The 144,179-nt window shown below is 32.4% G+C and overlaps 9 protein-coding genes, 5 long non-coding RNA genes, 2 other non-coding genes and 3 pseudogenes across 37 annotated transcripts in view; 8 read left to right on the plus strand and 11 right to left on the minus strand.

The window, feature by feature from the left end:
* The first annotated feature begins 898 nt into the window (after window positions 1-898).
* On the plus strand, window positions 899-2,815 carry LOC146956206 (uncharacterized). The gene is made up of 2 exons (XR_015019614.1): window positions 899-1,247; window positions 1,344-2,815. It is a non-coding gene; the product is annotated as an uncharacterized LOC146956206 (long non-coding RNA).
* Window positions 2,816-17,528: 14,713 nt separating this feature from the next.
* Window positions 17,529-31,740, plus strand: LOC146956207 (actin-depolymerizing factor 4). Its single transcript, XM_085727503.1, has 3 exons — window positions 17,529-17,824; window positions 31,038-31,303; window positions 31,416-31,740. The coding sequence occupies exons 1-3, from the start codon at window positions 17,822-17,824 to the stop codon at window positions 31,564-31,566; spliced, it is 420 nt and encodes a 139-aa protein (XP_085583629.1). The 5' UTR covers window positions 17,529-17,821; the 3' UTR covers window positions 31,567-31,740.
* A 1,391-nt stretch (window positions 31,741-33,131) lies between these two features.
* LOC146956208 (uncharacterized) lies at window positions 33,132-34,369 on the plus strand. The gene is made up of 4 exons (XR_015019687.1): window positions 33,132-33,259; window positions 33,381-33,468; window positions 33,571-33,635; window positions 34,116-34,369. It is a non-coding gene; the product is annotated as an uncharacterized LOC146956208 (long non-coding RNA).
* On the minus strand, window positions 33,155-35,599 carry LOC146956209 (uncharacterized). 2 transcript variants are annotated; one of them, XR_015019678.1, is made up of 3 exons: window positions 35,028-35,599; window positions 34,037-34,163; window positions 33,155-33,427 (listed from the first exon to the last, which is right to left on the minus strand). It is a non-coding gene; the product is annotated as an uncharacterized LOC146956209 (long non-coding RNA). The 2 variants fall into 2 exon arrangements; XR_015019683.1 differs by lacking the exon at window positions 33,155-33,427 and adding an exon at window positions 33,547-33,610.
* Window positions 35,600-41,912: 6,313 nt separating this feature from the next.
* Window positions 41,913-43,010, minus strand: LOC146956210 (NADPH-dependent aldehyde reductase-like protein, chloroplastic pseudogene; annotated as a pseudogene). Its single transcript, XR_015019691.1, has one exon. The product of XR_015019691.1 is annotated as an NADPH-dependent aldehyde reductase-like protein, chloroplastic pseudogene (transcript).
* Window positions 43,011-45,330: 2,320 nt separating this feature from the next.
* Window positions 45,331-47,992, minus strand: MEE40 (Pentatricopeptide repeat (PPR) superfamily protein). Its single transcript, XM_085727524.1, has one exon. It carries the CDS (start codon window positions 47,837-47,839, stop codon window positions 45,653-45,655), a length of 2,187 nt encoding a protein of 728 aa, XP_085583650.1. The 5' UTR covers window positions 47,840-47,992; the 3' UTR covers window positions 45,331-45,652.
* A 4,178-nt stretch (window positions 47,993-52,170) lies between these two features.
* On the plus strand, window positions 52,171-54,152 carry LOC146956212 (uncharacterized). 2 transcript variants are annotated; one of them, XR_015019706.1, is made up of 2 exons: window positions 52,171-52,579; window positions 53,672-54,152. It is a non-coding gene; the product is annotated as an uncharacterized LOC146956212 (long non-coding RNA). The 2 variants fall into 2 exon arrangements; XR_015019703.1 differs by having other exon boundaries at window positions 52,171-53,183; window positions 53,672-54,002.
* A 2,111-nt stretch (window positions 54,153-56,263) lies between these two features.
* LOC146956213 (uncharacterized) lies at window positions 56,264-61,398 on the plus strand. 13 transcript variants are annotated; one of them, XR_015019747.1, is made up of 8 exons: window positions 56,264-56,654; window positions 56,900-56,987; window positions 57,149-57,184; window positions 57,360-57,599; window positions 58,013-58,115; window positions 59,093-59,185; window positions 60,078-60,211; window positions 61,070-61,398. It is a non-coding gene; the product is annotated as an uncharacterized LOC146956213 (long non-coding RNA). The 13 variants fall into 13 exon arrangements; XR_015019740.1 differs by lacking the exon at window positions 59,093-59,185; XR_015019744.1 differs by lacking the exon at window positions 59,093-59,185 and having other exon boundaries at window positions 56,264-56,586.
* A 2,594-nt stretch (window positions 61,399-63,992) lies between these two features.
* LOC146956214 (small ribosomal subunit protein uS4y-like) lies at window positions 63,993-66,472 on the plus strand. The gene is made up of 3 exons (XM_085727604.1): window positions 63,993-64,071; window positions 64,428-64,809; window positions 66,054-66,472. The coding sequence occupies exons 1-3, from the start codon at window positions 64,044-64,046 to the stop codon at window positions 66,235-66,237; spliced, it is 594 nt and encodes a 197-aa protein (XP_085583730.1). The 5' UTR covers window positions 63,993-64,043; the 3' UTR covers window positions 66,238-66,472.
* A 7,813-nt stretch (window positions 66,473-74,285) lies between these two features.
* LOC146956215 (short-chain dehydrogenase TIC 32 B, chloroplastic-like) lies at window positions 74,286-78,198 on the minus strand. 3 transcript variants are annotated; one of them, XM_085727618.1, is made up of 9 exons: window positions 78,023-78,198; window positions 77,525-77,652; window positions 76,324-76,555; window positions 75,977-76,056; window positions 75,713-75,866; window positions 75,544-75,622; window positions 75,067-75,151; window positions 74,902-74,948; window positions 74,286-74,660 (listed from the first exon to the last, which is right to left on the minus strand). In XM_085727618.1, exons 2-9 carry the CDS (start codon window positions 77,643-77,645, stop codon window positions 74,487-74,489), a joined length of 972 nt encoding a protein of 323 aa, XP_085583744.1. In that variant the 5' UTR covers window positions 77,646-77,652; window positions 78,023-78,198; the 3' UTR covers window positions 74,286-74,486. The 3 variants fall into 3 exon arrangements, with proteins under 3 accessions (XP_085583744.1, XP_085583752.1, XP_085583737.1); XM_085727626.1 differs by having other exon boundaries at window positions 77,982-78,112; XM_085727611.1 differs by lacking the exon at window positions 78,023-78,198 and having other exon boundaries at window positions 77,525-77,948.
* Window positions 78,199-87,158: 8,960 nt separating this feature from the next.
* TRNAK-UUU (transfer RNA lysine (anticodon UUU)) lies at window positions 87,159-87,230 on the minus strand. The gene has a single exon. It is a non-coding gene; the product is annotated as a tRNA-Lys (tRNA).
* A 3,483-nt stretch (window positions 87,231-90,713) lies between these two features.
* On the plus strand, window positions 90,714-94,324 carry LOC146956217 (putative ADP-ribosylation factor GTPase-activating protein AGD6). The gene is made up of 4 exons (XM_085727649.1): window positions 90,714-91,566; window positions 91,765-91,842; window positions 92,704-93,313; window positions 93,931-94,324. The coding sequence occupies exons 1-3, from the start codon at window positions 90,808-90,810 to the stop codon at window positions 93,310-93,312; spliced, it is 1,446 nt and encodes a 481-aa protein (XP_085583775.1). The 5' UTR covers window positions 90,714-90,807; the 3' UTR covers window position 93,313; window positions 93,931-94,324.
* A 2,986-nt stretch (window positions 94,325-97,310) lies between these two features.
* Window positions 97,311-112,393, minus strand: LNO1 (Nuclear pore complex protein). 2 transcript variants are annotated; one of them, XM_085727660.1, is made up of 17 exons: window positions 111,916-112,393; window positions 111,633-111,826; window positions 110,409-110,577; window positions 109,858-110,004; window positions 109,070-109,194; window positions 108,558-108,670; window positions 107,797-107,945; window positions 107,027-107,195; window positions 105,721-105,848; window positions 104,814-105,599; window positions 104,116-104,268; window positions 103,137-103,194; window positions 102,647-102,780; window positions 102,447-102,571; window positions 101,193-101,538; window positions 99,727-99,916; window positions 97,311-99,640 (listed from the first exon to the last, which is right to left on the minus strand). In XM_085727660.1, the coding sequence occupies exons 7-17, from the start codon at window positions 107,875-107,877 to the stop codon at window positions 97,530-97,532; spliced, it is 4,281 nt and encodes a 1,426-aa protein (XP_085583786.1). In that variant the 5' UTR covers window positions 107,878-107,945; window positions 108,558-108,670; window positions 109,070-109,194; window positions 109,858-110,004; window positions 110,409-110,577; window positions 111,633-111,826; window positions 111,916-112,393; the 3' UTR covers window positions 97,311-97,529. The 2 variants fall into 2 exon arrangements, with proteins under 2 accessions (XP_085583786.1, XP_085583779.1); XM_085727653.1 differs by having other exon boundaries at window positions 105,721-105,856.
* Window positions 112,394-112,475: 82 nt separating this feature from the next.
* On the minus strand, window positions 112,476-112,547 carry TRNAW-CCA (transfer RNA tryptophan (anticodon CCA)). The gene has a single exon. It is a non-coding gene; the product is annotated as a tRNA-Trp (tRNA).
* Window positions 112,548-114,438: 1,891 nt separating this feature from the next.
* LOC146956220 (kinetochore-associated protein KNL-2 homolog) lies at window positions 114,439-118,916 on the minus strand. 2 transcript variants are annotated; one of them, XR_015019800.1, is made up of 9 exons: window positions 118,269-118,434; window positions 118,105-118,181; window positions 116,938-117,082; window positions 116,647-116,794; window positions 116,211-116,534; window positions 115,451-116,023; window positions 115,189-115,247; window positions 114,898-115,006; window positions 114,439-114,793 (listed from the first exon to the last, which is right to left on the minus strand). XR_015019800.1 is itself a non-coding variant. In XM_085727679.1 (9 exons), the coding sequence occupies exons 1-8, from the start codon at window positions 118,341-118,343 to the stop codon at window positions 114,974-114,976; spliced, it is 1,434 nt and encodes a 477-aa protein (XP_085583805.1). In that variant the 5' UTR covers window positions 118,344-118,916; the 3' UTR covers window positions 114,439-114,793; window positions 114,930-114,973. The 2 variants fall into 2 exon arrangements, 1 of the variants encoding a protein (XP_085583805.1); XM_085727679.1 differs by having other exon boundaries at window positions 114,930-115,006; window positions 118,269-118,916.
* A 6,440-nt stretch (window positions 118,917-125,356) lies between these two features.
* Window positions 125,357-129,248, plus strand: LOC146956221 (chaperone protein ClpC, chloroplastic-like; annotated as a pseudogene). The gene is made up of 6 exons (XR_015029968.1): window positions 125,357-125,425; window positions 125,794-126,019; window positions 126,319-126,516; window positions 126,906-127,116; window positions 127,528-127,648; window positions 127,940-129,248. The product of XR_015029968.1 is annotated as a chaperone protein ClpC, chloroplastic-like (transcript).
* Window positions 129,249-131,534: 2,286 nt separating this feature from the next.
* On the minus strand, window positions 131,535-133,252 carry LOC146956223 (xyloglucan galactosyltransferase MUR3-like; annotated as a pseudogene).
* On the minus strand, window positions 131,535-137,025 carry LOC146956222 (uncharacterized). The gene has a single exon (XM_085727632.1). The coding sequence runs from the start codon at window positions 137,016-137,018 to the stop codon at window positions 135,399-135,401; it is 1,620 nt and encodes a 539-aa protein (XP_085583758.1). The 5' UTR covers window positions 137,019-137,025; the 3' UTR covers window positions 131,535-135,398.
* Window positions 137,026-140,012: 2,987 nt separating this feature from the next.
* The window catches only part of LOC146956224 (uncharacterized), a 4,797-nt gene continuing 630 nt past the window's right edge, over window positions 140,013-144,179 (minus strand). The window contains exons 2-9 of one of the 2 annotated variants that reach the window (XM_085727673.1): window positions 143,991-144,135; window positions 143,726-143,873; window positions 143,278-143,610; window positions 142,865-143,170; window positions 142,168-142,740; window positions 141,876-141,934; window positions 141,720-141,793; window positions 140,013-140,415 (exon numbers count right to left, since the gene is read on the minus strand). In XM_085727673.1, coding sequence (XP_085583799.1) covers window positions 140,412-140,415; window positions 141,720-141,793; window positions 141,876-141,934; window positions 142,168-142,740; window positions 142,865-143,170; window positions 143,278-143,610; window positions 143,726-143,873; window positions 143,991-144,135 — 1,642 coding nt within the window. In that variant the 3' untranslated portion in view covers window positions 140,013-140,411. Of the gene's footprint in view, window positions 140,416-141,719; window positions 141,794-141,875; window positions 141,935-142,167; window positions 142,741-142,864; window positions 143,171-143,277; window positions 143,614-143,725; window positions 143,874-143,990; window positions 144,136-144,179 lie in introns of both variants that reach the window. The other variant, XM_085727665.1, reaches the window with a different exon arrangement.

A 144,179-nucleotide genomic window follows, 5' to 3' on the forward strand; every position in this document is an offset into this window, starting at 1 on the left:
TCTCACATCTTAATAAGCTACACATGCATGGGTCTGATAACAAGTTATTATGATATATACATATACAAAATATAATATTTAGTATCATTTGTCATTTTTATTTAGGATGACATGTTTTTCCCAAACCACTTTCATACAAATCAAGAATTAAAACCGTAGGCATAGATAAAAAAAAATAGGTATAGGTTAGACTTAAACCATTAAATACAATCATTCTAAAATATATTTTAGCAAACCTGAGTATTGACAAAGATGTAAGAATTGGATTTGCTTGAAACTTGAAACAATTCTTCTTCCAAAAATATGTAAATATCTCACAAGTCCAAACTCCAATAAGTTCCAAACTTTCGAATTTGGTCAGAGCTTCGTGTTGATAGCGTGTTATGAAATAAACTAAAAGCACAAGATCAAAGAAGAAGAAGAAGAAGAAGAAGATAAAATCTTTTGTATTATTCTCTTCACAAGTGTGTCATTTACATGGAAATGTAGGTCTTATTTATAGGATATAATATGAGCATGTGAATGATCAAAATAATTAAGGACCGCTAAATGTCCATTCACTTATGGGAGTTATAGGAAAGTGGAATACTAACGATGGACATCCACTAAAGTTAATTATTCATAACAAATTTATTTTAACATTAATAAATATTTTTTACCATAACAATTAACTTTAAGCCACCATTCTCAATAAAAAGCTTTAAATCTCCATTCGATAAATTAGTTTTCATTTCTTTATAGTTTCCAATGCCAATGATAATTGACTTCAAACATTTACGATGAATTTTATGATTCTAGATATATAATTTAATTTTAAATAGGATTTTTATTTTACTTTAACAATTTGTCCAATTTTTTTATTTTTTTAATTTTTTATAATCTTATATTGCTTTATCTACTATAATATAAGAAAGTAGTGCACGCTCAACCACAGCTTGACCTCTGGCAGCGTGTGTGAGTGCCATTTGGCAGCGGCTTTGCTTGACAAGTGGACAGCTCTTCTGCTTGACATATGGCATCTGGTATTTTCAAATTTGCTTTATGAAGAGAAAGGTCATTTTGGGGGGCAAATTCTTACATTTGAATTTCAAATTTCAATACCCTTTTCTATAAAAGTTAATACTTCTACGGATCTCTTCTTTCATTAGATATCTTCTTTCATTTTTCTTCTCTCTCACTTTTTCTTATCTATGTTTAATGTTTAATAATCTATTTCTTATTTTGCAGGAAATGAAACGAAATGTAAGGTAACAACAACAACAACTCTTCTTTCTTCTTCTTCTTGATGTCCTTTTCTTTCCAAACTTTCTAATCTTTACCTTCTCTTCAATTGGATTTTGCAGGAAACTTGAAGTGTTGCAAAAAAAATATTATGAACAACTTTTCAGATCTACAAGTTCATTTGATGTTTAAAGTGTCTAAAATTTACTCTTTTCTCTTTTCTTTATCTAACATGTACCTTTTCAATATTTGTATTTACATTCAACTACAATTTTTTGATCTAGAAATGTTGCAGGAAAGTTGAATGGAGTTCATTTCTCTTTATCAAACTACAAACAAAGAAAAGAGAAAAAAGGGAAAAAAGAAAACAAAGATGGAGAACAACAAACTTAAATGTGTAAGTATGGATAGGAAAGGTGATTCAATGGATGTATCACCTAAAACGAATGTATCAATGATTCAATGGTGTTTGTTCAATCTTTTTCAAATACTTATAAACTTGCATAATCTTCCTTTAGTTTATTATTATTTTTGAAAGAAAAAAAATTGAGTAAAAATAAAGTTTATACTATTTTGTATCAATGGTGTTTGTTCAATCTTTTTCAAATACTTCTAAACTTACATAATCTTCCTTTAGTTTATTATTATTTTTGAAAGAAAAAAAATTGAGTAAAAATAAAGTTTATACTATTTTGTATAAGAAAAAAATAGCTTATAAATAAAAATGAAAAACAACCATGAAGGATTAAGAACAAGAAAAAGAAAATAAAGATGAGTACAAACATCAAAATAGACAACAATTTTGTCTGATGTAAATTGTGTCTACAATTTTCACTTCCATTAATTTGTTTTTACAACCTGTTGCTATTAAGCTATTAAAATACACAGATCTGTGATTTTTTATTATTCAACATGTGAGTTTTTTTTATTATTCAACTGTGAAAGAGAAAATTCTTTATATATTCTAAAAAGAACAGTCCTCATTTAGACTTAGAAAAAAAAAAACAGAGAGAAAGAAAGAGAATTCTTCTGTTTACATCATTCTGTAACAACGTCAAAAAAAACAAAATTTGCAGAAAAAATGGTTTTTCTATTGATATTATGGAAGAAAAAAAAAGTCTTCATTTTTGCTGGAAACGAAATTTGGGATTTTCAGAAAAAATATATTTTTTTTATCAAAATCCAGTAGAAGGATTGTCAAAAAACATCAATAGAAAAAGATTATTTGATCTACATAAGAAATTCTTACATCTTTTCAAAATACAAGAGAATCAGATCCAATTTCATCTTTTAACTGTTGTTGTTGTTGCATGTAATGGAAACATAAGATGTAAAGAACTTGACCTTGATGAAGACACCAACCCAGTTTCATACCATAACAGCGGCGGTTGCAATTTCAGGCGCGGAGGTCGCAATTTCTGGTGTGGAGGTCGACGGGGAAAGTGTTTCAAATTATGATCTTTTTTGTGGGTTTTGTAGAGGAGTTGGAGGAGAGTCTTTTTATGGTATTGATTTTTCAAAAGGTTGTCTATGTTGGCCGAGATCTAGCCAAGAAGGTGGTAGTTGAGAAGTTTACAAATCTATTTGATCTGAATGATAGATGATAAAGAATAGGGCAAGATTATGAGTGTGGTTCAGCCAAAGGCAGCCGGAAATTAATCATGGAGGTTGTGAACAGTAATCCGGCGGCTAGGGTTTGTTAGAAGAGGAGAGCTTCTCAAATTCCTTTGATGAAGAGAGAGAATAAAATTAACAAATGAGCATTTGTCTAAAAATAATAATAATAATAAAGGGTGGGAGAGATAAATTATAAAACTTAAAAGTTGGATTACCGAAAAGAAAAAAAAAATGAAAACTGGTAGCCTATGTTGTACAATACATTCAATTGTTGTACAATACATTCAATTGTTATTAAATTCTAAAATTAAATGGCTGATCTTTGAGAAAAAAATGTGAAAAAATTGATATGAGTATTTACAATTAGATGTAAGAGCATCCACATCCATGCCACCCAAATGAGTGGTATAAATGGGACCCACATAATATATTATATTACTTTACACTTTTCAATTATTTAAACCACTCAACTATATTTTCTAAATATCCATACCACTCCTCTAAAACTCTAAAATGGGTCCCACTTATCTTACACCTACAATATACTTTAAATTATATTTTACATTAAAATAAGTAATTAAAATAAAAAGAACTCAAAAGCAATACAAAAGTTCTGACAAATTCTGGAATGGAACGGTGGTAATGCATTGCCACCATGGTTGGTTTTACTACTTGCTTTTTTGCCAAATAACAGAGGTTTCCTGACACAATTTCATTTGTGGCAGTTATACCACGGTGCAAAAGCACCGATAATCATGCTCTAAGTTACTTAATTGGTTCTCTTAAAAAAATGTTTTAATTGGTTGTACGTGTAAAATTATTTTTCGACCGTCAACTCATTACCATTAAACTTTAAATATTATTGGTACTCTTAATCAATGGTTGTGATGTCTGTGTTTCCTCTTGATGCGTGTCCTCTCTACTTGCTTAGCCAAAAAAAAAAATCAATGGTTGTGATCACTTAGTCAAAATTAAAAAGGGAGATGTATTTCAAAAATTAATTGTATATTTTTAACCGATCCAACTCTAAAAAATGTGGATCCTTAATCAATTTATTAAAAAAATTATTTGCAATGGGTGTCATTATTTGAGATTTATACAATTAAACTATCATGAACTTGCATGTTTTCACTAATACAATTCGTCACTAATGAAATCAATTCTGATAAATGAGACAAGTTCTCATTGATAAAATAATTTTTATTGAGAGGCCATTGATAAAATAATATTTATCTTTGATATATTTCACTGATATGTATAAAAATATGATATCACTATAATGGTGTTCCTATTTTTATACCATAACTTTGATTACACAATGTCATTAAACCATCGTTAACTAAAATGTATGAAAGAAATTGACATTGATTAAAATTTAAAAAATAATTAAAAATGGATGGAAGAAGTTTACATTGATTAATTGAACTATTAAGCACGAAAGAAGTTGTCACTGATAAAAATTATAAAATCTTACTAGACAACGATATTAAACTCTTTAACTAAAATACATGAAAAAAGTGATATTAAACTCTTTAATTAGGAAATTCACTCTAATTCACGAGATAAGTTGTCATTGATAAAATAATATTTTTAGGAGAACATTGATAAAATAATATTTGTCACCGATATATTAAATTATATTTAAGCAGAGAATCTTTGTTTTTTTGTTTTTTTTAACAAGCAAAAATGGATTTTATGAAGTAGATGTAATCGTCACAAGAAAATTTATGTAACACAAGGCAGAATTTCATATAACTCTCCAATTATTGATTAATACATTAAAGGCAATTTATTAATGAATATCAAATTTATGTACGTTGGAAACTACTCATTTAAGTTGGAGAAATGCCAATAGAGCAACTCATGAGCAGAAGCGTGTGACCAACATAAAAACTAATAGACCAACTCACTACCCTTAAGAAACCATGGGCTGTTAACTAAGGAAATTAACTATGTCAACTGGGTTGTAACTATGTATTCAAACGCAAGTCAAAACATGTGTTAGACAAATCATGACATTGGACAATGTAAGAAACAGTACCTGTAACAATTATATTAATAAAAATAGCATTATCAATTGACCAACTTTGAATAGTTCTGTCTAATCAAAGTCTATCATATACTACCTAATCTAGAATAGTAATGAGTACCATTTTTTGGGAACCAATGAAAATTATTTGTCTCAACTAAATTTCGATTACAAACAAATGGTGTTAGAAACTCAAAACAACACACTGTTATAAACACACAAATTCTGCCATCAACCAATCTAATGGATCACCTTCAGCTTACTCAACAACATATTAAGATTAAGAGACAAAAGAAAACAAGTATTAGAAGAGAAAAAAATTGGTGGTACATCTAACATTAGTAGAGATACTTCAACTAAGAAATTTACTCCCAAATTTAGTAAACCTCTTATTTGAGGAGCAAATACGCTAGACAGGTTGTCACTTATAAAATTTTAAAAATCACTTAAATACTTGGGATAAGTCGTCACAAATGAAATTAACTCTGATAAAAGAGACAAACTGTCGTTGATAAAATAATTTTTGTTGAGTGATCAATAAAAAAATAAAGTTTTTAATCGATACATTATATAATATTCAACATAGAGTATCCTCTTTAACTGATATATATATATATATATATATATATATATATATATATATATATATATATATAAGATGATATCACTAACACGAAGTTCCTATTATTTACACAATAACTTTTATGGTACAACGATATTAAACTCTTTAACTAAAATACATGAAAAAAGTGATAAATTGTCACTAATAAAGTTAAATTTCATTCAGAAGACAAGTTTATTTTCAGAGCAAATACGCTAGATAAGTTGTTACTTATAAAATTCTAGAAATAACTAAAATGCATGGGATAAGTTGTCACAAATTAATTAACTCTAATAAAAGAGACAAGCTGTTATTGATTAAATTATTTTTGTTGAATGTTCATTGATAAAACAATATTTTTTTATCGATATATTAAAGGGTTAATTAAGTAAATGGTCCTTATAAATATTCAGAATTTTGTTTTTAGTCCCTACAAAATAAAATCACACTTTTTAGTCCCTATAAAATTTTCCATCAACATTTTTAGTCCCTATAAAATTTTCCATCCGCATGTTTAGTCCCTATAAAATTTTTCCATCAGCATTTTTAGTCCCTAAAATGCTTAAGAAAAAAGTCACAGGGACTAAAAAATGTGATTTTATTTTATAGGGACTAAAAACAAAACTGTGAATATTTATAGGGACTAAAAACTTAATTAACCCTATATTAAATAATATTTAATGTAACGTATCTTCTTTACTGATATATAAAAAAAACATGAAATCACTATAATGATGTTTCTATTATTTATACCATAAATTCTATTATACAACGATATTAAACTCTCTTTAACTAAAATACATGAAAAAAGTAATTAGTTATCAATAATAAAGTTAAATTTCATACATAAAACAAGTTTTTTTAAGGAGAAATACGCTAGACAAGTTGTCAGTTATAAAATCTTACTAATAACACAAATGCACGGGATAAGTTTTCACAAATAAAATTAACTGCGATAAAATAGACAAGTTGTCACTGATAAAATAATTTTTGTTGAGTGGTCATTGATAAAAATATTTTTCATCGATATATTATATAATATTCAATATAGAGTATCTTCTTTTATTGATATATAAAAAAGTGATACACTAAAACGAAGCTCCTATTATTTATACCATCACTTTTTTTATACAACGATATTAAACTCTCTTTATCATTTATTCATGAAAAAATGATAAGTTGTCACAAAAAAAGTTAAATTTCATACAAAAGACAAGTTTTTTCGAGGAGCAAATACCCTAAACAAATTGTCACTTATAAAATCTTAGAAATAACTCAAATGCATGGGATAAGTTGTCACAAATGAAAATAACTCTGACAAAAAAGACAAGTTGTCACTGATAAAATAATTTTTGTTGAGTGGTCATTGATAAAATAATATTCTTCATTGATACATTCAATAAGATTCAATGTAGAGTATCTTCTTTCGCTAATATATAAAAAACATGATATCGCTATAATGATGTTCCTATTATTTATACCATCACTTTTTTTGTACCACGATATTAAACTCTCTTTAACTAAAATGCATGAAAAAAGTGATAAGTTGTCAATAATAAAGTTAAATTGCATACATAAGACAAGTTTTTTTAAGGAGCAAATACGTTAGACAAGTTGTCATTAATAAAAATTTATAAATAACTCAAATGCACAGGATAAGTTGTCACAAATGAAATTAACTCCGATAAAATAGACAACTTTTCACGGATAAAATAATTTTTGTTGAGTGGTCATTGATAAAATCTTATTTTTCATAGATATATTACATAATATTCAATGTAGAGTATCTTCTTTCACTGATATATAAAAAAAATTATATCACTATAACAATGTTCCTACTATTTAGACCATAACTTTTTTTATACAACGATATTGAACTCTCTTTGTAATTTATGCATGAAAAAAATGATAAGTTGTCACTAATAAAGTTAAATTTCATAAAGAAGATAAGTCTTTTTAAGGAGCAAATACGCTAAACAAATTGTCACTTATAAAATAAATAAATCAAATGAAAGGGATAAGTTGTCACAAATGAAATTAACTATGTTAAAAAGACAAGTTGTCACTGATAAAATAATCTATGTTGAGTGGTCATTGATTAAATAATCTTTTTTATCGATATATAATAAAATATTCAATGTACTTTTATTGATATATAAAAAAATGTGATATCACTATAACGAAGTTCCTGTTATTTATACCATAATTTTATTATACACCGATATTAAGCTCTCTTTAACTAAAATGCATTAAAAAAAGTGATAAGTTGTTGGTTGTCACTAATAAATATAAATTTCATACATAAGACAAGTTACTTTTAGGAGCAAATACGCTAGACAAGAGGTCACTTATAAAATCTTAGAAATAAATCAAATGCCCGGGATAAGTTTTCACAAATAAATTTAACTCTGACAAAAGAGACAAGTGGTCGCACATATGTTTATATAAAAAAAATTATATCAGTACAACAATGTTCCTAATATTTAGACAATAACTTTTATTATACAATGATATTAAACTCTCTTTATAATTTGTGCATGAAAAAAGTGATAAGTTGTCACTAATAAAGTTAAATTTCATACATAAGACAAGTTTTTTTTCTGAGCAAATACGCTAGACAAGTTGTCATTAATAAAAATTTATAAATAACTCAAATGCACGGGATAAGTCGGCATAAATTAAATTAAATCCGATAAAATAGACAAGTTTTCACGGATAAAATAATTTTTGTTGAGTGGTCATTGATAAAATCTTATTTTTCATAGATATATTATATAATATTCAATGTAGAGTATCTTCTTTCACTGATATATAATAAAAAAATTATATCACTATAACAATGTTTGTATTATTTAGACCATAAATTTTTTTATACAACGATATTAAACTCTCTTTGTAATTTATGCATGACAAAACTGATAAATTGTCACTAATAAAGTTAAATTTCATAAAGAAGTTAAGTTTTTTTTAGGAGCAAATACGGTAAACAAATTGTCACTTATAAAATAAATAACTCAAATGAACGGGATAAGTTGTCACAAATGAAATTAACTCTGTTAAAAAGACAAGTTGTCACTGATAAAATAATTTATGTTGAGTGGTCATTGATTAAATAATATTTTTTATCGATATATTATATAATATTCAATGTAGAGTATCTTCTTTTATTGATATATAAAAAAATGTGATATCACTATAACAAAGTTCCTATTATTTATACCATAATTTTATTATACAACGATATTAAGCTCTGTTTAACTAAAATGCATTAAAAAGGTGATAAGTTGTCAGTTGTCACTAATAAATATAAATTTCATACATAATACAAGTTATTTTTAGGAGCAAATACGATACACAAGTCGTCACTTATAAAATCTTAGAAATAAATCAAATGCTCGGGATAATTTTTCACAAATAAATTTAACTCTGATAAAAAAGACAATTTGGATCTTATAAAATCTTAGAAATAACTCAAATGTACGGGATAAGTTTTCACAAATGAAATTATCTCTGATAAACTTTTATTATACAACGATGTTAAATTCTCTTTAACTAACATGCATGAAAAATTGATAAGTTGTCACTGATAAAGTTAAGTTTTATACCTAAAACAAGTTTAGTTTAGGAGCAAATACACTATACAAGTTGTCACTTATAAAATCTTAGAAATAACTCAAATAGACGCGATAAGTTGTTACAAATGGACATAACTTTGATAAAAGAGACAAGTTTCGCTGATAAAATAATTTTTGTTGAGTGGTCATTGATAAGGACGTTATTTTTTATCGACATATTAAATAAGATTCAATGTAGAGTATCTTCTTTCAATGATGTATAAAAAAATAAACATGATATCACTATAACTATATTCGTATTATTTTAACCATAATTTTTATCATACAAAGATATTAAACTCTCTTTAACTAAATGCATGAAAAAAGTGATAAGTTGTCACTAATAAAGTTAAACATCATACGGCAGACAAGTTTTTTTTAGTAGAAAATACGCTAAGCGATTTGTCACTTATAAAATCTTAGAAATAACTCAAATGTACGAGATCAGTTGTCACAAATGGAATTAACTCTGATAAAAAAGACAGGTTGTCACTTATAAAATTTTCGAAATAACTTAAATGTACGGGATAAGTTTTCACAAATGAATTGTTCAAAAGAAAAAAAGTTTTCACAAATGAAATTAACTCTAATAAACTTTTATTATATAACAATATAAAACTCTTTTTAACTTAAATGCATGAAAAAAGTGATAAGTTTTCATTAATAAAGTTAAATTTCATACAGTAGACAAGTTTTTTTTAGGAGCAAATACACTAAACAAGTTGTCACTTATAAAATCTTATAAATATCTCTAATGTATAATATAAGTTGTCACAAATGAAATTAACTGTGATAAAAAAGACAAGTTGTCACTTATAAAATCTTTGAAATAACTCAAATGTACTGGATAAGTTGTCACAAATAAAATTAACTCACATAAACTTTTATTATATAACTATATTAAACTCTCTTTTACTAAAATGCATGAAAAAATAAATGATAAGTTGTCACTAATAAAGTTAAACTTCATACGACAGACAAGTTTTTTTTAGGAGCAAATACGCTAAACGAGTTGTCACTTATAAAATCTAAAAAATAACTCAAATGCACGGGATAAGTTGTCACAAAAGGAATTAACTTTGATAAAAAGATAAGTTGTCACTTATAAAATCTTAGAAATAGCTCAAAGGTACGGGATAATTTGTCACAAATAAAATTAACTCTAATAAATTTTGATTATACAACGATATTAAACTCTCTTTAACTAAAATGCAGGTAAAAAGTGATAGGTTATCATCACTAAAATTAAATTTCATAAGATTAGAACTTTTTTTTAGGAGCAAATACGCTAAACAAGTTGTCACTTATAAAACCTTATAAATAACTCAAATGGACGGGATAATTGTCACAAATGGAATTAACTCTAATAAAAGAGACAAGCTGTCATTGATAACATAATTTTTGTTATGTTGTCATGGATAAAATAATATTTTTTATTAAGTAACCAAAAAAAAAAATATTTTTTATCGATATATTAAATAAGATTCAATGTAGAGTATCTTCTTTCACTGATTATTTATACCAAAACGTTTATTATACAACACGATATTAAACACTCTTTAACTAAAATGCATGAAAAAAGTGATAAATTGTCACTAATAAAGTTAAACTTCATACGACAGACAAGTTTTTTTTTGGAGCAAATACGCTAAACGAGTTGTAACTTATAAAATCTTAGAAATAACTCAAATGTACGGGATTAGTTGTCACAAATGAAATTAACTCTAATAAAAAAGACAATTTGGATCTAAAAAAAAAAATTAGAAATAACTCAAATGTACGGGATAAGTTTTCACAAATGAAATTATCTCTGATAAACTTTTATCCTACAACGATATTAAATTCTCTTTAACTAAAATGCATGAAAAAAATGATAAGAAATCGCTAATAAAGTTAAATTTGATATAAAAGACAAGTTTATTTTAGTAACAAATACGCTACACAAGTTGCCACTTATAAAATCTTAGAAATAACTCAAATACACGGGATAAGTTGTCACAAATGATATTAACTCAGATAAAAGAGAAAAGCTGTCATTGATAAAATAATTTTTGTTGAGTGGTCATTGATAAAATAATATTTTTTGAGTGATCATTGATAAAATATTATTTTTCATCGATATATTAAATAATAGTCAATGCATAGTATCTTTTTTCACTGATATATAAAAAAACACATCACTATAACGATGTTCCTATGATTTAGACCATAACTTTTATTTTACAATGATATTAAACTCCAATAAAAGAGACAAACTATCATTGATAAAATAACATTTGTTGAGTGATCATTGATAAAATATTATTTTTCATCGATATATTAAATAATAGTCAATGTATAGTATCGTTTTTCACTGATATATAAAAAAACACATCACTATAACGATGTTCCTATGATTTAGACCATTACTTTATTATATAACGATATTAAACTCTCTTTAAATAAAATACATGAAAAAAGTGAAAGAAGTCACTAATAAAGTTAAATTTGATACATAAAACAAATTTTTGTGAGGAACAAATACGCTAGACACGTTGTCACTTATAAAATCTTAGAAATAACTTTGATAAAAGAGACAAGCTTCGCAGATAAAATCATTTTTGTTGAGTGGTCATTGATAAAGACGTTATTTTTTATCGACATATTAAATAAGATTCAATGTAGGATATCTTATTTCAATGATGTATACAAAAATAAACATGATATCACTATAACTATATTCGTATTATTTATATCATAATTTTTATCATACAAAGATATTAAACTCTCTTTAACTAAATGCATGAAAAAAGTGATAAGTTGTCAATAATAAATTTAAACATCATACAACATACAAGTTTTTTTTAGGAGCAAATACGCTAAGCGAGCTGTCACTTATAAAATCTAAGAAATAACTCAAATGCACGGGATAAGTTGTCACAAAAGGAATTAACTTTGATATCACCTAAGATAAGTTGTCACTTATAAAATCATAGAAATAGCTCAAATGTACGGGATAAGTTGTCACAAATAAAATTAACTCTCATAAACTTTTCTTATACAACGATATTAAACTCTCTTTCTATACTCTTACTAATAAAGTTAAACTTCATACGACAGACAAGTTTTTTTTAGGAGCAAATACGCTAAACGAGTTGTCACTTATAAAATCTAAAAAATAACTCAAATGCACGGGATAAGTTGTCACAAAAGGAATTAACTTTGATAAAAAGATAAGTTGTCACTTATAAAATCTTAGAAATAGCTCAAAGGTACGGGATAATTTGTCACAAATAAAATTAACTCTAATAAATTTTGATTATACAACGATATTAAACTCTCTTTAACTAAAATGCAGGTAAAAAGTGATAGGTTATCATCACTAAAATTAAATTTCATAAGATTAGAACTTTTTTTTAGGAGCAAATACGCTAAACAAGTTGTCACTTATAAAACCTTATAAATAACTCAAATGGACGGGATAATTGTCACAAATGGAATTAACTCTAATAAAAGAGACAAGATGTCACTGATATCATAATTTTTTTTGAGTTGTCATTGATAAAATAATAATTTTTATCGATATATTAAATAAGATTCAATGTAAAGTATCTTCTTTCGCTGATTATTTATACCAGAACGTTTATTATACAACACGATAATAAACACTCTTTAACTAAAATGCATGAAAAAAGTGATAAGTTGTCAATAATAAATTTAAACATCATACAACATACAAGTTTTTTTTAGGAGCAAATACGCTAAGCGAGCTGTCACTTATAAAATCTAAGAAATAACTCAAATGCACGGGATAAGTTGTCACAAAAGGAATTAACTTTGATATCACCTAAGATAAGTTGTCACTTATAAAATCATAGAAATAGCTCAAATGTACGGGATAAGTTGTCACAAATAAAATTAACTCTCATAAACTTTTCTTATACAACGATATTAAACTCTCTTTTACTAAAATGCAAGTAAAAAGTGATAGGTTATCATTACTAAAATTAAATTTCATAAGATTAGAACTTTTTTTTAGGAGCAAATACGCTAAACAAGTTGTCACTTATAAAATCTTAGAAATTAACTCAAATGTACGGGATAATTGTCACAAATGGAATTAACTCTAATAAAAGAGACAAGATGTCACTGATAACATAATTTTTTTTGAGTTGTCATTGATAAAATAATAATTTTTATCGATATATTAAATAAGATTCAATGTAAAGTATCTTCTTTTGCTGATTATTTATACCAGAACGTTTATTATACAACACGATAATAAACACTCTTTAACTAAAATGCATGAAAAAAGTGATAAGTTGTCACTAATAAAGTTAAACTTCATACCGCAGACAAGTTTTTTTTTAGGAGCAAATACGCTAAACGAGTTGTAACTTATAAAATCTTAGAAATAACTCAAATGTACGGGATCAGTTGTCGCAAATGGAATTAACTCTAATAAAAAAGACAATTTGGATCTAATAAAATATTAGAAATAACTCAAATGTACGGGATAAGTTTTTACAAATGAAATTATCTCTGATAAACTTTTATCATACAACGATATTAAATTCTCTTTAACTAAAATGCATGAAAAAAGTGATATGTTGTCACTAATAAAGTTAAATTTCATACAGAAAACAAGTTTATTTTAAGCGCAAATACGCTATTCAAGTTGTCACTTATAAAATCTTAGAAATAACTCAAATATACGCGATAAGTTTTCACAAATGGAATTAACTTTGATAAAAGAGACAAGCTTCACTAATAAAATAATTTTTGTTGAGTGGTCATTGATAAGTACGTTATTTTTATTGACATATTAAATAAGATTCATTTTTTTTAGAGACATTTTATACCATAATTAAATAAGATTCAACGTAAAGTATCTTCTTTCAATGATGTATAAAAAAATAAACATGATATCACTATAACTATATTCGTATTATTTGTACTATAATTTTTATCATACAAAAATATTAAACTCTCTTTAACTAAATGCATGAAAAAAGTGATAAGTTGTCACTAATAAAGTTAAACATCATACGGCAGACAAGTTTTTTTTAAGAGCAAATACGCTAAGCGAGTTGTCACTTATAAAATCTTAGAAATAACTCAAATGTACGGGATCAGTTGTCACAAATGGAATTAACTCTGTTAAAAAAGACAGATTGTCACTTATAAAATCTTCGAAATAACTCAAATGTACGGGATAAGTTTTGACAAATGAAATTAACTCTAATAAACTTTTATTATACAAGTATATCAAACTCTTTTTAACTTACAAGCATAAAAAAAGTGATATATTTTCACTAATAAAGTTAAATTTCATACAGTAGACAAGTTATTTTTAGGAGCAAATACAGTAAACGAGTTGTCACTTATAAAATCTTATAAATAACTCAAATGTATAATATAAGTTGTCACAAATGAAATTAACTATGATAAAAAAGACAAGTTATCACTTATAAAATCGTAGAAATAACTCAAATGTACGGGATAAGTTGTCACAAATAAAATGAACTCTCATAAAATTTTATTATACAATGATATTAAACTCTCTTTAACTAAAATGCATGAAAAAAGTGATAAGTTGTCACTAATAAAGTTAAATTGCATACAGAAGACAAGTTTATTTTAGGAGCAAATACGTTAAACAAGTTGTCACCTATAAAATCTTAGAAATAACTCAAATATAAGTTGTCACAAATGAAATTAACTTTGATAAAAGAGACAAGTTGTCGCTGATAAAATAATTTTGTTGAGTGGTCATTGATAAAATTATTTTCCACAAAAGAGTCATTGATCTTAAGCTCTCTTTTGCTACAAAGCACAAAAGAAGTCGACATTGACTAAAATTTGAAAAAGAATTAAAATACCTGGGAGAAGTTGTTACTGATTAAATTAAATCTAATACAGAAAACAAGTTTTTTTTGGGGGGACAAATACATAAGACAAGACATCAATATTTTAGAAATAACTCAAATGCATGAGATAAGTTGTCATCAAAAAAACTTTAACAATGTTTAAAATTTTTTGTTGAGAAGTCATTGATAAAGTAATATTTGTCATCAATATATTAAATAATAATGATATTACTATATCAATGTTTAATATTAGACAAATATTAAACCCTCTTTAACTAAAATGCATGTAGAGTATCTTCTTTCGTTGATATATATAAAAAATAAGATATTCGCTTTAAATTTTCAACAATGGATATAGTTGTAGGATCCATGCTTTTAAGAGGATTCATGTCCTACATTTATATACTCAATTTCCAAAAAGTTCATCTTCTATGTTCTTAATCTATAATAAAAATTAAACAGATAGTCCAAAGTCCCTTTTTTTAAGGTGATAGTCCAAAGTCCTTATACATTCTTATTTACCCAAATTATTATTCCATTAATCTAATTTATACAATGATGAAAAAAATGCGCTAACGGTACAACCCATGCGTCCGCAAGTGGTGTAATGCACATTTGAATATGTTCATTAATGAAGCTGCATTTTACTCTGTGTTACCATAAATCTATCAATACTACTAATCTTGCTTATTGCTAATTACCATGTTGACTCGGAAATATATTTTATAATACCTCCCATTTACTTTGTCAAAACTTACGATGGGAACATTGCTTCCTATTACTTCCTCATCAAGCTACCATTTATATGAATTTATGATAATTATACGTTATCCAAATCTTACTTATTCCAAAACAAAATAGAATTACTGCCAAAGAAAAATATATTTAAAAATTTTTGCTTTTTTTAAAAAACTCCCAAATTAAATTATAAACATTGGCAAAAAAACATGCGCCAACGGCGCAACCCGTGCGTATGCACGGGTACAGCACTAGTAGCTTATAATAAGGTTTGCAAATATACGTTAATGATATTGTGAATATAAATGGATAAACAATATATGAATTTATTAAATTAAAATGGATTAACTTTGCAAAAAAAAGGAATAAAGTGTTTAATAAGAGAACATAGTGTAACTAATAAAAAATAGGAGAATGTAAATTTCAACATAAGAGAGGAAAATATGTAACTCAACCATCTTACAATGGAGAAAAGTGTAATTTATAACATGAGAGAAAATGGTAGTGTAAAATCAACATTTTTAAGAAATGGAGTGTAAATGTCGGTGGAAAATTGATTGTAATGTTACGTCTAGTAAAAAATTCTCTTTAGACACTTATACATTGCTCACATACACCCCTGAACTACCAAAAATACTCTCAACAACAATTAATTATCGTTTACTGGAAAATGAGAACTAATCGTTGTTCGTTTGTGCACGATAGCTAAGAACCATCTAGGTCTCAACCATGTATAGAAACGGCAGCTAACTACCGTTCAAATACATGTGACTAGTTTTAATGTTACACCATAACCATTCATTATACCTCGACACGTAGAGATTGCACAAAATCATTTTCTAACTGAGAACGAATATCATCAACAAATTGACTACTACAACTACCAAACAAACACAAAAACATGAAAAAATATATACCACAAAAAAGAAACAGAAACTAACAATAAATGAGAATATTTGTATTGTAATTTACCTAGAATTGATTTTAAACTAAGCAAGCAACAATGTTCGGAGAATCGAAGGAAGGGTTTCGAGTAGAGAAAGAAGTCTAATGAGTAGTAGTTTGAGAATTTTCGAAGGATAAGGGAGGGTATGGATCTGGTCTGGGAAATTTCCAAACATTTTTTCTATTTTGGCGAATGGATGAGTATACGTGTTTGAATGATAGTTAACCACCATTCTTATACATGGCAATTAACAATTAACTCTAGCTCCCTAGTAGATGGTAATTAATTGCTGCTTGGGGTATTTTCGGTAGTTTGGGATGTCTATGAAGAATGTATCAGTGCCTAAAGAATAATTTTTATAAGTTATTACTATTTGTTATCGACTACTTCAAGGCCTAATCCTTTGACATCTATATGACCAGTGCCCACTCCACCAAGGCCGAATCCAAAAACCATTCCCGACATCAAATCCTCTCTGACACAACGACTACAATATCCATATATTGATGGTGTCATTCGTTCGTAAAAATATCTTTGTCACTTCTCAATGGCTCCTCTCCAGTGCCTATAAAAATCATCCTTCACTACAATGTAAGATACCACCATTCTCCACAAAACAACTTTTCACTTTTGCTCTCAGAAAACAATTTTATTATTTTTTTAGAAAATCAAATAACAAGTAACCGACCTCAATTTTGAGACCTAAATAACAAAAAATAATTGATGAGCAAAACACAGATAAAATGACACTATCATAAAATAAATCAATACTGCATTGAATCAAATTATCGAAAAATGAAAGATATGTATGGTTCTAGGTGCTTGGAATCACAGAAAGAAAAAAGTGATGCCGTTTTTGTGACGCATAGAAACGAAGCCGATAAATAACAGAGTACGGTTCTCCATTCAATTGAAGACAAAGAAACAAACAAGTCATAAAGCACAAGCAAAGTCAAAAATTCAAAAAGCAATGTTGTGACAATCTTTACACGCATTGTACGACAGGTGGCACTGTTTATTCTCCCAATTCACAATTTCACATTCCATTTTTTTTTTCTCTCTATAAAAATTCAATTTCTCTCACCCAACCAAAACCATATATTATCTGAGTATAGAACCATTCCTACATCTCCTCCTCCACCGTCGCGCTAGACAGTTATTTTCCATTTTTGTCCTTTCAAGCTTCAAGCAGAAGTAGAAAAATCAATGGTTAGTTTTGAAGTAGATAAAATAGTCACAAGAAAGGGGGGGTTTGAATTGTGACCCTTTAAAAATTATCCTGAAACTTAAAGGTTATTCTCAAGTAGTTTACTTGGAATGGTTAAGTTAACTTTCTGAACTCATAACGTTCTGAAGTTCATACACAGAAGCTGATTAATAAAGTAAATGTGTTGGTGTGTGTTGTGTGTACTGAAATTAAAGAGTATAAGGAAGAAAGAAAGAACACACAGAGATTTATAGAGGTTCACCCAATGTGGGCTAGTCCTCTCCTCACAATCTTGTGAGAGTTTCCACTATGATGCTTGAGATAACCTCTCAAGTCCTGCACCTTACAATCTTTGTTCACCTGAACAATTACAATCCTGTATTCTCTAAGCCTCAGCAGGCTTGCACCTTCTTGCTAAGTTACCCACTTAGACTTTTACAACCTTTGCTCAAACTAACACTTTAGTACCCCTAAAGCTAGATGAGACTTAGTTACAATTTGTATGGAAGTTGAATGTTTGTGAATCAAACAGAGGAGGAAGAAGAGAGAGGAGTTATCTTAGAGATAACAAAGAGTATTGATTTGCACTAAGTAATGAAAGCCTTAGAGATTGATCAATTTAAGTTTGCAAGAGCTTCAAACAAAATCAAAGTTGTTTTCTTGTATGCTTTGCAATGGTGCAAGTAATGCTGAGCCTTTGAACTGTATTTATAGAGTCCTTGGGCTCAAATAGCCGTTGTGGGGTGTCCAATGGTGTTATGCCATGTGTCCTGGGTCCCACAAGCTTTTACTTGAAATTCTGGGCAAACATTCTGATCTCTGATGAACTTCAGAATGTTGTTGCGTTCATGATGATCTTCATCTGGGTTCATCATGTTCTTCATCTGGGTTCATCATATATGAATGAACATATGAAGTTCTGGGCGTGTCATATGCTTTTCATATGAATTTCTGGGCAATAACCAAAGTATGGACTTTGCTTCATACTTCAGAAAGTTCAGTTGTCAGATCTGCCTTGGAACTTGGTGCAGGAGGATATAGTGGGATTCTGCATCTTCATACACAGGCTTTGAGAGATTGTGTGGTCCTTGTTCTGTACCAACTCTCATACGTGTCTATCTCTGATTGAGCAAGATAGATTTGCTTTGCTTTTGCTTTTGCTTTTCACCTACTGTACTGTTCATAAAGTAGGCCTGTGCTGAGCTGAACATTCTGATCATCAGAATGTTCCATTTGTTTCACTTAGGATGATTTGTAAGACTACCATTTGATGTAATCAAATCCTAATAGTGAAACACAATGAAGAGCAGTAAATATAACATCTAGGATGATATTCCCTTGTGGAATATTCCTAGGACTTTAATGTTCATAGTCTTAAATGAACATAAAGTATCCTTTTTGACATAATCCTTGTATATGCCTTTATTGCTTGATTGATCCATGCAAAAGTACTTCTCTTGACATTTATTTATGTCACATGTGTCTTGCATGACCTTGATCCATGTTCTTGAGATTCTGGGCTTGTGTAGAAGCAACCTTCTGATCTCTTGTGCGAACATTCTGATCTCTGAGCAACATTCTGATCTAACTTTCTGATCTCAGTGTTAGATCTTGAATTCAAATGTCCTTTGATTTCTTGATTCTTGGTATGATTTAAGCCTTGTTCCTGTCTTAGTAAAACACTCAAGAGCACAAGTTAAATACCAAGGAAATAATCAAAGTCCATTAATTCTTTAATCATATTGGTTTATTATCTTTAAAATTATTTAGGGATTTTGCCTCAACAATCTCCCCCTTTTTGAAGATGATAAACCTATGATTTAGGATTAAGGATTTTGATTATATATATGAAGAACAACAGAGCTTGAAAATTTATTTTAATGCTCCCCCTCATTTTTATAATCCATTATGCAGAGTTTTTAAGAACTTTAAAAAGCTCCCCCTCAATTTCATAATTCATTGCATAAAATAAAAAATATGCAGATTTGAACCAAACTCAATATCATTCATTAATGTAAAGCATGAAGTACAATTACATGAATATATGGTTCAAAAACAAAAAGAAATTCAAAGCATGTGATCAGGCAAAAAGTGAAGTTTCTAACTCCAATAACTAGTGATCACTAGACCTACTTAGGGCCTAAAACTAAGAAAAACTTAAGACTTAAATTAAATCCTAAAGCTTCTCCCCCTTTAGTCATCTGCAAAAAGGATAGGGAGGACAATACAGAAAGATTCAGGGAGTAGAATCCCCAGAATCAGAGGATGGTTCAGACTCAAACACAGATGGATCATCAAAAACTGGTAGATCAATTGCCAGACCAGGAGCATGGACTTTGACAGTCCAATCAGCCAAAGCACAGACAATTTTGTGTGTCTTGGTGGAGACCATGAGTGCCCTTGAGGCTAACTTCTCAGCCCTTGAAGGCTTGGCAGGTGCAGCAGGTGGAACAGCATCAGAAGCTTCAGCCTTCTCTTTGTTGGCAGACACAAAGGTATTGAGGGAGTCAAAAAGAGCAGCCATATTAGGAAGCTTGCTTGTGGTGGTAGTTTTCATTGGTGGTGGTGGTGGAGTGTATGAGGGAATGGTGTCTGGAGTTGGAAGGTTAGAAACCAAAAAGTTGCTTGTACCAGCAACAGATCCCATTGTGGAGGATGAGAGGTTAACATTCTGACCAGTTTGAGCCATGAGCTGTACCTCAACAGAGGGCAAAGATCCTGAGGCCATAGGCACTGGATCTGCTGACAGCTGGCTAACTTGAGCAAGAAGAGGCTCATTTGATGCATTCAAACCAGCAGAGACTTGAACATTCTGACTGACTGGAACATCTTCAGCAGGAATTTCAACATTCTGAGCTTCAGAGATTTCAACATTCTGACCTGCAGCTGGTTCCTGAACATGTTGAGTGGTGTCCTGACCATCTTGGAACACATCATTGTTGAAGTCAGTGTTGACATCTTCAATGTTGAGATCAAATCCAGTTGTGAACTCCATTTGTTCAACTTGAATATCTTTCTCCATGGACATGTTTGAAGCTAAAATTTCTGCCACTTCCTGAGTATCTTCATCAACATTCTGAGCTATCTTCTCAGTATTTTCTTCAACTCTTTGATTTGGATCAACAGAGTTTTCCTTACCAGCCATCTGAGATATACCTTCATGAATCTCAGTTGCTTGCTTAACATTCTCAGCTTCCCTTTGAAGAGATGCATCATCATCCTTCTGAGCATCATCTTCAATCATTGATTCACCAATCAAGGCCTTGAACTGAGAGCTTCCTTCTTGAACAATCTCCTTTGCAAGTTGAGAAACTTGAGAAAACAACTCCAAAGCTGGTGGAGAGGGAGGTCTGACTTCTGCATTCTTAGGAGATTCATCTCTGATATCTTCTACCTTTCTTTTCTTCCTGGTTTTCTGAACATTCTGATTAGAAGTCCTTTTAGAAGATCCAGAAGTGCCTGAGGTTGTGAAGGAAGGCATATTTGAGGTGGTGATGCGTAGTTGACCTAAAGTCTTTGATGTGAACTTCATGAAGTCAAGCTTGCGTGGTTCTCCCTCAAGTGGCACTTTTGCCTTCTGAAATATAGGTGTAAGGTGCATTGCATAGGGCAATCCAGCCACAGTTTGTTTCATTGCCAAACATGAGTCAATCATGTGTTGAATGATGAGAAAGCAAAGGTTAATTTTGGTTTTGCTTATGAGATGGTGGATGATGCATAGGTCCATGTCAGAGACAACATTAAAAGATCCACATTTTGGTATTAGAGTGTGCCTAATCATGTTGTGAAGGATTTTTGGGACATCTACTAGATTTGTGGAGTTAAAGGTGAGATTTTCTTTGGTGTAATTGGCTATGAGTTGAGTTTTGCTAACTCTGAGGTCATCAAACCAAGAACAAGAAAATAGTTTGTTACCTTCATTTGGAATTTTCAAGGCTTCAGAGAGGAAATCCTGAGTGATAGTGATCTGTACTCCTTTTACAGAAGAGATGAGAAAGTTCTCATTTTCCCTTTTGTTCTGCTTCACAATCAAGTTAATGTAGAACTCTCTAACCAAACCTTCATAGGTGTGCTCTTGTAGAGACACAAAGTTAGTCCAGCCTTGTGGATCTGTGAATTTCTTCAGATCCCAACCTTTTGTCTTTAAGCTATCAAACTCAAAACACTTAGTTCTGCTCATTGGTCTGAGGGCAATCTTCTCTGCTCTCTGAGCTTTTAGAACAGCAGCAACTCTAGCAATGTCTTTTCCTTTGCCATGCTTTTTAGGAGAAATTTTCTCCTCTTCTTCAGGAGTCTTTTCTTCAGACTCTTCCTCATCATTCTCATCATCATCTTCCTGAGATGATGAACTTCCTTTTGATGGAGAGGGAGTGGCAACTTTCTTTCCTTTCTTTGAGTGTACTCTCATGGATTTCACTATTTCAGAGAGAGTTTGCTCAGAGTCTTCTTCCAATTTTTCTTCCTTTTCAGGAATTTCCATTTCTTCTTCTGGATCCTCTTCAGAATCTTCTTCTCTTTCATCATCACTTGATTCTGTCTTCTTCTCTTCGTCAGAGACAAGATTCACATGTGAGACCTTAGGTTCCTTTGATGAATGCTTCATCCTAGATGATCTTCTAGTAGGAATAGGTCTGGGTTTGGTGATGGGTTTCTTAGAGGCTTTTGATTTTGAGGATTTGGGTGGATCAAAAGCAGGATAGACCACATCTGGAAGAACAGTGTGAACAGGGGTTTCACTTAGTGGTTGTTGATCAGAGGATCGACCAACAGCACCGTTTGGTGGTGGTGATTGAGAACGTTCCACTTGTGGAACTTCATTATCAGAGAGTTTTGAAGTGGTTTTTGTTCTTGCCATTTTCTTCGTAAGCGAGAGAGAGAAACAGAGGGTTTGTGAGTTTTGAGAGTGAGAAGAAAGAAGTTTTGGATTGAGATAGTTGTGAAATAATCAGAGGTGGTTACTGATTATATAGACCAAACGTGCAGAAGGAAAAGAAAGAGAGAAAGGAAATGATGGCAGTTTTGCATTGGAAAAGATGAAACTGCAGAAAAGTAACGGTCAGAGGAGAGAGAGAAAAAAGTAGCCGTTTGTGGGAAATGGAAGGGATTGGTTGATTTGATAGTTCAGGTTTTACATGGTGGTTAAACCTTAAACTCATCTTCTTATAACCAAACATTAAATGCTTGAGATTATAGAAGGATTTTTGGAGAAAGTCAACACAGAATCTTACGCATGAGATAGTTGACCCAGAAATCAAGTTTTGAATATAACTGAGTTTTGTGGACATCCTGAAAGGATGAAACTCAGATGAAAAAAAACTTGTGAATGTTGATTGAATGAATGTTAGGATGAACATTCTGATCATATGAACATTCTGACCTGATGAACATTCTGAACTCAAGAACATTCTGAGCTTAGGAACATTCTGAACTCAGGAACATTCTGATGAATGTTCTGATTATGATAGATCTATCTGATTTGCATCAGATGACATCAAGGGGTTTAGTCTAAGGCCCTTAGTGATCTGTAATCAATCTTTATTGGGATTTTTCATGATTGACAATTTTTCTTTAAGAAAATTGAATCTATCCTCAACAAGGGGTTTTGTGAAAATGTCAGCTAGTTGATTTTCAGTATCAACAAAGCTTAATGCAATATTCTTTTTCTGAACATGGTCTCTAATGAAATGATGCTTTATTTCAATATGTTTAGACCTAGAATGCTGAATAGGATTCTTAGAAAGATTAATTGCACTTGTATTATCACAAAAAATAGGAACACTTGTGTACCTTAATGAGTAATCTTCCAACTGATTTCTTACCCATAAAATTTGAGAGCAACAACTAGCTGCAGATACATACTCAGCTTCAGTTGTGGAGAGAGCAATGGTGTTTTGCTTTCTGCAAGACCATCCAATCAATGCTTGTCCCAAGAATTGACATGATCCACTTGTACTCTTCCTCTCAACTTTGTCTCCAGCATAGTCAGCATCACAATATGCTACAAGATCAAAACTAGAACCTTTTCTATACCAAAGGCCAAGATCAGTAGTACCTACTAGATATCTAAAAATCCTTTTAACTGCAGTTAAATGGGATTCTTTTGCACAAGTTTGAAATCTAGCACATAAACCTACTGCAAACATAATGTCAGGTCTGCTAGCAGTCAAATATAATAATGAGCCTATCATGCCTCTATATTCTTTTTCAGAAATAGATTTTCCACTCTCATCCTTATCTAAACTTGAAGATGGATGCATAGGGGTGACCATGATTTTTGCCTCATTCATTTTATATTTCTTAAGAATGTCTTTGACATACTTTTCTTGACTTATGAAAATTCCATTTGGATGTTGTTTGATTTGTAAACCAAGGAAGAAACCAAGTTCACCCATCATGCTCATCTCAAATTCACTTTGCATAAGGTTGGAAAATTCTTCACACATTTTCATTTTGGTGGCACCAAAAATAATATCATCCACATAAACTTGAACAATAAGTAAGTCAGAGTCATGTGTTTTTCTAAAAAGTGTGGTATCAATTTTTCCTCTTGAAAAACCATTTTCAATTAAAAATGTGCTAAGTCTGTCATACCAAGCTCTAGGAGCTTGTTTAAGACCATAGAGTGCTTTAGTGAGTTTGAAAACATGATCTGGTTTTTCTTTACTTATGAAACCAGGAGGTTGACTTACATAAACTTCCTCATTTAGAAAACCATTTAAAAATGCACTTTTAACATCCATTTGAAAAAGTTTAATGCTTTTATGTGCAGCATATGCAAGGAGAATTCTGATGGCTTCTAACCTTGCCACTGGTGCAAAGGTCTCATCATAGTCAATACCTTCTTGTTGGTTGTAACCTTGAGCAACTAACCTTGCTTTGTTTCTGACAACCTTACCATTTTCATCAAGCTTGTTTCTGAAAACCCATCTTGTTCCAATGATGGTTTTCTCTTGATTATTTGGAACCAGGTTCCAAACTCTGTTCCTTTCAAACTGAGAAAGTTCCTCCTTCATGGCCTCAATCCAGGAATCATCAATAATAGCTTCATTGATTGACTTGGGTTCCATTTGAGAGATCATTGCCATGTTGGTATCTTGAAAGGACAATCTGGTTCTTATACCATCAGTTGTGCTTCCAATGATTTGATCTACAGGATGGTCTCCTACCATTCTCCAACTTCTTGGTGGACTTTGGAAGGTTTGATCCTGAACATTCTGATCATCTTCTTTCTCAACTGAAGTGTCAATGTTCTGACTGGGAACATTCTGAAGTGTTGGCACTTCTGTGTCTTCACTTTCTTTTGGTTGAGAATGTTCATCATATTCATCAAATATGACATGCATACTAATTTCAACTGTCTGGGTTTTTAGATTGTACACTCTATAACCTTTAGAAGTTGTAGAGTATCCTAAAAAGATAGCTTTATCTGATTTAGGATCAAACTTACCCAATTTTTCTTTATTGTTCAGAATGTAGCAATAACAGCCAAATATGTGAAAATAAGATATGCTAGGTTTAATGTTTTTCCAGAGTTCATATGGAGTTTTATTAAGAACTTTTCTTATTGAAACTCTATTCAAAATGTAGCAAGATGTGTTAATGGCTTCTGCCCAAAAATAATCTTCAACATTTGATTCATTTAACATTGTTCTAGCCATTTCTTGTAAAGTCCTATTTTTTCTTTCAACAACTCCATTTTGTTGTGGAGTTCTTGCACAAGAAAAATTATGTTTAATACCATTTTCATCAAAGAATGTTTTGAAAGATGCATTTTCAAATTCTCCTCCATGATCACTCCTTACTGTAATGATATTAGAACCTTTTTCATTTTGAACTCTTTTACAAAAGTGTTGAAATGCTTCAAAAGATTCATCTTTGTGTTTTAAAAACAGCACCCATGTAAATCTGGAAAAATCATCAACAATAACAAACCCATATCTTTTGCCTGTTAGACTAGCAGTTTGAACTGGACCAAATAGATCAATGTGAAGAAGTTCTAAAGGTTTCTGAGTTGAAACAAACTCAATGGTTTTAAAACTACTTTTCACTTGTTTACCTTTGACACATGCTTCACAGATCTTATCCTTGTCAAAGCTAATCTTAGGCAAACCTCTAACTAGATCAAGTTGAGAAAGTTTAGCAATGGTTTTCATGCTTATATGACCAGCCCTTTTGTGCCAAATCCATTTGTCCTTTTCAAGAGACATAAAACAGGATTCTGCAGGCATATCATTTAGTTCTAAAACATACAAGTTCTTTCTTCTTGATCCAGAGAAAAACAGTTTGTTAGAGGAGGTTTGTCTTATTTCACATATGTTAGGTTTAAAGATCACTTCAAATCCACTATCACACAATTGACTTATGCTAAGTAGATTGTGTTTTAAACCTTCTACATACTGAACATTTTCTATCTTAGCAGAGTTAGGTTTACCTATAGTACCTTTACCTCTGATCTTACCCTTGTCATTGTTTCCAAATGTCACCAGTCCTCCATCCTTCTTTTCAAATGTCAGGAAACAGTTCCTGTCACCTGTCATGTGCCTAGAACAACCACTATCCAAGTACCATGGCTTTGTTCTAGCACCCTGAGGCAGGACCTACATTTGACAAGATAAAAATTTTAGGTACCCATGTAATGTTGGGTCCTTGAGGGTTAGTTCTTCTAAGAGATCCTTCCTTATTGTAACATTCTGTCTTGTGTGATCAGATTTGTTACAGTAGGAGCATGACTTCTTAGCTTTCTCAGCCTTTTGTGAACTTTCTGATCTGTTGAGATGAGAACGTTCTGAACTAAGATTAATTTTATTTTCTTTGATAAGTTTTTTCTTAACATGGCATATTTTTTCATCATGTCCATACCTATCACAAAAATAACATTTAGTTCTTGGTTTAGTTTTAGGTACAAAACTTTCAATGATTTTGTGTGGATCCTTAAAGCCTAAGCCAGATTTTTTAGCACTTTCATTTTGAGATCCTAAGATATTTTGAAATGTTTCTGTAGATTTTATAAAACCTGTAAGATCATTTTTCAAAGTTTCAACTTCCTTTTTCAAAAGTGTGTTTTCCTTTTTCATCTCAGAAGGTATAGAAATAATGCCTTTTTGTTTCTTGTTTAACTCTTTTTGTTTTTCTGACATTTCAAAATGGGAATCTTGCAAAATCTGTATGGTTTTTCTAGATTCATCATATTTGTTTTGAAGTGTTTCTTTTTCTGCTTTTATTTCAGAAAGTTCCTTGATTAAAGAATGACATCTATTAGTTAAGAAGTTTGAGTCATATAAGAGACTATCTATTTTACTTTCAAGATCTTTATAGAAAGAATCAGTTTTATAGACAATTACCTCTTCTTCATCATCTGACTGAGCCATCAATCCCATGTTGGCTTCTTCATCTTCTTGAGGTTCTGATTCTTCTAAGTCATCCCAAGTGATCATTGCCTTCTTCTTGAAGGGAGGTTTCCTTTGCACCTTCTTGATGTCAGGACATTCACTCTTGTAGTGTCCAGTTTTGTTGCAGCCATAACAAGTGACTTGGCTTTTGTCAGCTTCAGTTCTGGTGCTATTGTTGGTGTTTGGAAACTTCTTTCTGATCTGATTTCTTCTCAACATCATTCTTTGAATTCTTTTGGAGATTAGTGCAAGTTCATCTTCAGCTTCTTCTTCATGAACTTCATCTAATTCTTGTGGTTCTTGTACCTCATCATCAACAACTGATGGGGTTTGCTGAGATGCTTTTAAAGCAAGTGTTTTAACCTTCTTTACTGGTTTGTCTCCTTGAAGTACCACTTCATGAGCTCTCAGTGATCCAATGAGATCTTCCAGGTTCATAGATTTCAAATCTTTGGCCTGAGTGATTGCAGTGACCATAGGTCTCCACACACTTGGAAGACATCTTAATATTTTTCTGATTCTATCATGAGTAGAATATGCCTTTCCAAGAGATCTCATTTCATTTACTATTGTAGTAAATCTAGCATACATCTCATCAATGGTTTCATTTTCACTCATTTCAAAGACTTCAAACTTTCTGACACCTATGTCAATTCTAGTTTCTTTGACATGAGATGTACCCTCATGATGCATTTTCAGAGTATCCCATACCTCTTTAGCATTCTTACATTCATCAACTCTTTCACTTTCTTCCATGGTTAGTGCACATGATAAAAAGAGTCTAGCTTTAGAGTTTAACAATACCTGAGCCTTTTCATCTGTTGACCATGAACTCTTTTCTTTGACAGCTCCTTCTTTGGTTGTTGGGACAAAATCTCCATCTGTGATGACTTGCCACATATCATTGTCTTGAGATCTGAGGAAGAGTTCCATTTTGCCTTTCCAGAAGTAATAGTTTGAGCCATCAAAAAGTGGTGGTCTGTTTGATGATCCTCCTTCAGCTATGTACTTGACTTTAGACATGCTTCCTGAATCTTTTCTCTAACACTTGTTAAAGTGTTCAAACCCTTAGAACCGGGCTCTGATACCAATTGAAGTAGATAAAATAGTCACAAGAAAGGGGGGGTTTGAATTGTGACCCTTTAAAAATTATCCTGAAACTTAAAGGTTATTCTCAAGTAGTTTACTTGGAATGGTTAAGTTAACTTTCTGAACTCAGAACGTTCTGAAGTTCATACACAGAAGCTGATTAATAAAGTAAATGTGTTGGTGTGTGTTGTGTGTACTGAAATTAAAGAGTATAAGGAAGAAAGAAAGAACACACAAAGATTTATAGAGGTTCACCCAATGTGGGCTAGTCCTCTCCTCACAATCTTGTGAGAGTTTCCACTATGATGCTTGAGATAACCTCTCAAGTCCTGCACCTTACAATCTTTGTTCACCTGAACAATTACAATCCTGTATTCTCTAAGCCTCAGCAGGCTTGCACCTTCTTGCTAAGTTACCCACTTAGACTTTTACAACCTTTGCTCAAACTAACACTTTAGTACCCCTAAAGCTAGATGAGACTTAGTTACAATTTGTATGGAAGTTGAATGTTTGTGAATCAAACAGAGGAGGAAGAAGAGAGAGGAGTTATCTTAGAGATAACAAAGAGTATTGATTTGCACTAAGTAATGAAAGCCTTAGAGATTGATCAATTTCAGTTTGCAAGAGCTTCAAACAAAATCAAAGTTGTTTTCTTGTATGCTTTGCAATGGTGCAAGTAATGCTGAGCCTTTGAACTGTATTTATAGAGTCCTTGGGCTCAAATAGCCGTTGTGGGGTGTCCAATGGTGTTATGCCATGTGTCCTGGGTCCCACAAGCTTTTACTTGAAATTCTGGGCAAACATTCTGATCTCTGATGAACTTCAGAATGTTGTTGCGTTCATGATGATCTTCATCTGGGTTCATCATGTTCTTCATCTGGGTTCATCATATATGAATGAACATATGAAGTTCTGGGCGTGTCATATGCTTTTCATATGAATTTCTGGGCAATAACCAAAGTATGGACTTTGCTTCATACTTCAGAAAGTTCAGTTGCCAGATCTGCCTTGGAACTTGGTGCAGGAGGATATAGTGGGATTCTGCATCTTCATACACAGGCTTTGAGAGATTGTGTGGTCCTTGTTCTGTACCAACTCTCATACGTGTCTATCTCTGATTGAGCAAGATAGATTTGCTTTGCTTTTGCTTTTGCTTTTCACCTACTGTACTGTTCATAAAGTAGGCCTGTGCTGAGCTGAACATTCTGATCATCAGAATGTTCCATTTGTTTCACTTAGGATGATTTGTAAGACTACCATTTGATGTAATCAAATCCTAATAGTGAAACACAATGAAGAGCAGTAAATATAACATCTAGGATGATATTCCCTTGTGGAATATTCCTAGGACTTTAATGTTCATAGTCTTAAATGAACATAAAGTATCCTTTTTGACATAATCCTTGTATATGCCTTTATTGCTTGATTGATCCATGCAAAAGTACTTCTCTTGACATTTATTTATGTCACATGTGTCTTGCATGACCTTGATCCATGTTCTTGAGATTCTGGGCTTGTGTAGAAGCAACCTTCTGATCTCTTGTGCGAACATTCTGATCTCTGAGCAACATTCTGATCTAACTTTCTGATCTCAGTGTTAGATCTTGAATTCAAATGTCCTTTGATTTCTTGATTCTTGGTATGATTTAAGCCTTGTTCCTGTCTTAGTAAAACACTCAAGAGCACAAGTTAAATACCAAGGAAATAATCAAAGTCCATTAATTCTTTAATCATATTGGTTTATTATCTTTAAAATTATTTAGGGATTTTGCCTCAACAAGTTTTTTTTTTTATCACACTTTTCGCGCTCCTTTTCTCTTTGTTTTTCATTTTTTTTCTCTGTTATTTTTCGTAACTGTGAATCTTCACCAAACGGAAAATAATCAACTGAATTGAAGTTCCCAACGACAATCGTTGAATGATTCTCAAGTTACTGATTCTGTTTTTGTGGAATTTGATCTGGTTTGTTAGAATAGAAGGGTTATTCGCGAGTTTTGTGTTTTGTTAACTGGATGATTTACTTGTTTATTTTACTGATAGATCCGATTTTGGAATCGATTTTAGTGTTTAATTTAGGGTTGCATGATTGTGTAGAGATTTGTTTCATTGGATTGCTTGGTTGATTAGAAGTGCTATTGAATTTGATTCACCACTTTGTTTGAACCATTCGTTTGTGTTGTTTCTGTAGTGATGACTGTGATAGACTAATAGTGAATGGTTTGTTTGATTTTTTGAAAGAAATGGATTCTCTGCAGTTAGGTGTCACTGCAGTTAGACGGTTAAGATTCATTTGTCAAACTTACATTGTGAATCTTCCAATGGCTTGGATTTGACTGTTGTGATTTCCGACCGGAGGTAATCCGGGTTTGATTGCAAAATGGCTTCCCTCGGTCAAATAGCAAGTACAAGGATCATCTCAAGCATCCAATTTTTATCAGCGATTTATGAATTACACTTTTATTTATTTACTAAGCTTTAAATTTGGACCGATGATTTCAATCAAACAGCCTTTAGTGTGCACTGACTGCATGTAGGATTTTCTGCCGTTAGGGAATCCAAGTCCGTTGATAAGTGTAGTTGGCTCCATATATTTAAGACTTGAGTTTTTGTTGTTGATCGTTAAAGCTACACTAATCTAATGGTAATGGGGTTGTTAGTATGCTTGTTTGTGGCGTTGAAAGTGTGTATGGAGAAATTTCCTTTTGTTGATGCATCTGATGTTTGTGAAATTTTACAGGCGAATGCAGCATCAGGTATGGATGTGAATGATGAATGCAAGTTAAAGTTTTTGGAGCTCAAGGCGAAGAGGACCTATCGGTATATCATTTACAAGATTAAGGTGAAGCAGAAGCAAGTTGTTGTTGACAAGGTTGGTGATCCTGCAAATGGTTACGATGATTTCACTGCTAATCTTCCTGCCGACGAGTGTCGATATGCTGTTTATGATTTTGATTTTGTCACTGAGGAGAATTGCCAGAAAAGCAGAATTTTCTTCATAGCTTGGTAATGTCAACTTTTTGGATCTTAAAGCAACAGTTAACTTATAGATTTGGATATTCCATTTTTTATGATTGATTTTAACCCGAGTATATCATTTTGTTGCTTTTGTTTGAAGGTGCCCTGATATTTCAAGGGTAAGGAGCAAGATGATTTATGCTAGCTCCAAAGATAGGTTCAAAAGGGAGCTTGATGGGATTCAAGTTGAGTTGCAAGCTACTGATCCTACTGAGATGGATCTTGATGTGTTCAAAAGCCGTGTCAATTAATCTTTTGTGATTGAATAAAATTTCTTATGTGGAATTTGTCTATAGTTTGTCTGATGGTCAGCTTGGTTAATTACATATTTGATTTACCAAGTTTTGACATGAAGTCTAATGCACCTTAAACTTCTCTTGTTTCCATATTATGGTTTGTGACATACTGTGTTTGTGTTTGTGTTAGTTTTAATTTTTAGTCCTGTGCTTAGTGCTTACTAATCGATTAATTTTGTAACTATTTCTGTGTGATCGGACAAATATTTCGGACAAGCTATTGACCGAAATATCTTCTTGAAGAATGGTCTGTTTTTTATTTATATGACAATTAAAAATAATATGTTAACAAATATGAGGATAAATGCATATGGATGTTCAAAAAACAGGGTCTCTAGGCTCTAATACATTGCAAACCTTATACAAGGAGAGAGCTAAACAACTAGGATAGCAAGACACATAATTGGTCGTTCAAATTTTGTGTAAGCTTTTTACAATAGTGGTTGATTCATAACTTGATAACAGTTCATGTGATCAATGATCTAGAGTTAGATTTTTACATACAAGATAGGCCAGTGTGTGGATTATCAACATTTAGAGCCAAAAGGACTCTAGTATGAGTGATGTGTTAGAAATATAATATAAAATCAATTATGTATCTTCACTTAAAAAACACAACACTTTTGGAATAGTTAATTCACAACAGAGTCAAGTCATTTATATCTGTGAGTGATGACAAACTTTTAATATGCGTATAGATTGGAATCACTGGTACATGTATCAGTGTTTAGCAACTCTGCATAAACGTTGAAGGCATAACTGCAGATACTGCATACTAGTAAATAGTAATGTTGATCACAATAGTACATTATTCAATATTCAATCCATAGAATTGTTGAACCTTCTTACAAGCTATCTCTGAAACAAACGTGTGAATCCATTAGGACTAGGACCCCATTAAATGTAAACTTCAGAATTTCAGTAAGATTGTTTCTTAACAGTTATTGATGTAAATTGAAATTTTCTTCGACAACTACTTTTTTTTAAAAGTTAAGAGCTCTCAAGCTTCAAAAGAACTCATTTATTAGTCATAAACCTATCTTAGTACAGAAACTACCACAACCTGAAAATTGGTGCATTCAAAAAGAAACTTGAACAATGTTAACAGGATATCCTTCTTAATATAAGAAAAAAAGATGTTGTGGAAAAAACAATTTTAACCCATGCTATCCTTCTGCCACGTCCCACTTTTAAGGGCAAAACATGTCTAAATTTTGCTTTTGCTAACTAAATTACTATGATGTCATCTAACCATCCAAAATTTAATAGTTTGCTTTAATTGCTCTTCAAAAAGGATAGGCTGGTTCCATGGTAACCATACGAAACAAATTTTGTTGGACAACAAAAAGGAAAAAGTTGCCTTTTGTACTATAACTCCAGAAAAAGCCCTGCACTCTTCTCAATATTTTGGGGGGCAAAAATGAATAATTCAAATTTTGAAATTTCAAATAGTCTTTCTATATATCATCCAATACTCTTTCTACTATCATTCTCTGGTTTTTCTCTCTCTCACTTGCTTTTATCTCAACTCTATTATTCTCAATTAAGGTAAACCGAAATATTCACAAGATAAATATTCAATATTATCTAGGTACAAAAGATAAAAATGTTAACAAGTGAGGGCAGGGAAATAATGAGGAAGATCAAGGTCTGTATTTTCTTCTTTTCAAACTTTCTAATCCTCATTTTCTACTCTACTCTTCAATTTTATTTTGTAGGTTTTTAAACTTTCTAATCTCCATCTTCTCATCTTCAATTTTATTTTGCAGGAAACTTGAAAGTTGTACTTCATTCAACCGAACAAGTAGTTGAAGTGCTGCAAAAAATAATATTATGAACAACTTTTCAGATCTACAGGTTCATTTGATGTTTAAAGTGTCTAAAATTTACTCTTTTCTTTATCTAACATGTAACTTTTCATTATTTGTATTTATCTTCAACAACAATTTATTTATCTAGAAATGCAAAAGTTGAACAGAGTTCTTGTCTCTTCATCAAACTACAAACAAAGAAAGGAGACACAAGTAAGTAAACAATAAGATGTATTGTATGTTGCCAATTTTTTTAAATCCTCAATAAATTGTTATTGCAGGAAAGGTGTATTGTATGTTGCCAATTTTTTTATTTTTTTTTGGAAAATATGATATTTTGCAGCAAAGTCAAATAATCTTCATATCTCTCCAACAAACTACAAAGAAAGACATTCTTATGAAGAACTAAACTTTTTACCTTTATTTTATCTTTCAATGTTACATTCAAAAAAGTTCTTATTTTATTCAAGAGTTTTAATCTTTTATATCTAAATAAAATTTCTATTATGTAAAACAACTGACCAAAGATCCAAAAAAAAAAATTAACATAGTATTGTTCTTTAAATTAAGAAGATGATGAAGAAAGATAAATATTTTCAAGAAGAAAATCTTACACTTCTCTCATGAAGAGATTGTTCATTTTTTCTTCTTGTATGTTTTACTAAGCTCCTTTTTATGTTCTTCATTTTGCAGGAGATTTGAAAGCAGCTCTCCTGCCTCCAGTCAACAATAGAGGATGTTCTGCCAAATAAAAATAAAATTTCTTTTAAATTATTTTGTTTCCTAGCCAACAAAATAAATACTATAACGAAAATTTAAATTCAAATATAGTTTACACATGAAAATAAAAGAATATGACACTTTGAGGACTCATGATATTGTAAATCTCAACAATTGTACTGATGTTTTTAATACAAATAACAAAGAGTCTTTCATGAAAAAGAAAATGTCCATTGAGAATGAGGAAAAATGAAAAAAGATAAGCACCCAAATTAAGTCCGTTTAAGTTTATTTAATTGGTCTTTTAAGTCCATTTAAGCACCCAATAGCAGGCTAGCAGCAACAAGGAAAAGTGTAGTAGGCTAGCAGAAACGTGAAACAGAGAAAAGATTGATGAGCTGTGTTCTGATTTTATTGAAAGTATTGATGCTCTCCGGAAAGAATTTATGCTTTTAGTTGACCTACATATTATTTATACGAAAAAAAATGAGGTTTATTGAAAGAAAATTTATTAAAAAAATATGGGATATATTAAAAATCTGGTGTCTCTTTTATTATTTATACAAAAAAAATTGAGTTATATTAAAAGAGAGAATTTTTTATAAAAAAATATGGGTTGAAATTTTTAAACAGAAAAGTCTTCGTTTTATATTCGAAAAAAGATCAAAACTGCAGTAAAAAGGATAAATTTTTGTGGTTAAGAAAACCTTATGATTTTTGCATGAACAAAAAAAAAACCTACGAAAAGAAGTCTTCAAGCAATTTGCAATAAAAAAGGTTCTTTATCAAAGATCCAATAAAAGTATTACAAAAGAATACCAGTAGTATTAGATCTAAAAAAAAACCCTAAAACAGATTCATAAATATACAAAATAATATTCTTACATCACTTGAAAATCACATCAAATTTCATCTTCCGACTGTTGTTGTTGTTGCATGTTTGATGACGAAATTTAAGCTATTGTTGTTGCGGTTGTATCAAAAAAATTGCTCCGGCCTTACTTTTTGTAGGTTTTGTTGTGGATGTTTAGGGTAAGCAAAACATCAGTTTGATTTTTGCAGTGGAGGTTCACGGTGGCCGCAAAATCGGAGAAATAAACAAGGGTTTTTTATAAAGAATGGTGGTGGTGCATCCAAACTGTGGCTGAAAATCTCATTTTTTAAAACCTGAAAATCTCAAGATATTTCCTTTTGAAAATCTAATTTGATAGAAAGAAAGAGGAGAATGAGGAGATGAATAATATGTAATTTTTTTTTAGTAAAGGTCGCCGGAAAGATGTAGATCTGGTCGGAAGTTGTTGGTGACGGTGGTTCATGGTGGAGAAGAGAAAGACATGGATGGTTTCAGGCGAGAGAGAGAGAGAGAGAGAGAGAGAGAGAGAGAGAAGGGACATATGTGAGAGATGTGGAAACTGTGATAGATTTTGTTCAAAATAAACAAATTATTAAATAATATTAAATAAAAAAAATGTGAGACGTGTGAGGATTTAAGAAAGTGAATGGAGAAAGAGGGCTGATGTGTAGATATTTGAAGTGTGTACGTGTGGTGTGGGAAAAAAGTTACAAACAATTAATGAGTGTAGATATACTTACATTTCTAGAATTAAAACAAAGTTACAAATAATTAATATTTATTAATAGGACAATTAATTAATGAGTAAACCATTGGTTTCAAAATTTATTCTCAAATTAGTCCTCTATTAATGTTTTAAAAATAATCTTTGTCAAAATTTTCTCAATTAAATTATTATCTGTGTTTTTGTGACACGACGAGTTACTTAATTGATAAATTTTTGGCAAAAACAAAGGCTATTTAGAACTATTATCAAAAGTTTTTCAATTAAATCTTTATCTCTATGTTATTGTCTCATGACGGAAGAATGATGGACTAATTTGAGTGTGTCTTACAAAGACAGTGAACAATTTGGTGGTTTACTCATTAATACTTCATCTGCCTCAAAGTAATAGTCGTTTAAAGTTTTTACATAATTTTTAAGAAAATATTTATAATTAAGTTGATTTCAGTGCCAAAATTAATATCATTTACCAAAATACCTCTATTATTTGTAGTTAGTGGACAGTTACGTCAGATGAAATTTAATAAATAAAAATATAATAGTGAAAAAAATACTAAATGTTGTGTTGATATTCTAAAGTGACAATTATTTTGAGACGGAACAAATATTATTTAAAAAGATGATTATTTTAAGATGGATGGAATATTAAATAGAGTTAAGAAAAATCAAACAGGGGTCTTCGAGCATAACTCATCGTCGCCGTAAATGAAAAAAAAATCAATTATTAGGGATATCTCAAAATCACTTTGTAAGTTCATTGAGCAACTATAGCATTTGGTGATAAATATAAACTACAAGTATATTAATGATTCAATAAATCTAAAATATAATTTTTTGCTTATAATAGTGATCGAAGGAAATACGCTACTAAACATATTTTAGTAAACTAACCTGAAATGCATGAGAGAAGTCTGCATTGACTAAAATTTCAAAAGTAACGCAAATGCACATGATAAGTGGTCGCTGACTAAACTAATTTCGATACACGTTATTTATAAAAAATTGTTTATGCTAAAACGTTTTTGCTATTTTGTTTGTCACCTCACTTCAATTTTATATTGATATCGAACTTTCATAAACTATAATGCACGGGAAAAGTGAGCATTGACCAAACTTTCAAAAATAAATCAAATACACGGGATATGTTATCATTGACTAAACTAACTTTGATCTACAGGACAAGTTGTCATTTATAAAAATAAAAAAAATCATGCTAAAACGTTTAAACTATTTATAAATATCATCACCTCAATTAAATTCTACACTGATATTGAACACTTATCAACTAAAAAGCATGAGATTAGTGGACATTGAATAAAATTTTGTAGATAACTGAAATGAATTGGAGAAGTGGCCATTGAATAAAATTTCAAAAGTAAAGTAAATGCACGGGATAAGTGAACATTGACTACAAGTATATTAATGATTCAATAAATCTAAAATATAATTTTTTGCTTATAATAGTGATCGAAGGAAATACACTACTAAACATATTTTAGTAAACTAACCTGAAATGCATGAGAGAAGTCTGCATTGACTAAAATTTCAAAAGTAACGCAAATGCACAGGATAAGTGGTCGCTGACTAAACTAATTTTGATACACGTTATTTATAAAAAATTGTTTATGCTAAAACGTTTTTGCTATTTTGTTTGTCACTTCACTTCAATTTTATATTGATATCGAACTTTCAAAACTATAATGCACGGGAAAAGTGAGCATTGACCAAACTTTCAGAAATAAATCAAATACACGGGATATGTTATCATTGACTAAACTAACTTTGATCTACAGGACAAGTTGTCATTTATAAAAATAAAAAAAATCATGCTAAAACGTTTAAACTATTTATAAATATCATCACCTCAATTAAATTCTACACTGATATTGAACACTTATCAACTAAAAAGCATGAGATTAGTGGACATTGAATAAAATTTTGTAGATAACTGAAATGAATTGGAGAAGTGGCCATTGAATAAAATTTCAAAAGTAAAGTAAATGCACGGGATAAGTGAACATTGACTACAAGTATATTAATGATTCAATAAATCTAAAATATAATTTTTTGCTTATAATAGTGATCGAAGGAAATACGCTACTAAACATATTTTAGTAAACTAACCTGAAATGCATGAGAGAAGTCTGCATTGACTAAAATTTCAAAAGTAACGCAAATGCACAGGATAAGTGGTCGCTGACTAAACTAATTTTGATACACGTTATTTATAAAAAATTGTTTATGCTAAAACGTTTTTGCTATTTTGTTTGTCACTTCACTTCAATTTTATATTGATATCGAACTTTCAAAACTATAATGCATGGGAAAAGTGAGCATTGACCAAACTTTCAGAAATAAATCAAATACACGGGATATGTTATCATTGACTAAACTAACTTTGATCTACAGGACAAGTTGTCATTTATAAAAATAAAAAAAAAATCATGCTAAAACGTTTAAACTATTTATAAATATCATCACCTCAATTAAATTCTTCACTGATATTGAACACTTATCAACTAAAAAGCACGAGATTAGTGGACATTGAATAAAATTTTGTAGATAACTGAAATGAATTGGAGAAGTGGCCATTGAATAAAATTTCAAAAGTAAAGTAAATGCACGGGATAAGTGAACATTGACTAAAATTTTGTACATGACTCAAATGCATGGCAGAAGTGTGCATTGACTAGAATTTTAGAAGTAACGTAAATTCACGGGATAAGTTGTCATTGACTAGATTAACTTTGATACACGAAACCATATGTTATTAATAAAAAAATTGTTCTTGCTAAAGCATTCATGTTATTTATAATATCCTCTCACTTCAATACTATAATGATATTGAACCCTCATGAACTAAAATGCGCATGATAATGTTGCATTAACTAAAATTTCATAAACAAATGAAATGCACGTGATAATTTGTCGTTGACTAAACTAACCTTGATCTATAGGACAAGTTGTCATTTATAAATATTGGTCATGCTAAAACGTTTAAACTATTAATAATATCCTCACCTCAATTCAATTCTACACTGAAATTGAACCCTTATCAACAAAAATTCACGAGATAAGTGGACATTGAATTAAATTTTGTGTTATAACTAAAATGCATAGCAGTAGTGACCATTGACTAAAATTTCAAAAGTAATGTAAATACACACGATAAGTTGTCGCTGACTAAACTAATTTTGATACACGGTAATTCTATAATGATATTGAACCATCGTAAACTACAATGCACATGATAAATGAACATTGACTAAACTTTCAGAAATAAATCGAATACACATGATAAGTTGTAATTGATTACACTAACCTTGACCTACATGACAAGTTGTCAATTATAACAATTGTTCCTCCTAAAATGTTTAAACTATTTAAAATGTCATCACCACAATTCAATTCTACAATGATATTGAACACTTATTAACTAAAAAGCATGATATAAGTGGATATTGAATAAAATTTTGTAGATAATTGAAATGAATCGGAGAAGTGGCCATTGAATAAAATTTCATAAGTAACGTAAATGCACAAGATAAGTTTTTGCTGACTAAATTAACTTTAATACACGGAACCGGTTGACATTTATTTAAGATGGTTCCTGCTATAATGTTTATGCTATTTATAATACCACCTCACTTCAATTCTATAACGATTATGAACCTTGATAAACTAAAATGCACGAGATAAGTGAACATTGACTAAAATTTCAGAAATAAATCAAATACACGGGATAAGTTGTCACTGGCTAAACTAACACTGATTTACACGAAAATTTGTCATTTATAAAAAATTGTTTTGCTAAAACATTTAAACTACTAAGAATATCATCACATCAATTCAATTCTACAATGATATTGAACACTTATTAACTAAAATGCACATGATGAGTGGATATTGAATAAAATTTCTTAGATAACTGAAATGCATGAGAGAAGTCTGCATTGACTAAAATTTCAAAAGTAACGCAAATGGACAGGATAAGTTATCGTTGACTAAGCTAATTTGATATACATTATTTATAAAAAATTGTTCCTGCTAGAATGTTCCTGCTATTTGTAATATCACCTCACTTCAATTTTATAATGATATTGAACCTTCAAAAACTACAATGCACGAGATAAGTGAAAATTGACTAAACTATCGGAAATAAATCAAATACATGAGATATGTTATCATTGACTAAACTAACCTTGGTCTACATGACAAGTTGTCATTTATAGAAAAAAAATCATGCTAATATGTTTAAAGTGTTTAGAATACCATCACTTCAATTAAATTCTACAATGATATTGAACACTTATCAACTAAAAAAGCACGAGATCAGTGGACATTGAATAAAATTTCGTAGATAACTTAAATGAATTGGAGAAGTGGCCATTGAATAAAATTTCTAAAGTAACGTAAATGCACGAGATAAGTAGACATTGTCTAAAATTTTGTAGATGACTGAAATGCATGGCAGAAGTGTGCATTGACTAAAATCTTAGAAGTAACGTAAATGCACGGGATAATATCACTTCACTTCAATTCTATAATGATATTGAACCCTCATAAACTAAAATGCACATGATAAATGGGCATTGACTAAAATTTCATAAATAAGTCAAATTCACTGGATAAGTTTTTCCTGCTAAAACATTTAAACTATTTATAATATCATCACTTCAATTCAATTTTACAATGATATTGAACACTTATCAACTAAAATGCACGAGATAAGTCGACATTGATTAAAATTTTGTAGATAAATGAAATGCATGGGAGAAGCGAGCATTGACTAAAATTCCAAAAGTAACGTAAATGGACGGAATAAATTGTCACTAGCTAAACTAACTTTGATAAATGATTATTGTACACATGACAAGTTGACAAAAATATTTTAAATTTTTATAAGTTGATATGTTTTTTAGGAAAAAAATTATATAAATTGATATTATTAATGTTTAAACCACCAAATAATTTTTTTTGAAATCCTATAAATCGTTCACACCATGAATAACATTGACAAGTTAAGAAATAAATAATAAATGGTATAAATTCATAATAATATCGACATTTTATATATTGTAAAATTCATAATGATTAACTTTCAAATGGTATAAATTTAAACTGTTTACAAAGACATAATGACGAATTCAAACTACTAAAATTCATCCCCGACCAACCAGTACCCGTGCGGATGCACGGGTATGTTACTAGTTCTTTTTAAGATACTCCTTAACACAATATTCTTCATTTTTTCAGGAAAAAAAAAATAAGAGTTCTTATAGTTCCATGATCATTTCAAAATGAGTATGCTGTAATATGAGATATTTCGATCCTTGCTAAACAACCCAGACATTCTGAAGTTCCCAATCACAGACAAAGGATGAAATTTTAACAAAACGCTGATATCTCCATAGAATTCCAAGAATTCAGAATACGCATCTTGGTATAGCACAAGTTGCAAGAATCATCTTTATTCACCAAATACACAGTTTATATTGCAAAAACGAGATCATTTATGTTCAACGGATCGACTCCACTACAATAAGAAAAAACAATATTTTAGAGAACATGCTTCCTAAAGGACCAAACATACATCAAACTCCTTCTATTACCAAGCTCTTAAATCAAACAATGAAAAGTGGATACTTTAGACTTTTTTCTATAATTCAACATCATATTCTTAATAATGGCTATCTGTTGTAAAACAAAACGTTCCCAAAATATCAATAATTTGATTTGAGAAATTGATCACTCGTGGTAACCTAAACAATACAAGATTTTCAATATAGGTCCACAATATCGATCATAGTTCAGTTAGAGAGCTAAAGAACACCAAGGAGTTTTAAGCAGGAGGTCCAAGGATAACTACCAATTTAATACTCCCTCCGGTCCTATTTACAAGAGAAATTTGAGTCAACAAAAGTTGATGTATCTAGTTAAAAATTCAGTCCAAATACATCAACTTTTGTTTACCCAACTTTCTCTTATAAATAGGACCGGAGAGAGTGTAACATTTTGCCAATCCAAACAAAAGGAAATCGCCATTATAGTTGGCTTTCGAGAGATCTACAGCTGCAAATGTGGCCGCATCAGCCATAGCATCTGCAAATTTTCACACATCAGTGATTGTGATTGCATTGCAACAACAATCACAATTTGAAACTTTGCTAAACATTACACCATTAACACCATATAAGCAACTTTGATCACCTGGTCATTAAACAATTCAAGGTTTCAAACAATGGTACACAACAACAATTACATTTGTAGCCTATCAAATACTGGCTCAGACACGACCCTAACACGTAGACATCGGTAACAATCTTAAAAAACAAGAAAGGAGCCCCGTGTTGATAGTGTTAGACTCTCATAAATGCATCAATCATATTCACTTACAATTTCACACAACATAGAAGAACACGTCGCAATTGCAACAGCAGTTCAAAACCTTACTAAACATAACCACCATTAATCCGAATAATCTAACCATTAACCCATTCACCAGCATCAGAAGCCAAAAACCCAACCAAAGGAGCAACATCTTTAGTCTCACCAAGCCTCCCCAACGGCGACTCATCAATAATCCTCTGCACCTGCTCCTCCGTTCTCCCTCCAAAAAACATCTCCGTCGCAATCGGTCCCGGCGCAACACAATTCGCCGTAATCCCAGTTCCCTTCAACTCCTTCGCTAAAATCTTCGTCATAGTCTCAACTGCCGCCTTCGCCGCAGTATACACCGCAAATCCCGGTCTCAACGCCGCAACCTGCGACGACGAAAATAGTATTATCCTCCCACCGCCACCGCGCTTCAGTCTATTAGCGGCCTCACGCGCGCATAAAAATGCACCACGCGCGTTCACTCCAAAAACGCGGTCGAAGCTTTCTATTGAAGTGTTGGCAATGGATGGATAGGTGTCATCAATGACTCCGGTGCAATTGATGAGGACGTGGATAGGTAAGTTGAAGAAGCGTTCAGCGGAGTCGAAGAGGGATTTGACTTGAGATTGATCGGAGATGTCGGCGCGGATGACGGTTGCTCGAGGGAGGAGGGAGGTGGCGTTGATGTCGGAGGCCAGCGAATCGGCGGAGAGTGAGTTGGACGAGGAGTGGTTGATGACGATTCGAGCGCCGAGTGAACTCAGGTGAAGAGCGATTTCGCGACCGATTCCGCGGGATGATCCGGTGATGATTGCGACTCGGTCTTGAAGAGGAAGTGGCTCAGCAACTCGTTCCGGTGTTGTAGCCATTCAGTTAACGGCTATTGGTTTCACTTTGCTGGGTGAAGTGAAGAGTGCACACACTGGTTTTTATACTCCCAAAGGTCCTATTCACAAGAGAAATTAGCGCTAACAAACGTTGATGTATCTGTTTTTAAAAATTCAGTCCAAATACATTAACTTTTGTTGGTCTAACTTTCTTTTATAAATAGGACCAGAGAGAGTAATAAGGAAGGTGCATGTTACACGAGATAAATTTGTTGGATTAATTAAAAAGCTCAATTATCTTTTTAATTTTATAATTTATGCACATATCACGTTTTGTTTTCAATAAGAAATTTATTTTTCTTTTTTTGATAAAGGAGAAATTTGTTTTTTTAAACAACCAAGACTATTCTTGTTGAAATAGATTCAATTCAAATTTCAAAGACTTGAGTTTGAGTTTTACTACCTATGTGCGAAATGAACTTTATAGATGAGTAATATGGAAGCATCTTTCTAAGGTTCTTTGAGTCTTTTTAGTACTTGTTTGCTTATGCGTTTTGCAATCCACGTTTTAAGGAAAACCACGGCAACTCACCACGTTGACGCAAAAGCTTCAAATGCTAGCATATTGAAATCACGACAGTTTTTCTTTAGAAATCCCGTTTGACGTGCGTTTTTAGTTCCAAACTCTAAACCAAACAGGCACTTAATCATGGTAAGCTAAATTTTCATTTCAGCAAGGTTCATTTTCAAAATTAGAAATGTAGTTAGGACCAGATATTGTGTTCTTCAAATATTTCAATCTTAAAATTCCTAGACAAGAAAATGAATACAGTGTCATTAACAAGAAAAACAGTTTATCTTACCATCTCGATGTGTGTTTGCCTTTGCATCACAACACAAACACACGAAATTTGCGGCATAAAAACATTAAGGAAAGAACATCATGTATGAGATAAACACCACAAAGCATAAATTATTCTACATTATGGTTCATGACTGGATCAATGATCATTAGGAAATGCTACCAACTCTTCTGCACAATTTTTGGACATTTCAAACATGAACTTTCCTTCATCGTACCTATTGTGAATTCAATTGATTTGTACTCCCTCCGGTCACATTTATAAGCAAAAAACACCTTTTTAGGTTCATTGAATAATTAATGTATCCGGTCACATTTATATGTTAGATACATTAGTTATTCAATGTACCTAAAAAGGTGATTTTTGCTTATAAATGTGACCGGAGGGAGTATTGTGTTAGTTATGAGTATCTTACTATATATGTGAATATCTGAATCATGTCTTGATTCAATACAAAAGTGAATTCAATCAATACGAATCTCTAAGGTGTACCTATTGCGGATATGAAAGCACCTAAAGAGCTCGAAAAGAGAACATTTTTGTATACAATACACCAATAACAAATAGGAAGAGAGGAATACATATGGATACTCAACAAATAACGTCTCTAATACATAACAAAACTTATCCAAGGATAGAGCTAAAAAGCTAGGATAGCAATACATAAAATTGGCTGTTCAAACTCTGATAAAACCACGACTCTAATTAATGACCCCAATTTGACAGCATATTCCAGTAGACTATTAAAACATATGAGAAATTAAGTTAGCCACAATAACAAGACTGAGGCGTTCGTTTTGTAAGTAATTCCATAATTGCATTTGCGTATGTATTAAAAAAAAGCATTAAAAAAAGTACTTTATTGGCTAATGCAATTATGGATGCATTTACAAATCTAGAGTTTCACTGTGTCAGTCTTGCTATTATGGCCAACTTAATTTAGGTGAAGAAGTATTGTTCTTGACTAAAAAGATCCAAATATACTCAAGAAGTAGTTTATTTTATGTAATCCTCTAGCATTGGTTGAAAGCAGTTGATGACAGTATTGATATATTTTACCTGAGAAATAGGACATACAAAACATAAGTGCTTCGTGATTGTGAATGTATGACCATATTAGAACCCCATACCATACATGCACACCAACAAATGCATGGTTCATTGCATACTAGCACGCCCTCACCAGTTTAATTAGAACTGCAACTATGCGGAAGAAAAAACGAAAACAATGTATGCAGCAGAAATGTCATGCTTCTTGGACTTGGTGAGTTGTAGTGATGCAATATGCTAGTCACAAGACAGAGACCAAGTTTTTTACAAAAAATAAATAAATAATACAAACCAATCTGACTCAAGCATCATTATAAGAGTCCTGGTATCTGGGAGTTGGGACATAAGACTATCTAAAGAAAACTCATCAAGTACATCATAGAGGTAGACACTATTTTGAGAACAGTTTAATCAGTATAATAGCTGATGGAGATTTTAAGTAGAAACGAAGGTTTTCGAAACCATAACTCATTGGCATATTCAAAAGTTAAAATTAGGAATTGAATGAATTCTTTTTTATATATTTTAAACCATCTATAATAAAGAAAAACATTCATACAAATGCCACCTACAACTACAAGTTACATGTTCACATTTTCCCTGAAACAGGAAACATCGAGGCTGAACAATGACAGCCAGAAGGTCGCTAGTGCTTAAATGTATTGACCCCAATTCTGCAATTTAGCCTTGAGTCCAGATTTTGAATTCCACCATATTCTTCAGCATCTTTACCAGAATGAGGTGACTTCCAATTACACCCTTTTAGGCATCATAGTGCAGTTACAACTTACAAGTCACAACAAAATTCTCACGAGTCAATAATATCTTTTGGGGTTTTGCCTATCCAAGATACCACCGAGATTGGCCAAGGCATCGTTAAATTTCCGGATCTTGAGGAAACCTCTGATCATAGATGTTTCCCTTTCCGACATTTGCGCTTTCTCCATCACCATATTGATGAGTTCAATGAGACTGTCCTCCATTGATAAAGAACAAAGCCCTTCCGCCAAAAAACCAAATGATGGAAACTCTGGCAATATTCCTTTCTCCAACATCTCAACTGTAAAATCAACAGCCTCTTGTATTGGTCCTCCACCATTACACAGGCCACGGAAAACGATTTTGTATGTTATAGCATCCGGTGGATCACTTTTTTCCATCATTTCTCTGAAAAGTCTCATTCCTTCTTTAGTTCTCTTCCTTCTGAATAATGCTTGAATCACAGGGTTATAAGCATGAGGAGTCAAGACTATACCTTTCATCTGGACCGATCGAAGAAGCTTACTTGCAACATCTAATCTACCAGCTCTACATAGTCCACCGATAAGAGTGCCATACGTAACGATATCCGGTTCACACCCATTTGAAGCCATAGTTTGCACAATATCAGCTGCTTTCTCTATATCTCCAACTCTGCAGAAGTATGTAAGCAATGAATTATACGTGAATTTGTCAGGCTTTAATCCTTCCATTATCATCTGATCCATAAGTTGAGAAGCTTCTTCGACTCTCTTGTTTTTACAAAGACCGTCGATAAGTGTGTTATACGTTACAGAACTTCTCGACACCCCGAGAAGTTCCATCTGATCAAATATCTCCTCAGCATCTTCAATCCTCCTGCTTTTACACAAACCATCTATCAAAGTGTTGTACACCACCGCATTCCTAGCACAGCCACTCGACTCCATTTCTTTCAACAGCATCAATGCTTCTTTAAGCCTCTTTTCATAACATAAACTGTCGATCAATATACTGTATGTGAACTCGTCAGGTTTACACCCTTTGGTCTTCATCTCCTCAAACATCTCCATCGCAATATCTCGGTTCTTACTCAAGCATAGACCCTGTATCAAAGTATTAAACGTACAAACATCCGGCAACAACCCTTTGCTAACAAGAATTCGGGCAAGATCAGTGGCAGCTTCAATTTCATTCTCCTTACACATAGCGCTAATAAGTGTATTATAAGTTACAGTATTCGGATAACATTCTCTCAAAATCATTTGTTGCAAAATTTCTATTGCCTTTTCAAATTCACCTAACTTACACATTCCAGATATCAACGAATTATAAGTATACACATCAGGATCAAACCCTTTCTCAATCATAAAATCCACAATATCCAAAGCATCGTTAACATTCCCAATTCTACAAAACCCATTCACCAAAGAATTAAAAGTAACCTGATCAGGAGAAAACCCTTCCTCAGAAACCTCCTGCACAAACCTAAGGGCTTCCTCAACACGACCTTCTTTGCAAAAACCATTCACCAAAACATTCACAGAAACAGTTGTAAGCAAACAACCATACCCCACCATTTGTTTCTTCATTTTCAAAGCACCATTCAAATCACCTTCTTCAATAAAACCCTGCATCAACGTGGTGAAAGTTTTCTCATCAGGCTTCAATCCGTGATTTGCCATTTCCTCAAGCATCAAAATTGCAGGCCTTAATTGATGTGCTTTACACAAAGCCTTAATCAAAACATTAAAAGTTGAAACATCAAGAACAATACCCTCATTAACCATCTTCGAATGAAGCATTTCAACTAGTTTAAGCTTATTATCCTCAACCAAAGCATTGAGGGCAATATTGTAAAAATGGGTATCTCGTTTAAACCCTAATTCATTTTCCAATATCTTAAGCAAGTCTTCAATTTCATGGAAATTGGTAAAACTTCGGATAAGGGTAACGAAAGTGGTGGCGTTTGGGACGGAACCAGAGGATTTGAGTTGTTTGAGAAGGGTTGTGATGGAATCAAAGGAAGAGGATTGGGTGAGTTGAAGAAGGGTTTCATTGGGAGGGAGGGGATGGTGTGTTGTGGAGGAAGAGGGGGTGCAAAAAGTAGGGAATTTGAAAGTTGAATTGGAAGAGAAAGATAAGGGGGGTGTTGGTGTTGAATGGGGGTGTGGGTGTGGGTTTAAGGAGCGAGGGAAAGGGTGAGGGAGAGAGTGAAGTGGAGAGAGTAGTGTCATTGAGAGAGTATTACAAACATCAAACATGCGTGAGGAGAAGAGTGGATAGTGAAGTGGAAGGCAATGGTAGTTTGCTGGTGAAGTTGGAGCGGTAGTGGTGCGGCTTGAGGATGAGGATTAAACAAAAGTTGAAAATCTTTTACCGCTTGAAATTAACTTGTCCATTTTATTGAATTCTCAGATTTGAACGTCATTTATTCCTCTATGCCTATTCAACAACTCATGTCTCATTTTATTTTTTTATCTAAAAAAAAACTCATCTTATTTTAAAAAAAAAAGTCTTCTAACGAATATTCGGATCATTCTTTAAGAATTTTAAATTAAAAGATGGAAAATGTTAACTTGTAGAAACTAAATATAGAAACTTTTTATTGAAAATTGTATATTCAATATATTAAAAGTTTGAAATTTTGTCTTTTCAATACAAAAGTTACTTTTTAATTCCATTTTTAATTTCTTAACTTGTCTCTTTAGAGCACAAATTAACATGACCCTTAAAAGATTAGTTTTTTTAAAAAATAAATGCTTCAATTTAGAATACACTGAATATATAGTTTGAAGTTCTTAAACAGTGTGTGAGAACAATCATTAACATTTCTTTTTCAAAAAGCAACTCATCTTTTATTCGTCTCTCTTTCTAGTTTCTACCATGTCACTATAGTGATGGTATAACACAGTGATAACCACTCAACTTAATCATTCTTTCTCGCCTAGAAATAGGAAAAAGAAAATATTTGAGGCGCAAAAGAAATTTGCAAGGACTTTATGATCAGATAAACTTGAGCAATTTAATCACTAATTAATAATAATTCAGTATTAGAATGGTGGTGGGGTTTAACATGGGAAAGGGGAATTGTTTCCCACCATGGGAAAGTTTTTTATGACCATTAGATAATGTAAGGAACATAATATTGTCATAGTCTTTCAACACTAGATTATTTTTACATTGTCTTCCATCATCCTTCTTTTTCCTCCATGTCTCTACTCACCCACCACCACCAACAACAACCTCTCAAATTCCAGCTATTGACCACCACTGACTCCATCTTCATCACGTTGTTCTTAAAACACCCAGTAAATAAAATTAAAGAACAATTAACATGAGATACCATTGCAGATTTTGTATGATTGTTTTTAACTTAATGTTTTCTTCATTAATGTTCGATTTTGTTTTCCTATGAACAGACAAGATTCTGAGTGTTATAATCCAAAAGTCATATAATTATTTCATGAAACACAACAAAATTTATTTTCGATTTTTTACTTAATTTTTTGTTGAACAATTAAGTTACAAACAAAACAAGTTAATTCATAGGAAAACAAAATCAAAACCATTGCCGTGAGCAACTTTTGATGTTTGTTTTTAACTTGATTTTTTGTTCATTAATGTTCCCACACTTTTTTATTCTTAGACTTGGTGATTTTTATTTGCATGTGTTTTAAGGTTCTTGCAAAAAAGGCCAAGAATCAATGTGTTTTTGAGTTTATGAATGTTACCTGGAAAGGCTTTGGTAAAACATGGATTTCAGATCTCTGCAAAATTTTGGTATCCATGGGTTGAAGACAATATGAAAGAGAAAGAAAAAAAATATAATACAGGCAGTCTATTATAAAATATGTACACCTAATTAATCTAATGGTCATAAAAAACTTTCCCATGGTGGGAAACAATTCCCCTTTCCCATGTTAAACCCCACCTAGAATGGTTCCTTCACAGGCGGCGTTTAGCCTGGGAATGGGGAATTCTTTCCCACCATGGGAAAGTTCCCTTTCCCAGGACAGGTGGCAGTTCCCAACCGGTTAGGAAAAAACTGAAAATAAATTTTTAATGTTTTTTTTTTCCTTCTAGTGGCACCCCCCATTTACTTCAGTATTCTTTCACTTCGTTTATTCCTTTCCATAACTCACTAGTAAAAATACCCGTGCTAACGCACGGGTACCTGTTGGGGTGGACGATTTTTACAGTTAAAACTTGAATATATGGTATTTTTTATAAATAATTTTGATAATGATAGTTTAGATATTGATTATTTATTTATTTAAAAGCAAAATATATGATATTTGTATATAAATATTGTCTTTAATTTCAAAATATTTAATTGAATTATATTTAATTAATTTTATATATGATATTCAATTAAATGTAATTCTTTTTCAAACTATTTTATATAAATTGAATTGTTTTAAAATTACATGGTCTCATTTTTTTATATTTATCATTAACAAATCTTGGTCCCGTGTTTTTTTTTTAATTTATAAGTCACAAATTTTGGTCTCATGCTTTTTGTAAATTTATCATTCAGAAATTTTGGTTCCCTTTTTTTATATTTATCATTCACAAATTTTGGTCCGTATATTTTATATTTATCATTCATAAATCTTGGTTTTGTATTTTTTATATTTATCATTCACAGGTCTTTGTCCCGTGTTTTTTATATTTACCATTCAAAAATCTTGACCCCGTGTGTTTGTTATATTTATAAGCATGTGTTTGGTTTCATTTTTAGAGGGTAAGAGTGATTCTAGAGGTTGTATAATTGATTATATGATGTTTGGATGATTTAAAGTAGAATTGATTTTGCTTGTACAATTGATTCTACTTGAAGCTACAATTTGTAGTTCTTTGCTTCTACAATTGATTTTACCCTTAAATTATTCTAAAATTTATATCAACAACAAAATAGCCCGAGTACTATAATTATTATAAACTTTGTATCAACGATAACATGTCCCATGTATCAGTATTAGTTTAGTCAGTGACAACTTAACCCGTGCATTTAAGTTAATTGTGAAATAGAATCAGTCAACGTTTTAGTGCATTTTATTAATGCCAGTTTGTCTCGTGCATGATAGTTCTATTTAATTGATGCCAACTTCTCTCATGCATTTTAGCAATGTCTGAAACTTTAGTATATACCCATCTTATCCCTTTCTTACATTGTGTAGACTTTTTTATATTGTATAGATTTCTAGCAACAACAATTTTTCAAGTGTATAATAATTATCGACTTATATAATTTTATAATATGTTTGCTAACTTATCATGTGCATAATAATCGTTTTAAAATTTATCAGTGACAAAATGTTCTATGTATAAGTGTTATATTTAACTATTTATGATTGATAACTATTTAAGTTAATGTCCAATTTTTCCATGCATTTTAATTTAATCAATGTTAACTTCTCTTCAGCATTTTAGTCCATGAGGGTTCAATATTATTGTACTTGACTAAATCGAAGTGATGTGTTATTTTAAATAGTATAAACGTTTTATTGTGAACAATTTTTTATAAATGACAACTTGTGTTGTGTATAAAAGTTAATTTAGTCATTGATAACTTATCCTGTGCATTTAAGTTACTCATGAAATTTTTATCATGTGCATTTTAGTTATTTACGATATTGCTCATTTATCCTGTGCATTTTAGTTGATTAAGTTCAATATCATTGTAGAATTGGAGTGAAGTGATATTCTAAATAATATAAAAGTTTTATAAGGAACAATTTATTATAAACGACAATTTGTTTTGTGTATTAAAGTTAGTTTAATCAGTCACAATTTATCAAGTACATCTGAGTTAATTTTTTACAATATGTATTTTTTCATTAGTAATATGGAATTATTTTTAACTAATTTTTTAGCGACACATATTTTATAAGGGTAATGGACTAATGATATATATCCTACATAAAAAAGTTTTTTCTATTTACGTTACTGTGAAACAGATGGTTTATTTCCTTGTATTTATATGTGACTTTATTCTCATGTTTATATTAAAGTTGTTCGATGTATCAAAGTTAGTTTAGTTAGTTGCAACTTATCTCGTGCATTTCAGTTATTTCTAAAATTTTAGTTAATGTCCGCTTCTCCCATGCATTTCAAAGTTATCTACAATTTTTTTGTCAATGCTCACTTATCATGTGCATGTGAGTTATTTCTAAAACTTCTAAAGTTATCTAAAATTTTAGTTTAATTTAATCAATGACAATATAATTGTAGAATTGAAGAAAGGTGATATTCGACTCACTTTTTAATTTTGATTAAGTGATCACAACCATTGATCAAGAGTACACATAATATTTAATTTACTCCTAATTGTAAATATCCATATCAATTTTTTCTTTCCACACTTTCACTACATTAGCCATTTCAATTTAAAAATTTATTTTATTTAACATAATTGTTCTTTTAATAATTTAACCCAATTGTTACTATTTTTTTTTAATAAACCTAATTGTTACTATTGTACAGTACAGCTGCCATTTTTCATTTTTCTTTGTCTTTTCGATCCTCCACTTGTAAGCTTTTTAATTTATCTCTCTCACTCTCTTTTATAATAATTATTTTTACACAAACACTTATTTGTTCATTTTATTCTCTCTCCTCACCAAATGAATCTGAGAAGTTCTCTCCTCTAAACAACCCTAGCCGCCAAATCACTATTCACAGCCTCCACAATCAACCTCCGACTGCTCCGTTTGAGCCACGTTCACAATCTTAACCTATTCTTTTTCTTATATCATTCATTCTATTTAATTTATTTTCAGATTAGATGGATTTATAAACATCTCAACCACCACCTTCTCTGATAGATGTCGGCCAACATAGACCACCGTTTGAAAAATCATCACCATAAAAAGACTCTCCTCCATCTCCTCTACAAATTCCACAAAGAAGATCATAATTTGAAAAATCTTTTCCGTCGACCTCCGCGCCGGAAATTGCAACCGCCGGTGTTATTGTCTCAAACTTGGGTTGTCCATGAGGTCATGTTTTTTTGTGTTTTTTAGATCTGATACTATTTGATAAAAAAATCTGAGTTGAACAATATTTTTCTTTGCAAAACAATTTTTTTTTCCCTTCTTTCAACATTCACTTTCTGTTATTATTTTTTATGATTTAACAACAATTTCAACTCAGATTTTTTATTTTAAAATCCTTTTTTTTTTTGAAGAAAGAAATAAATATTAATTCACTTCTTTTTGAAATATAAATAAATAATATATACTTCAACTAAGAACATAGATTTTTTTTCAATCCCAAATTGTTATGGTTAAAAAATTGCCCAAACTGATATTAAACCATAGTGTTAATACTCTCTAGTAAGTCAGAATACCAGTAGCTCATCCCTCTCTTTTTCATCGTTTTTTTGTTATGTAGCTTTGATATGAGATATCAATGTTTGTTTCATAAAACCGCAGCAAACAAAATTCTACAATTTCCGGTTTATTACTTCCTCTCTACATTGATATCTCATCTCACACCTCCCTTACCTGTCTTTCCTGTCAGCCAAAGAAAAAACATTAGACCTACAGACAAGTTAGCATGACAGACAGAGAAGACATAAATGATATATTTTCTAATGAAGATGTTTGTTACCTGTTTTTTCTGATGTAGATTTTGCTTTTGTAGATCTATTATTTTGCAGATTTTTGTTGTTGTAGAGATAATTGTAAAATTATGTTAATCTATAAACAGATTTTGAAACAATTAAACTAATCATTTTTGTTGCTTTTGAAAAAATTAAACTCCTTTATGTAGTTTTTTTCTTTATTTCTTCATAACAGTATATAATCATAAAAAAACATATACAAATCAAACTCTCTTCCCTTTGTTTCTCCATCGTTTATTTAAGGATGTCTTTCTTTGTAGTTTGTTGAAGTGAAAAGAAAATCAATTGACTTTCCTGCAATATATCATATTTTCAATTTTATTAGCAACATACAAGACACTAATTCATCATTTCCAGCAATAAATTAATACTTAAATGGGTTATTTATTTTGTTGAGGATTCATGTACTAAACTAATTAGTAATTCTCATCATTTACTTATTGATGTCTCCCTTCTTTGTTTGTAGTTTGCTGAAGAGACAAGAACTCCATTCACCTTCCCTGGAATAACATTTGTAGATCAAAAAAATTTAGTTGAAGATAAATACAAATAATGAAGATTAGAAAAAGGAGGAGAGGTACATGTTAGATAATGAAAAGAGTAAATTTTGACATCAAATGCCCATGTAGATCTGATAAGTTCATAACTTTACTGTTACTCTCTCAGCTATCACACATACATATAAGTTGGTTCTTCTCCATCTTCTTTATTGTTTTCCCCTTTTATCTTCAATGATTCTTCCATAAAATCATAACAGACAAGATTGCTACTTCTTTTGATCTTTGTACTCATCTTTATTTTCTCGTGCTTTTTTCATTCTTACTCTTCCATGGTGATATTCATCATCTTTATTTCTTGTCTATTTTTCTGTCCAAAAAACAAAGGAAAAATTGTGCAAGAACATCAGTATTTGTAGAAGATTGAGTATAGTGTAAAACTTTATTATAGATCTGAAATAATCTATTTATTATAGTTTGAATGTGAATGATTTTTTGTATTTGTCATGTTATGCAGCTGAAGAAAAAAGTAAACTCTTAATATGATGATATGAAGGACAAAAAAAATGAAGACAATTTTACAACGGAAAGGAAAAAGAGTTCACCTTACCCATGTTCTTCATTTATGGGTCTTCTTCGTCAATGAAAAAATTGAACATATCCTGCAAAATAAGAAAAGAAAATGAAGATTAGAAAAATGGAGATGATGATGAAATATAGATAAGAAAGGGTGAGAGAAAGAAGAAGAAAGTTGTAAGATTATTGAATCTTATATAAAAGTGGGTTGAGAATAAAATGAGTTTGAATTTGGATTTCAAATTTTAGAGCCAAAAATTTGGAGTAGGGAAGTGTGAACTTTTGATTGAAAAGGTTTTCTGACATTAATTTTTTCACTGTGATGACAATGTTAAAGTGAGGCATGAGAAGAGTAGTTGAACCAAAAGTGTACTTTGCAATTTCCCACCAAGTTTAAATTTGGTTCAGTTTAGTTAAGATAACATGTCTTTAGTTAGCTACATGTGTGATAAAAAAGCAAACCAACATAGCTGTATAAGTTACATGACATCATTATCTTTCAATGAGGTCACTTAGTTACAAAGTAGAAATTTTAGACAACAAATACCCCTTAATGTGGGATGTGTCATTTAAAGAGAATGGGGCATAAATTTATTTTCCACAACATACTCTTTTCTTATATTAAGAGGGATTTCTTTCCCTTCCTTCCAATAGCTACACTGAAGGTCTGAAACATAACAAATTGCAAGAGAAAGGCTTAGCTGAAGAACAACCTCATCATTGGTTCTTCATATGCACTTCAAACAATATTCTCTCTTGTCAATTGCAGAGGTTGTAGACAAAGTTTGAGTTGAATCAAGCAATACCCATTAGATCTGTTACCGATCTCGATCTCGTCCGACACACAAATCAAGGTACAATTTTACATCCTTATGTTGATGAATTTTCGATTTGAAACAGAAATGGTGATGATATTTTGTATTTGCCCCAAACCTGTGTCTTTTAGATAATTCAATTTGGTCAAATTTCCCAACTAAGTCCATATTTGTATTTGAATAGGTACTGCTTGAGGATGCCATAACTTTGTAAATTTACAATTGAACAAGGAAGGAAGAAAAAGGATTGCTGAGAGTTTCTATAAGTATGCAAAGGAATATCAAAGGTTCTTTGAAGAACACGAAGAACCCATAAAATTTTTTTTTTTTTTTTAAACAACACATAAAAAAGTATGAATAAATGAAAAAGAAATTATATCACAAGTGTTAATGTAGAAAGAAAACAATTAAAATAAATTATAAAATGTTGGGAAAAGTGTTAACGTAAAAAATCAAATTGCCAGGCTATGACTTGTTTAAAACAAAAATAAAAAAATCAAACAAATAAAAAATTGTTGTTTAATGGGGTCCACCGCCGTGGTTCACAATACCAAGCAAAAAGTTGCAACCATTACCAGGTCACAAATCTTAGCCATTCAAATAAAAAACTATTAAATCTATGGTTGTGGTTCAACTTTCCCATGATGGGAAAGAACTTCCCTTTCCCATACTAAACCCCACCTCCTTCACACACTCATCATTTTTTACCATGTTTGTTCAATTTCACGATTAGATTAACATCTTCCATATTTCAACAGAACTTACATATTAATGATGTATTTTAGTTTCCCACATGTGCACTTTATGACATATAATCCAATTCACTATATTATGATAGTCAAATCTCTTTGCTAAACCCAACTTTTGATGATACTAATAATACAATATGATATCTTACTATACAAATGCAATAACAAATTGCTAGCAAACCCTAGCAAAACCCTAGATTAATTTGGCTTTATTTACTGAAATTGCCCCTTCTTTGGAGCCAAAGTGCAAGCCCATGTGATAATTCAAATTCAAACTACTCAAAAGCTGCCACCAAAAGTTGGTCAATTAGAAACAAGTACAACTATTCTTTGATATGATACTCCACCGCCCCATACAATTAGCCAATCAGGTTTAGAGGGTTTGCAAGCTAACAAAAGCAAAATAAACCAATAGGATATCACTCAAAACAGAACTTTCTTCTTTCTCTTTCTTTTCTTACAACGAGTCAGAGCTGCTTCTCTCTGTAAACATAGCTCCTTCTTCCTCTTCTCCATCTCATCTCCAAATCCATTTTCAATTTTCCCTTCAAAAATCTAAACTTTCTCTCCTACTCACTACAAAGTGCATCGCCGGAGACTTTGAGACCGCAGCTGCCCCAATTCATGCGATGGACTCAACCTAAATGCTTCTTTTGAATTCAACATCCAAGTCTCAGCCTCACAATCTTTTCTCCGTTTGGAATCTCACGCTGATCGAAGATGTCAGGCCGTTTTTTCGAGCAAGTTCATCTCAAACTGTTGAATTCTCAATTTCAATTATTCATTTGCTTTTGACATTGAATCAAAGCTAGGTTATATAATCATTTCTCATATCTTATTTATTTTAATACTATGAAACTAGAGTTCAAAACTTTGAATGGTTGTTGATAAAACTGAATTAAGAGTTGTGTTGTAATTCAATTAGTTACGCTGTGCTGTCAATAATGGGCATCGATTGCAGTCTAATTTTCTGGCCTGTTTTTAATCTCACACTCCTACTTTTCTCTGTCTTCCTTTTTCAACTTTGTTGGCGCTGAACTCATTGTCTGATCCATAGCTCTGAGTTGAGGTGGTCACAACGAGTCAACCTATTACACTTTGCATTGGGATAGCATTTCGGTGACGATTCGATTTTGATCGTTGAGGTAACTCTTATATATGCTTCTCTTATGATATCAGTTAACTCCCTGTGAAACTTTGAGAGCAACTGAATCATTTTTTTGTTTGGTTTTGTCATTGTGAAATCATTTGATATCAAATTTGATTTTGTAGTTTGATTTTTGGATATGGTGTTGTTTGTCCGCAGTGACAGAGAGTATCAGAGAGGAGACGAGATTGCTTGGTATGCATTAATGATAAGATTACGAGGAATGAGTAAAACATAGCTACTGCTTAAATTTATGACAGATTAATGGAGATAAGTTAATTAGGTTTTAACTGCACATTTGATGATAATCTTGCTTTTGGTGTAGAGTTTGTTGATGTTGATGTTAGAATTTTGATTTGATTTATGGCAGATAGAGTGTTTTGATTGCACACAAACTCTGACGAGGTGTATGAAGTAGCTGCCAAACCTGTAGTGAAGGCATCCATGAAAGAGATTTCAAAATCATGGAAATGGGAATGTTATGCTTTTAGATGTGTAAAATTTTGTATCATCTATGAGTCATTAATTTTGATAAAAGCTACTTTGCATTTTAGCTGGGCCATCCAACAAAATCTCAGCTTCATTCACACATGATAATCAATCTATACAGGTTTTCGATTTCCATATCTCCTTCTTTTACAATCATTTGATTTTTTTTCTCTTCATTTTCATTATTTCAGTGGATTGATTCATTCTCCAAACTTTGATTTATCATTATTGATATTTTTGGAATTGAATTGAGATTTTAAATAGTAGTTCTCCTAATTTTATTTATCTTGATTGGTTCTCTTGGTGGTTTTGACGAACACGTTTGGACTTTAATTTCTATCTGGCCATTGTTCTTGATCATACTCTCAATGTTGAGCGCTCTAAGTGCATCACTAAGATGAAATCTTTTTTTTTTTTTTTTTATGTTTTATGTTAGGACTTCATTGTGAGCATTGTACAATCACTTATTTTTCTCTTAATTAATTCATGATTATTTCAAATTAACTGTTTTGAATGTATGTGCTCATGTTGCAGGATTGAGAAGAAAGGATTGATTTGTCAGCCATGTGCTTCTGTCATGATTTTGGAGCATCTGCAATACTTTCGTGCACTTGATTTTAAGCGATTTATATTTAAGGTTTGTTCTTTATAGCGTGGTTCTATTTCTAAATAAAACTTCCATGTGTTTGTCTTTCGGTTCTTTGGTTGTAGGTTGTTATATCACCAAGTGAAATCATTTCAATTGGTTTTGTACATCTTCATATGAGGTTTTTTTTTCTGTTAAAGAAATACAAAATGACCTCTGTTTCCTTCATGATTTGCTTTGACAGTTCTGTTATGTGTTTCACCCATTGATTTGTTGTATCTGTATGCACCCTTTAATTATGTAATACACGAGAGGCGTGAGATAAAGGAAAGATTTACATGAATTTTGCTAAACTTAATCTATGCAATTGAAACCTTAAAGGTTGTGATACTATTTGTTGACCAAATCTGATTGCCTACAATTAATGATTAAACAAATCTCTTCAACTATTTGTTGACCAAACCTGATTGCCTACCATATTAATTCTAAAATTTGAGACATAATAAAAGATGACATTAACAACCTGACTCCTAATTTTGAAATTATAGGAATTGTTTGTCATCAATTAAAAGTAAAGGACATTCCATACATTTTGTTTGAGATTGAATACATTTGGGCATGCTCATGGTGCGTAATCTTTCAGAGAGCTTTTTCGTTCACATGTTTAAACCGAACAAGTAAATTTTATATGTAAAATATGGCCAATTAATTGATTTTAGACCAAGTAGCAGCATGTCCCTCATGGTGCAAAAGTTGTTATAGTATGCTTTAGCTTCATGTAATGATTAAGAATGGTAATTGAAATAAAGACCATGGTGTTATACATTTCACCTTGATCTTTTACTACTCTTTCAATGGTAATTGAAATAATGACCATGGTGTTATACATTTCACCTTGATCTTTTACTACTATTTCATGTCTACTCTCCTCTTTGTAATCCTTTTTTATTTTGATTTTTATATGTTGTACAAATCCTTCTTTTGTGTATATATAATTCACATGCGATGCTTTAAAATCACATGAATAGGGGATTGGAAGGGTAGCATACAAGTTTCACTTTTAATCGCTTAATGGTATGTAATAGGAACTTTCGTTCAATTTGACCAACATGGGGTTTGAGGTTAGTAGCTAAATTACAAAACCTGTTTGAAGATTTCTTTTTAGAATAACTTCCGTATCAAATGAGAACTTCACTGTACTAAACTTATACATAGTTTGGTTTCAAAAACATAGGATTATTTTTTGTATGTGAATAATCAATGAATGTTTTGTAGCCATCCAATCTTTTATATGCCAACGATAACATAATATGTGTGATTCTATTAGTTGGATTGAAGTGTGTTAGTCATTTAATAAGGTATTAAGTATGGTACTAAGATCTTTAACCCAATAGGAATCCTAAGGCAAACCTTCATTTCTTTTCAGAGTTGCATTTTAAGCTCTATGTACTAATTATTTTATGTGATATGTGTAGTGTTCTTCATCTTTTATGTAGTCTATTCTCTTCATTTCTTTAGTAATCCTTTTTTTTTTTGGGGTATTATTTTGAGTTTGTTTTATCTTTATGTTGAACATACATATGGTTAAGGGTTTAGAGGTCCTTATGGAAGCATATGATTGTTGAATGAAATAAAAGATTGTAGTTATATTATATAGTCCCCTGCATACATAAAAAATTGTTTAGCATCCTTTTTAATCGATAGCTTTTTCTGCTAATCAGATTACCTGCTGAAAATTTTGAACTAAAGGTGGTATAAGTGAAAACAAAATTTCTTTGGGATCCCTTTTATGGTTGATAGCTTTTCATGCAACATTTATAGGTGCATGTGTCCCTTTTAATTATTTAGGTGGGAAGCACTCCTTGGTCTGATGAGTTTATTAATATGAATTTGTGTCCATAGGAAAATCAATCTTCCACATGTCCTTAAGATATGTTTGTTTTTGTTATATATTCAAGATTAAAGATGGGTTCTGCCATGTAGTTTAATGTATTTTTTTTTTTTTTGAATCAGCATGTCACAATGGAGGTAAACGAGATTGTGGAGGAAGTAAAAGTGTTGTCTTGGAGGTGGATGATGGATCGAGTTAAAATGCCGGTCTGTTTGTTTTATGAGTGGAGGTGGAATCCCAGGGAATGCCTTAAGAGGTAATCGAGTAGTGTCTTATTGGGGGGTGTCATGGCTGTTTTGGTTTCGGCTGTTAGCTGTTTTCAGTTTGCTGTCAGCAACTGTTTGGTTGCAGGTCCGTTTTTTGGCTGGTTCGGGTGGGTTTGGCTGTTTTGTTGCGGCTGTTAGCCGTGAGTATGCTGCTTTCAGCAGCTGTTTCTGTGCTGGCAGCCTGCTGTCATCTGCTGTTTTTGGGTTTTGATGGTCTGTTTTTGCTGTTTAGCAGGCCTGCTATCAGCCTTGGTTGTGGTTTTTGGGTGAGCAGTTAAGTGAGAAGTCTGGGAGGTTTTATATCTTCAGTTGGTACGCTGGTGTTCTGTTTTTTTGGCCTTTTTCGGGGATCCGGAACTTAGTTTCCGGTTGGATTATTTAGGGGCGGTTGGTTTTTAGGTTCCTCAGATATACAGAATTTTTGGGTAATCCTTTGTGGTGTTCCGCATATATACGGCACTTTTGTAATCGTTCCTCTTTCACCCTTGATTTTTGTGTGTCTTAGACAAGCTGGGTTTAATAATATTTGCAGTTCAAAAAAAAAAAACCTGCCTTGGATCAAACACCTTTCACCTTGACAATTTGTCTATTACCTTCTTTGCTAATAAGGCTTTTGGACCGGTTTTCCTTTACTTTGTGTTTTGGTCACTATTAGAGTCTATTGGAGAAATTTTTCTCCTCAAATTATTAAATAGATGATCAGTTAGTTTGTAGTTATCTTAATAAATAATAACGAGGTTACAAAGTATTTATTTCTCTATGTTGTGGTCCAATGATTTCAACCAAGACACAAGTATTTCATCACTTCTATATGGTTGTTTACTCATTATCTGCACTATTTTATGAAGGTAGTGTGGCATTTGAGAACGAACAGAACCTCAGAACCTGAAATATACTGAGCTTAGACCGTGGCTTCCATGGACATGGAAAATGAGGAAGAAAAAGCACTATATGTTAGTGTGCTCTACGTAGATAATGTCTCCCAGTTTCATATTATTTAAAGTTACAACATTCTCTCATTACCACAAAAGAAATTGTATAGTTTAAGAAGAAAACTCTTATGTAATTGCAGTTGACATTAGTTATTGGTTGAGAACCATATCAAGACTTGCTTTAATCCAGTTGTATCATTTTTTTATATTTGAATTAATGCCATCAGAGTTAATTATTCTCATAATTCTAAGTTCTGACCAGATTGCACTAGAAAAAATTTATGGTGCTAATTTTAATTTTCATTCTAACAACATCAATGTATGGTACTGATTGATCCTTACAAAATGCACACTATTGTATTGTTATTTTTGTATGTACGCTTTTTTTGTATAATAGTCTGAGTTTTTTTTTTTTTGTTGATAAATTCATTATTAGCCGAGAGGGAGGTTGCCTAGCTTTTTTTTATAAATTCCAAGATAGCAGCACTTTGATGTAAAAAATGTTCCTAATAATCATTGCCAAATATCTATAGTTAAAGTATAATGCTCATACCAACGACGACAGTATCCCATTGTTGTTTCATTTGTTATGACCATTAATAAAAGTTAGGGAAAATCACTTAGTCAGTTGGTGTCTATCTTCCGCAGTCGGTCTTTTCACATGGGCAATTATATGTTGCTATGTCAAGAGTTACATTAAGAAAAGGGCTAAAGATATTGTTGACTGGTGATGAGTGTCAGATACAAATCTAACCTCAAATGTAGTGTACAAAGAAGTATTTCAAAATGTTCGCTAATTAATGTTGTTGCTACTTATTATCTATTCTAATGACGCTTCGAGTACGATCTCTTTTTGATTACCATATTTTGTTGTTTTTTATGTCAATTAACCATGCATTTTTCATATATACATGTTGGGATCATCGTTGTCCCGTGCGAAGCACGGGTTTACGATCTAGTAGACACATAATAAAAGTAAATGATACTATAATTCGATCCACTAAATAAAATTAAAAAATGCATGTTCACATACACAAACAAACATATTATAGCACATACTAGTTTATTACAGACATTAGTTTTGTTGAATAGTAAAAATGCAACCTCTCACTTCACGCTAGGTTTATTAAATAACAAATCATTTTAATCCAAGTTTTAGGACTAAAAAAATAGCCTTACGTACATGCTTTACTTACCAAGTAATGTAATCGAAAAATTGCTTGGTCTTCCACGGTTGGGGAGATTTTTTCATTGATTCACTTAGCTTTAAGAGAACAGAAGGTAAGCAACAACATTGACAGATATAAAATAATACGCCTACATGAATGTGCCCAAGGTGTCAAGATGTTTTTCGCAATCGGAATCTTTGATATTGCACTATTGCATTGGGTTGCATTCAAAAGAGAAGTGATGTTTGTACAACTCTTGTGACATCTATTTTTCTCCTTTTTTTTATTAGACAAAAATAATGAAGAGAGGAAAAAGAAGAGAGAGAATAAAAACATACATGAATATGAGAGAGATGATTGTTTCAAAAGTGGTAAAAAAAATAGATGTACAAAATTCTTCAAAAAAAAGTAGATGCACCAATATCATTTTTCCATTCAAAATACAACTGATACAATTTAAATCGCATTGACATTGCACTTCGTAAAAACATACTATATTTTGTTTCTTTAACCGGTGTCTTAGAAACATTTATTAACATTTTTCTTTTTTAAACTAAACTTAAATAACTAAAACAAAGACATCAAGAAAATATTGTTCCTACTTTCTTCTATGTTTTCCTTTACATAAAGTGGAAAATTAAAGATTCAAACCATGACCACTGCATATTATTTATCCTTGCAGCTACCAATTGAGTTATATTTACATAACCATTCACAAACATTTTTACCATGGTGATATATCAACAAACAAATTACTACTTCTACTTGACCTAAAAAAAAATACTTCTACTTAAAAAAAGCCTAGTGCCCATATTTTGAATAAAATGAAACTCTAGACTCTGCACTACATTATACATAGACCGAAACTCTTATTTATTTATTTTTTATGTTGAGAGTATTTATATACAAATCTAACAAAAAAATTAATGAGTTAAGTATGTTTTTAGTCCTTTAAAATCATCAAGTTTCATGTTTCGTTCCTAGAAAAAAATGGTATATTTTAGTCCCAATCAAATTATCATGCAAGCAGTTTTTGTCCTTATTTGTTAATTGTACATATATTTTCAAAGCAGAACATAGAAATAGTTTCTCCACAATTTCTTTTTTAAATGGGATCAATTATATATTATATTTTTGAATGCCAAAAGCATGTTATAAAAAGTTGCGTAAATATGGAGATAATGGCAAAAGCTTGTAAAAAAAGTTGCGTAAATCATATTTGAGCTCATATTTTGTGGAAAAACTTTTTATAATGTTTTAAATATTCTTAAAAAGACACTATTAAAAAATATTTTTTTTAAGGAGTATTAAAGAATAGGCTTAATACATGCTTTGGTCCCTTAACTTAATACATGCTTTGGTCCCTTAACTTAAAAAATATTTTTTCTTAAGGAGTATTAAAGAATAGGCTTAATACATGCTTTGACCAAATTGAGACAGTTTAAAGTTAAGGGACCAAAATGAAATTCAAAAATAAGTTAAGGGACCAAAACATGTATTAAGCCTAAAGAATATATTAGGGGTTTGTTTTGATACAGACAACCAAAATTTCTATAATGGTTGGTGTGAATAGTAGAAAGTTTGAAGAAAAGCCCAAAACAAGAAAAGCCCAATGGGGTTTATAATAAAAAACCGGTGCTGAAACGACTAGCATCCCCTTCTTCTTCTTCTCTTCGAAAATCTACCTGTATTCCGGCGGCTAGGAGAGAAGCGGTGGCGTGATGGTTAAAGTTGCTTTCTACCGGAACTGTGAGTATCTATTTTCCATTTCATTATTATCATTAATTGATTCTGTGGTTATATGAACAATTCTTTGTTGAATTTATGCAGGGGCGAAGCTATGCATATCTATGCAGTAGCTTTGTTAACTAGGAGAAATGAGAAAGTCATTAACTTGTTTGATAATGTATTATGTCTTATTTTGAAATTTTCGATCCCATAAACAACTACAAAAAGAGCTTTGTTAACAATAAAAATTGTCAAATTAACACATAAAATATATTTTTATTTTTTATTTTTTTACATTTGGCCACCTCATAAAACAATTGGTAGCTTCGCCGCAGAATTTATGGTTGATTTTGTTTGAATTGAATACACATACACAGATGGGAAAACATTCAAGAAGCCGCGTCGTCCTTATGAGAAGGAACGTTTGGATGCTGAGTTGAAGCTGGTCGGAGAGTACGGTCTTCGGTGCAAGAGGGAGCTTTGGAGGGTTCAGTATGCTCTGAGCCGTATCCGTAACAATGCAAGGAATCTGTTGACCTTGGATGAGAAGAACCCTCGTCGTATCTTTGAGGGTGAAGCGCTATTGAGAAGGATGTTTAAGCATGGTCTTCTTGATGAAACTCAGAACAAACTTGATTATGTCTTGGCTCTCACTGTTGAGAATTTTCTTGAACGCCGCCTTCAGACACTTGTATTCAAATCTGGTATGGCCAAGTCCATTCATCATGCTAGGGTTCTTATCAGGCAGAGACACATCAGGTATATATTGATTATTTGAATTATCATTTTATTGCTTTTAATCATGAATTTTTCTGATTTTTTATGGAACAGCTTATGTATAAGTTTGCAAAAGCCATTTTTTATAGCAAATGAGAAAATAACGTTAAATTGTTTTTATTAGTTGCTATAAGTTGTTTATATTGAAGAACTTGTGTAAATAAGTTGAAGAATGCTTATAAAAATTGTCATGAACTGTTTTCATAAATTCTCTCAAGCAGTCACACAAAACTTATGCCAAAAGACAAACTCAAATAAGCCAATCCAAACAGGCCCTGCATTATTTTGAAAAAACATTCTCATGTGCAAGTGATTTCTGTGTAAAGTTTTGCAAGTTCTGCTAAAGTGTTTTACTAAATGTCGTTGTTCTGAAAAGTAGATCATGTTTAGATCATTGGTTGTCTCTAACAATGTTTGGTTTGCATTGTTGTATGGTTTACTCGCTTTCTGTGTTTTGTGGGTATCTATGAAGCACGAACACTCCTGGATTATGTTTTTCTTGGTGTCGGACAGTGCGACACTGACACGACACCTATGATTACACTAAATTATATCATTTTCTCAAATATTATCGGTCTCGGTGTGTCGTGTCCATGTCTTTGCGTCATAGGTGCGTATTAATTTATTATATAGCAATGTCTAATGATCTATTGTTTGTATTCACCAAGAATTGGAAAAAACAGGAAAGTATATGTGAAATGGAGTATACAGGCTTAACGTGTCTTTGCTTGTTTCCTTTAATTCTATACATGTTTTGTTGTTGCTACTGCCCCATTTTTGCTGGCAACTTGAACTTTAGACTAAAGCTGCTGCTTTTCTGGCTTTTCTCTGGACTCTCTTTCGTAACTTGCATTTTTTTTCTAGCGGCTGTTATGGTAGTTTTCATCAATATGTTCTATGTATCGAAGGTAGTAGGATCCTCTCCATTGTTCAAGTAATGGAGGGCTCCTGTAATATGATCTTGTCTGTTTAATTAAAATACTCAAATGTCACTGATTTTGGAAATGTGTAATATCATTTTTACACTTAAAACTACAATTGTTAGTGTGAATGAAGAGAAGAGAGATGGAGAGAATATCTATTTTTTTTGTTACTCTGAATGGATCCTTGTTTATATTTTTCATATTTTGTATGCTTATTGGTCCCCTAATGTTTATTTATTTATTTATTTAGTCTTAACGAAATATGTTTGGGAATGTATGATAATATTATTTTTGGTTTCATAGGGTTGGAAGGCAGGTGGTGAACATCCCATCCTTCATGGTGAGGGTTGATTCACAGAAGCACATTGACTTTTCACTCACAAGTCCTTTTGGTGGTGGTCTTCCTGGTCGCGTCAAGCGAAAGAACCTTAAGTCTGCAGCCAAGAAGGCTTCTGGTGGTGATGGTGATGAGGAGGATGAAGATTAAATTATGATTTTCTTTTGCTTAGATCCTTGCTCTAGCCTTTTGTTCTCTGTCCTAGACTTTAGATTTTCTATCATGCATACGACTTTTACCATTTTCCTATCCTTGTTTATTATGCGAGGAAATCTTTGCTCAAGAGATGATGTTTTTGAGCTTTTCTTTTCCAAGTATAGAGTTTTGCTTAAATTTTGCTCCAATACATTTGATGATCTTTGAGATAATTGAACCTTTTACTTAATGGTGTTTGTATGAGTATTTAGCAGTTTTGATTTTGCATATTTTGATGGGGTGTACCTGTGTATCCAACCAACCAAAACTTCGATTCAACCATGCTTCATATGGTGTAGCCTGTGCCTTTTGAGAACTTGTAATTCTGAAACTTGTATTGAAAACCTTTTTATTGTTCATACAAGTTAGTTGAATGATATAGTTTGTGATTTGTACACCACTTGACATTTTAAACACGAATGAAGCAATTAGTCATGGCAACACCTTGTTGAATTAAATTAACTTTTCAAGATTACAACATTTCAGTTGCTGTATTCTTTTCATCCTCCTGATAAAAACTGTTTTTGTGTTGTTTCTTGCACTCTTTTTTACTTGTTCTCCTGATAAAAACTGTTTTTGTGTTGTTTCTTGCACTCTTTTTTACTTGTTCTATTCTAGTTTCTTGGGACTGTTAGTAGAAATTCAAATGCAGCTCTCCTTAATTAGAATAAATTGTAGTTCAAACAAATCTGTGTATATGTTGATCCTGAAAATACACTTATGTGCCACAAACACACAAGTCCATCTGTTTGTTTACCACCACTCCAGACTCCAGTGGTGTCTGATAGAGAGGACATAAGGTTCATTTTCTGTCTAGTAGTTGCAACGTGGAAAATCACATTTTTTAAATCCACCGTTTTTGTACCAAGAAAAGGTATTAACCCTCTTTATCCTTAGTTTTTGCAACGTGGAAAATCACATTTTTTAAATCCACCGTTTTCATCAAATTGATATACGCACTTGAAAGTGTTGCGATTTTGTGTGCAACTACTACTGGCTTCAACTACTACTAGCTTCAAATCTTGGTTTGCTTCTAGAGTTTCCATTTTCCACATGCTATCTGTTATACATTCATTCAGATCAATGTTGTCAAAATCTAGAGTTCGTAAATACTTATTTTGTTAACGTGAAATCACTCGTAGATTTGTATGAATTTACCTATTTTTTTGTCTTCAACTAAATGACTAGATTTACACGTGTGAAGATGTGGGGAAAGATGAAAAATACAAAAAAGATGAGCTACACTTAAATTAAGGATATCTTTTTACGCGTTACCTGATTTCATTTTCTGTAGGGAGGTTCGGACCCCAACCTTTCTAAATAATGTCATTGATAGTTATTAACTGAGCTATACTTATGAGACTAATTTACCTCACTTGAGTTTCTCGAGTTCAATACAAGTTTTGTACAAGTTTATTCAAGTTTAGCGGAGTAAAATTAAGTTTGAGATGTGTTTTATAGAATCAACAAGACACTTTCTCCTTGGTCAACATGATTGGAAGTGTTGCAATGTCAACCCCATAGAAGTTAAAGTTGTATGCCTTCTAGAAACTATCAAAGTGGAAATTTCTAGAGATATGCAATAGTGTTCGAATCGGAAGATCAAAGAAAGTGAAAGAAAGGATAGTAAGAGGAAAGATTGTTAAAAGAATGAAAGTGGGTAGAAAGTGAAAGGAAAGTGAGATGATTATTTAGTTGTTTGGTATCAAAGAAAGTGAAAAGAAAGTTGAAGGAAAGATAGATATATTTTTTGTTAAATGACAAAAATATCCCTACATTATATATATGTGTGTGTATGTACACATAACAAATATTAAATTTACGGCACACACATTATTATTATTTTGACAAGACGGTACACACATAGAAAGTTGAAGAGGCATTCATCATGACACACAAAATGAAGGCAAATGTTAACTTGTGCCCTCAAGGGAGCACAAGTTAAGAATTATAGAAATAAACATATCAAAAGGTGTGCATTCAACTTCTTAAAAGTTGTCATATTGTGTTTTTCAACGTAAAATTGCTTTTTTTAGGTTGTTTAACATGTGCCCTAAGGGCACAAGTTAACATAACCCCAAAATGAATTGAAGGGAGATAAAAAGCAAATACTATGCAACTCTTTTTTGCTGAACTGTTTTCTAACGTGTGCCATGTAATAAATTTTACAATTTTGAAACTCAATCCTCAGCTTTCTTCGCTGTAATGGGGAGAAAGTTTCAGAACATGGGTCCCACCAAAAAGATACTTTCTTTCCACTCTTACAAAGCAACCGAACGAGGGAAGCCCGTTTTTCCATAAACTTTCTTTCCTCTATGCTTTCTTTCCTTCTTGTTTCTAACGTACCAAACATGCCCTTAAGCATACTAAGATCGTAAACTTCAAACTAAAAAAGATAGGGTATCCCTATAGAATAAAAACATTATATGTTGATTTCTAAAAGTAAGAAATTATATACACACACAAGGGGATTATATATACCTCTGCTCGAGATAATAAGCAATAGGTGCTATTGTGAGGAATCTTACGAAATTTTTGTAAACTACAAACACGTAGCTGTTCATCTTATAGTTCAACGTCAATTTAGTCACCACATTCATAATTGCAAATAATATTTCCAATATTATTACATATATGAATGATCTTGATCTTATAAAACTATTTTGCTTCACTGTAACTGCATATAATATATCCAAAAAATTACAATAGCCCATGTTTATTTTTTTAAAACCAAACAGAATTAAACAATCTAAAATTTGATACTGAATTTTTCACAAAAAAAAAAATCAATTTAAATAGAAAGTGCATCTCACGAACCAGTGCAAGCAAAATTTTTATAAAAAACAATTTAGTTATAGGTTTAAAACAATAATATGGGTATTGTATTTGAAAACAAACATTTGGCTATTATATATACATACCAATTATCCCAACACCTTTCTCACTGTTGTAACCAATACATACATATAAGTGTTTAACAAATATGTTTTTTTTAAAAAAAAATACAAATACGCGCACGTGCGTGCGCGCACACACAAATGTATAAAATATCTTAAATTTACAATTATGAATCTTTCATTTGCCTTTTATATGTTAGAGTTTTTAAAACTGGTTAATATGATTATAAATTAAAATACCCTTGGTTATTTTGAAAATTGTTAATCGATTAGAATGTAGTTTTTATTGTGAACGTAGTTTAAGTTAAGTATTATTGCAATGTTGCAAGTTTGTATGACTATTTTGTGTTCATGTGTTTGCTGAAATGTGATAGTTTAATAATTGTATTTTAAATTAAACATTAGAGTAATATGGTAGTTTAAGAATTGAAATAACAAAATGAAAGTTATATGTTTATTTTGTACACTAAATAACAAATTAAAATATTTATTTTCAATATTATTACATATATGAATGATCTTCTAAAGATTATATGCAGTCTATATCTTATCACTCCTTATTCCTTAAAAGATTGCATAAATCCCTCATTACAATTTTAATTTATGTTGATGTTAGTATTGCAAGAAATAATCATAAAAAAAAATCATTAACATTAAATCTCGAAAAAATACCTAGGGGTTTGAGAAACAAACACTGCTCACGCATGATACAAAGACAAACATTGCTCCAACAATTGTCTTTGCACCACTATGAGAAAGTCAATCGAAAGTGGTCGGGACTTTGCCGGCTATTGTTGGAGCGATGGTGATGACATTTGTTGTTGTCGTTGGAGCGATGGTGATGACAATGTTGAAAACATTTATTGCAATTACGAATGGGTCGACCAAATTGACATTCAACCATAAGATGAGTAGCTTTGTGTTTGTGGCGTATCGAAACTTCATAGGTTTCCTTACCATGGCGCCCCTTGCCTATTATTTTGAGTGGAGGTACATATAATCCTTTTACTCTTTTGTTTATGTTTGTTTCAATTCTCTGATTTTCTTCATCATCATCATGAAGATGATGAACTTCATGATTTAAAAAAGTTCAATTCTCTAAATGCAAGGCTTCACACCCAAAATATGACTCTTTCAACATTCGGGAAGATATTCGTCCTTAGCTTATTCGGGTTATAATTTTATCATTATTTATTGTTGAATATACACATTGAGTTATTAATTAATCGTTTTTATTTAACTTATGTTTAATTTGACAATGGACATGCCACTATTTGACCAGGATATGTACTTTCATGGGATGAAAAAAACATCTGCGATTATAGCAACTACGTTGCAGAATGTAGTTACGGTTGTAAGTTTTATATTGGTTGCTGTTATTTTAGGGTAAGTTGGAATAAATTATGTTTTTGAAGAGTTTGTATGTAGGATTGGTACCATGTTATTTGTATTCAGTTTTACTACTAGGAATAGATAACCTAGCTATGAGGTAAGGGTCATGTAGGGGGAATGTCCTGGGTATTTATTTATGTATACAATTGGAGAAGCAAACTCAGCAGGAGAGGTGTCACATCATTGGAACTTTTAATCACAACCGTCTGTTTTGATCTAAAGGCTGATATTTATTCTTACCATAAACATATCATTCTCACTTGATATGCCGCTTATATATATATATATTAGATTAAGTGTATTCACAATTTAGTTTTGTCGTAAACATTGAAAAATATTACACATACATCAATCAAATGTTTTGCACAAGTTGTTTAACCATTTATTTTTTGTGTGTAGACGATTAAAAACAAATTGTTTAGAAAATTTTACTATACATGCTTCATAAGTTGTAATTGCACGCAAACAAGTTGAATAAATCAAAATGGATATTGTTATATTTCATAATTGTTTTAAATGTATTATAATATATGTGATCGTACAAGACCCAATACTTTTAGGAGCAACAAGTTGTTGGAATATTGAGATTTATGTGTGTGTTTGTGCTCGTGCGTGCGTGCATGCATGTGTGACTTATAAAAATAGATCATATTCATATTTAAACAAGACACTTGATCACTTTGTTTGTTATGTCTTAATCACTTGATCGAAAATGTAAAGAAAAGATTAGTTACTATTTTTTCTTGATATGAATGCAGATGTGAATGTCGAGCAAAACCCCACTAGAAACCCTGTCAGAAACGCCGCTTCTAGCCCTCACGGTATGTTTTACCATTATCTTCCTTTGTGACTGTTATGTTTGCTTGAGAATTTACTTTGAATGAATATGAAGACATATATACACGAGAGAATAAATTGATGCAAAGGAACATATTATAATATGTATAATATGAAGTAATTTTTTTGGATAAGTTGATTGAACGGTTATGCCTTCAAGTATATCTATGTCCGAGCATTTTATTTTCTCCATCCCCTTCAAGTCCTATGTATGAAATCCACTTAAACCATATCTTTCACAAGGAAATATATACAATTCACGAAACAACAAATTGACAAAAAAAATTGGTTTCAGAGATGGAAGCCACTCATATATGTACTGTTGTTGAAAGTGGTGTTTGCTGGTTTGAATTTTTTTCACAAAATTGGCGTTAAACCAAGGAATAAACAATTATTCTTTCGTATTTTACCATAACGCAGTTGCCTCGGTTGTCATTTCACCTTTCGCCTATCATTTTGAGAGGTAAATATACCATGTTTCGCCTAACACAACTCTGTTTCTTTTTCTAGGATATTCTTCATCGGTCTGTCAAAGCCCCACTGCCCATTACGTCGCTCATTTGCATTTTGGGTGTCTTTGAATCTGGGCTAGTCGCTATGATTATGGAAAGGAGGTCACATTCTTCTATCTGGTCCATTTTTAAGCTAGAAATGCCATTGTTTTCAGCTGTTTATGCGGTAAGAGTGGTGTTTGTATAGAAGCAATTAGTCAAAATTCGTCAATGTTATATAAATAGTTATTATAAGATTAGTTACTCGTGAATTTTTAATTTTATGCAAACCATTTTTAATCTAATTTAATTAATTTAAATTGTTTCACATACATGACATATTTTGTTCCAGGTTAGGTCTATATTTATCAGCTGTAGTGTCAAAAGCTAAAGGTCCAGTATACTCTGCAACATTCAATTCACTCATTATGGTCGTTGTTGTTACATTGGGCATCTTATTTCTTGGAGAATAGCCTGTGTTTTCTTCATATTTGTGTTATACTCTCATTGAATTTTGGCTATTAATATAACAAATTAGAAATGGAATTACCATAGTATTTACATCACAACCTTTCTACGTTACTAATGACTTTGACGTGGGCAAATAAATTATAAAGTCACATCAGTATCACATCATTTATATGTTGTTGACAAGCAAAAATGTTGCCTGAGTTATTGTACAAGTTATCGTAAAATAAAGTGTCATTGTGCTACTAATTGTAAATATGTTGAAAGTTTAATTTGTTGGTGTTTATGAGACTATGAAATTACCTTTAATGCATGAGTTGTGTATTTGCGTTGCAATTGCTTAAACAATACATTATCATTACAAATATGATTTCAATGAGTAGTGTAGTAAATATCGATGACTAAACATCGATGGAATGAAAACGAGTACTCAAATATTCACGCGTACTCAATCAAAACAATCTTTGAAAGTGGTAAAAAAAATCCTTATTATATTTCATGCAATAATTGAATTGATATTAATATATTTCATAGTTGATGTAAATGTGATATAATATGTGTGATTGCACAAGACCCAATATTTTAGAAGCAACAAGTTGTTGGGATCTTGAGACATACGCGTGTTTGTACTCGTGCGTGCGTGCATGCATGCGTGACTTATAAAAATAAAGCAAACCATATTCATACTAAACAAGGCACTCAAACTCTTAAGGATGACCATGTATGTGTGATAAATGTGAAGTACTTATATTGTATATGTGGATTGAAATTTGATTGATTTTATGTTTCTTCTTTTTCTGACAAAAGTTATAATACTTCTTAAATTGCAATGTTTTATGCAAATACATTAAACAATTAAATTATAACACAAACAAATCAAAATTACTAAATGATAAATACATTTCATTGATTGGAGATTGAAGTTAATTCATACAAAGAGATTAACAAGGGATTTATCATGGAAAATTCTGATTAACAACCATAACTGAATGCTAGATCTCTATAACAATACAACTAATCCATAATCTAATTTAGATTATAGGACTCAGTCAACCAACACAAAACGTATAATGACTAAGTCAAACTAAACTAAAGAAATTATGATTAAACACTAAAAAAATATCAAGTATAAACATGAACTATGAGTTTAAGATTTCTTCACTCTGCCTCGGTCTCAAGACATGTTACACCTTGCAATGGAGTCCCCGATCTCAAAACTATAGGGCTGTTATGAAATTATGGAGTATCTATTTATGAATTTATTTAAGCTGACCACAACTCTAATCTATTGAATACATAAATAAAAATGGATAAAAAATTATGTGCAAGTTTATTCGAGTTCACTCAAATTTATCGAGTTTAGTACAAGTTTAGCCGAGTAAAATCAATTTCGTTTAATTTTTTTTAATTTGATTTTAGGACCAAATTAACTTGAAATTTTGATACCTAAATTCATGATGAGTTAATTCAAAATATTAACAACCCTTTAATCCAGATCATGCAACTAGTATCAATGTCCTTAGAATACAATAAAACAAAGTCTTATGTCATCCATACCCCTCTCCAAATTACAACAAAAGATGAATGCACTATGTTGTCTCATTGACAAATCAACTCCTAATAACACAATTAAAATTATCCTATTTAAATAACTTGTGACAACCTTGTGTGAAATCATCCACTTTTCCATTTAAATAACCCTCATAAAATTTGCTCAAAAAAAAAAAAACCCTCATAAAATATTTAACAAATTAAAGCTTAAGGAGAGTTGAGTTATTCATGTTGTTTGAACTAAAGGTCGAAGAAGTTTGTAAAATTAATTAAAGGATCCGGTTCAAACAACAGAGAAGGAGAATATAATTAATGTTTGAGCTATCACCAACATTTAATTAATACTCCACGTCAAAAAAAAAAAAAATTTAATTAATACCGCTAACCTTGAAAGATAATATTCGATAAAGCACACACAAAAGAAGAAGGCTTCTATTTTAGGGGCACATAATACAAGTCATATATAACTACGAATATGATTTTGGGAAAATATTTTCTTCATTAAACTTATAGCTTATAAGTTGAGTGGGTATAATAATTGATTTGATGAGAGTGATGACCAAGACAATCAAGACTTTGAAATTGAATTGATCAACTTGTTGCTAAAATCCCAAAGTTTTCTTCCTAAGAGTCCATTTGACGCAAATGCACTTGGTTGAAACTCATTACAATCCAAAAAGTACTTCCCAGTTACCCCTTTCAAGCTTGGATGAAGAGCAACATAGCATGTTGTTGCAGCTCCCTGCAATTTTAAAATTAACAAAAATTAAAACAACAAATATGGTTAGTAACTTTATCTTGAGCACTCTCAAATGTAACATTTTTATCAAATATTAGAATCAGAGTTTTAAATAACCGTCATGGTAACATTTGCAAACTTTCACCGGCCTCATACACTCTTATGTCGCGGCTCAGGTCGCGGTTATTGTGTGCATTTATTTAAAATAAAACATTGTAGAATAAGAAGGAATTAAAATAAATACCTGTGGGACATTCTTCCATATGTAAAATGTGAACATCTTCAAGAAGTCTGTTTGAAATTGCATTATTGTGTTAGACTTAGACATATAATAAATAAGGAAAAGAATATCTAACTGTTTTTCTTTGTTTTAACTCTTGTTGTACGGTTTTGAGAATAATTGACATACTCATAAGTAAAGAAGAGTGTCTCATAAGAGGAGTCATTATTACTCCTGGGTGTACTGAGTTGGCTGTGATATTGACACCTTCTTCCTATAAACAACAATGTCAAAAAATCAAACGTTGTTATTTAATGCACAAATTTGGCTTCCTCAAAAAAAAAGTTTCTTATGAACAACAAATAAAGAAGTTTATTGAACTATATTGTCATAGACAACAAAAAAAACAGAACGTAAGCAATGCATACGTGTAGTGTAGAGTTTAGATGGTAGTTGAAATTGAATGAATTCCTTTTAGGTACGTGCCCATGGCCCCAAAACATAATACTAGTAGGCATAACAACTAATTATGATTATTACTAATATCTCTCACCAAGATTTATTTATTACAATAGTTTACATTGATACAATTTGTATGCACCAATAGTATATTTTGATAGTATTATTTTTTGTGTCACATGAAAAAGATTATAGAAGCAGCAGTACCTTCAAGCGACGAGAAAGCTCATTTGCATGTAGTATGTTGGCTAACTTGGACTGTCCATAAGCCTTCTTGTCAGAGTAACTGAAAAATTTATGGAAATATTGGGAAATTTTTATTGTAAAGGTAGTAGTCACTGGAATTTAAAGTGTAAAAATTAATTAACATGCATACCCAATTTGATCATTGATATTATCCAATCGAATGCCTTCTTCATAAGTGTAGGTATGAGCAATTGATGAAAGATTTATGATTCTACCCTCAATTCCAGTGGCTTTTGCGGATTGTTTCATTTTCTCAAGTAGAAGGTTTGTCAAAAGGAAATGACCTGAAAAAAATACAACCAATTAGCTAGAATACACAAAATTTGTGTCACAAATTAATGTAACCAAATAAATGATGATATGCACAATTGTTGAAACACCACATAGTACATACCAAGATGATTTGTTGCAAACTGCATCTCAATTCCATCTTGTGTTAGTTGGAAGGGGCAGAACATAACTCCAGCATTGTTTCTGAAAATCAAAAGCCAATTATGTTATTAAGTCGCTATTTGGAATACACTACAAACATAATTAATTTACTTCTATAATGTATTTGTCTAAGGCGTATCAACTCAGTGGTAAGAATTTGACATAGTAATACTCCGAAATAGTTTTAATCACCTTTAGTATTAGTTAATTAATGATAGTTTCTCCTTTCTCATTATTTTTAAAAATTACTTCTATACTATATAGTTTTAAAATACGGTTAAAATGAAAAGAAGAGGATGATCAACATACATTAAGATGTTGAGAGGAAGATCGAGAGCGAGGAAGTTTTCAACAAACGATCTAACAGACTTCACTGAACAAAGGTCGAGCTTCATTATGTCCACTCGAGCAGACTTGTTGTCCTCTAGTATAATTTGTTTAGCTTCCTTTGCAGACTCCATGTTTCTTGCGGCGATGATGACATGCACCTTTCGAAGAGCCAAGACTCGTGCTGTCTCCAAGCCTATACCACTTGCTCCTCCTGCATTTGTTTAGTATTAGTAGAATATGAATTTAGATGATAATTAATCACTACGTGTGTACAAACACCACTAATCAAGAACAAATAAAACATGATTTGGTTAATCCTCAATATTCAAACACATTCAACTCGACTATTGTAAGTCGAGTTTGCGATACATATAGGGAGATCCATGCTTATTTGACCCCTCATAAATTTTTGACAGAATATATAGTTAGATGGTTGAAAGAGTTCAACCTTCTAAATAATACTTTAACCAACTATACAGTATAATAAAGATTTAACTCACACTCCTTAAAAAAAAAAATATTTAATACACACGTATAGTCAATGTAAATTTTTTACACCGTTAAGAATTATAATCATTAGAACATACAAAATATTGAATTTTAATTATAATCACCTCTAAAGTCATAGATATAGATGTAATTTGTTGACACTATAAAACTTTTTACATTAGATATATTGAGATTGAACTCATTGAAAAAAAATTATTGAACCATAATAAAACATGTCTTGATTTAGTTATATATATGCACAAAGGACCCTGCTTCCTTTCTTAATGTTTGGCACTATGCATAAATATGTGCAATCGCTAATTATAATTTATCGCTTCTTAGTATTAAGCAATGAATTTTTTTTAGGAAAGTATTATAAGAATTTCATGTAGAAATAAAAAAAAAAATTCATGTAGAAATAAAACATCCACTGTGTATATGGACAAATGAAAAAGTCAAATATTCAGAATCACAAAAACAGAAACAGAAACCGAGAGATACCCCAAAACAAACAAAAGAGGAAAAGGAAGGACAAGGAGTGGCAAAAAGTAAAGGAACAAAAGAAGGCACAAACATAAACGTATTAAACTCATGACAATACTAATTCCATATTCTTGGTGTCAGAAATATCTCACATCATTTTCATGTTCAAACAAGGTCAATTAAAAACGAAGGTATATTCCATTCAGACCTGTGATAATTGCAGTGAGATTGCTTGCATCAATTCCTTCAGTAACTTGTTCAGCTGTTGTAGAGGATCCAAATCCACTTGGTCCAGCCATGCCTGTGACCAACGAGAAAATACCCACCATTTTGATTCTAGAGAAAGCACACAAACCAAGGAAATAATCAAATGAATATGTCTTGATTGAAAGCTATAAGTTTTTTTCCTTTGTGAGCTTAAATGAACAAGTAGTAATGGTGGTTAACTTGATGTGTATATATGCATGTTGGGAAAATATATAAAGAGCTATTTATTTATATATTCAAATAAAGATAACGTGTGGGATGAATATGATTGAAATAAGAAGAAAGAAAATTTAATGAGGAAGGTATAGTATGAGGCTAGCAAGGAAATTTGGATTAGTTTGGAAAGAGGGAAGAAAAGCATGAATGAATAGTTTGGGAAATAGCAGGTACTCCATCACCTTTATATTTGGACATAAGATTGGGTGTATTAAATTCTCACCGGTGAAATGTTGTTAATAACCTCAACGACCAATCTACTCAACTAGTAGTATTTTTTTTCTTCTTATACCATGAACCTTGTTTGTTCAATGGAATGGGATGGACACCACGTGAATCAACTTAATCTTTTACGTTTTTCAATGCACTTGTGATAATAGCAGTTTTGGGAATGTTAGCACCTCACTGTATCTTTACAGTAGTCTATATAAATACTTCATCGGTCATTAATTGTAAAATTACTGTATCTTTACAGTAGATTAGTTGTAAAATTACTGTATCTTTACAGTAGTTTATATAAATACTTCATCGGTCATTAATTGTAAAATCTTTATTAAAAAAAGTTTTGTTTCTAAATATAAGATCTCGTTGAGACGGGAATGGATCTATATATTTTTATCGTGTTTATGTGTATTAACTATGAATGATAGTTTTTATAAAATTTTGATTTCGATTATAATTATTTATAGATATAGACTTTTGTATTTTCATATTATAACAAAATATACATTTTTTTGAAGAATAACAAACTTTTAAATTACGAACAATAGTTTTTATGAAATTTTGATTAAAATTATAGGTATGGATAATAGATATTCTGCACTTTTTTTTTTATCGAAACAAAGTTAACTATTATCATTAATCATCCAATGTTCAATACAAGAAGGATAAGAATAAAAAATACGGTGACTAGTCCAAGAACAGGCCGCCCTAGCTAAACTATGAGCAACCAAGTTCGCTTGTTTCCTAACAAACTTCACCTCGAAGTTGGAATGTAAAGATAACTGATAAATAATACTAGAAACAATAGCATAGAATTCCGAATCACCCTGGCGCGGAGACGATAGAGCTTGCACTAGAGTAAAAGAGTCGGACTCGAAGACCACCCGATCCCATCTGTTCGCATCAGCAAAGTGAAGAGCCTCGAGTGAGGCTACTGCACTTTTATATTATAACAAACTAGCGGAAACCGTCTGTCCGCTTTTTCTACTGCGCTAATGCATGTGATTATTTTATTATGTTTTCTTTGTATAATTTTGATTAAAATTAAAACTTTATCAAATAACACCGTTCATAATTTTTAAATGTTAGCGCAATAGAAAGAGCAGAAAGACGGGCACGTGAGGGAATGTCATTTGAAAATATTGGAGGTCCTTATCAATGGTGGGGGCGTCACAACTTGCATGTGAAGAGGACAACCATTGCCGACTAAACTAACTACAAAAAAAACTTGAGTGGGGAAACAAAGATCACATAGAAAGCATAAAGGAGTTAAGTGATAGAGTTTTCACTATCATCATTGGCACCGATGTTATATATGTTGCTGAAGCTATATTGTCTTTATTAAACAAAATAATGATTTATTTAATAATTAAAAAAAACACGGTTCTTTTTTTATAAAAAAAAGTCACGCTATCATAGTTTGTACAAGCAATTATAAACCAACAAAGTCAGATAATCCTTCAAATTAATCGTAAACAATTTGAATCTTAATCACTTATAAACCAGCAAAGTCAAATAATCCATAAAATTAATCAACTTTGATTAGTTGTAACATGAAAGAAAAAGAAAAAAACTTACAGGTTAATTCTGAATTCTGATGCAGAGGGCTGAGAGAGGTTGAGAAAAACTAAACAATGCGGGAACGAACTATGAACTGTGAGAACCCTACTTAGTAATATTTAATATAGTGCTAACAAATCTTTTTCTAAAATATTTTGAGTCCTGATCTTTTTTTTAGAGGATTTAAATTCCAATCTTTAACATAATTTTTGGCTCACGTTTGTTACTGATATTTGTTTTAGAGGATTTAAAGTCTAATCTTTAACATTATCTTTTGCTCACGTTTGTTACTAATTTTTTTTTTTTTCCAGAGGATTTAAAGTCTAATCTTTAACATTATTTTTTGATTGCTCACGTTTGTTACTAATATTTTTTTTAGAGTATTTAAAGTACAATCTTTAACATTATATTTTGTTCACGTTTGTTACTAATATTTTTTTCAGAGGATTTAAAATCCAATCTTTAACATTATTTTTTGCTGACGTTTGTTACTAATATTTTTTTTAGAGGATTTAAAGTCCAATCTTTAACATTATTTCTTGATTGCTCACGTTTGTTACTAATATTTTTTTTTAGAGTATCTAGAGTACAATCTTTAACATTATATTTTGTTCACGTTTGTTACTAATATTTTTTTCAGAGGATTTAAAATCCAATCTTTAACATTATTTTTTGCTAACATTTGTTACTAATATTTTTTTAGAGGATTTAAAGTCCAATATTTAACATTATTTTTTTCTCACGTTTGTTACTAATCATTTTTTTTAGAGGATTTAAAGTCCAATCTTTAACAATATTTTTTGCTCACGTTTGTTACTAATATTTTTATAGAGGATTTAAAGTTCAATCTTTAACATTATTTTTTGCTCACGTTTGTTACTAATCCTTTTTTTAGAGGATTTAAAGTCTTATCTTTACCATTATTTTTTGCTCACGTTCGTTACAGTTGATGAAAGGCTAAGGAAGAGTAACTTATATTAATAAAATAATATGGAAATACTGTTTTTTTTGGAAGGGATATGAAAATACTTGGCAATCTTTGTCGGTTGTGTTGAGGGGAACAACATAGATGTTCAAGATAAAAGCGATTGATAAAAAAAGTAACGTGAGTTTTTGTTTGGTGCTAGTTTTTAATTTGTGAGTTTGATATGTGGTTAACAGCGGTAAAAGAGGATTAACGATGACAATTAGTGACATGGATTAGTAATCCACGTGTTATTTTATAATTGGTTAACAGTAGGAAGAGTTCATAAGGAACTGTGCGTAAGTTTTATCCTTAAATTAAATTTATTTGTATTTATTTGTTACATGTATTATTTGTATTTAAAATTTAAAATTAAAGGTATTTTTGAAAAGAAAAGTTCAACTCAAAAGTGCTGAAAGAAGTAGTTTTCCTTATATAGTATAGATTATACTTAAAATATATATCTTCTTCATATATCATAAAAAAGAAGTTTTAATAAAACATTATGAACAAATATTTTAAAATTTTGTTAGTAAATTGTAGTCGATCAAAGACCGAGTTTAGGACCTCCTTGACCTTGAACCACGGTAGAACTCTCATAAACTACATTTTTCTTTCATAAAAAAAATGTTGTTTGTTATGTATATAGAATGAGTTCTAAACATAAATAGTTTGGTGTTACTCACGTAATATTGAGTTTAATAAAACAAAAAAAAAATGTTTTAAAATTGATTTTGTAGATAAGTTAAATTTCTACCTCATATTCTCAACTCAGGTCTCCAAGCAGTCAAATTAAAAAACGAGACTAACTTATTTCAAATGAGTAACATTTTAAGTCAACTTAAAATTTTTAAAACATAAGAGATAAACTTAAATCCGAAAATAAACACAAGGAATCAATATGCAATTAAGTCTAAAAATAATACCCGAAAGATAAAAGGTATGATAAGTGGTAACCCTACAAACTACAAAGACCTCCCCAAGATGAGTTTTTAGGGTACACAGACACCACAAAAAGCACCAACCAGGCAAGCAACTTTCAACTCCATCCAAGACCCCAACTTTGCAAAAATTCATTAAAGTAACACCCCAAAGCACAAAGAGTGCAAGAATGAGACAATACAAAGTACAATTCAACTAATGATAAAGACTTATACCAACAAAGCCACAACAAAGCAGATATAAAAGACTACAATGAACCAAAATCAACAACACCCACTCTGCTAAATACTCCAAATATAGGACCCGACACACCACTAAGCACCTAAACAACACAGACACCAACTCAATTTAACTCAATTTAGGTTCCTTATCCCTAAGAGCATCTCCAATGGGGAGTCCTTACTTAACAAGGACCACTCCCCGTTAAGGACCCCTCATTGGAGGAAGAAAAATTGAGTCCCCGTTAAGGAACGGGCAACTATATAAGGACCCTCTCTCTCCTGGGTAACTAACGGGTCCCACATTTAAAAAAGTAATAAAATGTGTACTATTTGGCCCCACTTGCATAAAGAAGTAATAAAATGTGTACTATTTGGTCCCACTTGCATAAAGAAGTAATAAAATGTGTAGTACTTGGTCCCACTTGTAAAAATGAGTAATAGATAAATTATTTTTGTTTAATATGTAAAGATAGTGGGACATATTTAAGTACTTTTCATTGGAGTCCTTATTAGTGTATTGCCATTGGAGTCCTTGAGTCCTTAATAGATACTTTTATTAAAAAATTATAAATAAGTGATGTGTCACGTAGGGTCCATTTAAGGAGTCCTTGTTAAGGAACTACCATTGTGGATGCTCTAAGGCCACCAAATGATACTGGAGAAAAAAAAGTAAAGACAAACCACCTCTAAACAATTGATACAATCCCAACCGAGATGGTTCGTTTTTTCCTCAAATGGATTAGTTGTACTATCAATCAAAGTGATAGTCGACTTTACTTTGGACTGGTTTACTGCGCGGAATTTACAACTCGTACTATTTTTTTTTTTTTAAGTAAATGCATAAATCGGAAGAAATACTTGTTTGGGGACAAACTCAAATCTAAAAGATCTAAGCACACTCACATAATATTTTTTAAAGATAAAATGGTTTAATAATATTGAATGATGTGATTAATTTAAGAGTAATGCTAGCAACACTCTCTTTTGAATACTCTCTCAAATACTCACTCTCTTATTGGTTTAAATCATTGTGAGTGTACACTTTGGAAATAGAACCCACACAAAGTGGTGGGACATGCATGAATCTCATCCAATAAAAGAATGAGTGCTAGAGAGAGTGTTCAAAATAGAGTGTTGCTAGCATTCCTCTTAATTTAATTATTATTTGAATTTCTTCATTGTTGTTGTGTGTGTTCAAATAATTTTATTTGTATCTATGTCTATACAAGACTGTCTTCATAAATTGGTTTTCCACAAAACATATTTGGACTAAGTTAGTCCTTATATAAGAAAAACAAAAATAGTCTCTAGGAGGGCGATTTAACCCCGGCCTATAGACACCGAAAAGAGTAAATTTAGATGTAATTTTTTTAATTAAATAATTTTAATTAATATGCATAAATAATTCTTTTTCTTATAGATACATAAATAATTCTTTAAGATCTTAAAAAAGAATAGGTACATATAATGCTTCATGGATAAACTTTTTTTAAGGGTTAATTGTTTAAATTGACCATGTTATAAATGTGATGTCTAAAAAATGACATTGTAAAAATAAAAAAACACATATTTTAACCTTATAATTTAAGATTCTTTTCGTTTTTTACCCTATAATATACGCGTAGTCCAAAAAAGTAACTTGACCGTTGAAATTTTTCATGATTTTTTCCATGCATCTTTAGGACATTAAAATATGGCTTTACAAAAAAAAATTAATTTTTTTTTGCTGGGGACGGATTAATTATAATTTTTTATTCCACATAATTATAAATTTCTTAAACAATTGATAATTAATTTGTTTCTCGTTTAAAAATTAAAAAAAATTCATGATGAAGATTCTTATGATGTTCTAACTATGTCTACAAAATTAGGTAACAAAATTTGATCCTTGAGTACACTCTTACTCGGAACTAAATCGTAATTTACATGTTTTGGTTGAAAAGTAAAAATAAATAGAAATGTCTTAGAAATACTATGAAATTTTTCATATCCTTTTTAGGTGTTTTAATAGATGTCTCACCAAACAATCAACTCAAAATTTTATTTTTAGGTCAAGATTTCCGTTGTTTTGTTTTTTAGGTTTTTGGCGTTTTAAAAATTCATAATTAATTTGACTCTATTCGAACAAATCTAATTTTTGTGTGAAACCATATTTTAATGTCCTAAACATGTATGGAATTTTTTTTAAAAGAATTCAACCTCTAGATCGCTCTTTTGGACTTCGCGTATATTATATGGTCAAAAATGAGAAAAATCTCAAATTACAAAGCTAGAATATTTGTTTTTTATTTTACAAGGTCATTTTCTAAATTTCGTGTATATTATAGGATCAATTTCAACAATTAACTCTTTTTTAATAAGATGACAAAGCACGAGAAAAGAAAAGAAAACTATACTAACACTTTTAAACATGTACAGTAAATCTCATGATATCATCAAAGATAAGATTTTGTTGTTTCCTAAAGATGACAAAGCCCAGAAAAGAAAACTACACTAACACTTTTATTAATGTAAATCTCATATATATCATCAAAGATAAGATCTCCATAATTCTTACTACATCTTACGAGCTTTGAATAAGACCAAAGTTAACTAACCACTATTGCACGTTTATTTCCATCATGTCAAGGGTGTCCTTGAAAATCATGTCATTGGAAGTTAGAGAGATCACGATATGCGAACTAAGATAGGGATGATTTTGTTATTCCTACATATCCCAATTACCATATACTACTATTAAGAACCTTAAAGTCGCTTTCAATTGTAACACGAGTAGTAATTTTATTAAGGGTTAAATGTGTCTTTCGATTGAATTATTTGTAAATAAGGTTGACGTATAAAAAAAATTATTTACTTTTTGATGAACATTAAGATTGAAAAATTACGAGTTACAACGTGTGGCTTTTATCAAAGTCACGGTTGCTAGTCCTCATTTTGTCAATCTCTTCCCTTATTCAAACATGCACCGAAAATACTACATGAGAAAAGTTGAAAAGGTAATAATACATCATTAAAATTTGAAGCAAATATATAAAATTGGATCAGGGTCCTCTCATGTTTGAATCAAACATGAGGGGTCTATTTTATCCTTTGGGTCTGTTATGAGATTAATCTTCAAGTCGACAACGATACATCTAGTTTTTTTTTTTTTACCAAAGTTTGACTATCTCTCAAATGGACGACTTTAATAATCAAATATAAATTCTTTTCTTAGGAAATAGTCGTGTTGTCAACTCTCTCAACACCGTGTTGGTAAGTTTTCAATATTATTTTGACTCGATAACCAAATTAAATTAATTTTAATTGGATTGATTTGTTTTAGATTGGCTTGAAATTTAAGTTTAAAAAATTAAATCAAACTGATCTCTCTCTCTCTCTCTCTATCTATATATATATATATATATATATAATCAACTTGTCAAATATACATATATAATCAATTTAAATTTAATTTTGTCTTTTTTAAGTTTGAACCAAATTTTGTTTTGTATAAAATAGGGAGCCATTGAACCAATTGTACCTTAACTTTCATATAAAGACAGTGTACTTTAACCTTCATATAGTATTGAACCACACTTTTTCGGTGTGCAACCATTGAACCTAGTACACAAAGGTTGAAGTACAAACTTGCAACCAAGTGAACTACGTAAACCGCACTTAAATCTTCATATAAGTTCAATTATTCTAATTTATAGCGACATGTATACGACTCAACCCAATTAGAGTTTCTATGTCTAATACTCAATACCGACGTCACGTTTTTTTAATAGAATAACTTTAGAGAAAAACTCTTAGCCACAAGATGAATGTTTGGTATAAGAGTCATTCTTAATTTAATTTGCTGCTCCACACATGAAGAAATGCCAGATTTTATTCTTTTAACCAATTTCAGGTAAATAATTAAGCCTCACTAATAATATTTAGACGGAACATTAACTCTGTTGCAATCTATATTACTTGATTTCCGACGTCTCCTTGCATTACTTCCAAGTCATTTTGGGATTTGTCCTCTCCAAGAAGAGCAATATATGAGCGAGACCAGTTTAGTTGATTGTTAGTGGGTACTAGTATTACTCACTATCTTTAGTTAAAACTCTGTCCCTCAATTAAAACTACGACTTTCACTCTTGCTCGATACATATAGTAAAATATTTGTTGAAAGATATCAACCTCTTAAATAGATCTCGATTATCTTAAAGGATTAGTCTATGTACTTGTGCGTGGATGATACGTTTGATTTACTAGGGAAAAAAAAACTATGACTTTCACTTTCATATCTATTATACTTCAATTTTAGGATAAAATATTTTAAGAGTTATCTTAGAGGATTAGTCTATGTACTTGTGCACAAATGATACATTTGATTTACCAGATGAAAAAAAGAAACTATGACTTTCACTTTCATATCTATTATACTTCAATTTTAGGATAAAATATTTTAAGAAGAGATTTATTTAAGTGCACTTCTAAGGTTATTTATTTTTAGACTTCTCTTTACAATTGGTCCACACTCCACATCATACATTAACAATGGAACAATCAAGGTTGTCATCGCTAAACCCGACGACCACCACATCAATAAACTTCATTACATATAGATATAGACGACTAACATGAAAATTTCATGCAATGTGTTTTCTAAACTATGTTTATTTCCAAATGGTCTAATTGTTGTCTTTAGTAAGATCAAACTAAGGTCCTTAAGTGTAAATTTAGTATTTGCACACATGATGCATCGATGTTTATAACAACTAGTTACAAACTCGTGCATCCACACGGGTCTCAGTATGGTTAGATTTCATAATAGTTTGAGCAAAATGCATTCACGTGAGTCTAAATTGAAGAAACAATATATTTACAACTATTAATTTGTTAATAATTTTGAAAGTAAAAATGTTGTTAACCTCCAAAAATAATTGGATTTTCATACAAATAGAACCAAGTTATATCCCACTAAGTAGAGTAAGTAGAGTCAAATACTTGTAGAGTCAAATACAAAATACAAAAATTTACTTACATTATTTACGATAAGATCAAACTAAGGTCCTTAAGTGTAAATTTAGTATTTGCACACATGATGCATCGATGTTTATAACAACTAGTTACAAACTCGTGCATCCACACGGGTCTCAGTATGGTTAGATTTCATAATAGTTTGAGCAAAATGCATTCACGTGAGTCTAAATTGAAGAAACAATATATTTACAACTATTAATTTGCTAATAATTTTGAAAGTAAAAAATGTTGTTAACCTCCAAAAATAATTGGATTTTCATACAAATAGAACCAAGTTATATCCCACTAAGTAGAGTAAGTAGAGTCAAATACTTGTAGAGTCGAGTCAAATACTTGTAGAGTCAAATACAAGTCGAGTCAAATACTTGTAGAGTCAAATACAAAATACAAAAATTTACTTACATTATCTTATCGCCGACTGTACATTATCTTATCGCCGACTGTGGGGATTGAACCCACGACCACGTGGTTAAAAGCCACGCGCTCTACCACTGAGCTAAGTCGGCATGATTGATTATTTGATCATATTCTTACTTTTTTTGTGTAGTAATGCAATATAAATGAAATCATTATTATTTTTTGATTAAAAATGAAATCATTATTAAATACACATATACGCTGATTGGTTTGTAGCACACATAACATGATTTGTAAATAAAACTCTAACATAATTTCTTTTAAATATCCCTCCAACCATGCATCAATGATGCTTACAATAATTCTTCGAACTCATCCTCATTTTTGTACCTTCTTTTTGACCATCTCTTTTAACCGGGGTACAACTAAATTTGGTTTTTAACTAAGTAATGTAACTCTCTCTCCCTCTCTCTTCTTTATTCCATATTACGTCTCACTCTCTCTACTTTCTTTCTATACCCTTTCATGGCACTCTCCTTTTTCTTCCATCTCTCTCTCTCTCTCTCTCTCTCTCTCTCTCTCTCTCTCTCTCTCTCTCTCTCTCTCTCTCTCTCTCTCCCTCCCTCCCTTCTCTTCTCTCTCTATGACCTCTCTCTCTCTCACTCGTATATTACATAGTATGCTCTTAAATTATTTGAGAAATTTTAGATTAAATTCTAATCTAAAAAATTGTAATTATGTCCCTCAACTATTATCATTTTTGTAATTAGTCCTTTCATTAAGTTTGATTAATTGTCCTCGTGAGCTTAGCTCAGTTGGTATGAACAATGTATAAAAATATGCAAGGTCCGAGGTTCAAACCCCGACCACAAAAAAAAATGTAACATAAGAACGTAATTACAAATCATTTGAAAAATAAATAAAACTAATTACAAAAATCATATCAGTTAAGGGTCCCGATTAAAAAAAATCCTAATTACTAAAATTTTGCCAATAAAACATAATAAAAATATTTCTAACAATTGATTAACATAGATGTGACATTTCTTAGTTAGATCGGCTTTGATTTAAACACCACTAGCATAAATGTAGCATAGTCACGAGTTATACATATATCAATAAATGAGAGAATCTAATATACAAAAACATAGTTGTTTTATCGTTGAAGCAAATCAAGAAAAATTTCAATTGAAATAAGTGAAATCACATTTATAATTTAGCCGAAAATAAGTATATCCATGTGTGTTATAATATCATGATTCCAATATAAAGGAAGAAATTGAGGTAAAATTATAAACCCTGTCATATTCATGTTGCACTGTATGTTGTTATAGAACCAAAATCTATTATTAGTTAAGAATGAATGATATGAACATGATTAAGCATGTTCTATTTGTTAAATTAAAATTATGATTCGTCGCCTAAGAAATTTTGTTGGCAGAAATTGTATGAGAAAAATAGAGACATGTGTGCTAATTCATAGGATATATATGTCATTGTATCATGAGTTGAGACATCGAAATCCTTCAAAGTACGTAATATTAAAATTGATTTTAGTTACTACAAAAGCTGAAATATATCATTGAATATACATTCATTAGTATAGAAAACACTTTTTAAGTAGGGTGAAAATGACTTTTTAAGTGGGTTGAAGATCCCACTTATAGGTGGCCGACTTAGTAACTATTTTGATTTTAGGTCAGACGAATTGTCCGACATAAAAACGTTTTGTAACTCTGGTCACCCTACTTAAAATATGTTTATTAAGTCGGGTCACCCCACTTAAAAAGGCTCAAGAAGGATAAAAAAGGATCAAATAAATTCACAGTTTTCAAGTCTATGATGTGATCCAACTTAATAATTGGCTTAAATTTTTTTTAGTAGCTATTACCATTGTATATTTTTTTTTGTGGTGGTCGGGGTTCGAACCCCAGACCTTGTATATATTATGCAATGTCCTTACCAATTGAGCTAAACTCACATAGACTTACCATTGTATATATGATTATAATACAGAATTTAACAAAGTAATCTAAAATTTCATACACGACCACTAATATAAAATATCATTAGATCAAATTTCATACCAAACCGTAAACAAATTCAAAGTTACAAAATCATTCATTAATATAATAAAACTAGACATAAGCTAATGATTAATTGTCATTGTTTCAAATCATATTCACTTAAAAGTTACAATTTCAATAAAATTGTAGCAGATCAATCCATGTCATGTTGTTGCTTTCAGACTCCAATCATGTCTTTAGACACCAATCTTGCGCTTGATTTATATAATGTTTGACAATTTTCAACCATCTTGTGATAGAAAAGCTTACTTTTACTCTAATACTTCAAATATGAACACATAATCATAAAATATGAGTTAGATTCACTTTGAATTTGTTATACCTAGATAATTGCATGGGCCAATGTCACTAAAAGTTGATTAAATTCAATCAAGCATATAAAAAACTGGATGTAAATTGATCTCTTAAATCATGATTAGATTCAAAAAAGACTTCAATAACTTGTTCCATAGCTACTCTATTACAACCACCTGCACAACAAAGTTAAGAAACTGCATAATCAATTTAGTTGTCTTAGTTTTTCTAGTGCCACTTTTACTACATACAAAGACAAATAAGTCAGGTAAAAAAAAAAAAGGATCTCACTTCCACCTTGAAAACAACATATAACAAAAGGAAAATCGTAGGTTAGTGAACAATTTGGCTATACATGGTAGATTAAGCAATTCCAAAACATTTAAACTCATTCATCGGTTCAAGATACATTACTGTGTATCAAATTGAATAGACAGAACACCAAATTTTTACTCTCTGTTTGTAGTAGTAAGGAGGTTGGTGGTTTGGGGTAAGGAGAATTAGGAAGTTTAATACTGTTTTGCTAGGAAAATGGTGTTGGAGGGTGTTGGAGAGGACACTCATAGTCTTTGGTATAGGGTGTTGTCAGCTAGGTATGGCATAGTGAGAGGGCGGCTGATGGGGGGTGGCCATGATGTTTCCCTATGGTGGCGTGACATTTATGTTTTGTGTAGGGAAGAGTGGTTTAGCGATCATATTAGTCGCTCGGTTGGTAATATACGCTTTTTTGGGTGGATGTGTAAAATATTAATTCTGATACTTCATGAATATGTATCTACGACTATTGATTTTCAATATGTATTTGATTCAGATACGTCTTCATGATTATCCATACTTTATAATTAAACAATGTGTATTATTGCTTGGATTTAATTTGTAGACATAATTTTTTACTCATCCATCCAATCAAATTATACCGTACAAGTATTTACAATTATATTTTAAGAACTAACATGTAACAATTTACTGCCTAAAAAAAATTAACAATTTAGCATTCCTTCAAAAAGAATGTAACAATTTATTTAATTTAATATTATTTAATTTGATTCATCCGCACATAAAAATTAGCATTACTCTCTTATTCTTTTATGTACCCCTTCACTTTACCAAAAACTTATACGCAAAAAACAATTAAAAACAAACGAAACTTATATAAAAAAATATAATAATTATAAAAAATTCCTTACCGTCCGATTTCAATAATCAACGTCGAAATCCAACGTATAGTAGATTGTTAATAATCTACGACACATCATCAAACCACTTTCTCCAAACTCCTCTCACACCTCACCCAACGTCTGTCTCCCTCATTTCCATCCTTCTACATTTCATCCTCCGATCATCCATGGCGGCATCACGGCGGCTCCGGGACCTTCAATCCCAACCCGGCAACAAGATCTGCGTCGATTGCTCTCAGAAGAATCCACAGTGGGCATCAGTCTCCTACGGCATCTTCATGTGCTTAGAATGCTCCGGAAAACACCGTGGTCTCGGTGTTCACATCTCCTTCGTCCGATCCGTCACCATGGATGCTTGGTCCGAAATCCAAATCAAAAAAATGGAAGCTGGTGGTAATGACAATCTCAACGCTTTCCTTGCCAAGTATTCAATTCCGAAGGAAACGGATATTGTTACCAAGTATAACACCAACGCTGCTTCAGTTTATCGTGATCGGATTCAGGCTTTGTCGGAAGGTCGGTCGTGGCGTGATCCTCCGGTTGTGAAGGAGAATTTAGGTTCAAAGGGAAGGCCGCCGATGGGGCAGAGTCGCCGGAGTAATGATTCCGGCTGGGATGATTGGGATAGGGAAGGAGGTTCGGGTGGTGATGTGAGGAGTAAGTCGACGGGGGATTTTAGGAATTTGAACGGCGGTGGTGCACCGGCGAGATCGAGGTCGACGGAGGATATTTATACGCGGTCGCAATTGGAAGCTTCTGCGGCGGGTAAAGAGGGATTTTTTGCGAAGAAGATGGCGGAGAATGAGTCAAGGCCGGAAGGACTTCCACCGTCGCAAGGTGGGAAGTATGTTGGGTTCGGATCTAGTCCGATGCCTTCACAGAGGAGCAATCCACAGCAAAATGATTATTTTTCTGTTGTTTCACAGGTGATTGAATTGTTTGAGTTCCTTTGTTTTTCGACGAGTCATGAATTGATTAGCTTTGTAGATATGAATATGACTCCGACACATTTGATTACATTCAATTACTACCGGTGTCAGTGTTGTGCCGGGTGTGTGTGCGCGCATGCTTTATAGTGGTCTGTGTTTGCTTATTTGTTTAATTATTGTATTTAATTATCACAGGGGATTGGTAAGTTGTCATTGGTTGCTGCATCTGCTGCTAATGCTGTTCAGACTGGCACAAAAGAGATTACTTCTAAGGTATTTGGATTATTTTGTTCAAGGGGTGAGATGATTGTTATTGATATTTTGATGATGAAAATTTGTATTTGTTTCACGGAATGCACCTTAGGGATATTTCTACCATGTATTAGTTCAATTTGTTGCTTCTTCTATAGTCCACTACAGTGTTATCAAATAGCTGATATAGCCGTGGAATTCGAAAAACAGCTATTGTCCACGATTTGTGATATGCCGAGATAAGTGTTATCAAATAGACTACAGCCTGTAGTGCTATAGCATACTAGTAGAATTTGAACAAATGTTTATGTCTGCTATGATGTGTGATTGACAATACTGGTTTACCGTTATCTTTTTAATGCAGTCATTCATTTGTCGCTTTGCCAGCTAAAAAGAAATAAATGAAGGGAGAAATGAGACAAAAATGAATGTTTTTCTTTGTGTATTGATAATGTATTTGGGGGAATTGATAATGTTAACTTGGCGTTTAAGAAGTGTGAATAAAATATTTGTTTTGTGTATAATTTTCATTTCTTCATTTAGTTTTGCCTCGTTGCTCAGAACAGTGGATGTTAATTGGATCGGAATTTTCAAATGTAGTTATGACTTTTAGCATAGTGTGGGGTAGAGGAAAGCTGTTGAATGAGGTCAATAGGGAACAAAGTGTCCAGTGCAATTGAAATAAAATCATAAAACAACATATCTCTCCCAATTAATTTCTTTCCTTTTTTGCATTAATTGGTATATTAGTAAAAGAAAAAGTACCTTCATGATTGTCTCTGGCATCGAGATACGTCTGCTAACTGTTTGCTTTTCACGGTATTTTTGCTGGTCCCATTTTTTCTTTGCCTAATTTTTTTTTTTTTTTGCTCTTTGTTTCAGGTCAAGGAAGGCGGTTATGATCAAAAGGTCAACGAAACTGTCACTGTTGTCACTCAAAAGACATCAGAGATTGGTCAAAGGACATGGGGTTTAATGAAGGGGGTCATGGCTTTGGCTTCACAGAAGGTTGAGGAGTACACGAAAGAAAACTCAAATTCGACTACTAATAACTGGCAACGAAATGAGAATGATAGAAATGGCTACTATCAGGATTTCAATCAAGGGAACAAAGGAGGTAATTCTTCTACTGGAAGAGAACAATCTTCATCAGGGCAATACAAAACTCAAAGCTCAAACTCTTGGGACGATTGGGGCCAAAAAGATAGTTGGAAGGGAGAACCTACTAATAAAGGATCAACTCCTTATTCATCTGGTGGGCAGTCTGGTACTCACAATCCCAGCTCTTGGGATGATTGGGACCACAAAGATTCTAGGAAGGAAGAACCAGCTAAAGCATCAGCTCCCCACAATAATGATGCTGGTTGGGCTGGCTGGGATAATGCAAAAGATGATGGATTTGATAACTTTTATGAAGGTTCATCTAATAAGAAAGCTGCTGGACATAATGGGAAATCAGATGACGCTTGGACAGGGGGTGGCTTTCTCTAAGGTTTGTAGATCATGCAAATCTTTTGTAGGCTTTCACATTTTATTTCTGGCGTACACCTATAACTGTGTATATGAGAGGATATTACGATTTACTGAAATAGATTCTTAAAACACATCCCAATCTTTATCCCTACTTAACATTTTGTAAATGACACATTTTTGCCCAATCTCTTCTCTTGGTCTCGTCTCCCTACATGACCACTGAACTTCAGGAATAATCCATGCTACTTGGAGTTGGAAATTGTTATCAGTGTTATAATTTTTTGGGAGTGGATCCTCTCATCTCTCCCTTTAATATGACCTTGTCGTGTTAAATAATTCCAGCTAAGTGCGGAGAATGCTTCTAGCTTTGAGTGGAAGGTAGGTGACATTGCAGACAAGTAGAAGGGAAATTGAATTAGAAAGCCACTCACTAACCTATAAAATTGCTGACCGTTGGTTATCTATTAAGGAAATAAATGGTTTAGATACTTTAACCTGACATGGTCATATGATGCAGACATGAGAAGATTCTTTCACTTATGTTTTGTTTTGTTTTGTTTTGTTTTGTTTTGTTTTGTTTAGTGTATGTTATTTTCTACCTCATTTGAAATAAAAATATCATAATTTTTGGACCAGGTTTCATCCATCCGCATTACCAGTCTCGAGATTGTTCCATTGGTGACAAAAATTACTGCAGCTTTCGGACTGATGACATCCAGGCAAAGCCATGGTGCCCCTAAAACCACTATGCATGTGAAAGGACTGTCAACTGTAACTTATTAGTGTATTTTTCACTTTTAAACTCAAAAACCTATGTGCAGGAAGAATTGTTTTTTTTGAGGTTAGTATACTTTGTCCACTTGTAATTTTTCCTATGTAACATTTTGGGAACTCCGGTTGGAAAAATATAGTTCTACATTTACAAGTGTTGAAAGAAAGGCATAATTGCCCAAATCTTAATTCTTCAGAGCAGTGCTATCTGCGATGCGATGTAACAGTATTGTGACGAAAATTTCAGAATTGTTTTGAATGTGTTGCTTCTTAATTTAACTTTGTATGGTTTTATTGCCTTGATGTTGAATAAGCAGTTCTTCCTTCGTTGTGTCTCTCATAGTTTTCATTATTATGTGTATCAAATAGTTTCTCATTGTTTCATTTAACATAAAGTACTTCTATGTGTGAATCACTTAAACTCATACGTATTCTGTATTCTAATCTTCGTAAGATTCTGTTGCATACTCACATCGCCAAGGCCTAGTTCACTTACATGCAAGACTTTGAAGTCATTTAGTTAAGGTAAAATCATGGACCTCTCATGGTCATATACATCGACTTAGAATAGATTATCATAACTCACTCATTTCGTTCTTAGAGTATAACTTTATGCAGTCACTTCTCCAAGGGGTAACTTCACTTCCTAATGTGACTTTCCAACACAAGTACATACTTGAGTAAAGACACACCATTGGCATTCTATAACAATCTTGATAAGGTGCAAACAAAGTTATTTCAGATAGAAACAATCATGAGTCATGCGGTCACAGCTCATGCCCAATATTCCTCCACTTCCATATTCTTAGCTCACTTTTATTTTTCTTAACTTATTTTGTTCATTTATTTCAGTTTTTAGGTGTATACTACTAACTCATGTGGGCTACTCCCCATTTGTTATTTAATGTACATATTCAGCTTCACCCAAATACAATTTTTTTAATGAAAATCAGTAGTTAGATTAATATCTACTCATTCATATGTGTCGGAGGGTTACAACTGGTTTGAGCTAAGGGTTACAATGTTTAAGATTTTTAGTTTAAACCCATACACATGAGTAAATGTTAATCTAGCAACTAACTAATAATATTTGTCATTCAAGAATAAAATCCTTTGTCAACTTAAGACTTTCAACTGCATAACACTTAGATCAAACTAGTTGATCTACCCCTATTAATACAATCTATTCCTACCAAAAATTGAATTCATGCACTCAGTATGATGACTGTGGTCGTTAGTTAAGACTGGCTTGGATTTTGATTTTGATTTTTTAATAAAAACATCGAGCTTGAAATATGAACCATACTTCATATCCAATCTTTGTAAATGCGTTGAATTGCAATCTTGGTCTATTCCTACACTCCTCAATTTCATCATTCTCAACAATTCCTTTTACTTTTATTATTTTTAATTATTATTTCATATTCTCGAATGATTATCTATTATTAATTAAGTTATTTAATTTTGATTAAAAATGAATTTTATGTTAAAAATGAGTGAATTGGTCAAAAAGTTTGAAGATAAAACATATAATATGGAGCATAATTTAATTTTACTTGAGAACGCTGAATAGGACAAATCAATTTCATACTTTAAGTATCACTTTTCTTTATTCCCAAATTGAATTTGATCATGCACTAATATATAAACTAGTTTGAGACATTACACCTCATTTCCCTCTTCACATGCATCCTCTGATTCTTTCATCCCTACTTCGTCTCTTATTGTAGAGCTTGTGCTTCTTTTTTGGGTAGCTTGAGCTTGTTTTTAATTGCAAATATTAATAAATTATTTTGTTAGAAATATAAGTAGAAAAATCAATTCACAACACCTTATCCCTTCTGATTAAAAAATACACCTTATCCTCCAACTCGTATGTTACTTCTCACATATCGCTTTGTCACTCTGCTTGAGCCAACATAGTATATTTATTTGCTTCAGGGTTTATATTGTTATTCCTGGAATGTGAGGTTGAAAATACAATAATCTCATGGTTGTTTCAAGTTTTAAAAATTTATTCTCAAGAATTTTATATTTTCGAGAATGTTATTTACATATGATTTTCTCAATTGTTATTCACATACTTAAATGATGAGAATCTAACATTCCTTTGAAAATATAGTTCAACTTGCTATAACTTCATGTTATCACTCACATTATCTGCACTTCTTTTAATTAAATAAATTTCTTTTTTTTTTTTGGATAAAAAACATATAGATATAAATATTATTCTTAGAAATATTATTTCTGTGAGTATCATTTCAAGGAATGTAATTTCTTACCCAAGGTAGGAACCTAAATTTTCGATTTCTTAAAATTTTTTTTTGCATGCTTCACCTTTAAAGCCATTCTTTTGCTGAATTGATTGGGTGCGGAGAATTTAAGTGATTGTTTCTTGCAATGAGAGACATGGAACTTAGCCGTAAGTATGACTATTGAGATATCAAATTCGTTTCCCTCAAAGTTACATGATTTTTCTTATAGACAATTTAATATTATGATCATTTTATAATTTTATTTCGCTTAAACTTTCATTTCACGACCTGGACACCTGATCTAATTAGACCTGCACATAATGAGATTGTCTGGTTTTAGGATTAAGTCTGAAATTAAAATTTGACTAAGCAAAATTTTGGATCGAATGGAGGATGTGGCATGTGCATAGCTTGTCTTAACCACTCATTTAAACACCACTGAATTTTTTTTTTTACGGATAAACACCACTAAGTGTAACTTTGCAGTTGCTAAATTTAACATCTATTTATTTTTACAAAAAATAAAAAAATCATGTGTGCTAGCGTGACAAAGATATTGTTGTTTATTATTTTTCATAGGTTATTTTTCACTAGTCAATTGTATATGAGTTACTCTTGGACACCAGGTATAAACATCTAGAAATTCAATCGATCTTTAAATCACTATATTCTAGGAGACAAATCTCTTCTGTAAAACGCAACTCTCGTTGGTAGCCCACGTTTCTTACTTCAGGAGTTATTTAGCTAAAATGACAATTTGAAATGAAAGGAGTAATCACCACGTTTGATTTTTTCACATATTAATCACGTCTAAGTATCATCAATTATAAAATTAGTATGCATTAATTAATCACTTAAAATGAAGACTAAATAATGAATTCTAAGTATTAATATTTCCTACAGAGATCCGTGTACATCCCGGAGGACTAATTTTTTTTTTTTTTTATACCAAGTTTCGGAGATGATTTCATAGCAGAACACAACATACCGTAACTATGACTACAAATTTCATGTATTTCTCAGGAAAAGTTTTACATCGAAGAGTTAAGGACAACAAAAAACTACACTTTAACATTGCACCGTTTGCTTTGCTTTACTAGAAGATATCGTACTCTACTATCTATTTCTTTTTGGAAAACCATAATGGAGTTTCACTGCATTCCAATCGTTTTAGTGTAAGAACTTTCTAGTATAAGATGCAATGCAATACTACTTCCTCATCTGAGTGAACAGCTCAGGTGGTTTATTACCTCCAGTGTTACTAAAAGCAGAAAACCCACCACTTCCTTGGCTACTAAATGCTCCAAACCCACCGCCGGAACTAGCTCCTCCAAACCCACCGCCGGAACCAGCTCCTCCAAACCCACCGCCGGAACCAGCTCCTCCAAACCCACCGCCGGAACCAGCTCCTCCAAACCCACCGCCAGAACCAGCTCCTGCAAATCCACCAGTTGAATTAGCAGCAGCAGCAAACCCACCACCAGCGGGAGCAGCACCGGCAAATCCACTGCCAGGAGCACCAAATCCAGAAAACCCACTACCAGTGGATGTAACGCTTGCAAAGCCTCCACCTGTGGATGCTACGGCAGCAAACCCTCCACCAACAGCAGCATTTGGAAATCCACCAGTATTATTACTGGCAGCAAATCCACCACCAAAACCTGGGGGAGATGCAAAACCAGTTCCCGGTAGAGCACTGCCAAGGTGCCTTGATTGTCCAAAAGTACCAAGAACTGATCCAAGAACCTGCTGCCCTGATCCAACTTGTGCCGGTTGCCCAAATGCGTTTGGAGCTTGTGGAGGAACAGCTGCTCCAACACCGAAGCCACCAGAAAATGCACCTGAATTTGTTGACTGAGTTGGTTCAGGTGATGGGGTGCTTGGGAATGTAAAAGATGGTGGTCGAAACAACGCTCCATTGGGAACTGATAATGCATTTGTAGAGCTTGATAAACTTGTTGCTACATTACTAAAAGAACCCCCAAATGGATTTGATTTAGGAACTGATGGGTTAGGGGTTGAGCCAAGCCCGAACCCGCCAAGGCTTCCCAAACTAAGTTCCGGTGAGTTGCTTGTCTCGGGAGCTTCTTCCTCCATCTCATCCTCCTGAGAGATTCCAACATCCAAACCCTCATTTTTCCCACTTGAAACACTAGTAGAAGTAAGAAAAGAAGTTGAAAGTTGCAAAGGTGCATCTGAAGGCTGTTCTGATTGAGAAACTGAGACAGTGTTGGTATCAGAATTTGTTGCCTTGTTGGCAGGCTGTTCATTAGTAAGACTAAAATTTCTTGAAGATCCAAGCTTCATTTCAGATTCACCATTTGGAGTTTCTTTTAGCTGAGTGACCGCTTCTGCAGCAGCATCTGAATTAGTCTTTAAATTAGGTACAGCAGCTGCTTGAATATCCGATTTGGGGTTCTCCAATGTTGAATTCAATGGAGGGTTAGGTAACAGGGACAATGTTTGTTTAGGGACCTGGTTAGTTAAGTGAATAGAATCTGATGCTGAAGATGTTGACGTGTGATTAGAATCTATACTGATGGTTGAACTAGTCGCGGTATTGCTCAATGTCACGGACACTGTTGCTGGAGGCACAGCTATAGACGAAACAGATGATGATACTGAAGAAACTGATGGTGTTTTGTAGGTAGAAGACAAAGGAGGTTCACGAGAACCACTATTGAGCACAGCTGGAATATTCTTTTCAGGCCAGCTTTTATCAAAATTGAACTCAGTAACTTTTCCAACCATGGTTGAAGCTGCAGAAATAGAGGATGAGTGCGACTCTGAGGATGGAATGTTTTTTTTCCAAGACTCAGGAGTAAATGCACCTGAAAGTTTGTCTCCCATCGTGAAACTTGTAGCCGTAGTAACTTTATTGTTGGTATTGGGCATTTCACTCGATTTAAACAGAGATGAAGGTGTTTCTGTGGTTGAACGGGTAGAGAATGAGAATTTTTTAGGCATTTCCGCGAGTGAAGAAGGCTTGCTCCCGCTATTTGAACTTGAATCAAGTTTTTGAACATTCAATTTTTCAGCAGCCAAATCTCTTGTTTCTGTGGAAGGTTCAGCAGCCAAATCTCTTGTTTCTGTGGAAGGTTCAGCAGCCAAATCTCTTGTTTCTGTGGAAGGACCGTGCATGACTGCAGGTGACAAGTGGAATGCAGGACGTGGGGGAACTGCAGAGATATTGCTTCTTTGCAAAACATGAGACTTGGAATCTGAAGCTTGAGTGTGTGCTTTGAGGTTGCCATCCGGTGTAAATGTCTTTGAGTGTTCTGACACACCTTTAAGTGCAAGACGGGAATCCAGAAAGCTTGCTGCATTTTTATTATTAATAAATAAAACGAGTGTCAGACATTATAAACCATAGTTTGAATCAGGTTAACAAATAATTTCAGATTACCTTTTGTTTCAGTAGCAGGGAGGACACCTGAGGGAATTCTGGCATCCATTTGACGAGGAGCGAATTCCACTGGCATGGAAGTTTTGATTTTTTCTTTTGAAAATGACGATTCTTTCCACTTTGGTTTCTGAAGGTCTTGCAGCAGCATCCTTTTGATGATAGTTTTAGGAGGTTCAGAACATGTCCAACTCTGCACAAGGGTTGTTTAAACATACAATAACTATCAGAACCACACATGGTGAGGTTAGAGATTTCTCCCCAAAAAATGACTTTGGATAATTTCTATAGGCCCATCCTCTAGTTATGCTACAAACAGAAACAAATACTGTAACAGAAAAATTGTAGAAATAAGGGATAACAACGCAAGTATATACACAGACTCTGCCTCTCTAATTTAGGCCACCAATTTACTTCAGCTATGCCTCTTCACTTTTTCCCACCCCTTCTTTCTTTATTTACGTTTCCTTTTCTCTTACCAACGATTACACAATTTTCCTCTCTGATGGCTTGCTGCAAACACTCTCAATTTATTACACTCACTCTACCTTTCCTCCGTAGTAGTTTTAATAGTCAGAGTTTTCAATAAGGAACACTAAATCAATACTACGAAATAATTTAAGATGCTCAAAGTCACTATCATTATAAGGTACAACCCAAATATTAAAATAAAAAACTCAGCAAGCTGGCCAGAACGAGCATTAATTTTAAAAGATGGTAAGAGTGTCCTGTGACCAACAAGAAGAAACTACCTAGAATGATCATCCATGGAAATCTTGTGGCAAGTAATTATAGTCAGAATGAATTAAAACGTCCCAAATCCACCAAGAAAAACATTAGGAAGCTTTCAATTAAAAATTAAATTTAAAATTGAAACTAAAGCTAATGTGCATCACAACCATGAATAATTTCATCAAGGCATGACTCATCAGTGAGATGGGATAAGTAGCCAGAAAATGTCCATGGCCGACGCAAAGAAAAGAATCATGTAGATAATAACATTATTATAATAGCATTCTAAATTCTAGAAAACTCAACAACAATAGCAAACGGATTGGTCATTGAGGATAATACGAGTTTGATTCTTTTCTCCTCTTGTAAACACAATTTGGCTATTCCCAACATTTCTCTTTTCTTCTTTACACATCTTCAACTGCCAATCGTAAACTAATTTTCATCCTGACTTTAAAATTCATAGATAGATGTATTTTGACTAAGAAAGTATGTACATAAAAGTACCATGTGGTCGTGGAAATCTTTTTTTTTTTTTTTGAACAAGGTCGTGGAAATCTTGATCTAATGGCAGCAATTAAATAAGAGAGACCATTCACTCGTGACATTAGAAGAAACAAAGTAGAAATATATCAACACATTCTTTACTCAAGCAACTAACTGAGCAGCACAAACCAGTCTTTCTACTTAATTATGTGGCATATATATGTATAACAAGCAAAGGTAGAGTAACAAACCTGGTCAAGTGAGTCTCTTCTCCTCCTAGCCGTTTCTGGCTCACAACTCTTCATAGCACTGGCTTGAATTCTCTTTGATTTATCTTTATTATTACTAGTCAAATCAGAAAACAAGAGCTTCTTGCTAGAAGGGGTCTTCATAAAAGCTTTTGTATCTGGAGATCCAAAAGAAGCATCATAAGGAATTCCTATCGTTTCAAATAGCTCCTTCACATTCTTTTGTTCCTCAGATGGGGACCTTAAACTCAATGTAGCCATTTGTTTTGAAAGGCATTCAGAGAGATTCTCTGCAGCTACAAGTTGCGACCTTATCGCATTCTGTAAAGTATGCAACGACTGAATGTGTCTGCAAATAAATTAAAGTCACTTTAGTAAAACAGTAAAAAATTGAAAAAAGCTAGAATCTAATGCATATCTAGACAGCACATCTCTATATCTGATCCATTGTATTTTGCACCCATCAACAAATTGATTATTGGCAAAATAAGAGACCCCACCACCAAACCCGAGATGAAATTTATTACTCCCTCCATTTCAAAATGATTGTCCAAAAAAAAAAATTGTTTCAAAATGAATGTCACTTTCAGTTTCCAATGCAATAATAACTTTTTCTTTTCAATTGTACCCTTCAATTAATACTATATACACTACTTCCAAAGTATTATTTTTTCTTTAATGAAAAACAAACCAATAGTTGATTAGGATAATTTGGTAAAATAACATCTTTCTTTCTTTTAATTAATGCATTTCTTAATATGTGTGTAAAAACCTTAAACGACATTCATTTTGAAACGGATGGAGTAATGATTTAATATTCGAAGTACAGAGCAGAGTAGTAGCATCCTTGTTGCATTACATCTGTTCTATATTCTGCCACATTACAACAGCATTCAACCTCTCTAAATTCACAAGAGGAACACAGCTAGACAAGACATAAGCACGAATAACTAATGGCCTTTCAACATACTAGCTTTAAGCACAACCCAAAATATTACCTTTAAATCTTAAGGCAAAATAATAGATTATTTTGAAGATTGTAAAATAAAAAAATTAAAAAAAAATGGTTAGGAAACCTAAAGGCAGCCTAATGTCTATGCCTAATGACTAGTGTATGTAAATGATCTATACTAAGGCAAACAGGCCAATTGATCTAGATAAAACCAACATCTCTACAATTCAAATTACAAGAACTGCATTAAGCGGTCCGAGCATTAGATTATACTAAATGAAAAAGCCACCACAAGTTAACCATACCTTGAAGGTCCATATCTGTTTTGAGAAGCTCCACGACCAATGTGATGGCCACCATATTGACTGAACTTGTTCAGTTCAAGGGCATTGAAATGCCTCTCCAATTCAACTAACTGATAAGTTAAATCCTGAAATAATGATTGAGACAACTTGTTAATTCCCAGGCAACAGAAAATATTTTGTTGGCAAATTAACCCACATACCTGATTCAGACTCAGTATATGCTGTCGCTTTAGCTCAAGTTCTGAATTCAACTTTTGTCTATTCCATAGGTCCCAATATCGGCTATCACAAGCTTGCTTATATATATCTTCCAAGTATACTTTTCTTGCCACGACTGATATTCAACCAGGTAACATTAAGGTCAAACCAGGAAAAACTGATTAGTTAATTTGATCAGAAAAAGAAAAGATTTTACGTAATTAAAACTAGCATATTGGGGACTCATGATAGAAAATGTTGTCTTTGATATATAAAAATTGAGTTTTTATTTTGTGTAATGAATAAATTGTGGAAGGCTAAATTGAAGTTTGGGCCATGAAAAATAATTATACAGTTGAATACAAATCATACAGAAAGCTGATTGAAACTGTGGACGGGGAAGCCACACCACTTGTTCAGCAATTAACCTGTGTAATGCTTACACACACACACACACACACAAAAAAAAACTTGCCTATAAAAGAATACTACCTTGTACTGTCTTGTTAAGAAGATAATGAACCTCCTCAAGATGTTGATCCACTTGGCACTGCAAAGTGAAGCAGGCAAAATTTGAATTCATATAATCATTTTAATAAAAAATCCATGAGAACAGCAACAGCAAAAAAAAGTAAATGACATTTAAATAAAATAGGCATTTAACACACGAATGCAGAACTAGAAACATCAATCGGTTGTAAACTATAATCAATAATATAATATGAAACTTCAAGTATACTCTAGCCAAACATATATACGACAAGGTCAAAGGGAGAAGATTGGGGTTTTGACTATTTCAGCTCAACTTGCAGTTTTTGTTGGTTTTCATGGGTATGGGCTTTGAACATGCCACTACTTGCATAGTGGTCAAGGTTGCTATTGCTTGTCAATTGAACACTGATGGACTGGAGATTTTAGACAATGAGACGCCCATGAGATGTTTTGCCACATTTTTCTAATAGGGGATAGAGTGAAAAGTATTGTTAGTAACATGCCCTTGATCACGGGAGATAGAGAAGGATAAATAAAGATGGGCCCAATGGTTCTGTCAGATAAAAAGACTTAAATATATTAATTAGAAGAGAATAAATAAATATAGTAATTACCGACCCCAGTAAGTGGGATAAGGCACTTAAAATAACCCTAATATTTGTTTTTAACTGACATTACTTACTATTGAACTTCGGAAAGATACACAGGCCCAACACGTGCCCGCACCAACTAGATTGCAGATTATGCACATTGAAAGAGAAAGAGCAGAGTAGTGCGAAAGATGAGGGGAAAAAGAAGCAATGACAGAAGCGGTTGGGAGAATAAGCCATGCACTTCTTCTTGTATGCATTTGATATGTATGTAGATTGGAATCATAACAACTACTATTACAAATAATCTTAAAAGAAAGTGAAACAAATAATCCAAAGTTTTAACAAGTCAATGAAATGACAGTGTCAAGCAACAAAAGAAACATCACCATCCGTATTTTGCATTGTTTAGATAGTGTGTCCATGCTTTGCTCCACTTCCTCAATTGAACTTTGTAGTGACCTGGTGCAAGCATCTCTAAAGCCTCCAGGCTCTTCTATTGACTTCAAAAGGAGATCCAGTTCTTTGGTCATCTCATTAATCTAGGGCAGAGGCAAAAATGATAACACAGTAAGAACATGTAAAAGGGCTATAATTAATAATACATAATCTATTTAATAACTAATAAGAATTTAATAGCAGAGAAGAGAGGAGAGGAGATAGATGATAAATTAATATAGGCAAAATTACATCTGTGGTCCTTTAACTTAATTTCAGATAACGATTTGGTCCTTTATCTTTTTTTCATTGCATTTTTGCTCTTTTGGTTCATTTACATATTTTCAAGCTTCAAATTTTCTTATAGCCTCTCAATCTTCAAATCTATGGTCTTTCACCTATGTTTGCATATGAATCTTTGATTTGAAGCTTGAAAATACATATGCAAATGGACCAAAAGGACAAAATTGCAATGAAAAAAAATCCAGGACCAAATTGTTATCTGAAATAAAGTTTAGGGACCACATGTGTAATTTTTCCATATTTATACACACACACACACACACATCTTCATCAGTAGTGCCCACTATGGGAAAAAAAATCTACCATCAATTATGCAAAAACTAAGAAAGATTTCCAGAAATAATACATTTCCAAACTGCTTTGACAAATCAGAACTTGATATCCCAGGCTTGGATGAATTTACATGCTGCTCATTAGAAGAATGAAACTTTCGTATAGATGATTTTCCAGCTGTAGAATTTCCAGGTAATGACAAATGTGAACCTTCTGCTCCTATGGAACTTAGTTGTCCACCACTCTGAACTGGCCTAGAGATGCCAGGAGATTCAACATTCACATCCTTTACGAGAAAGGGCTTTCCACCAAGGCTACCGGGAATAGTTGCAGCAGAATAGAGGACAGGAGATTCAACATTGGCATCTTTTACAAAAAGAGGCTTTCCACGAATGCTACCAGGCACGTTTGCAGCATTAGCATTTGTAGCGCCCACAGCATAGTTTTTATTTTGATAACCACTGCCATCAACATAGCTTGAACCGGAAACTGAAGTCACGTTAGATGATTTTGGGAATGAAAATGTTTCACCAGGCAATTGATAAGAAGCTCTCTGTGAGTCTCGTGAACTATTTGTATTTGGGAGCTCCTTAGTCCTCTCGGTATTATCTTGAAAATATTTATTACTTGACAAACCAGGAGCAGCAGAATTAAAGTTTACTGTAAAAGAACTAATACTTGTTCCAAGTACTGCAGTCTTTTGACTACCATTAACTTGCTTCACATCTGCACCTGGAACCATTTGCAGCACATCAGACTTCACAGACTGTACATTTGTTGCTGATCCCACTTCAGGGTACTTGGTGTAATCTTCAGCAAAAGGCTTGGGCTTCAGATTCTCCTCACTAACCTCAACATCCTGTACATAATTTTTTAACAAATTTTTTAAGAACAGTCATTGGCAGAAGGCGCGAACAATCAGTATTCAGTGGATTAACTCTTTCCCTTTTAATATCAAAAACTGACAACCCAAAAAATACCTGATCCAATTCCCGTTCCTTTTTCTGCAATCCATGAGAGAAGGTGGAGCTTTCATCCACAGGTAGCTTTACAGAAGCATCTTTCTCATCATGCTCAGCATAATCAACCTCGGGAGAAACTTTACTTCCTGCAAGACTAAAGACAAAAACTACTCAACCTTCGAAGTATGAAAATTTTGAAGTGCATAGAGAAGATTAAATATTGGTAGATTATAAAGTGGACTACTTTGTCCCTTCACCTGTACACCATGGACAAAAACTGAATTCCTTGTATATTGTTTTTCCACAATCCCGTATCTCTGTGTCTTTCATCTAACCATCACAACGTCATGAATGAACTGTGATTATATGGGAGCAAAACTTGCTCCCGTCCACATATGAAACTCACTGCCGAAGCATGGAACCACACCTCCTATGTGAAACCACGCTGTGCTTAATTAACCATCCAGGTTGCAGTGTAGCGGTTGTAAAAACGGGTGTGAATGTGGGTGTGGGTCTGGAAATTCATCACTTCTTCTTTCTACTCTTTTATTATGTGGATTTTTAAAAGCTCATATCATCATCATCCCCTTGGTTTACAAGACCGTAATCTCATCTTTGATTTTCTTTTCTTTCATGCCATTTTTAAAATTTCTTCCCTTTCTGACTGTATGTTCTCAAGAAACTTTGTTCCCTTTTGTTAATTTGTAGCAGATCCAAGTTGAAAGATGTAAAGGTTTCAAATATAATCAGTACAAATTTTCCTTGGAACTATTTTTAGTAATTTTTATATCACTCATCATGTTCAAGTTTTGAATATCTTCTTGACTAATGCTTGTTGGAGGCTTTGATCCAAAATCTATTTTTTCTCTTCAGAATTCTGATTTCTAAAGGGTATCATAGCATTTTGAGTGTATTGGGTTTTGCACATTCCATCATTTTTTACATGCTAACAATGGTAAATGATGTTTAGACACTTTCCTTTTTCATAGAGCTATGTCACTCGGTGGTTATGTGGGGAGGCTATTGGCTTGACCTGGATATGGCGGTGGGCCATGAGGGGACAGAGGGGCAGGGGAGGAGGTGAGGAAGAAAGAATAGATATGAACAATTTTACACTTGTTAAACAGGACCCTTTATGAATTAAAAATTCAAAAAGTGGTGCATTGATACATCATGTTTTAGATGGTGCGCCTTAAACGTTGCCTGTAATCTCAAACCAATTTTGTTGCCAAAATGCATCTTTCATTTCTATTTTTATCCAACACAATCAATCATATATTGTTCATGAAATGGAAGAACAATAGCAAAAATTTCAAAAACTTACCTGGCAACATGGAACAAAACAAGTTTTCCATCAAGCGTGAGACACATAAGAACACAATAAGGTGAGAGCTCAGTTTCTTCCTCCTCTGCAGCAATTTGAACTCTAACTTTTTGATATATTGAAACTTTGTCAATACATAGCCCCAAGAGAAGATTATCATCTTCATTTTCTGAAAAAGAAGCATGCAAGCAAAGTTATGAAAAATAATAAAGTCAATCCAAGATATAAGTCAAGAAAAAGTTTATGATGTTGGTGTGTTAGGTCAGGAAAGAGTTAATAAGTATTAGGTTCTATAAACATGCAATGTAGGCACGCCATGAATTAAAAGGAGGAGAAAGGGAGAGACAGAGAAGTTTCAACTTCAGTTCTAAGTAGCAATTGAAGAATCTAAAACCAAGACCACTAGTAAAGTGAGTAAATCGATAGTTGATAATTTAACCACCAAAGATTTACTATACAATTGTACATAATATCAACAATTTGTTTATCAACGGTTGATATTTACTCACTTTATTATTCTCGAAAGTGAGTTGTTTACTTTAGAGGAGTCGGATCCAAAACATGTGATATTTTGATTTTTGAAATGGGTTTTCCCAGACAAAAGAGGAGAAGATTTTAGCAGTTAAATTTATTATTTTATAAAATAAAAAAAATAAAAAAAAAACTCATACGAAAATCGACTTCAAAAATGTGATGGCAGCCTTCATCTGAAGAACATAACAGGTTTCTTGCCAAACATGCAACAAGTATTATTATCAATTTTGAAGTACCTTGAAGCTCAATTTTCGGAATCCACTTGGATCGGTCAATTTCAAGTCTATCAACAACTGCAGCTTCACTCTTATCATCATCTTGTGCCCAACCAAGCAAGCTAATGTGATTATCTGTATTCTTCATGTTGGCATTGATCACAAGTTGGCTGTAGTATTGAAAAAAAGTTAGCCATTAACTTGTCTTCTAAGTTTTGTTTCATGGAGAAATAAATTCAACAAAATAGATGGAAGATAAAAAATGACGTTGATAACTGGTAGACATGTTCAAAACATGCAGATAGTTAAAATAAGTAAAAACCAATTTTTTCACTATATATAAACATGCTTAAATTCTTAAACAATGATCAGGTGGCAAACTGATAAGGTCCATAATGTTAGATCTCACAAAGAAAATTAAAAGAAAGAAACGGAAAATAACTAATATGACATTATTATTCATGAATCATTGATTCTGGACTTGTAAACAGATTTAATATCGGCTTTAAACTTTTTAGCCTAAAGCAGGTTCTGTTCATATAGTTGGAGAAATCCGTAGTGTAAGGAACCCGATATAACATATATCAGATTACATGCATGCTTAAAAATAAAAATATAACTCCCTCAAAAAAAAAATTATAATAACCAACTTCACAATATAAAAACCTTAAAACAGGGAAGATGTAATGGCATGTCAACTTGTTAAGACAAAAAATAGGGCAAGAAACAGAGAATAAAGAGACAAGATTAGAACTTCACAAACTTAAATGGGAAATATTTACCATTGTTCTAAATAAGCCAGTAAAAGGTAGGGGCCACTTCCAGGGGACACAATATCATCAACCATTGCTGGGTAATTATCATAGAATGATTGGACAACTAATTCAGAACAATCCTGCAAGAGAAAATACAAATTGAGAGTTTAATGCTACATGAGAATAAATAACTGCAATTTTCTCTGGCTGCCCGGCATTTTAATTCATGCATTCTATAAACACAACTGTAAGAAATTATGTACATTAGTACAAATGTAAATATAGTAAATGGAGTAGCATCAATATAGTGTGTGTGTGTGTGTGTGTGTGAGAGAGAGAGAGAGAGAGAGAGAGAGAGAGAGAGATAGCTGTGTTGCGTAGGACATACAGCATCAATATTTAGAACTAATGTTTGCTTCACCAAAAACTAAACGATATGGCTGTTATTTTGGCCTTCTAAGATCTCATTAAATGGTGAGGTGTAGATATGGGTAAAATATTCGTTATTAACTAAGCACCTGCAGAGATTTTGCACTTACATCAGAAATTTCACCATGCTTGCTGCTAATAACTTGGATAAGATAATTTTCCTCTTGACCATCTTCAGTAAATTGAAAGCATCCAATTATAATCGCATCAGGTCGAACACACTTGACAGAATCAACTGGTACAATTGTTCAAGAAAGACTTAGATTAGATGTAATGCACGACATTAACAATTTTATGTGTTCATTCTAAACTATGTTATCACTTATCAGTACCAGATAGCAGAGAGGAGCACGCAAGAACTAGGATTGGTGGATAGCGAGGTGTGGGATGACCACTATTCTATTTATATTTATTAAATAATCAAATAAATACTGATCATATAAATAATACTAATAAATACTATTCATTTAATAATTAAGACTATTCATTTTATAGCTTTTGCCAAACCATCCTTTTTATTGAATCTTGGACCCAAAAGAACTTTTAGCAAATCACCCTCCCTGAGCTTTTTTCTCTTACTTTCTTACACTTTTCCTTTCTTTCTCGCACATCACTGAGCTTCATTACTAGATTCTATTTCATCTTGGTTGCAAGTAGTGACACTAAATTTTGTTTCCAAGGTTACAAAAGAATCAGACAAGAGAGATGTTACTTATTTCATCGACTCCACTTTCATTTTCATAGCTTTGACAAACTATCCTTTTAATTGAACCGTTAGCCCAAAAGAGCATTAAGCAAATATATGAATAGGAATAACTTACAAGTGGAACTGTAATATAATTTGTATGTACACCCACACACAAACTAAATAGAAAAAATGAAGGGAAAAAATACAAACCTTTTACACTGACATTTTCCTCAGAATCACCAATCCAGGATCTGAAGGGTAGTGAAATTGAAACCTTTTCTTCAAAATTAGTGGATAAAATGCTCAGAACATTTTTCCTTGCCACAGCAACTGATGTCCCTTTTATGCACCAATCAACTTCACAAAGAAACAAATTAAAACAAGTAACTGAGAATGCCAAAATACATTGAACCAGACATATGATTTGAATATTCCAATACACAGGAAACACCCAATGCCCCTACCCAGTTCAGATATGAGGTGACTGAGAATTGAAGGGAGGAAGATAGAGAGAAGCATCTTGACAATGTATAGACAATATCATAAGTACCTCCCAACCACGGCATGAAAAAAATAAATGATGATAATTAAAATAATAACACGCACCATTCGTACAATGTACTGAATCGTAATTCAAATTTTAACATTTGTTAATTGGTACCCTTTGACCGTTCTAATTAATGAACATAAAACATGCTACATTTGACAATGAGGATGAACATATTTAACTAGTGAGTAAAAAACAAAAGAATAAAGCATACCAGCTTCTACACTGTCCACCACATGTTTAAGAGGAAAACCAGCTCTGCCGTGATATAGTTGCCCAGTATTTGAAAGAACAGCATAAGAATTTTCTGATGCTGTTGTCCATCGCATGTCCTTGACAAAGGTTGAATTATCGAGTGAACAGGAAAAGGATTGTTTCACTTCCTGGGAAATGATAATACAGCAAAAATATTAATGTCATGTGTCCTTGCCAAAACCATTCAGTGAACCGGAAAAAGATTTGCTTCAGTTCCTAAAAACATATTTGTAGCATATTTGAATGAATTTGAATTTGCTTTAGTTCTATTTCAATATAGATATCATGCATACAATACAACAACAGCAGCAACAACCAAGCACTATCCCACTAAGTGGGGTTGGCTAAATGAATTAAATTATGCCATAATGTTCTATCATAACCATATTTTGATCCAACTCATTAATCTCTAGATCTTTCTTAATAGTTTCTGTTGTAGTTTTTCTAGGTCTACCTCTACCTCTAGTGATCTTACTATCTTCCATCTGATCTAATCTCCTTATAGTTATTAGTTATTTGTTTTCCATGTGACATTAATATGTAGTGAGTTCTTAGTTATTTTTCTTCTCCCGTACCCGTACGAGAGTGATTTTGGACATATGTGCTTGCTGAATGTTTTCTATGACTTTGTTGGTTAATGTTGAGAGTTAAGAAATTGTATCTTGCAAGTTATTCATCCTGCTGTTTAATAACTCTCTTGCACTCAAAGTCAGGATTAATTAAAGCTCAAGCACATGAAGTAATAATATCATAGTTCACTATTTACACAAGCCATTTAAGTGTTGCGTTAACCATCTTGCCTTACTACTACATAATAAAGTCTAAGGCAACCTAAGTATTAACCAGTGAACACACTGTCATTTTCTACTTATTGATACAAAATCCTTTGTCTAGTCCCTAAGTTCTTGAACTAGCATGTCAATACCCTTACTGAAAAGGTCAACGATGGTCATAAACCCTAAAGCCAATAATCATAAATAAGTAAGGTGCTACCTAACTCTAAGCGTTAATCCCTTCCTCTTATTTTTTGCTCTCAGCTTCTCCAATTTCTCCTCTACACTTCTAAGCTCATTCTCCTCTACATCTCTCTATCTCTCTAACGCAGTCGTAGTAATTTCTAATCTTATACAAAACAATAATGTCTAATAAAACTAAAAGACATTGTTCATTCATAAAACCTAACCTTATTGAGAAAGCTTTTAACATCGTAAAACCGTATATCACCAGCAACACAAGCAGCAAGAGTCGAATTATCACTAGAAATTGCCAGTATCCGAACCCTACCAACAGCAACATCAACAAGACACAGCTCTTCAACGGAAGAACCACTTCGGTTACCGGAATCAATAAGGTCCTTCGTCTTCACAACATAAAACCCTGAAAACAAACATAAAATAGCTTAAACGCGATAATTGATAACTTAAAAAGAAAAGCGCGTTCAGAACGTAAAAGTGCGTTTGCGTTACCTTGAGAATGAGCAACGAAAGTGAGACGAAAGCGTTGGGAGAGTGTGAGAGGTTGAGAAGGTGGAGTTTGGAGATCGAAATTGGAGTCGTTGGAGTTAAGAGGAACGGGTTCACCGATTTTGACGAAGAAGTGATCGGTGGTTGGGATTATGTCTCCTTCGAGTTCTTCGATCTTCACCGCACTCATGGCTGCAATTAGCACGAAGAAGTGAAGCACGAGCCGAAGCGAATGAAATGAAGTTGCAGAAGAAGAGTGTGAGTGTAGCTGATAACACCGTCTTTTGAATAGTTCAAGTGCGACGAGTACTCTTCAATTTCACCGCGCGTTAAAATGCCGCTATCTAAAATCAAATTGTTTGGGTTCGTTGCTATTGATTTTCGTCCTTGACGTGAAAATGCCGCAGTCCTAAATGCTGCTAATGAAGAAAGGAAGAAAAAAAAAAATCAGAGAGGAAATTAATCAGGGTCAAGGGAGATTGATTATTATTTGGGGTTTAAGTTTTTCTTTTTAATTATTTTTTCTAAGATATAATAAAAAGGCATAAAAAAAGGCAACAATATGAACCTGACGTGAATCGAACACGCAACCTTCTGATCTGGAGTCAGACGCGCTACCATTGCGCCACAGATCCATTTGATGTTTGGATTGCATGTTAATAATTATTATACCATCTTTCTTCTTTGTCTCAGTATGCAATTTCTTCCTCGATTTTCTGCTTTACGTAGACAATGTTTCAAAGTTTTATATTAAGTATTCCTTTTTAAGAACGTTTAATTTTTTCTTAAAAATAAAAAAAAATAACACTTCTTAAAAAAAAAAAAAACACTTCTAATTTTGTATGTTGTTTTTCTATAAATTGATAGTTATGTTGTTTTTTCTATAAATTGATAGTTATAAAAATAGTTGGAGTGTACAATTGAAACACATGACCCATATTAATTTTTGACAAAACATGACCCGTATTAATATTTCTCCTATGATCTTTTCAAAAAAGTATTTCTCTTATGATAGACGCAACTCATATTAATAACTATAATCAATGACCAATTTTAATTAGTACTTCTTTAATATCATTGACATAAGAATGTCAGATAGTTTATGTATGCCTTTTAACTTTAACTATTATTTAATATTGAACCTCACACCACGACAAAACGTCACACACTTCTTAAGACCGCTCTTTAATTCGGTCTTCATCTCCAACTAGTATCTCAAAATAAAGGAGATCTAATTCATTATGAACCAAGAGTCATATCTTTTTAACGTGAGACATGAGTTTTTCTCAATACGCTTATCACTGTTAGGTTTGGTGCATGTATAAATCGTGTGTGACCTAAATCAATAGGCTTTAATACCAATTTAGGGTTTTAAAAAAGAAAATAATACATAAACATTACTTATTTTTTTAGACTTAAAAAAACAGTAAAATACGCAATGCATTATTTATTAGTAAGATTGTATTTAATTTCTATACATTTTTTTTTATAATATTATCAGTGTAGCTTTTTCCTTTTTTGAGAGGAATGTAGAATTATTCTTTTAAAACAAACATAAAAGTGAAATGAAAAAAATCACTAAAACATGTCATGAATCATTCCAACACATTCAGCAATTAAGGAATTATTCCAACGCATTCACAAATTAGTTGAAATTTTTTTAAATAACGAAAAAAATAATATCAAGAATTCCACACCAAGTCATTCTTATTTAAAATAGCAGTAGCTTGGTGGATCGATCAGAAAGCTCAATCAGTCTTTCTAACAAGTCAAGATTTGTGTATCATGTTTAATGTGAGGCATCATTTAACCAGGAAGTTACTCAATCGTCAACTTAAGTAAAACTCGAGTCAAAATTGAAACATAAGGTCTGATAAGTGTCATCAATTGAAACAAAATATGGAAAACAACAAAGTACAAAATGTAGAACTTAACCCTTTTCCAAAAGTTTCCTTCAATGACAACCATAGATGATAGAACTGGCTAACATCCAGGTGCTACCTTAGAATTAGATGATCCCAATCTTGTTTGCTACATCCAATACATATTCATCATTATTGGCAATGACATTCACTCATCACAGTTTCTATAACAGCCTCGATTAAAACCCAGAACAAATCAGCTCAACAATATCCCTCTTTCGCTCAACACGAAATTGAATAATATACATATAAATTTTAGTTTTGATACCAAAAGAAAACTTGTTAAACCGGTTCAACAGGCTTTTGAAGATGGCTGTGGTCACTAGTGTTTCTGCACAGCCCTACCAGCTGCAACTATTTTCTTTTTCTTTTAAACTTTAGTTTTGATAGAAAAGGAAAACATGTTGCTTTTGTTAGTTGATAGTTGATTGTGCATTAAATGGTGGTATCAGTTTTATGAAGACACTATTGGTTGCTCCTCCTACCTCTTAAGTTTTATCTTAGTTCTCTACTGCATTATTAACTTTTTCTGGGATTAAGCTCCACTTTCTACAAATAGCACGAGCAACAACATAATAGCAATATACAGATCAGGCAAATGATATAAACTAAAGATCAAAGAGTGTAATTTATCTAACCAAGGGAGCTCAGCTCCATACGGTGGAAGAGAATCCTCTAGAATCAAGAACAAAACACAAGATAGAAAGGAAAAGAGAGACTGAACAGCAAGGATCTGCAATGGCTCTACTCCATTTTTCTTACATACACCTAGCTACCTACTCACATCTCCATTATGCCTAAATCTCCGCCATGTTAATCATATACCATTTGTATGTTCGGTTGTAATCTACCCTAATTAATTATCTCCCTTGCACACTTCAGACTTCAGTCTTCACTATTTATAACTTCTGCATTTGCTCTCAGTACAAACTCTTTTCTTCCGCTCATTTTTTACAGACCTGTAACAAGGTTAGAGAGAATTAGTTAGGTTAGTTGAGCTGAGATAGTTCAACGAATTAAGAAAATGTCATTCCACATGATAGTTCTGATAAAAAAAATTTACTTGAAAATGTTTCTCAACAAAGAAATATATACCAGCCCAATGATGGTGAAGAGCCTCTAAAAGGTGATATAAAAGACTAGCCTTCCTGAATTTCTATAATCTCGCGGTCCTGGGTGGTCAAATGTAAAAAGAACCAGTTAAAAGATTATAGATTGTAAATCTTCACCCTTTGTTTATCTTACCCACCTTAAAGAGAAAATAAATCCTAGATATAAATAAAATGGTATGCATATGATATCTAATAATGGCAGCTGGGAAAAATAAGCACTACCAAATGAAGATATCACATACCATATTATAAATAGGTGTTTGATTGCGCCAAAACTCTAAGCGAGGTAGAAGCCACCTTCCTACAAAATAACCCAAACATAAAGAATAGAGTGAAGTAAATGGCTTTTCAAATTACCATATACAAAAATGCTAACAGTGGCATTGGGTGAGAAGTGTTGGACAACATGAATGACAGTTCATGAGAGGCAAATAGAGTGTATATATTATCAATTACAAAATATGATGTGTTCCTTCATGAATTGACAATGATTGGAAAATTTACCAGATCTTGATTTTTTGAGACCCAATGACTCTGGAGAAACTGAGGACAATCTCTGTGTGCTTCCCTTGTTCGAGTGACTTGTATCCCTTCCTTGTGGAGATTTTACAGAAGATGCGGGTTTAATATTTTTTCTCTTAGGTCCGACTGCTTCTGTTTCAACTGTCACCCTTTTTCTCTTATAACAACCTCCAGTCTTCGCTGAAAAAGTTTTGGGAATTCTGGATCTGAATTTATTAGTAACCTGCCCAGACAATGTGTTTACTATTCCCTTTTGTGACTGAATGGGTGTCATAAGACTTTCCAGTCCTCCATCACTCTTTTCCAAGGCTGGTAAGGCGGAGATCTGGTCTTTATCAGGATGTGTTGCCGGATCTCCGGTAACAGGCTGTGTCTTCTGGCAGAGTTTAACATTATGCAACCGGGCACTACGTCTATTCCTGCCACTACCATGAACAACATTGACCTCACCCGTCTTAATTGACATGTCCCGTTCATCTTCGAGGAATGCCTTATTGCAATCTCCCGTGGTCTTATCCGGTGATACCAAAGAAGTAGGAAAAGACTTCTCTACAGCTGCAACAAAATTTAAAATATTAAGATATATATATATATATATATATATATATATATATATATATATATATATATATATATATATATATATATATATATATATATATAGAAAATGATAATACATTAAACAAATGAAACATGAAGAAACATACATACGAATCATTTACGAACATGTCTAAATATTTACCATCAGATGATATTTCTGGATGATTTACTGATACATTTTCAGAAATAGCAGTATCCGAATCACGAGTTTCCACTTCTGTTGAGGTAGAGCTCTGTTTTTTATTTGGATGCCTACGATGGCCTCCAGATGCAGGCTGCTGCTTCCGCTGACAAACATTAATAGCACGTAACCTGGTACCATGTCTATTTTTGCCACTACCATAAGTAACATCAACCCCACTCATCTCCTTTGAGGCTTTGCATTCTTTTGTACCGAATGGTTTCTTGCATTTTCCCAGGGCCTCGTCAGGCAACACCAACGAAGTAGGAATGAAATTTTCCTCACCTGCAACAACAATTAAAACCAACGACTTATATATCGAGACTAAAGAGATAATCGTCAAAACATTTATACGACATGGACACGAATAATTAACAAACATCACCAAAATACTTACCATCAAACAAGATTTCTTGACAAATTGCAGATACACTATCCGGAACAGCATTGGCCGAATCAATATCAGCTTCAGATCCTTCTCCGGTGCATTCTAGAGCATAGCTTTCCCAGTTTGGAGGAAAACCATATAAAAAATTCTTTGAAATCTAACCATAAAGTAGGCAAAAAAAACAAAAATCCATCACAGTTAGCACTCAAACTCAACGTCATAAAATAAGGAACAAATATCATTATAAATAACGTCTTGCAAAACCAACCACGAAAGACATTGACACTTATTACAACAAACCTGAGGAGTAAAACCATTTTCCAGCGTGCGCTGCTCGTTCATGAAACCCCTAGTGATAACATATATACCATCGGCAGTCTCAAGGGAAAACACATCATATCTTTTGATAATAGGAGTGGAAACAAAAAACTGAACTGCTTCTTCCCTGATTTACAACATAAAGTATGTATTTTTTTAAAACGTTAGAAACCTCTTATGATAGTAATTGAGAGAGAATCATCTTGTATTGAATGATCTAAATGAGAGAATGAATACACACTAGCATTTATACATGAAAAGGAAACTTGCAGTGCAAGCTAACAGTAGAGACTAGCTAACTAACTGCTGAAAAACAGCCAACAAACTGCTAACTGTTAGTCACCATTTCTGCTGAAGTGTCACAATGCTGAGTTAGTGGTGACAAGGGCAACAAAACTATTATAATTGATTTTAGATTTAGATATGCTTTAAGTCCCTGTAATTTATTTTTAATTTTTAGTCCTTGCAAATTTAGCACCGTTTGATTTTGGCACTTGGTGTATTGTCTTAGTCCTTGCAAAATCTGTTCATATTGAAGTTGGTCCCTCTAATATTCATTTTAGTCCTTCTTTTGAGAGACACAAATCGAATATTCTAATATGAATGAATTTCACAATTATTATTAAAACAAAACAATAAGGACCAAAAGTAAAAAAAAAAAAAATTTGCAAGGACTAAAATAAAAAAAATATTTGTAGAAGGACTAAAATCAAACTCTTGATATCTGCTGCGGTGACCGTTTGCATATTGAAGCTTTATTTTACCATTGTCAAACATGGTAAAAAAAAGAAAAATTGTTAAGCAGGCAACTTAAAGTGAATAAGTGGAGAATCCGGGGTTCGAATCTCAGCCCCTGCATATTGCAATGCATTGTCCCTACCAAGTGAGTTATGCTCACCGACTCAAAAATGATAATTTTATTTCAGTAAAATCAGAAGTATGTGACTTCTGCTTTTGCATTAGCTTCAAAAACCTAAGCCAAGTTTTCATCTAACTTAAAACATACAAACAATAATTGTTTTAGTATTACTGAAACTCGCACACACACTGTGAGGTCCTAGATGGAACTCTAACCTAACAATTTAGACATGAGCTAGACTTAGACTTTAATAGCGAAACAATGAATGTAAGAAAAGTGAAAACCCTTACTTTCTGGATGAGATGCCAGAGATGGCTAAACGGTTTCCTTGAGATGATTTAACGAGCCACCAATCGTATAAAGTAACCTAGAAAGGAAAAGAAAAAAAAAAGAAGTGAGATGATAGAGATAAGAATAAGAAGGATGAGAGTGAAGGGGAAAGTGAGTAAACAACCGTTCGTCGGAAACTAGAAGAAGTGGGGGTGCCATTGGAAGAAATGGTTGCAGTTGGAGGTGTGGAATCAACCATTGAGAGTGATGTTGCACTTTCTTCAAAAACGCAAGCTTACGTAGTTTTCTCCTGACTTTTTTGACTTAAGTTGGTGGAATTGAGAAGTAAAAATCCTCTGTTTTTTTTTTTTTACTACATCACTGTTTTTTCTTTGAAAATTGTTGTATACACGTTTAATAGGCTGAAACACACCAGTAAAATACCAAAATACCCCTCGGCAGTTAACTGTCGAGGAACTTAGAAACCGGTTGCAGTTAACTGCCGAGGAAACTTCAAACCTTATTTTTTTTTGTTTGACAAAAAACATTTTTTTTACAAAAAACTTTAAATTATCATTATTAATATTTATTGATTTTGATTATTTCAATAATTTCTTTAGTACGTTTCAAACAATATATACATACCTTAATAAGAATGAAATTTAAATCTTAACCAAAAATTTCTTCCATTCTTTCTCGTAAAAATCCTTGTAGAATAACCTGGCTTTGACTTCTCTTAACAATCCATTTATTTCCTCTATATATGCACGTTGACATGGATGGAATCAAGATCACTAATTCTGATTGATGCCATTCAATTGCTGAATTAATTCTGATTATTGCAACAAACAAAAAAATCAATTATGACTTTAGTAAATAATATTAAAATAAATTTTTTAATATGGTCAAATATGGTTCATGTTTTTATTTGTATGTGATTTAATTGTTTTTTAAATTAATGATTTAAATCAGCAAAGATATACCGCCTTGATTGATAAAATCGAGTATTATTTCTGACTCAAATTTTGATTTCATTACACAGTTACAGTGCCTTTATTGTTGCTTTTTTTTTTAAAAAGAAAAAAAAATCATAACTTTCTTGTTTAATTCTTTAATGTAATTCAAGACATTAAAAGAGGGTGGCATTTAACATGGGAAAGTCTAAAACTTTCCCACCATGGGCAAGTAACTTTTGACCATAAGATCAAAAGAGGAACACATTCTTATCATACTTTCTCAACACCAGATTTTTTCTTACACCATCTTCCACCACCTTTCTCTCTCTTTTATGCTCCCACTCACCCACCACCACCAACATTACCAGCAGCAAGCAGATTTTGGTGGTTTCAACTTGCTAATAGTTTGCTCCAAAAAAAAAACTTATTGACGGTGTTTCAATTCAGAGAGGAGATGGTCCATTTCAATGTTGTTGTTCAGATGAACAAATTTCACTTAAAATGCGTAAGTAATATTGATATATAGTGGAGGGGAGGGATGTTCAATGATTTAATTTCCACATTTCTTTGCAAATATTAGTTTTTTAGATTGACAAATTTTTGTAGGTGTGGAAATTAAAACCCTTACGTGTTTTTTTTTTTTTTTAAGAATAAAACCCTTATGTGTTGTTCATATCATAGTGCTTAATTTCATATTTTATTAAGCTAAAGATGGGTGGATCTTCAAAAAATACGATGATGTAAAGCTTTTCATTGATGAACTGATTCGTAATATCGCCATTTTACCTTCCTGGATTTGATGGTGATGGTGGGTGGGTGAGTAAAAGAAAGAGAATGGTGATGGAAGATGGTGTAAGAAAAAATATAGTGTTGAGAGAGTAGGATAAGAATGTGTTCCTCTTTTGATCTTATGGTCAAAAGCCTACTTACCCATGGTGGGAAAGTTTTAGACTTTCCCATGTTAAATGCCACCTTAAAAGAGTGTTGATTATGTTTCCTCATAGAATCACAATGAATTAAATAGTATTAAAATCAATAAATATTAATAATGACAATTTAGTTTTTGTCAAAAAAAATAAGGCTAAAGTGCAACTTTGGCCCCCTATCTTTCAAAAAGTTGCGATTTTGGCCCCCTAAGTATGAAAACTACAATTTTGGCCCCCTAAGTTTTAGCCCCATTGCAATTTTGGTCCTTTTGGCCAATTTTGACTGGTCAACGCCTACGTGGCATGCCACGTGTGTAATTATTAAATTAAAAAAATTTAAAAAACAAAAAAATCAATTTTTAAATTAAATAAATGAAAAATAAAACTAAAAAAAATAAAAAAATCAGAAAAAAAATAAAAATAAACATTCATTCATTTCATCCAGTCCAATCCAGATAGGCACCATGGAACCAAAACATCACACCCAAAAAACACACCATGGAACCAAGAAGCAAGAATATCAAAATATTTCATGCCATCTGCAGATAGGCACCATGGAACCAAGGCAATATTGCATACCCACCAAGACTCACCAGCACACTATCTTTCAAGCTTGAAAATGGCCGTTTCTAACGAAGAATTCAGTTCAAACAGCAGGAATAAAAACCAGAGAAACCAAAACATCACACCCAAAAAATGCACCAGCAGCTGTTCCAAACCAATACCTAAACTGGCCACACCCCTAGCTGCCACAAGCAAACAGAAACAGTTGCACACGCAGCTAGCCGCATCATCTGCTAACAGCAACAGTCTCAGCCAACCAGCCCAGCAACAGTCTCAAATTCGTTCTCCATTTGCAACCAGATTTCATGATTTGGAAACCCTTTGTTCTTCTTCAACCTCAGCTTCGTTCTTAATTTGTAATTGATAAATCAACTGCTAAATCAATTTGTAATTGATCTGAAATAATTGATATGTAACTTTACTTTGGGTTTTTTTGTTCTTGTTAATTTATGGGTTAATTTATTGATTTAAATTGCAAGTGGGATGGAATTAGAACAAAAAGAACAAGAAAGTGAAGAGTTTTTAGATGATATGTGTTGGTGATGAGGATGAATGGTTATAATGAATATTAGACGATGATGGATGGTGGTATGGTGATGATGAGTTTGGGGAGAAGATGATACGTGCCTCTCCTTCTTCATCTCCTTGTATTCTTAATTTTTTTTCCTGATTTTTTTTATTTTTTCCTGATTTTTTTTATTTTTTTAATTTCATTTTCATTTATTTAATTTAAAAAATGATAATATGCTTTTTTATTTATTTTTAATTTAATAATTACACACGTGGCGTGCCACGTAGGCGTTGGCCGGTCAAAATTGGCCAAAAGGACCAAAATTGCAATGGGGCTAAAACTTAGGGGGCCAAAATTGTAGTTTTCATACTTAGGGGGCCAAAATCGCAACTTTTTGAAAGATAGGGGGCCAAAGTTGCACTTTAGCCAAAAAATAATTAAGGTTTGAAGTTTTCTCTGCAGTTAACTGCAACCGGTTCTAATAAAATTCGACAGTTAACTGCCAAGGGGCATTTGAGTAATTTAAATGTGTTTCTCAGCCAAACCAAATGTGTCAACAATTTTCTTTTTCATTGTTTTAAGGGGAATTAGTCATTTTAGTCCTTGAATAGGAAAGGAGTAGTCACTTTAGTCCCTGAATGCAGAGAAATTGCAAAACAGTCCCTGAATGTAGACTCTGTTGGTCAATTTCAGGGACTAAAGTGACTAACGGAGTCTACATTCAGGGACTAAATTGACTAACAGAATCTGCATTCATGGACTAAATTGACTAACAGAGTCTACATTCAAGGACTATTTTGCAATTTATATTCAGGGACTAAAGTGACGACGCCTTTCCTATTCATGGACTAAAATGACTAATTTCCTTTGTTTTAATGTGTACACATCCTCAAAACATATTTGTGTTTTTCATCGTCAATTTTTTTTTAAAATAATAATTTCCTAAAAAAATATATAATAATGTGATGTTTTTTTTTAGGGAATAATAAAGAGGGAAAATAATGAGAAAATTATTTCTCTAGTATTTGAGTTATGGGTTGGTTGTAATATTCATGTGGCTGAGATGTGGAGGCCAGGTTGAGGGGCAGGGACAGCCAGGAAATTTACGGAGCTCGGGCAAAAAATTTATCGCAAATTTTCATGTGACATAATATATAAACAATTATAAATCGAAATAAAAGAGGTTCCTCATTTTGTCAACAAAAGTACAATTTAAAATAGGGTTATTAATTGAAATTGACCATGTAATATACGTGAAGTCTGAAAAATTGACCCTCTAATTAAATAACATGTATTCTGAAGTAATTCAAGATTTTTATTATTTAAAACCCTATAATATACGCGAAGTCCAAAAAAGCAACCAAGAGATCGAATTTTTTCATGATTTCTTAGAGGGGAGTTAAGAACGTTAAAATATGGCTTTACACAGGAAAAAATTATAAATTTTCGACTAATGACAAATTAATTATGAATTTTTAAAGTGTCAAAATCTCAAAAAACAAAACAACGGAAATCTCGACCTATAAATCGAATTTTGAGCTCATTATTTGCAGAGACATCTATAAAAATACATACAAAGGATCTGTAAAGTTTCAGAGCATTTCGAAGTCGGTTAAATTTATTTTGATTTTTCAACCAAAACGTGCAAAATTGAAATTTTGTTCCACGTAAGCGTATACTCACAAGTCAAATTTAGTTCCCTAATTTTGTAGGCATGACTAGAACATGATATGAACCTTCACAATGAAATTTTGTACTTTTTAAACTAGATACAAATTAATTATAAATTGTTTAAGATATTCATAATTATGAGGGAATAAAAATTCATAATTAAATTATCTCTGGTCGAAGAAATTTAATTTTTTTTTTGTGTAAAGCTATATTTTAACGTGCTAAACATGTGTGAAAAAAATAGTGAAAAAACTTAACCTGTTGGTCACATTTTTAGACTACGCGTATATTATAGGGTGGTCAAAAATAAGAAGATATTCAAGTTACAATGCTAGAACATATGTTTTGTATTTTAAGGGTCATTTTCCAGGCATAATGTATATTACAGGGTCAATTTGAACAATTAACCCGTTAAAATAAGAGAGATGAACCCGTCAATAGTGTGTTAAATAAAATTAGGAGGTAAATGTCTTTTCCGAGCCTATTTGCGTGTGAGAATTTTCAGATTTTACCCAAATTTTTCTTTTTGTAAGTGTGTTAATGGACAGTGGCGGAGCTAGAAAAAAAAGCTAGGGTGGGCCATTAAAATTAACCGTTGAAAAATTGTTTAAAGTCTCGCAAAATAGACCTATAATTGAATTATTTAAATTTTTCGGGTGGGCCACTACATCACATTGCGGGAATTTGGATCAACCGAAACCTAAAACCGATATAAAATTGTATAAAAGCTCGCAAAATAGACCTATAATTGAATTATTTAAATTTTTCGGGTGGACCGCTACATCACTTTGCGGGAATTTGGATCCATCGAAACTTAAAACCGACACAAAATTGTATAAAAACTCGCAAAATAGACTTATAATTGAATTATTTAAATTTTTCGGGTGAGCCACTACATCACTTTGCGGGAATTTGGATCAACCGAAACCTAAAACCGACACAAAATTGTATAAAATCTCGCAAAATAGACCTATAATCGTTGATTTTTTAATTTTTGGGGGTGGGTCGTGGCCCACCTCAGCCCATGAAGGGCTCCGCCACTGTTAATGGACGTTTGGGTTGGATCTAATGTACAAAAATTATCGATCGTGCCCGGGCTATGAAGCCCGGATACGAGATACGATACATATACGATACTGCACCGATACGGGAAAATTTCAAAAATCAAGATACAATACGGCTGAGATACGTTAATAAAAAAATTATATAATTAAATGTACACTATAATTATAACCATTTTTTAATATGCAAATATATTAACAAACAAAAGAAACTAGTCATAGGCTTGTAGCACATCAACATAAATATAAATAATATTGACGATTAAGAGAGTGATGATGATTAATCAATTACATACACAATATATCCCAAATAGAGCACCGTAAGTGCTATACTATATATCAAAAGGAACATTGTTAGTGTTATACTATATGATCCAAAAAAGCACTTACTCAAGAGTTAAGTTATTTTAGTTAACATTAATTGGGAAGTATTGTGGCAGGTATCGGTGTAGGATAATTATCGAATACTCTCCTGATACGTATCGGGAAGTATCAGATAATTATTTTTTTTAAAAAAATAAAATTTAATCTTTGGATACTCTCCTGATACGTATCGGGAAGTATCGGGCAGGTATCGGTGCAGGATACGCAGGGGATACGATACGTCATCCATTTTGAAGTATTGGGGCTTCACAGAGCCCGGGCGACCGCCCGGGGTCGCCGTGCGGTGAAACTGCCCCAGGGTGGAGGTGGAGAAGAAGATTATTTGCTTGGAAGGAGAAGTATGTGAAAGTGTGTTTCTTTGGGGTAGCATTTGGGTGTCATTAGTTTTTTGTCATTGGTGTCATTGTTCTTATCTCTCTCTTAACTACTATTTCTCTCTCATCTAAATAATTTATTTTAATCATTCATTCATCCATCATTCTCTATCATCTAAAATGAACTAATGCACCAAAGGCACCAAAGGCCAATGACACCCAAGTATTTCCGGTTTCTTTGTTGGGTAACTTAGCGGATACTTGGATGAGGAGACATGATTGTCATGATGGTTATTAGTAAAAGAAGTTTACCATATTCTCATTCACAAAGATCAATAGACAATGATCTTTTCTCATACATCATTTACAACAAAGCAATTCCCCCTTCAAAGTATTGTTATGAGCTTGGAGAACTCGTAAGAAGTCATATTTAGTAATCATAATTCGATCAAGGGGCTCTAGGTAAGTATATGTGATAGCAATACCCTTCATCCATGTAAAAATCATAGCACACATGGTATCAATCCTCCATGTACCCATTTGAAAAAAATCCTTGGCCCCAACTCCGCGGAAGCGATGATATATTCATATGCATTCATCAACATATATTAATAAGTAAACAATATAGAATATAACACATTTATAAACAACAATATGTTTGTTTTACATCAAACATGTCAGGTAACTAGCCAGTTGCATTGTCTTATAGTGACAAACAACATTAAGCTCTTTGTAGAAGTAGGCTAAGCCAGGCGTCCTCCATGGAAAGCCGTGAACCATCTTGAGGTCACAAAAGTACTCCAAATAGCTCAAATAAACATATGTGACACTCTTGTTACTAAAGAGAGTGACACCGACCAAGTACAATAGGTATATTTGAACAACATGTACAACCGGTTAAGTTGTGTCTCCACTACATCATCCTCCTGCTCACCTATATTTGTTGCCTGGCAGGTAACTAAACTGTGCTTGAGGCTCGTTTGTGGCCTCCACTTCCCGGCCAGCCTCCTCCAGGTCAACACCTATCAATTCAACCATCAATTGGTGCCCCCCTCGTCCTTGGTCAGTTTGTCATCGAGGTCCAAGAGACGACCCTCAATGTGCATATGCACCAAACATGAGATGTAGTTCAGTGTCATTGTCATCTCCCCAGTGGGAGAGCTAGAAATAATTTTTTAGGTGGGTCAATTATTTTATGAATTAGTAGAGAAGGTAATTTACAATCCTAGTTTTCTTAATGACAGATTTTTTATGACGTATCATTATGTGTTGAAGCATGCTTATTTTCTCTTCTGTCTTTGTCCTAAATCTCAAAATCCTAGGGAAAATTGGATCCTGTTGTGGGTAGGCAGCCACAAATTGAACGTGTTACTCAAATCTTGGGTCGTCATACCAAACATAATGCTTGTCTTATTGTGGAACCTGGTACTGAAGGTCTCGCCCAACTGATTGCAAATGGTGATGTCCCCGATACCTTAGAAGGAAAGAAGGTTGCTGTTTTTTTTCTTTCTATTTCTAGTCTACAAATTGTTGTTGGTTTGATTCAGGGTATTTTCTCTTTCTTTTCAGCACCACAAACATGTTCCAAGTTGCTCATTTAGTCAATAGGATTTCAACATATTTTCCATTTACTTCTAATACTACATTTTGATTAAGAAGTAATTTTCTTGCATCAAGATGGTTAGACTAGTTTTGGAGCATCTTGCCCTGTACTTAGTCATATGATTGTGTCATCGTTTTGGCTTTCTGTCTTGGGTCTGTTTAGAGTTCTTAAATATGGAATTTTAGCATATATTTTGGTGTCTTGAATGAGATGAAAGCCTTGTTCTGCATGATTTTGGTTATAGCCCTAGATATGGGTCTACTTGTTGCTGGAACTAAATATCGTGGAGAATTTGAGGAGAGATTGAAAAATTTAATGGAGGAAATCAAACAAAGTGATGAAATAATACTTCTCATTGATGAAATGCACACTCTCGTTGGAGCAGGAGCAGCTGAAGCGGCAATTAATGCGGTAAACATATTGAAACCAGCTCTTGCTAGAGGTGAACTACAGGTAATACTTTCTTGACATCTGAAATGGATACGCTACATTTTATATAGTACAGTAATAATTCAGTAATGTAAAGACTTCAAACTATATTTCGAATCACATTACAGTATTTCACTTTTGAATTGCAGATCAATGACCATGTATCTGCAGAAGTTTCAATAATTAGTTTTGGAATACTTTTATCTGAAAAAAAGTGTACAAATTTTCAACAGTTCATTTCTTTTATCAATAGTATAGAAGAAATTAAAAATTCTGAATGGTCACTTTGGACTGGCTATTAAATGTAAAGACTGAAGACATATATATGGTTATGCAAATGCTGAACTTGCCACAACTTCCATCTCTTAAGTAAATAGATTTAAATACTTATGCCGTGTATAGGAGCCAGAACACTAGATGAATACAGGAAGCACATTGAAAAAGATTCAGTTTTCGAGAGGAGATTCCAGCCAGTTAAAGTGCCAGAGCCAACTGTGAGTGAAACAATACAAATAATAAAAGGGGTTAGATGGCGCAAAGAGATTCACGACAAGCCCCATTATACCAATGATGCTCTTGTAGCTGCTGCAAAGATGTCACATCAATATATCAGGTTTGTCATAATTTATACGTATGTACATTCTCTCCTCATTTTCAATTTTAATTTATGCCGTGGAAAAGTTTTTTTATTTTTTATACTTCTGGTATTTCATGTTTAAATGGGAATTTTTTGACCAAAGTAAATCTTTTGGAATTGTGCATTATGCCTTTGAATTGTTTACAACAATTATTTTGGAACTCTCATATAGTTGTGAATATGAAAGAATCAAATTGTACCTTGTATCTTGTTGTTTTTTACCTGTTGTTTATCTTAAAGTATTTTGTAGTTCATAAAATAATTATGTCTTCTGCAGTGATCAATTTTTGCCTGACAAAGCTGGTTCCCAAGTCCGACTTCAACATGAGCAGATATTGTTCATCTGCCATTCTCTGAACCAGCCGTTCTTAGTCTCGTCTATTTTTGAGCTGATTGGGCCGGATTTATATACTTGCAGTTACCTGAAGAAGCAAGAGGGCTTGAAAAGGAGGTTAGGCAGATAGTTAAGGCGAAAGATGAAGCTGTTCGCAACCAAGAATTTGAAAAGGTAAGGCCATAATTTAAGATTTATCTTGTATAGTTGTAACATTAGCCAACATTTTTAGGATACTCAACCACCTTTTTTATTACGAGATTACATTATATTTTTCTAAAACAAAAGTAAGCCATTTAAGGCTATTATATCTTTCCTAAAGTTCTATAGCAACTTTGGTCTCTAGTTTTTGTTTGAAGACATTGTCGTGGTTTTTTCCTTCAATTATATACCTCCAAATTCTTTTGCTTTTCGGCTAATAATTTGTGGGCTGATGGTACCTTAATTTCTGAATATGCTGGAGAGCTACGGGATAAAGAAAAGGATCTTAAGGCTCAGACATCAGCACTTAGAAAAAACAAGGAGATGAGCAAGGCAGAGGGTGAGACAGGAGATATAGGTGCACTTGAGACTGGACTGGTGTTCCTGTTGACAAAGTCTCGGTTGTCGAATCTGATCTCCTTCTCAAGATGGAAGAGAGCTTACACAAACACATTATTGGACAGCACAAAGCAGTAGAAGCCATTAGCCGCGCTATCCGTCGAGCTCGTGCAGGACTTAAGAACCCTAACCGGCCAATTTCCAGCTTCATCCTTTCTGGCCCTACTGGTGTGGGGAAGTCTGCTTTGGCCAAAGCATTGGCCTCATACTACTTTGGTTCTGAAGATGCTATGATTCGGCGACATGAGTGAATTTATGGAACGACACACAGTCTCCAAACTCATCTGCTCACCTTCTGGATATGTTGGTTATACCGAGGGTGGTCAACTGACTGAGGCAGTTCGGCGCTGTCCCTGCACTGTTGTACTCTTTGATGAGATTGTGAAATCCCATCCTGATGTCATCAACATGATGCTTCAAATCCTGGAAGATGGGAGGCTAACAGATAGTAAGGGAAGAACTGCAAACTTCAAGAACACACTTCTTATAATGACATCAAAACCTTGACTATGATGACAAGGACAATAATTATAACCGAATCAAAACCTTGGTGACCGAGGAGCTGAAGCAATACTTTAGGCCAGAGTTCCTGAATAGGCTGGATGAAATGATTGTCTTCAGGCAACTGGAGGTTAAGAAGATAGCTGATATAATGCTGAAGGAGGTGTTCGAAAGACTGAAAACCAGAGAGATTGAGCTCTCGGTGACAGAGAGATTTAGGGAGAGAGTGGTCGACAAAGGTTATAATCCTAGTTATGGTGCCAGACCTCTAAGAGGAGCTATAATGCGACTTTTGGAAGACAACATGGCCAAGAAGATGCTTTCTAGAGAGATTAAACAGGGTGACTATGTTTTAGTGGATGTTAAATGTGATTGTGCTCAACAGTAGTAGTCATGCTCCAGATTCATTGCCGGAGTTTCTTCCTGTGTAATATGGTTGCCCACAAAAATTGTTTCACCTAGGAATCGAACTCAGATTCTTTTAAACTTCGTCCTTAGTGGAGTTCATTAACCACTTGAATTCAATTGCTTGGTTCCCCTTGTGCTAAGTTGTGTAGTTTTTTTTTTCTTTTCTAATGGCTAAGTTGTGTACAGTTTGTTTAGTTGTTGATGAACATAAGGCTTTTAATTTGAACAATTATATTTTTTAATGAAAGCTCAACATTTCAAAGTATTTTTTAGTGCTAATCGTTAATTCCATATCTAGTAATTAGCTTGTTCAGATCCTCCATTTATTGTTACCCTTTGTCTTCATTCTCACTGCACTTGTTATTCTTGAAGGTGTCAACAAGAGCTCGTCCTTTGTACTCTATTATCAATCCTTTTGTCACCATCTTGTAGGTAGATATAAATTTTACTTGCTGTCTTTTAATGCTAGATTTTGATTTTATGTCAAAAAATTATGAATTTGGTATGCTATGTTTTGAACTTGGAGGCATGCTTATTTTCATTTTCATTTTCTTGACCACTTGAAAGATCGTATTTACATGACATTAATCTTCTATATAAGAAGGAAAATTGCTAAATTATGAATTTATTTTCTTTCTGGTTTAGTTGCTTTCATTTGTAAAAGTTCTTGAATAAGAAAATTGAGAGAGATCGACAGTGTAGTTTGGTTTTGGGTTTGAAATGGAATGGTGATAACTGCTATGCTATAATCTGTTCCTTTTGACAACTATTGCTCATTTTCAGAACATATTCAGCAAATGAACCATATCAGCCCCATGTCTGAGATCAGTTTGTCCATCTACTGTAGAAAATCAGCAGAGATATTTTGTCATTCAAATTTTTTTAGAAACAAAAAACAGATAATGATAGCAGGTTTTTTTCAGATTATCTCATTCAAATTTTCACGTATTTAGAACAACCGTGGTCTTTGGATCGAAATTGGATGGTTTGAATTTTAAACTGGGTATTTTATTTGAACAAAAACAAAAATCAATAATAAAATCTAGACCATTTGATCTTGATCCAACGACTACGGTTGTCTTGAATGTGTGAATAAGGTAAAAATGAAATTGCAATAATCCGATTTGGGAATATAAGACATCTATTTTCTTAGCATAACTGTCAAAAGTTGATAGCAATAACTAATATAACTAACAGCCTATATGATGTTTTAACAAAACCATTTTTTCACTTCCCAATAACTAATATGTGATTAGATAAACAAATATAAATAAATAAGAACCTCCACATAAACTATCTCTAATATGGTGATGTAGATCAAACAATAACCAGACTTCACTCATCATTCTTCAGTCTACAATATTGCATGCAAACGGTCACAGTGGAATCTTCTCAATTCTTAGAGTAAGCTCTTTTCCTTGGCCATTCAATTAAAATTTACTATTCTTATCACCATTCCCAATGAAAATGTAAGCAAGTGGTTCTCAAGTAAAAAAGGCAGTCCTTTGAATCCTGATAGTACTTTTAAGGATACACAAGTAAAATAATATTGCAGTGACAAATTATCCAAATTGGTACCTGAACTAGCTTTAGTCTTATAAATATTTCCAAACAACACATTGCAGAGGTGATATGATGATAACTCTATAAGTCATTCTCATGCACTCTGTCATCAAAATGAAGTTCACGGTTTGAGGGGGAAACAGCTGATGTAATGCAACATCCTAAAGCAACAAGATGATCACACTAGGTAGGTAGAAAATGGTCATTATGGGAAAATGAATGTTCCAAATGCTGGAACTTGAAATGATAATTAGGGGAGGGGGACCCCTTAAGCCCTCTTTGTCTCTTCCCCTTAATTTTTAACAAATTATACCTTTTTCAATAGTTTTTGTCATTCTTTCATTGAAATTAGTGTTTTACAGCATGCACACTCCACCAAACCCTCTACTGCCTCTTTTCAATCCATTGTCAGAGCATTCTCCCCTATATAATGAGATCTGTGTGTATACCCATAATAATGCAGTCACCAAGTGCAGACCATATGCTCTGAACAGACACCAATCCAATTTATAATGTGTTCCTGTGCTTTTAGCTTACTGCTGCACCAACCCTGTTAATTCCAAAAATCATCTATACTACATTCTTTATGCCTCCAATATTGTCCAGACCAACAACCAACCATGTGTATTTTAATAGGTTTTCCCCTTCCACTCCACATATGCTACCAAGTATACACATTTAGACAGCATTCATAGTTATTTCACAATCATTGTGTAATAATATCAACTGGTTAGAGTTTTAAGAAAGACTACAGAAAAGTTTAATTAATCAAGTGGTAGATTTTACTCTTCTGACCAACGTTAATTGTACAAAAACCAGAAGCAGCGGGTGAGGAAAGAAACAGCTCATAATTTTCTCTAGTTGAGTCCATTATAAAGTAGCTAGACAGTGATAATAACCCATTCACACAGCTATCTATATACAGCAAGTGAAGTGCCAGATATACTCGTATGAAAGCGCCATTATCAAAAAACAAAATATAGACACGTCCCAACAGAACAAGTTCTTTCCTGATTTCAATGACAAACTTGTTGGGGGCTTACCATTAATCATGATAAATTTGTTTATTTTTCCTATATGGAATCAAATGAACAAAAATATTACATAAAAGAAATTTTAAACCTTATAAAATGCATTCTAGTAACCACTAAGTAGAATACATGAAGCAGAAATCAGGAAAACCGGTAAAATTAACATGTAAAGCAAAAGAATAAGTCCCTGAGCCGGGGTTTTCAACAAAGAAGCTCGCTCAATATGCTTCGACACATGTTCAGCAGTAAGTTCACAGCAAGATCCCAACAATAACTTGCAGTTCTTCCTCAATTCAGGGAAAGCATATTTCAATCTGCATTAAACCTCACTGCAGCCAGTGATATAATCTTTTCCCACTCTTCTACAATGGATTTCTTTGCCCATTCTTCCAAGAATTTTTTGCAGCTTCAGCAGATGAATCAGTGGACTCTCCACTACCGTCATTTTTTGGTTTTGAGAAGAAAGGATTCCATTCATGAGGACCAACCTCATGTTTTCCCCCATCCAACAAAGCATACTTCCAACTGTTCTCAATGAAGTTTTATCGATACAATCTTCAATAATATCCTTCCTCAAACGTGTAACTTTGTAATTACTGCTTGTACAGCAACAATGAATGCGTCTTTTAAGAGTTTCTAACTTGGAGCGAGGGTCAGCATATGCTAGTCTTGGAATGAGACCAATGACCTCTTCTCTCATGATTCTCACTTGTTCAGGAGGTATCTGACCAAGTATTTCCTCTATACTCATATTCCTCTTACGAATGTCGTCCTCTGGAATGAAGGCAGAATACTTGGTATAATTCTTAGGAAGATGCCAAGTATATTGCGTGTATGCTGAACCTGGATGGAAGAAGACAGGTATACAGCCAGCCAACATTGAATCAAAGGCAGACCATTGAGTGTATGAATCACCCTGAGGTTGCAAGCCGAACTGTGAGCTTTGAAACATCTGCATTATGCTGCTGGGAGAATGGCATTTGCTTTCACCAAAGTCACATTCCAAAAGCTTACCAACCGGTGAACTTCTGCATTGCTCAATTAACTAACCCCTGATTGATTTGGCACTGCCAGGTTGGGGAGCTCCAGCAAATGAGAAAAGCCACTTCCTCTCTAATTGCCTCATTCTGTCCTGCCAATTGAACACATCAGCATCTTTTGCAGGGTGGAAGTATGTAGGATAAGGAATCCCGAAATCATTTGCATTCCATGGACTCGACTCTACCACAAGCATGGACATATTCTTCGCTGCCGGTAAAAACAGAAGCTTATTCCCCCAGTCTGTTTCTTCCTCAGACAATCTCCGAAAATCCCACGTTATCCTCCTTGCAACAAGAAAATGATCCTTCCCATTCATTATACTCCACTCCGGCCTCTTCATAAGCCAGTCAGCCAGATCAAGTGAAGCCGCATCCCTCCTCAAGATATTATAACCCCAAAGATAACGTGCAATACCAAACCCAGCATAAAACGGAACAAAAATATCCTCAGTCAAACACTCATACTGCTTCATCCTATTACTAAATATAACATCAACCGCAAACTGATTCGTCGCATACCAACCCGTATCTGAGAACACCCCTTCAACATTCTCAAGTGGCGGCCCAAGACCAGCATTGGTGGTAAATTTACACATATTAGTCCAAAGACTCACACTTTTACACTCTTTCAACATATCCTCAACGCTTTACTAAAAGGAAACTCTTTCTCCTTCTTTGTACCCCTTCTTTCTTGCATCCACCACAACAAGACCTTCTATCCTGCTAACACTTCCTTTTACCAAATATGTGTTACCACTGATATCCATCTAATTTATGCTCCTTTGATACACCAGACATACTAATGGTTTTATTTTTATGCAACCGTTGGCCAATTGAGTATCAAGTCTTTTTTTTGCTTATCATGAAGTAAATAATTTATAGAACATTCAAGGATTCTGCCTCTGCTGCATTACACTGCACTGTCCTCAAATCAACAGCCATGACAGAAGACCCCGCTTCTGGTATATCAGGTTTACCAGATGAGAAAACTGAAGATGATGCCACTGTATCCCATAATTTTGAGAAAATAACTAGGATTTAATATTGACTCATGGACGGTGAAATTTTTTATACCATCAGTTAGCCATATTGTGAAACACTGAAACTCTTTATATGAAAAGAAAAAGAAACTGTCTCAAAAAACTAATCATTGTTGGTTCAAATTAAAAACCTACCCTTATTTTCTGTAATGATGAGATGTGGTAATTTTCGTTAACTGCTAGACTGCTGGCACAAAACTGTAGAAAATTTCACATTGTAAGTGGACCAAATTTAAACACAATTATTTGGATGAACCTGATGGTTAGAATGCAACAATTTGGCAAAGCCTGACTGACCATTAAGTAATAACATATGCTTAGAACATCATTAGTAGGCAATAATAGCCTCTATGTATCCATTGAAAATTGCATATTTGCCAACTATTTAATCTTTAAGCTATTCTTGTCCCTTGATTTCAACTAGGAGTCCAGATAAACGACAAAGTCTTAGTCCCCAAATAAGATGGTTAGGGTACCAACAATACATGATATCGGCAAGAAAGATTTATTCTCATGCTATAAGCTCTGTACATTTTGAAAGAATGATACAAGTGAGTCTAACATTATCACAAGAGGTACATATATATACAGAATCTATAATAACCAACAGCGATGATAGTCATAACTTATAACTGTCTATGTAACTGAATAATCAACTGACAACTGCATAACAGAAAATACAACACTAAACAGAGAAAATTTCAAAAGTGGATACCACTCTAACATACTAAATTCCTGGATCATAAAGCTGCATACACAGGTACATTGTCAAATGTGTCTGTTAAATATTGTAGTACTAAATATTGCCAACGACCAATATTTCCCTTTCAAATAATCTCTTATCTGCTGATCTGAAACAGAGTTGGGTGCATCACCAACAACTTTAACTCATTTAAACATGGTTACAGAGAATTTGTCTAGTGAAATTCCAAGCTTCATTTAGTACTTGTCTATACTTGCATCTTACTATAAAACAACAATTGTTTTTAAGGATAAAAATACAAACTCGGTAGAATTTGTTCAACTCTGAAAATTACTTTATAGTATACTAGTTCATTAACAGGGATAATAACAAAGTTTCTAATACATTACCATCTTTAAAATTGGATACACGATATAGTTTGCCGTTCAAAAAATATACGATATACAATATTGAAAATTTCAGCTCGTGTGTGTGTCCACTTTTCACATTTGTTTTTAAGGATAAAAATACAAACTCGGTAGAATTTGTTCAACTCTAAAAATTACTCTATACTAATTCATTAAATAATAACAAAGTTTCTAATACATTACTAGCTTTAATATAGGATATACAATATATTTTGCCATTAAACAAAATATAGTATATACAATATTGAAAATCCCAACTCATGTGTGTCCACTTTTCATATTTTTTATTAATATTAAAAATAAGGTAAGTCTCATTTCTCAAATATGACTTCAAATATTTAGTTTGGAGGTACCACTTGGCAAATAAATATGAAGCTCATATGAGATTTTCCCGCACCAAACTTTACAACACATGAATCCTTAACATACTAACATGGACATTGTAAAACATACCACATAAAATAAAACAATTACATGCAAGCAACATATTGACAACGAAGCAAGTTATAATTCTTAACAATCAATCAAGCAAATGTTTCATTTCACATAAATGTTATATAAATCAAAGACTTCTTAAAAAGCATTATATCATACCTACTTCTACTATCATAAGAAATACCTATTTTTACTCTTATAGTAGACCTCTAGAAATCATTTCACGAACAAGTTTTTGTGCCTTATCTTTCTCACCACTTTTAAAGAGAGCACGAATCATTATTTCAAAAGTTATAGCATTAGGAAAACAACCATTCTCTTCCATTTTCGATAGGAAGCCAAATGCTTCTTCAAACAAGCCCTCTTTACAAAATCCACAAATCATAATTGTGTATGTTACGACAGTTAGATGGTATCCTTTAATCAAAAGTTTTTGAAAAATTTGATGTGCATCCTCAAGTCTTCCACCTTTGCACAAACCATCAATAAGTGTGTTGTATAAACACATATCCAATTGAATACCTTGGTCTTTAATTTTCTTGACTAATGTAATTGCATTGTCAAGATGATTGTTTTTGCACAAAGAATGTATTAAGGAATTGTAAGTGATGACATCAGGTGGTTGACCTCTTTTATGCATCTCATGAACAAGCCACTGCGCATAAGAAATTCTCCCTGATTTGCACAAACCATCAATAAGAGTGTTGTAAGTTACCGCATCAGGAATCATATTTTTTAAACACATTTTTTTAAAGAGATTGATGGCTTCATCCACCATTCCACTCTTACAAAATCCATCAATCATGATACTGTAGCTCTTAACATCGGGCATGATTCCCCTTTGGACCATTTCGTCGAATACATATTTAACCTCGTTCACTTCATTATGTAGGTAATACCCATACATTAAAGAACTATAAGTAACAACATCAGGTTCCATACCTTGTTTCATCATGGCAGCAAACATACTTTTAGCTTCTTTCATCTTTCCCTCCTTACAAAACGCGTCAATCAATATACTAAAGATAAAAACATCCGGGTGTACGTTTTTCAACGCCATTTGATTCAACAAAACAATGGCTTCTTTTAATTGACCCACATTACAAAAGCCTTTGATCAGAGCACTATAAGTGACAACATCAGGCGAAATTCCCTTGCTAACCATTTCAGTAAATAACTCAGAAGCATCGTTTACACGTTCATTTTTACACATGCTATGAATGATAGTAGTGTACATTAGCTCATTAGGCATGACCGATTGTATTCCTAGTCGTCTCAAGAATTGGAGGGCAGTTGTTGTTTGTCCCATTTTACACAAACCACAAATCAACGTCCCATAACTAACATCATTGAGGCGAAATCCCTTCGCAACAACGTCATCATGAAAGTCCAAGACCGTCTGGACGTCACCCTTGCGACAGAGGCCTTTTAAAAGGGTAGTTAGGGTTATTACAGTCGGTTGATAACCCATCTTAAGAATCTTAGCGAATAGAGAAAAAGCGAAAGGGATATGACCTAAGTGACAGTAACAATTGATGAGAGTGTTGATAGTAACAATGTCAGGCCTAATTCCGTGGAATTCTAGTTGTCGAGAAAGGGAAATAACAGTTGAGTAGTGTTTGTTATTTTTAACAAGGGAACCTAGAATCTGGTTAAGATAATCTATGATAAAAGGAGGAGCCTTGGAGGAATGTAGCATGTAATTGAATAAGTAAATAGCATCGTCGACAGAACGAGATTGAGAGTGAGAGAAAGACCTTGAAGAAAAGGAATGTAGAAAATAGGGTTTTGAAAGAGACATAGTTCTAAATCTCATAAACGAAGACATTACGCACCTTTTGGGTTTTTAATGAACAAGAATGGAATACGGTATATGGCGGCATACGGTATAATTCAGCGATATAAGAGAGAGAGCAGCCGCAACAAACTTCTCGTTGCCTAAAATTTTCGTTTTGAGTAGGTTAGATATATTTTTAATATTTTAACTTTTCATTTTAATCATTTTAAATTTTTTTCTTCTATATTTGGTCTTTAAAAAAATTTAAACGCCAGTTTGATCATGTATTCATGTTTGCAAGTCAATTTATGTTTAACATTCGAAATTTTGAATGAACTTTTGTATGATTGATTAAAATATTATAAGAATTTCTTAAAAATAATTAGAGTTTTTAACGAAATATGAAGAAAAAAAAATTAAACAAACGAAATATGAATTGTTAAGCGTCAAAATTATAAAAATTCATATTTATTTGATTGATTGTATATGTTTTTAGTTCCTAGAAATTAGAAATATTAGAAATTTTGTTTTAGTCACTTAAAAATTTTATTCGTGTTTTAGTCCCATAAATTTTAAATTTTTTTGACAATAGTCCCATAAAATTTTTGTTTTGTGTTTTTGTGAACTAAAAGTTAGAGAAAAAATTTATGAAAAGTTGAAACATTTTAGAGAAAAAAAATATATTTAACCCTTAATTCATCCTTTGTTAAAAATGTTTAAACTTTTGCAAGAGATAATTTATAATATACTCCCTCTAGTTCTATTTATAATAAACAATTGACTTTTTAGATTCGTCGAGTAATTGATGTATCTGGTTTATATTTATATTTAAAACTGTATACATCAATTACTCAATAAATCTAAAAAGTCAATTGTTTTTTATAAATATGACCGGAGGAAGTATTAAACATGCCTGCGAATTTTTTTCAAATGATACGCACGAGTTGGTTTATACTTTATACCAAAGATCAAAAGTAGTGATAGAAAACTTACAAAGACTAATAATCGAAGTATTTTTTTAAGAGAAATAAAACAAAAAAGTTTAAATATTTATAGGAATCAAAAACAAATGCAACTTTATATTTTAGGCTAAAGTGCACTTTTCCCCCCTTAACTTTCAAAAACTTGCAATTTTGGCCCCCTAACTATGAAAACTACAATTTTGGCCCCCTAAGTTTTAATCCCATTGCAAATTTGGTCCTTTTGGTCAATTTTGACCAGTCAATACCCTTGTGGCATGCCACGTGGGTAATTATTAAATTAAAAAAAATAAAAAAAGGCACTTAATCATTTTTTAATTAAATAAATAAAAAATCTAATTAAAAATATTTAAAAAATCAGGAAATTTGAAAAATTAATAAAAAAATTGAAAAAAACTTCTGAAAATATTAAAAAATTCTAGAAAAATGAAAAATTTATAAAAAAAATAAAAAAATTCTGGAAAATTGAAAAATTAATAAAAATGAAAAACGGAAAAAATTTAAAAATTCTGGAAAAATCTGAAAAATACAGGAAAAATTTAAAAATTCTGGAAAAATTAATAAAAAAATGATTTAAAAAATAAAATAATCTAATAAAATGAAAAAAAATAAAAAAGATTAAAAAATTCTGAAAATATTAAAAAATTCTGGAAAAATGAAAAATTAATAAAAAAATTGAAAAAATATTAAAAAAATTCGAAATTTTTGTAAAATATAAAAAGATTAATCATTTTTAAAAAAATGAAATTTTTGAAATTAATTTCGAAATTTTCATTAGTATATATGTCGACTTAGGTTTTTTCAGTGTATTTATTTCCAAAAAAAATTCCGGGAATTTTTGTGTATTTATAGACTGGAAATTTTTGTGTATTTATAAACCGAGAATAAGGGAAAAAATATGTGTATTTATAAACCGAGCTTAGGTTTTTTGTGTATTTGTCGAAATTTCGAAATTTTCATTAGTTTTTTTTCCGGGAATTTTTGTTTATTTATAAACCGGGAATTTTACAATGAAAATTTTGAAATATGCATATTACAGTGAAAATTTTGAAATTTTTTTAAATATTTTCCAGAATTTTTATTTTTCATTTTATTAGATTATTTTATTTTTTTAATCATTTTTTATTTTTACTAATTTTTCCAGAATTTTTAAAAATTTTCCGTATTTTTTCAATTTTTTTCATTTTTATTAATTTTTCAATTTTCCGGATTTTTTTTCAATTTTTTATTATTTTTTCATTTTTCCAAAATTTTTTAATATTTTCAGAATTTGTTTTCAATTTTTTTATTCATTTTCATATTTTTTTTCAATTTTTTTTTTATTTTTCATTTTTCCAGAATTTTTTAATATTTTTTTCTGATTTTTTTAATATTTTTTATTTATTTAATTAAAAAATGATTAAGTTTCTTTTTTTATTTTTTTTAATTTAATAATTACCCACGTGGCATGCCACATGGGCATTGACCGGTCAAAATTGACCAAAATGACCAAATTTGCAATGGGGCTAAAACTTAGGGTGCCAAAATTGTAGTTTTCATAGTTAGGGGGCCAAAATTGCAAGTTTTTGAAAGTTAAGGGGGGAAAAGTGCACTTTAGCCTATATTTTATATACAAAAGAAATATTTTTTTTTTGTCAAACATTTTAATAACAAAATATACACCACTTAAAATGAAGAATGGATTCAAATCCCAACTCATGCATATCGATATCGCAATGTTCTTGAATAATTAATTTCATATCTATGAAATTCACGGTGACTTTTGTACGAAAAAAATACTACTGTGACTATGTTCTTCTGTTTTTTCACGTTACACATTTTTTTCGTGTGTTTACTGCTAGGAGTAAAACATGCCAAGTTATTGAGCAAGATGATGTGACACTTGCAAGTTACAACCACTTTTTCAATTCTAAGTATCAAAATCATCTTATGCCAGAACCACAAGTGACTCAAGTTATAATTATAATAACCCACCCTGTGATGTGTGTGAGTGAATTGTTAGGTGTCGTCACCAGTGAGTTGGTATTTGGCAGTAACATATCTATGACATGAATTAGAGAGTACAAACTATATTTCGCTAATACATCAACTCGTACATGGAGGAGATTGGTTTATGCAAATTCATATTAAACAGTATATTTAATAATGTTCAATATAAACACCAGCAACACATGAAAATGCTAATAACTTTAATAATAATAGCTGTAAACCTTATAAACGGGCCATTGAGATCCTCTTAATTTGATCAAGACATTCCACATGTACATGTAAGTGAAGTAGCTATCATGATCCAGACTACACTAACAACCAAAAGCTGTTTTGATTTCTTCAAAAAACAACCAAAAGTTGACCAGTGAATACTTTGAACGAGTTTTACATTTTTATGCTCCGAATTGTTGTGTTATGTAAGTGTATGTCCCCAAACCATATCCAAAACACCAGATTCAGAAGTTCACCTAATAAAAAACAACGAATCATTAGTATGTCCAACTTCGTTGCTATGAAGCATTAGTAAAACTCTTGACCACCAAACAAACTTCATAGCCAAGTTAAAAAACAGTTCAAAGATAAGTCATACAAAAAAAGTTAATTGGGATTAACAAGACAGAAAAATAAATCAAATTGGCGTGGTTTGAATATACTCAAAGAAAGGTGATGGTAATTCAAAATATAAGTCATACAATGTATACGAATTTCAAACTCAGAAAGCTCATGAAATAAATCAATTGTAATATCAGTGATAGCAGGACATATGGTTGGAAAAATAAATAAATTAAGGGTTAACAAAAATAAAGACAGGCCATTTGAAGTGTAACTCTGTAAGGTATTTAAAGAAAAGCTGAAAATAACCTATGATTGAGTTTCCGAAACCACATAGAAACAATGTGAAAAGAAAACAAAGACAGATGAAATTGGTCAATAACGACTGATTTTTGATGGGAAAACTAAAACATTTAAACCAAAATACATTTATCTAATCTGCTGACAGTGGATTCAAAAAGGAGGAGAAACAGGCTTGGTTTAGCTTATGCGTCTCATACCGAACGGCATCACTAATTATTCTGTGCAAAGCACGATTTTACCCACATTAAGGCACTGAATTGTTTTCCTCTCCAAGCGCCGGAGATTTGTGACAAGCCAATATTGAAGCCAGTTAATTACCCATATATTGCAAAACTCGCATACACTTAAAGATTAGATATTCAATTCATAGAAGACAATTACTATTCTAACATTGGATTTGCATCTGGTAATATAAGCATGAGCCGGCATGTTTCAAAATACAACTTTGACTTTGTTATACTTGTTAAACTCTTAACCCACTGAAGACTACAAGTACAACAGCAAAATCGGGACGATAATTCAAGATAGGTGTGCCAAGTATCATTCCAAAATTATAAGATCATCTATTCCAAAGATTAAATAATGGAGCCGGTGGGTTAGAGTTCTACGTTCTCCAGCTTAAACATTTCCCAGTAAACAATTACTATTACCAATAGCAATAACCATAACAAAGCTGATCAAATAGTAAAAAAAAAATCTAAAGGAAATGGAGATCTCCTTCAAAAATAACATAAAGAAACATTCTAAATAAGCTGGGGCTCACCCTACCCTTCTTCCGAACCTCAGTTAGGTATTAGTGAGAATTTTTTAAGTTAGTTGGGCAGAGATACTTACGCAAAACAAGGAAATGTCATTCTGCAGTGAAAGTTCTAATCAGATTTAACTAGAACATGTTTCTCAACAAAGAAATATGTACCTGCCCAATGATGAAGAGCCTCTAAAAGGTGATATCAAAGATGAACCTTCCTGAATTTCTGTAATCTCACGGTCCTGGACGGTAAAATGTAAAAAGAACAAGTTAAAAGATTGTAGATTGTAAATCTTCCAGTAGGTTGTTGAAGATATCACATACCATGTTATAAATAGGTTGTTGATTGCGCCAAAACTCTAAGGGAGGTAGAAGCCACCTTCCTACAAAATAACCCAAACATAAAGAATAGAGTAAAGTAAACGACTTTTCAAATTACCATGTACAAAAATGCTAACAATAGCATTGGCTGAGAAGTGTTGGACAACAAGAATGACAGTGCATGAAAAGAAAATAGAGTGTATATATTATCAATTAGGAAATAAGATGTGTTGCTTCATGAATAAACAATGATTGGAAAATCTTGTAAAAAAAAAACAATGATTGGAAAATTTACCAGATCTGGATTTTTTTAGACTCAATGACTCTGGAGAAACTGTGGATAATCTCTGTTGACTTCCCTTGTTTGAGTGACTTACATTCCTTCCTTGAGGAGATTTTACAGAAGATGCAGGTTTAATAATTTTTCTCTTAGGTGTGACCGCTTCTGTTTCAATTGTCGCCCTTTTTTTCTTATAACATCTTTTGGTTTTTGCTGAAAAGGTTTTGGAAATTCTGGAACTCAATTTATTAGTGACCTGCCCAGACATTGTGTTTACTCTTCCCTTTTGTGATTGAACGGGTGTTGATAGACTTTCCAGTCCTCCATCAGTCATTTCCAAGGCTGCTGAGGCAGAGATCTGGTCTTTATCTGGATGTGTTGCAGGATCTCCAGTAGCAGGTTGCTTCTTCTGGTAGGATTTAACATTATGCATCCGGGCACTACGTCTATTCCCGCCACTACAATGAACAACATTGACCCTACCCGTCTTAATTGACATATCCCGTTCATCTTTGAGGAGTGCCTTATTGCGATCTCCCATGGTCTTATCCGGTGATAACAAAGAAGTAGGAAAAGACTTCTCCACAGCTGCGACAACATTTGAAATATTAAGATATAGAAACTGTAGGTATAGGAAATGATAAAATATTAAGCAAATAAATCATGAATAAACATACATACGAATCATTTACAAACATGTCTAAATATTTACCATCAGATAATATTTCTGGAAGATTCGTTGATACATTATCAGGAACAGCAGTATCCAAATCATGATTTTCCACAACCTTCAAGGTAGAGCTCTGCTCTTTCTCTGGATTCTTGAGAGGATCTCCATATGCAGGCTGCTTCTTCTGGCAGTCCTTAGTACTATGCAACCGGCCACTACGTCTAGTCCGGCCACTACCATGAACATCGTTGACCTCACTCATCTTAATTGACATATCTTGTTCATCTTCAAGGAACGACATATTGCAATCTCTCGTGACCAAAGACGTAGGAACAGAATTTTCCAAAGCTGCGACAACAATTAAAATACTAAGATATAGAGACTGTAGGTATAGGAAATGATAAAACATTAAACAAATAAGACATGAATAAACATAAACATGTCTAAATATTTACCATCAAATGATATTTCTGGAAGATTTGCTGGTACATTATCAGGAACAACAGTATCCGGATCATGATTTTCGACGGCCTTTGAGGTAGAGCTTGGCTCTTCATCTGAACGCTTGAGAGGACCTCTCGATGTAGGATGCTGCTTCGGCTTCTTTTGCTGACAGACTTTAATATTATGCAACCTGGTACTACGTCTATTTTTACCACTACCACAAGCAATATCAACCCCACTCATCTTCTTTGAGACTTTGCATTCATCTCCGGGGAATGGAGTCTTGCAATTCTCTGGGGCCTCTTCAGGCAATACCGACGAAGTAGGAATGGACTTTTCCTCACCTGCTACAAAAATTAATAAAACAACATTGAGATATAGAGAATAAAGAGATAACTAACAAAACAAACAACAACTATATGACAACAAATCATTAACAACCATTATCGAAATATTTACCGTCAGAGAAAGTTCCTTGATAAAATGCAAATTCATTATCCAAAACAGCATTGCCCGAATCAGTACCGGTTTCTGATTGTTCTCTAACGCACGCTAGAAAAGAGCTTTCCCAGTTTTCAGAAAAGCCAAATAAAAAACTCTTGAAAATCTAACCATGAAATAGAAGAAAAAAACAAAAATCCATCAGGGGTAGCAATGAAACACCATTATCAACAATATCTTGCAAGACTAACCACCAAAAACATTGACACTTATGAATACAAACCTGGGGAGTAAAACCATTATCCAGTGTGCACTGTTTATTAATGAAACCCCTAATCAAAACATATATACCATCGACAGTCTCAAGGGAAACCTCATCATATCTTTTGATAATAGGAGCGGAATTAAACACCCGAACCGCTTCTTCCCTGAATCACAACATTAAATGTGTAATAATGAAAACATTAGAACC

The sequence above is a fragment of the Medicago sativa genome, chromosome 1, assembly GCF_051527215.1.
Source record: "Medicago sativa cultivar Bolivia chromosome 1, Bolivia_mono, whole genome shotgun sequence".
NCBI lineage: Eukaryota > Viridiplantae > Streptophyta > Magnoliopsida > Fabales > Fabaceae > Medicago > Medicago sativa.

Excerpts from the sequence above, each read along its gene's own strand:
- LNO1 (XM_085727653.1), bottom strand. The coding sequence starts at position 112,102 with ATGAGTGCGGTGAAGATCGAAGAACTCGAAGGAGACATAATCCCAACC. Across the intron at positions 109,195-109,857 it reads GGAAAATGTCAGTGTAAAAG|TTGATTCTGTCAAGTGTGTT; the intron begins GTTTGTATTTTT and ends CAATTGTACCAG. Across the intron at positions 99,917-101,192 it reads GAAGAGACTCACTTGACCAG|AGTTGGACATGTTCTGAACC; the intron begins GTTTGTTACTCT and ends ACCCTTGTGCAG.
- LOC146956220 (XM_085727679.1), bottom strand. The coding sequence starts at position 118,343 with ATGGTTGATTCCACACCTCCAACTGCAACCATTTCTTCCAATGGCACC. Across the intron at positions 116,795-116,937 it reads AAAATGGTTTTACTCCTCAG|ATTTCAAAGAATTTTTTATA; the intron begins GTTTGTTGTAAT and ends CTTTATGGTTAG. Across the intron at positions 115,248-115,450 it reads TCTCAAAAAATCAAGATCTG|GAAGGTGGCTTCTACCTCGC; the intron begins GTAAATTTTCCA and ends GTTATTTTGTAG.
- LOC146956222 (XM_085727632.1), bottom strand. The coding sequence starts at position 137,018 with ATGAGATTTAGAACTATGTCTCTTTCAAAACCCTATTTTCTACATTCC.
- LOC146956215 (XM_085727618.1), bottom strand. The coding sequence starts at position 77,645 with ATGGTGGGTATTTTCTCGTTGGTCACAGGCATGGCTGGACCAAGTGGA. Across the intron at positions 75,152-75,543 it reads AGCTTTCTCGTCGCTTGAAG|GAAGAAGGTGTCAATATCAC; the intron begins GTACTGCTGCTT and ends TGTTGTTTATAG. Across the intron at positions 74,949-75,066 it reads ACACTCTTCTTTACTTATGA|ACTTCTTGAAGATGTTCACA; the intron begins GTATGTCAATTA and ends AATTTCAAACAG.
- LOC146956214 (XM_085727604.1), top strand. The coding sequence starts at position 64,044 with ATGGTTAAAGTTGCTTTCTACCGGAACT. Across the intron at positions 64,072-64,427 it reads AGTTGCTTTCTACCGGAACT|ATGGGAAAACATTCAAGAAG; the intron begins GTGAGTATCTAT and ends ACACATACACAG. Across the intron at positions 64,810-66,053 it reads ATCAGGCAGAGACACATCAG|GGTTGGAAGGCAGGTGGTGA; the intron begins GTATATATTGAT and ends TTGGTTTCATAG.
- MEE40 (XM_085727524.1), bottom strand. The coding sequence starts at position 47,839 with ATGTTTGATGTTTGTAATACTCTCTCAATGACACTACTCTCTCCACTT.
- LOC146956217 (XM_085727649.1), top strand. The coding sequence starts at position 90,808 with ATGGCGGCATCACGGCGGCTCCGGGACCTTCAATCCCAACCCGGCAAC. Across the intron at positions 91,567-91,764 it reads ATTTTTCTGTTGTTTCACAG|GGGATTGGTAAGTTGTCATT; the intron begins GTGATTGAATTG and ends TAATTATCACAG. Across the intron at positions 91,843-92,703 it reads CAAAAGAGATTACTTCTAAG|GTCAAGGAAGGCGGTTATGA; the intron begins GTATTTGGATTA and ends TCTTTGTTTCAG.
- LOC146956207 (XM_085727503.1), top strand. Across the intron at positions 31,304-31,415 it reads AGAATTTTCTTCATAGCTTG|GTGCCCTGATATTTCAAGGG; the intron begins GTAATGTCAACT and ends TTTTGTTTGAAG.